The following is a 144179-nucleotide window of genomic DNA, read 5'->3' as shown; positions in this document are numbered from 1 at the left end:
GGTTCGGCGGCGTCGCCAAGGGCTTCGTGGGCTCCTTCAACGTGGTCTACTCCTTCATGGGGCTGGAGGTGAAGGGGCTGCTGAGCAAGAAGAAGGGCGTGCTGCTCCGGTGCGTGGAGGGCGGCAGGTTCGGCGGCGAGAGCTGGGTGCTCATGATGGAGGACGAGGAGAAGGAGCCGGAGCTGAAGGTGGTGTCGCGGATGAAGCGGCGGCCGACGGTCGGCGAGGTGGAGAACATGATGTACAACCTCATGGCCGCCAACTCGCCGGTGACCAAGTCCGCCAGGTTCCTCAGGGAGCTCGTGTCCAACGTCACGGGAAGGAAGGGGAAGCCGTGACATTGGTTTCATTGGCCTTGTGTGTTCACGGCGTCTCCTGAACTTTCAACACTTTGTTGATTGCCTGAAAACTCTGAAATGGTTGTAGTGGTGCAGCAACAAGTTTGCATTTGCAATGCATCTTCGGAATATGATAGGCAATGTTAACCTATGGATAATAGAAGTTTTGCGCGCTAGCAAATGACAGAAATCAGGTGTGCAACAACTTGGGATTAACACCCATTGTTGATAATACTAGTGTATCATACTATATTCATAACAGTTTGTTTAATTCACATATAAATGATTTTTAAGGACATCACATCTAAGCTCCCACAAATATATAATACAGTAACAAGAAATAAAAACTAGGACAAAAAAATAGACCACAAACAGAATGGATATCAGCTTAGATGTGATGTCACATCAATTCGTAATGCATAGTATCGTAGTATTTTGGTATCGTAGAGGACTATATTTATTGACATGCATAACACAAAGTAGCACATCATGTAATATAATATGGTATCAGGATATGATACTCAATCATCTCTTTCTTCATTTAATTCCATACCACCTCATCAAAATTGTTTAGTTGTCATGCATCCATTACGAACAACCTTAAACATCTTTGTTCATCATGACCATTTTCAGTGCTAGAACGGAATTGAAGGGAATTATTTTCTGGCGTAGGGCAGGCGGCGCTGCTTTCATTGGGATTAGAGGGGAAATAGTTACAGGATGGTACAAATTCCTAAGGCCTCCTTTGGTTTAGAAGAATTTCATAGGAATTCTAGAGGATAGGATTCTTATAGGATTTTTTCCTTTAGAGCCCTTTGGTTCATAGGAATGGATTCCTATTCCTATATAGGATTGGTTCCTATCCTCCACATTTCATAGAAAAATAAAGAAAAGCCTAGACTCAATGGAAAAATTCCTTTGGTGTCAACCAAATGACATCTTATTTCCTATTTCTACTCATAGAATTTGAGATACATGTCATCTCATTTCCTTCAAGATTCCTATTCTTATGATAATCCTATCATATGAACCAAAGGAGGCCTAAGAGGTGATGCTTAATTTTGAAAGGAAATAATTCCCGATGCTTCTTATTCCCAAGAGATCAATCACGCTTGGGCCGCTCCGACGCCACATTTTATTTTTCACTGTCGCCCTTCTCAATCACTTCTCGGTATCGCCCACCGGCATGCTTCGTTTTGACTACTCGCTGTTGGTAGACACGGAGAAGGTCAGGTAAGTATTTATAAACAAGATCAGTAGAGCCATTGATACATGTGCATGTTTTATTATAGGCTTTAGTGTGTTTCACCAATCAACCTGTTCTGAAGATATTGCACTTGATTTTTCTGAATACAGAGTACATGGTACGTCGCCTTCACTGCTTCTCAGTTTGAGTTTCTAGTTTTTACAGTAAACTATAGCCCGTCTCACACAACTGCAGAAAAATGTGCCACGTAGGACAACGGACGAGAAGCCGTTGGGGCGTCAGGGCCATTGTTTTGCAGACTTCTACTCGTTGCTCCTTAGTTTCCCACTATGCATTCCTTTCTCTTTGGTAAAACAGTAAGAGCATCTATAATCGGACTTGGTAAAACCAAGTCCTCACAATCTTGCGAGCTGAGGAAGAATATTGGCGCCGTAGAGATGGCGCCAAATGGGTGACGAAAGGATACATTCAAGTAAAACTGGAACCCACTCTCTAGTGATGACCTGCTTATCTTGCTAACTGCTCAAAGGGGCACTAACGCTAGGATAGTCTGGAGATGTGTAGGGCCGCTGTTTTGGTTGCTTTCGTCGGTCCGGAACAAAATTATGATTGAACAAAAGTGCCCTGCTCACCCAGCTGATATTATCTTTAAATGCCACATTTTCCTACAGACTTGGGCGCCGTTGGGGAAAACGCGTGACGCGGACCGTATGAACGGGATCATGGAACAGATCAGGGCGACTATGGTGAAGGCTCGACAAACTGCTGCGCCAGTTTGGGACTTTTGCGCTGAGTTTGGTTGATGTTTAGTTGATCTTTTGGGCATATTTGGCTCATGTTATGTTGGCTAGAAACTGTTCTTATTTAGACTAGACTATGCCGGGATGTGAGGCCCGATGTTTACTTCCGTTTGGTTTGTATGTTTTAAACTATGTGTGGATGCTGCCTAGTGGCTTTATTAATTTAAAGCCAAACGCTTCTAGCGTCTACGTTCCAAAAAAATAATCGGACTTGGACTAGTTTGGACCCTTATACATTCACAGATGTGTTTGGACACTGTTTGGACGTGTCAATTTTGAATCTTCATTTGTCCATACACACAACCATGTCTTTCAAATTACCCGGTCAAATGCATATGACCGGTGGGGATGGAGAGAGAACGGGAGAGAAAAATAATAAAGTGATAAAGTGGTCCAAAATGGGCCGCTTTGACGTGGCAGGCTGTTCGTACACCCTTGTATCCTTCTCAGATATGGGCTCAATTTGAGGGTTTCATGGACAAGCGAGACATGACGAAAATTTGGAGGGTTTGATTGGATTGTGTTTTTCTTATCTTTCTTGTCCGGACTGTTCGGACTGTCCGCACGAACATATGAGGGCAGTTTAAGGGATACGGTTGTAGATGCTCTAAAAAAAGTTGAAAACTCCTTTTTTTTAATCACAAACTTTATTGATTTAAACAACATGTAGGTGCGTCGAGGGCGGGAGGTTCGGCGGGGAGAGTGGGGTGCTCATGATGGAAAACGATCGGCTTGGTGGAGAACATGATGTACGACCTCATGGCCACCAACTCGCTAGTCACCAAGTCTACCAGGTTTCTCGGGGAGCTCGTGTTCAACGTGACTGGAAGGCAGGGGAAGCAGTGAGATTGATCTCCTTGGACTTGTGCATTCATGGTGTCTTTTGAGTTTCCTTGTTCTGTTGTGCCATTGCGTGAAACTCTGGAATGGTTGTGGTGCCACAACAACATGTTTGATTTTGTAATTTAGGCAGCATTTGCACATCATCTGCAGATTATGATAGGCGATGTTAATCAATGGATAATGGAAAGCTTTGTGTGCTAGCAAATCACAGAAATCAGGTGTTCAAAAGCTTGAGATTAACAACCAACAATAGACATCTTTGTTCGTCATGGCCCTTTTCAGCATTCAGAAAGAATTGAAGGGATTTTTTTTACAGTGAAAGGCAGGCAACGACCTTGCACCACCAATCAAACGAACTTGACGAAGGGGGCGTCATGCAACTGAAGAATTGCCCAAGCTGCCAGTGAGCTTCCCATTGGCAGTCCAGCACTAGGTTAGGGCATCCTTCTCTTGCAGTCACAACTGCACAGATTGGGGATCATACCAGAGAATTGGGTGATAGATTCGACAATGTGGTCAGCCTTGAAGTGTCGCACCCATTTGTCATTCTCCATGGCGGTTTTTATGGCCACAGTCCGGAGAGTGCACTGTTTGAAGAGGTTCGGGTAAAGCTCTTTCAAGCTCTGTCGGTGCATCTAAGGGTCCGTCCTGAATTTTGAAAGGAAGTTTGCTATTACGAGCATGGCTCTAATGTCGAATTGAGCAAACTTGTTCGATGGCACCTTGCCTTCTGACAACGATCGGCACACCAAAATATTGCCCATGCTCATTCAACACGACAGGAGTCTCTGCTACTCGAACTCTAGTTCATGATGCATCTTATTCCCAAGAGATCGCGCTTACGCCATTCCAACGTCACGTTTTATTCATCACTGTTACCCTTCTCAATCACTTCTCGACATCATCCACCGGAATGCTGGTATACATGAAGAAGGTCAGGGTTATTATAGGCTTTAAAGTTTCACCAATTCTCCAACTGGCACACACCTGCTGGCGTGACGGAGCACGCGCCATGAGTTTTTGCTGAACACGACACTACCAATGGATCCCAGTCGGAGTGGCTGTGAAGGCGCCCGACTATTGGATCCACGGCAGGGCTGCTCCGACAGCGGATCTGTATCCTCCTGGGACAAGCGGAATGTCAGCTGGACTGCTATCTCCTCCTCGTCCAAGAAGGCGGCAAGCTCCCAATTGACTAATCTAGACCGGTCGGTCTCATACCCGCCCCTAGTGATGCAAGAGATGGCCGAGGAGGGAGCGGGGCAGAGCTGAGCGGACTGGAAGCGCAATGGACTGAGGGAAATTACTAAGTAGGACTTTGTCAGGGTTGGGATTTTTTGGGGTCAAGATTGGCCTGTCTGTTGTGGCGGCAGCGTCGGCCTCAAATCCGCCCCACATATGATCTAGATATGGGATGCGAGACATTTGGTCTGGATATGGAGGATCCGATTGAATGACATTTTTCTCAAAAAAAGGGTGACTTTTTTTAGCTGTACCCGGGTTGTCCGTCTGAACATATGCTGATATGCAAGAGGATGAAGGGGTCCGACTGAAGATGCTCTTGTCACTTATCAGGCTCATTTAAAGACATACTCCACACGCACGACAGGTGAAACACAAACGCCGCCACATCGAACCTCCTCCCAGTGCTCCTCCCCTCGCCGCCGCCGCCGGCGGCCTCGTGGACGGCTGCGGTGGCGGCGGGGCGCCCCTTTCTCCTCTTGATCCCCTCTCCGGTCGACCCCACAGTGAATGTCAGTTCGCATCGGATCCATGGACTCGATTGCTCATAGTTGTTCGCATCAGATCCAAGACTCGATCACTCATGGTGGCGCTCCAACAAATCAAGCCGGTGCCTTCGATCCAGCGACTGGATCACTCACACCGGCGCTCCAACAGATCGGGCGGATGCGTTCGATCCAGCGACTCGATCGCTCACGGGCGCGCTCCAACTGATCGATCGGGCCGGTGCCTTCGGTCCTAGCGGGCTCTGTGTTGTGGCTCGGGCCAAGTCAAGGGATGTGCCCCCGCATGGTCTGGCCGCAACCAGCCCACCAGATCTGATGGCGGCCAGGTTCTACTGGCTGCTGGCGTCGGGATCGGACCGGGAGATGTCCGCTACGGTTGGATCTTCGCCGTGAAAGATGTCGTGAAGCCATTGTTGGTGTGTCTAGCGTGAAAGTGATGTTGCGGGATGCAGCCGGAAGGCCCTTTCGTGGTTTTGGCGGTTCTCGCTTCGGCCAAGTTGCTTCGACAGTGAGATGCAATCTACAGATGACAACTTGACGCAGAGGGTATGGTTGTGCAGCGGTGCCAAGCCCAACACTGCTATGGGATTATGGAAAAGTGGTGGCGACAACACATGATTGACTCTGAGTTGATGGTGCTTCTTGAGTACCAGGTCTCGAGCTCCGGGATGAAAACCCTAGGTCGGACCATGGTTGGTTATGACTGGCAATGGGATGTTTTTCATCGTTACCTTGTTGAAGGCATTGCTTGAATATGCTCGGATCCGTTCTTCGGGGTGAAAACCTAGGATTTGACCTTTGGTGGTTGGATCCGGTGAGGATGATGCTTGTGCGGCATTTCCTTTCTAAAGACGTTACTGTTGAATAACCTCGCTGTCTTTGTGGTGTCAAGAGATAGTTGGTGAGGATATAGTCGTTCTTGTAGTTTGTCGATCGCAGTTGTTCGCTTTGGGGTCATTTTCTTTTTTCTCACTTAGGCAAAGCTTTGGTCTTGTATGACTTTGTTACTCGCCTTCGCGTTTTTGTGTGTGTGCGTTAGTATTAACTGTGTGCATCCTAGCTATGCAGAGACCGGATGTGTGTTCATTATATTTTGTATCCATTTGATGCTTCATTTTAAGTTAATAAAATCCAACTTTCATTGGAAAAAAATTAAAGACATACTATGCAGAAGGCAGAAGGGGTCGGTTGAAGATGCTCTTGTCACTTATCAGGCTCGTTTAAAGTTTCCTGTCAAGAGTTCATGCATACCGACTCTAAGGCTCTGTTTGGTTCATAAGTCTTAGGACTTTTTTATCCCAACTTATAAGTCTTCAAGTCTCTAAAAAGTCCCTACCTGTTTGGTTTCTGGGACTTAATATGGACTAAAAGACCATATTACAATTATAAGTCCCTCCTTAAGAGTCTTATTTCATAAGTCCCAAATGCTCACTTTAAGTCTCTATAAGTCCCTCCTATTTAATTTAGATGAGATTTATAGGAACTTTTTTAAATCCCTAAACCAATAAATCCCTAAAAACAAACAACCTCTAAAATGCACATGCACAAGGACATCAATAATTGTACCTCCAGGCCATATTGGCATCGACGTCGCAACCGCCACAAGCTTCAGCCTTCAGTTGAGTGCTGCTGCTACCCACTCGACTCCATTATTTCAGCAAACAAGAACAAACATATCGAGGAAATGGCCTCGACAGAGCACGGCGACAAGCTGCGGATCCTGATTGTGCCCTTCTTCGCCACCAGCCACATCGCCCCCCACACCGAGCTCGCTGTCCGCCTCGCCGCGGCCAGGCCGGGCGCCGTCGAGCCTACGGTGGCGGTCACCCCGGCCAACGTCTCGGTCGTTCGGTCCGCGCTCGACCGGCACGGCCACTCCGCAGCGAGCAACGCCGTCAGGATAGCCACCTATCCGTTCCCGGACGTGGATGGCCTCACGCCTGGCGTGGAGAACCTCTCCGCCGCCGGGGCCGACGCGTGGCGCATCGATGCCGCGGCCGTCGACGAGGGGCTGACGCGGCCCGCGCAGGAGGCTCTCATCAGAAAGCTGTCCCCTGACGCCCTCGTCACAGATGTCCACTTCTTCTGGAACTCCACCGTCGCCGATGAAGTCGGCGTGCCGTGCGTTACCTTCAGTGTCGTTGGCCTCTTCTCAAGGCTTGCCATGCGCCACCTCCGAGGCGCCGTCGAGAGCGACCCGGACTGCCAGGATGTGATCGTCCCTGGGTTTCCAGGGCCGGAGATACGGATCCCGAGGACTGAACTGCCGGAGTTCTTGAGGTGCCAAGCGAAACACGACCGATTCGGAGGCCCGATCATGGCGGGGCAAGCCAGGTGCTTCGGCCTCGCCGTCAACACGTTCTTGGACCTGGAACGGCAGTACTGCGAGTCCTACACGCAAGGCCACGTGAAGCGCGCCTACTTCGTCGGCCCAGTGTCGCTGCCGTTGCCACCGGCCGGAGCCAGCGGCGGCGGCGAGGCGTCGTGCATCAGTTGGCTGGGCTCGATGCCAAGACACTCGGTGGTGTACGTATGCTTCGGCACCTACGCTTCGATCTCGAATGGTCAGCTCGGGGAGCTGGCTCTCGGATTGGAAGCCTCCGGCAAGCCGTTCTTGTGGGCGCTGAGGGCCGAGGGGTGGGCGCCGCCGGCGGGATGGGAGGAGCGTGTCGGGAAGAGGGGGATGCTCGTCAGAGGGTGGGCTCCACAGACCGCGATCCTGGCCCATCCAGCCGTTGGGGCGTTCCTGACGCACTGCGGGTCGAGCTCGCTGCTTGAGGCGGCGGCGGCCGGCGTGCCGATGCTGACGTGGCCGCTGGTGTTCGACCAGTTCATCGAGGAGAGGCTGGTCACGGACGTTCTCAAGATTGGCGAGAGGGTGTGGGACGGGCCACGGAGCGCGAGGTACGAGGAGCAGCAGACGGTGCCGGCGGCCGCGGTGGCGCGGGCCGTGGCGAGGTTCTTGGAGCCCGGGGGAACAGGGGAGGCGGCAAGGGGCCGGGCGCAGGAGCTCGCCGTGAACGCTCACGCCGCTGTGGCGGAAGGCGGGTCGTCGTACAATGATCTGCACAGGCTTATCAGTGATCTGATGGAAACACGGAAGATCTAGCAGAACCCATCGAGCAGGTGACAAAAGTCGGCCAGGTTCTTCAGGGAGCTCGTGTCCAACGTGAGAGGAAGGAAGGGGAAGCAGTGAGATTGGTTTCCTTGGGCTCGTGTGTTCATGGCGTCTCCTGAATTTGTTTCATTCTGTCACCCCGATTGCCTGAAAAGCTCTGAAATAGATGCAACGGTGCAACATTTGATTTTGTAATCTAGGCGACATTTGCACAACATCCGCAGATTATGATAGGCGATGTTAGCCAATGGATGAAGGCAGTGGCGGATCTAGGATTTGAAGTCAGGGTGGTCCTTTTTTTTTTGACATCTACGATATATGAATGTTCTTAACTAATTAATAATCCCACATAGAAATCATGTATGCTTATATCTTCATAGCATATCTACGAAAGCAGTGTCCATGGTCCTCTTCATTCTTCAATAATTTTGCAATAATAACTTTCTTTTATCAAACATAATGACATAGTTGAACACAAATGATGTGCAAAATTATTTGTACTATGTGGTTGTCGATTCGTGTTCTGGACAGTGGATAGCACAACAAAGAACAAACTCTAAATCAATTGGAGATTTGGCAATGGGCGACCTCAAATCTGACGACCACCAGAGTGCTGGAGACCTGAGATGTACTCCGAGCGCCGGGAGGCCAGGGGCAAGGCCACAGCCCGCAGGGGTGGGGTGGGGAGGGGGGGGGGGGGGGGGGGGGGGGGGGGGGGGGGGGGAGGCTCGTGGGTATCCGGGCGAGCGGCGAGGCAGACGTGGGTCGCGGGGAAGCGGCGAGGCGGGCGGGGACGGAGGCGGCTGGGCATCGTGGACGGGAAGGCTCGATGTGGAGTGGTGGCCGCGTGCGTTGTTGCTTGTTGGGTCAAGTGTGATTGGGCTTTTCTTTTCCTCTCTGACCCATCTCTAACTGCATATGTATAAAGGCCGGACCAAAATTCCAGGGAGGGCCGCGGCCCACCCTGGCCACCCTATAGTTCCGCCCCTGGATGAAGGGAGTTTTCTGTGGTAGCAAATGACAGAAATCAGGTGTTCAAAACCTTGAGATTAAAACCCAACAATGACAGAAATCTTCTATTTGCTCATCATGACCCTCTTCAGCATTCAGAACATAATGGAACGGATTTTTTTTCTTTTTGGACAAAAGGTAGGCAACGACCTTGCATCACCAACCACAGTGAATGTTTTTCTTTCCTTTTTAACGAAGGGAGGCGCGATGCAACCGAAGAATTGCACCGAATGAGCGGTCCATGAACTTCCCATTGGCAGTCTAGCGCCATTTTTCTCTTGGGGTCACAATTCCACCGATTGGACATACCAGTGAACTGGCCGATAGATTTGACAATGAAGTAATCCCTGAAGCATTTTCGCGTCCATTTGTCATTCTGCACGGCGGTTTTTATGGTCATAGTCTGGAGAGTGCACTGCTTGAAGAGGTCCGGGTAAAGCTCTTTGAAGCTGGCGAAAGGGGGATGTGCTGCAAGGCGATTAAGTTGGGTAACGCCAGGGTTTTCCCAGTCACGACGTTGTAAAACGACGGCCAGTGAATTGTAATACGACTCACTATAGGGCGAATTCTGACAACTATCGGCACACCAAAACATTACCCAGGATCATTCAGCACCTCAGTTATCCCTGCTACTCGAACTCTGATTCATAATGCGTCTTATTCCCAAGAGATCATGCTTAGGCCGTTCCAACATCACATTTTATTCTTCACCGTTACCTTCTGAATCACTTCTCAACATCATCCACCGGAATGCTTCAGTTTGACTACAAGATGTTGGAATACATGAAGGTCAGGGTAAGTATTTATAAAAAGTCAGCAGAGCCATACATGTGTAACAACTCGAGAGTTATTATAAGCTTTAAAGTTTCACCAATTAACCTGCTCTGAAAATATTGCATTTGGTTTCTCTGAACACATAGTAGGAATACATGGCATGTCGCCTTTACTGCTCCACATGCTTGAGTTTATACAAGAAACTAGGCCCGTGTTACACAACCACAGAAAAGTGACACATACGTCTGATGAGAAGCCGTTTGGCGTCTGGACAATTGTTTTGCAAACTACTGCTGCTTGCTCCATTAGCTTCCCACTATGCATTCCTCTCGCTTTGGTTTAAATAACTAATTTTTAATCACAAATTTTATTGATTTAAACAACGGGAATACAATTGTTTTTGTACACGGTATAACGGGAACAGGGATGAATCTACTAGACATGCTTTAACAGGCTTGAGCCTGCCCTCCAACAGGGGTAATTTCTTTTTTATTACCAACGATCAGGCCAGCGCAGCAAATCGACCGCTTCCCAGCCCATCTCAATGACATAATTAGAGTTGAGCCTACCCTCCATTTAATCCATAGATTCGCCACTGCCGGGAACAATGAATGAAACTAAGTCAGAGACATCTTCTCCTACTCTTGCAAGCTTGCTTCGCACATAGATGTGTCGTCTCATTAGTTTCCCACCCAACATGATCTCATAAAGGATATGCGAAATTTTCGAACCCTCATGCTTTGCCAGGTTTCACAGTTGGATCACTCTGCAATAAGATGGCTCAAGCCCATCTCATAAACCAGCCAAACACCAACACACACAACCATTGCTTCACCAAAGAACTGGCACCAAATACTCATGTGCTTCCTAAAGGGGTAGTATTTTGCTAGGTTTCCTAAAGTGGTAGTTTTCGTCAAGGTTGGTAGTTTTGTGTAAATACTCCACCCCCTACTATGGCCAAGTCCTATGGTTGTTAGAGCCCCAGGGGGCAAGGGAGGCGGCGAGGGGCTGAGCACAGGAGCTCGCCGTGAAGGCTCACGCCGCCGTGGCGGAAGGTCATCGTACAATGATATGCACATGCTTATCAACAATCTGATGGAAACACGGGAGATCTAGCTTGACCAATCAAGTTGAGGTGTCCACGGTCGTTGGGGAGATCCAGTATCCCACATTTGAATGGGTTGTGTGTAAAATTCGAGCTGTTGCTAATGGCGCCATGCCACAAACTATGAAAATCACACGAGTGATGCACTGACGCTGGCAGAGCAAACTGGACAACATTTGTGATCTACGTATATTATTTGCACGCCACATTTCTTCTATCGTGCCAATCACCTGAAACTCTGAATGGTTGCGGTGCTGCTGCAACATGTGATTTTGTAATTCACGCCGCATTTGCATAACATCTTCAGAACATGATAGGCAATGTTAACCAATGGGTAATGAAAGTTCCGTGTGCCGGCAAATGGCAAAAATCAGTTGTTATAAAGTTTGAGATTATAACACTCATAAGTATACCTCTTCGCCGTTGGCTCATCGTGGCCACCATTTCTTAAGTATTCAGAACTGAGTTAAAGAAAAAGTTGCTAGTAGGAGCACCTGCTACATAGCCGTACAAACTAAGTTGTGTTCTGATATTTCTTTCAAAATGTGATATAGTTGTTGGGATGATCTATTTCTCGATAGTTATTGTCAAACATGATATTTAGCACAAATGTATATAGGCTTGATCTCTAGCACAAATTATAACTTGTTGAATTGGGAAATAAGAAGTGGAACAGTGACTTGGTGAAGAAATTGCATCAGAAAGGAGAATGCACATTTTAATTGCTATTTCTCCTAATAGGCTCACCTAGCCGAGGACAAACAAGGTCATAAAAATCATCATTTTTAAAAGTTATGTCATTGTCTCTGACCTATTGAGACGAAACGAGCAGACCAAATTCATCATTTGCTTAAAAGGTCTTATAGGTCTTACCTACTTGAGAACCAAGCTCATAACTAAGGAATTCCTAGCGATTGACCTAGCAAAGAACCAATGACCTCATGTCACTACATCTACCACTTGCCTAAGTCTTTCGTAAGGGGCAAGCCTTCACTGAGCCAAAGATGAATAGCTTCTCTGCAGTGATATTATGTGTTTGTAGTTCGTTTATTATTGAGTGGTTTCTGCACAATAGGGGTTTGAAATTTAAGGTGTGGGCATAGGAGGCAGTAGGAACTAAGGATGATTGATGGATAACTAGAACTGCAACATGCATTATCCACTGCACACATCGAGATATTCGCTCCTACCTTGGACGTCTTGTCCACCAAGCTCTCATATTGTTTCATTGAGTGGGTAATAGAATCTTATGATGCTTGTTTGGGATGGAATGAGGGCCGGAGGAGGTTGGTTTGCATCAGCATCACCAGTTTCAACAAGAGAGGGCTGACGCAGTTGGTCGATAGACCAGAAGGGCAAAATAAATAACTTAGAAATGGTACTTGGAAGGCAATGTTTAACATTCTCTTTCTGGATTATTTTTTTTAGGTCCTAGGTTTGCAAATATCACTGGATATTTGAGAAACTAAAGAAATGTTTCAATTTTTTCATGTAATTTTGAAGTCTGTTGTTTAAAATCTTAGCAGCAAAACTAACCGGGCCCTTTGGACATGCAACTGCAAGTGTTGCCCCTCGATTGCAACTTGCAGGTGGTGGAGGGTGGGTGATGCGGAAGCAACGTTGCCGGGAACGAGAGGGGTGGGAGGGGGCGTTGCATGTTTCGCCAGTAGACACACAACAACAAGTGTTGGCCCCGACTGCAACAACACACCTTCAAAGCGACTGCCACTCGGTTTGTTTGGGTGCGAGCGATTGCAGAAGTGTCATTTTGTCGGGGCGTGAGCAGTTGCATGTCCACAACTAGACATGCAACTGCAAATGTTGCATTCACAACTACACGCCCTCAACGTGACTGCAACCGTGACAACAAAACACGAGATTCTAGTACTTTCTCATTATGTTTTCTTTTGACCCAGTATGCTTCCTTTTTGTGATTTTTTCTTCCATTCTTTTGTATTCTTCTTCTATTTTTTGTCCAAATGTGGGTGTGTAAATATAGTCTGCTTTTTCTTTCGGGTGATTCAGAGAAAAAAAAACACAAGACAAAGTAAAGCACACTAGCTAGGAGAAATTCTTTTTTTAAAATGTTCAAATACAAAGTAAAAAAACTCAAAAGTGTTGGAAATATGCCCTAGAGGCAATAATAAATTAGTTATTATTATATTATATTTCATTGTTCATGATAATCGTTTATTATCCATGCTAGAATTGTATTGATAGAAAACTCAGATACATGTGTGGATACATAGACAACACCATGTCCCTAATAAGCCTCTAGTTGACTAGCTCGTTGATCAATAGATGGTTACGGTTTCCTGACCATGGACATTGGATGTCGTTGATAACGGGATCACATCATTAGGAGAATGATGTGATGGACAAGACCCAATCCTAAGCCTAGCACAAGATCGTGTAGTTCGTTTGCTAAAGCTTTTCTAATGTCAAGTATCATTTCCTTAGACCATGAGATTGTGCAACTCCCGGATACCGTAGGAGTGCTTTGGGTGTGCCAAATGTCACAACATAACTGGGTGGCTATAAAGGTACACTACAGGTATCTCCAAAAGTGTCTGTTGGGTTGGCATGAATCGAGACTGGGATTTGTCACTCCGTGTAAACGAAGAGGTATCTCTGGGCCCACTCGGTAGACATCATCATAATGTGCACAATGTGATCAAGGAGTTGATCACGGGATGATGTGTTACGGAATGAGTAAAGAGACTTGCCGGTAACGAGATTGAACAAGGTATCGGGATACCGACGATCGAATCTCGGGCAAGTATCATACCACTAGACAAAGGGAATTGTATACGGGATTGATTGAATCCTTGACATCGTGGTTCATCCGATGAGATCATCGTGGAGCATGTGGGAGCCAACATGGGTATCCAGATCCCGCTGTTGGTTATTGACCGGAGAGTTGTCTCGGCCATGTCTGCATGACTCCCGAGCCCGTAGGGTCTACACACTTAAGGTTCAATGACGCTAGGGTTATAGGGAATAAATGTACGTGGTTACCGAATGTTGTTCGGAGCGGATGAGATCCCAGACGTCACGAGGAGTTCCAGAATGGTCCGGAGGTAAAGATTTATATATGGGAAGTCATCATACGGTCACCGGAATAATTCGGGGGTTACCGGTATTGTACCGGGACCACCGGAGGGGTTCCGGGGGTCCACCGGGAGGGTCCACCTGCCCCGGAGGGCCCTATGGGCTGTATGTGGAGAGGGACCAGCCCCTTAGTGGGCTGGGCGCCTCCCCCCTAGGGCCCATGCGCCTAGGGTTTGGGGGAACCCTAAAGGGGGGCGCCCCCTTGCCTTGGGGGGCAAGGCAACCCCCCTTGGCCGCCGCCCCCTCCTCAGATTGGATCTGAGGGGGTCGGCCCCCTCTCCCTTGCCCCTATATATATGTGGGGATTGGGAGGGCAGCCGCACCCAAGTTCTGGCGCAGCCCTCCCCCTCTCCCAAGTCCTCCTCTTCTCCTACGGTGCTTGGCGAAGCCCTGCAGGATTACCACGCTCCTCCTTCACCATCATGCCGTCGTGCTGCTGTTGGTAGGAGTCTTCCCCAACCTCTCCTTCTCCCCTTGCTGGATCAAGGCGTAGGAGACGTCACCGGGCTGTACGTGTGTTGAACGCGGAGGTGCCGTCCGTTCGGCACTAGGATCATCGGTGATTTGGATCACGACGAGTACGACTCCATCAACCCCGTTCACTTGAATGCTTCCGCTTAGCGATCTACAAGGGTATGTAGATGCACTCCCCTTCGCCTCGTTGCTAGATTACTCCATAGACTGATCTTGGTGATGCGTAGAAAATTTTAAATTTCTGCTACGATCCCCAACAGTGGCATCATGAGCTAGGTCTATGCGTAGTTTCTATGCACGAGTAGAACACAAAGCAGTTGTGGGCGTCGATATTGCCAATTTGCTTGCCGTTACTAGTCTTATCTTGATTCGGCGGCATCGTGGGATGAAGCTGCCCGGACCGACCTTACACGTACGCTTACGTGAGACTGGTTCCACCGACTGACATGCACTAGTTGCATAAGGTGGCTAGCGGGTGTCTGTCTCTCCCACTTTAGTCGGATCGGATTCGATGAAAAGGGTCCTTATGAAGGGTAAATAGAAATTGGCATATCACGTTGTGGTTTTGGCGTAGGTAAGAAATGTTCTTGCTAGAAACCTATAGCATCCACGTAAAAACTTGCAACAACAATTAGAGGACGTCTAACTTGTTTTTGCAGCATATACCTTGTGATGTGATATGGCCAAAAGGATGTGATGAATGATATATGTGATGTATGAGATTGATCATGTTCTTGTAATAGGAATCACGACTTGCATGTCGATGAGTATGACAACCGGCAGGAGCCATAGGAGTTGTCTTAATTTATTTATGACCTGCGTGTCAACATAAACGTCATGTAATTACTTTACTTTATTGCTAAAGCGTTAGCCATAATAGTAGAAGTAATAGATGACGAGACAACTTCAAGAAGACACGATGATGGAGATCATGATGATGGAGATCAAAGTGTCATGCCGGTGACAACTATGATCATGGAGCCCCGAAGATGGAGATCAAAAGGAGCAAAATGATATTGGCCATATCATATCACTATTTGATTGCATGTGATGTTTATCATGTTTTACATCTTATTTGCTTAGAACGACGGTAGCTTAAATAAGATGATCCCTCACTAAAATTTCAAGAAAGTGTTCCCCCTAACTGTGCACCGTTGCGAAGGTTCGTCGTTTCGAAGCACCACGTGATGATCGGTTGTGATAGATTCTAACGTTCGAATACAACGGGTGTAAGCCAGATTTACACACGCAATACACTTAGGTTGACTTGACGAGCCTAGCATGTACAGACATGGCCTCGGAACACGGAAGACCGAAAGGTCGAACATGAGTCGTATAGAAGATACGATCAACATGAGATGTTCACCGTTGATGACTAGTCCGTCTCACGTGATGATCGGACACGGCCTAGTCGATTCGGATCATGTTTCACTTAGATGACTAGAGGGATGTCTATCTGAGTGGGAGTTCATTAAATAATTTGATTAGATGAACTCAATTATCATGAACATAGTCTAAATTGTCTTTGCAAATATGTTGTAGATAAATAGCTCACGTTGTAGCTCCCTGTTTCAATACGTTCCTAGAGAAAGATTAAGTTGAAAGATATTGTAAGCAATGATGCGGACTAGGTCCGTAGTCTGAGGAGTGTCCTCACTGCTACACAGAAGGCTTATGTCTTTGATGCACCGCTCGATGTGCAAACCCCTACAACGTCATCTGTGGATGTTGTGAACACCTGACAGACACATCCTGATGACTACTTGATAGTTTAGTGCATCATACTTTACGGCTTAGAACCGGGATTCCAATGACGTTTTGAACGCCATAAGACATATGAGATGTTCCAAGAGCTGAAATTGGGATTTCAGGCTCATGCCCGTGTTGAGAGGTGTGAGACCTCTGACAAGTTCTTTAGCCAACAAGATGGAGGAGAATAGCTCAGCTAGTGAGCATGTGCTCAGAATGTCTGGGTGCTACAATCACTTAAATCAAGTGGGAGTTAAACTTCCAGATAAGATAGTGATTGATCGAGTTCTCTAGCCACTATCACTAAGCTACTAGATCTCCGTGATGAACTATGACATGCAAGGGATGGAGTTGATCCCGGAGCTGTTCGCGGTGCTTAAGACCGTAAAAGGTAGAAATCAAGAAGGAGCATCAAGTGTTGATGGTTTAACAAGACCACTGGTTTCAACAAGGGCAAGGGCTAGAAGGGAAACTTCATGGATGGCAAACCAGTTGCCGCTCCAGTAAAGGAACCCAAGGTTGAACCCAAACCCGAGACTAAGTGCTTCTATTGTAAGGGGAATGGTCACTGGTAGCGAAATTACCCCAAATGCATGGTAGATAAGAAGGCTGGCAACTTCAATAAAGTATATACGTGTTATTAATGTGTACCTCGCTAGTACTCCTGGTAGCACCTGGGTATTGGATACCGGTTCAGTTGCTATTACTGGTGACTTGAAGCAAAAGCTACGGACTAAACGGAGACTAGCTAAGGGCGAGGTGACGATGTGTGTTGGAAGTGTTTCCAAAGTTGATGAGATCACCATCGCACGCTCCATCTGCCTTCGGGATTAGTATTGAACCTAGATAAATGTTATCAGGTGTCTACGTTGAGCATGAATATGATTAGATCATGTTCATTGCAATACGGTCATTCATTTAAGTTAGAGAATAATGGTTATTCTGTTTACATGAATGATACCTTTCATGGTCATGCACCCTATGTGAATGGTTCATTGAATCTCGGTCATGGTAATACACATGTTCACGCCAAAAGATGTAGAGTTAATAATGATAGTACCACTTTCTTGTGGCACTGCCGCTTAGGTCATATTGGCGTAAGATGCATGAAGAAACTCCATGTCGATGGATGTTTGGAGTCACTTGATTTTGAATCACTTGACACATGCGAGCCATGCCTCATGGGCAGGATGACTAATACCCCGCTTTCAGGTACAATGAAACGGGCAAGTGACTTGTTGGAAATCATACATGCTGATGCGTGTGATCCAATGAGAATTGAAGCGTGCGGTGGATATCGCTATTTTCTCATCTTCACTGACGATTTGAGTAGATATAGTTATATTTACTTAATGAAGCACAAGTCTGAAACGTTTAAAAAATTCAAGCGATTTCAGAGTGAAGTTAAGAATCATCATAACAAGAAGATCAAATTCCTACGATCTGATCAATGAGAATATCTGAGTTATGAGTTTGGCAAACACTTAAGACATTGTAGAATTGTTTCACAGTTGAAGCCACCTGGAACACCACTGGGTTATGGTGTGTCCGGACGTCATAATCGAACCTTATGAGATATGGTGCGATCTATGATGTCTCTTATCAATCTACCGTTTTCATTTTGAGGTTATGCGTTAGAGACAGCTGCATTCACTTTAGATAGGACACCATCTAAGTCCGTTGAGACGGCGTCGTATGAACATTGGTTTGGCAAGAAACCAAAGTTGTCGTTTCTTAATGTTTGGGGCTGCGATGCTTAAGGCTTCAGCCGGAGAAGCTCGAACCCAAAGCAGACAAACACATCTTCATAGGATACCCAAAGGTGACAGTAGGGTATACCTTCTATCTCAGATCCGAGGGCAAATTGTTTGTCGCTAAGAACGGGTCCTTTCTCGAGAAGGAGTTTCTCTCGAAAGAATTGAGTGGGAGGAAGATAGAACTTGATGAGGTTGTCAAACCTTTACTTCAAACAGAGAGTGATGCAACACAGAAAGATGTTTTCTGTGGCGCCTACGTCTGTTGAATAGGAAGTTAATGATAGTGATCATGAAGCTTCGGATCAAGTTGCTATCGAACCTCGTAGGTCGACAAGGATATGTACTACTCCTAAGTGGTACGGTAATCTTGTCTTAGATATCATGTTGTTAGACAACAATGAACCTACGAGCCATGGAGAAGCGATGGTGGGCCCATATTTCGACAAATGGTTTGATGCCATGAAATCCGAGATAGGATCCATATATCAGAACAAAGTATGGACTTTGGTGGACTTGCCCGATGATTGGCAAGCCATTGAGATAAATGGATCTTTAAGAAGACGACGAACGTGGGCGGTAATGTTGCTGTCTATGAAGCTCGACTTGTGGGAAAGAGTCTTTTCACAAGTTCAAGGAGTTGACTACGATGAGATTTTCTCACCCGTAGCGATGCTTAAGTCCGTCGGAATCATGATAGCATTAGCTGTATTTTTCGATTTTGAAATCTTACAGATGGATGTCAAAACAAGTTTTCTTACCAGTTTTCGTAAGAAAAGTTGTATGTGATACAATAAAAGGTTTTGTCGATCCTAAGGATGCTAAAAGGTATGCTGGTTCCAGCAATCCTTCTATGGACTAGAGCAAGCATCTCGGAATCAGAATATATGTTTTGATGGAGTGATCAAAGCTTTTAGGTTTATACAATGTTTGCTAGAAACTTGTATTTACAAGAAAGTGAGTGGGAGCACTACAACATTTTTGATAAGTATATGTGGATGACATATTGTTGATCCGAAATAATGTAGAATTTCTGGAAAGCATAAACGGTTGTTTGAAGAGTGTTTTTCAAAGGAAGACCTGGATAAAGCTGCTTACATATTGGGCATCAATATCTATAGAGATAGATCAAGACGCCTGATGGTACTTTCAAAGAATACACACCTTGACATGTCTTTGAAGGAGTTCAAAATAGATCAGTCAAAGAAGGGGTTCTTACCTGAGTTGTAAGGTGTGAAGTTGAGTAAGACTCAAAGCTTGACCACGGCATAAGAAAGAGAAAGGACGAAGGTCGTCCCCTATGCTTTTGTCATAGGCTCTATACGGTATGCCATGCTGAAGTACCGCACCTGATGTGTGCCTTGCCACATGTCTGGCAGGAGGGTACAAAGGTGATCTAGGAGTAGATCACCAGATAGCGGTCAAAATTATCCTTAGAGGAATAAGGAAATGTTTCTCGGTTATGGAGGTGATAAAGAGTTTGACATAAAGAGTTACGTCGATGCAAGCTTAACACCTATCTGGATAGCTCTGAGTAGAGATACCGGATACGTATAATGGAGCAATAATTTGGAATAGCTCCAAGTGGAACATGGTAGCAGCATCTACAATATAAAGTTTTGCGAAATACATAGGGATCTGAATATGGCAAGACCCGTTGACTACAACCTCTCTCACAAGCATAACATGATCAAACCCAGAACTATTTGAGTGTTTATCACATAGTGATGTGAACTAGATCATTGAATCTAGTAGACTCTTGGATGTTGGTCACATGGCGATGTGACCTGTGAGTGTTAATCACATGGCGATGTGAACTAGATTATTGACTCTAGTGCAAGTGGGAGACTGTTGGAAATATGCCCTAGAGGCAATAATAAATTAGTTATTATTATATTATATTTCATTGTTCATGATAATCGTTTATTATCCATGCTAGAATTGTATTGATAGGAAACTCAGATACATGTGTGGATACATAGACAACACCATGTCCCTAGTAAGCCTCTAGTTGACTAGCTCGTTGATCAATAGATGGTTACGGTTTCCTGACCATGGACATTGGATGTCGTTGATAACGGGATCACATCATTAGGAGAATGATGTGATGGACAAGACCCAATCCTAAGCCTAGCACAAGATCGTGTAGTTCGTTTGCTAAAGCTTTTCTAATGTCAAGTATCATTTCCTTAGACCATGAGATTGTGCAACTCCCGGATACCGTAGGAGTGCTTTGGGTGTGCCAAACGTCACAACGTAACTGGGTGACTATAAAGGTACACTACAGGTATCTTCGAAAGTGTCTGTTGGGTTGGCATGAATCGAGACTGGGATTTGTCACTCCGTGTAAACGAAGAGGTATCTCTGGGCCCACTCGGTAGACATCATCATAATGTGCACAATGTGATCAAGGAGTTGATCACGGGATGATGTGTTACGGAATGAGTAAAGAGACTTGCCGGTAACGAGATTGAACAAGGTATCGGGATACCGACGATCGAATCTCGGGCAAGTATCGTACCGCTAGACAAAGGGAATTGTATACGGGATTGATTGAATCCTTGACATCGTGGTTCATCCGATGAGATCATCGTGGAGCATGTGAGAGCCAACATGGGTATCCAGATCCCGCTGTTGGTTATTGACCGGAGAGTTGTCTCGGCCATGTCTGCATGACTCCCGAGCCCGTAGGGTCTACACACTTAAGGTTCGATGACGCTAGGGTTATAGGGAATAGATGTACGTGGTTACCGAATGTTGTTCGGAGTCCCGGATGAGATCCCAGATGTCACGAGGGGTTCCGGAATGGTCCGGAGGTAAAGATTTATATATGGGAAGTCATCATACGGTCACCGGAATAATTCAGGGGTTACCGGGACCACCGGAGGGGTTCCGGGGGTCCACCGGGAGGGTTCACTTGCCCCGAAGGGCCCTATGGGCTGTATGTGGAGAGGGACCAGCCCCTTAGTGGGCTGGGCGCCCCCCCCTAGGGCCCATGCGCCTAGGGTTTGGGGGAACCCTAAAGGGGGGCGCCCCCTTGCCTTGGGGGGCAAGGCAACCCCCCTTGGCCGCCGCCCCCTCCTCAAATTGGATCTGAGGGGGCCGGCCCCCCTCTCCCTTGCCCCTATATATATGTGGGGATTGGGAGGGCAGCCGCACCCAAGTTCCGGCGCAACCCTCCCCCTCTCCCAAGTCCTCCTCTTCTCCTACGGTGCTTGGCGAATCCCTACAGGATTACCACGCTCCTCCTTCACCACCATGCCGTCGTGCTGCTGTTGGTAGGAGTCTTCCCCAACCTCTCCTTCTCCCCTTGCTAGATCAAGGCGTAGGAGACGTCACCGGGCTGTACGTGTGTTGAACGCGGAGGTGCCGTCCGTTCGGCACTAGGATCATCGGTGATTTGGATCACGACGAGTACGACTCCATTAACCCCGTTCACTTGAACGCTTCCGCTTAGTGATCTACAAGGGTATGTAGATGCACTCCCCTTCCCCTCGTTGCTAGATTACTCCATAGATTGATCTTGGTGATGCGTAGAAAATTTTAAATTTCTGCTACGATCCCCAACAAAAAGCTCTATCCAACAGACAAAGGCTGCATCAATAGACAAACGAAAACAACACACCTATAAAAATATGCACGAGAAACGAAAATAAGAAGAAAAAATGATGGAGAGGTAAAAGGAACCACACAAATGAGTTGATTTCACTTAGATCTGCACATAACAAAGTCTAGTCATATAAGCATTTGACGGACCCATATAATTTTTGTGCAACATATAGTTCTCTTTTATTTTTTGCGGGGTCACATGTACTATCTCTCAAAGTACTCTCCTTTGGTCCCTCCTTTGGTGTGAGGCTACACCGACTCCGCGTCCCTCTCTCGAGGCGACACGTGGGGCACCCTAAATCCCTACCGTCGGCCTCCTTCGTCCCTTCCCCCTCCCCCCCTCGGTGCGGCTGCCCTCCTCTCTGGCCATGGTGCGGTGCTTTTGACGGGTGCTCTTGGTAGTGAGGTGCTGCGATGGTCCAGTGGAGGTTCATCGTGATGGCGACGGCGGTGGTGTGTGCCGCGTTCGGTGATGGTGTCTGTGGTCGCAGTGGACTGTTGCTTGGTCCCGTCCCGGTCCGACACGATCTGGATCTGCACCTGGCCGATCAGGCCTTGGTTGCTGCAGCCAATAGGCCGGGTGGCATCGCGCCTCCACGAGCGTTGGGCACCATGGTGGTACAGGCGACTTGTGGTGGTTTGGCGTGGTGCGGGACGGTACACGGCAGGACGCGTGGTGGAGCGGGTGTCTGGCAAGGGAAAGCGGCGGTGGGGCGGCACGGACTGGCGTGCTCTGGAGTCGACGGCGCGAGTTGCAGGTCAGGTGGGCCGCAACACTATGCTGGCTCGACTAGGATAGAGTTCCTGGCGAGCAACGAGTGGTCGGTTACTCCTTGTCTGTGCAGCGAGCAGCAGTCCCGGTGGTGACCGCATGAGAGTTATCCGTGGCTTGGTGCTGGGTCGTCGCAAGGTTATCCCTTGGTCTAGGTGACAGTCGTCACGGGCGGTCCTAGCCCTTGCCGGAATGGTTGGTGGATGTTATTCCTTTGTCGGGTTATTGCGGTTGGTTGGGCCAAGTTCCCCTCTGCCATGCAGTTTGCCGACGGCCCTCGGCCGGCGGCTACGATGGCGTGGTGCTGAAGTGGCGGTGGTACAAAGGAACGTGGACGGTGCTAGCCAATAACCGCGAGGTGTGGAGGTGTGCGGAACTCGGATGAAAATCTTGCACGGCTTTTGCCTAGCCGGCGGCGATGGCGCCCATGGGTGTCATACCCCTCCTTGGAGGTGTCGCCGAGGGAAATTCAACATTTTCATCCCTCGCTTGGAGTTGGAGGTTGTCTCCGGGCGAAAGCCTCGACTTGGTGTTGAATCGGCACAATGGCGGTGTCCTCGACGTCGTTCTGCTATCGGGAGCATTCTGTTTGGAGCCACGACTTGGTTCCTCGTTACTCTCCTCCGGTGTTCACCGCGGTCCTATATTGATCCTCGACGGCGTAATGTACGCCCGTCGCCAGTGTGTCCATGACGGTGTATTCCTCGGAGTTGATCAAGTCCTGTCATCCACTCGCCACCTCCTCTCAAGCATTCAGGGTGGATGGTGCATCGACGAGCGAAGTTTTGTGGAAGCTGGTGGTCTTCAGAGGTGTCTGGCGTTGGTCGATACGCAGTGTTGTGCTCAGTTAGAACAAGCTCTTCTGCTCTGTAGTTTTTGTTTGGTCGTTAGTGGTTGTCTTCGGAATTGCTTGGGTGTGGTGTTCGTGCTATGTTCGTTGTTCACAACGAGGGATAGTGTTCTTTGTATTTACTAGTAAATGTGTACGTGCAATGCACGTTGATATTAGGTAATATATTAATTAAACTTAAATATTAGGTAGGATATTATTTGAGTATTAACTATGTGATTAGCATTGATATTAATATTTGGTATGATTTTAACTGCACACTAAACGTGTTGAGCGCTCATCATTGAAGCAGTTTGAGTTGCTGGATTGACCTGATTTAATGGTCGGGATTTGTTGGATCTACTTCTTTGGATTTTTTTATATTGGTATAGATAATTTTGCGTTCTATGAAGCTATGATACGTGTAGACGTACTCTGAAAAAAAAGTACTGTTTGATTTGCCCATGCAATCTTGTCCCCTTTTGCATGTTGCGTGTCAACCGTTGGTGTTTGTAATTCCACGATGCACCTGAACGAAGAGCTTGAGTGACTGTGCACCAAAGGCCCTGTTTGGATACTCTAACTCAGTTAAAGGTTAGCATTAGATTTTAACCCTGAATTAATTCTAACCAAAGAGGTGTTTGGATGGAAGGGTTAGATGAAGCGCGGATACGGCGAGGCGTCTTCACAGGCGGTGCGAGAGGGAGGAAGGGAGAGGAGGAGAAGCTTCGAGAAAGTAGAGGGGGATCTGCTGCGAGGAGAGCAAGAGAAAAAAAATGTTTTTTAATGGCCCCAAGAAGAACTAACCCAAATAAACACCTCTTGTATGGGTTAGTTTTTTTAGATGGGTTAGATGCATCTAATCCAAACTAACCCTTCTGTTTGAATCTTTTTGGGTTAGATGAGTTCAAACTAACCCAAACTAACTCTAATCCATTGATCCAGGGCCAAAGTATTTTATATCTCGAGCTTCTTGCTGGGGCCCCCGTCGCCGCTCAAACAGTCAAGCATTCATGTGCTAGCAGCATGCATCGATGCGCTTCAGTTCAGTGCTACCGCTACCCAAATTGACTCCATTATTTTACAGGTACCGGAGTAGTTGGGATTCGCATTTTTGCTCAAATCCTTGGGTGCAAGATTAGTGAGTTTCCTATTAAATATTTGGGAGACCCCTCCATCATAGAAAGCTTAAAAAGTGTGAGCTTCAACCTATTATTGATAAAATTATCAAAAGAGGAGCGGGGTGGAGAGGGAGATTACTGTCTTCTGGCAAAAGACTCACATTAGTGAAGACCTGCCTTTTTACTATTCCTAGTTATCTTATGGGGATTATTAAATTCCCAAAGTGGGCTATAAAGCTAATTAACTCCCAACTAGCTCACTGCTTTTGGGATGACTATGAGGGTCATCATAAATATCACTTGGCTGCCTGGGGCAATGTGACCCTACAAAAGCAGCATGGAGGTCTAGGCATCCCTAACATTGCGGACATGAATTTATGCCTCTTAGCTTCCTGGATTAAGAGATATTTCCAGGATGAGGGCAAGATTTGGAAGCAAGTAATTGATGCCAAATATAGAACTCGCATCCCTAACATTTTTACCTGTTCTAGTAATGGTGCTTCCGCCTTCTGGAAAGGGATCCTGTGGGCTGCTAAAGCCACTAAAATGGGATATTCTTGGATAGTGGGTAATGGCAATAGCATTAGATTCTGGGAAGATCAATGGATTGGGCATACCACCCTTGCTACCCAGTATTGGGAGTTATACAGTATTGCCAATGATCATGATGCTTCCATTAGTGAAGTATGGGATGGCACTAACCTGAAAATTACTTTTAGGAGGTGTTTTGACCAAAAAAAATGCTAGCCATTTGGCATGATCTATTTAGTCGCATTCGTGATGTTGTTCTGGAGGATAAGGAGGATACCATCCTATGGAACTATGAAGCTAAAGGAGTTTATACTGTTAAATCTTTATACAACATTATTAATTTTAGGGGGATTCAGCCGGGTAACTTAACAATTATTTGGAAAATAAATGTCCCCCCGAGGATTCAGATTTTTCTTTGGCTTATGGCCAAAAACAAACTGTTAACGAGAGATAATCTGCAAAAAAGACAGCAGGTAGAGGATGTTACCTGTCTTTTCTGTGGTGAATCTGAATCTGTAGATCATTTATTTTTTAACTGTGTCGTTGCGATAGAACTGTGGAGAGTGATCTCTGATATATCCAAGAAGCGAGCTGGAATGTCCGTTGAAGACATAATGGCCTGGTGGTTTAATAACAAAAATCACCCAGCGGACTGCATGTTACATTCTGCTGTCCTATGGTCGTTATGGAAATATCGTAATGACATTTGTTTCAATCATGTACCCTGGCTTGGGATGCAGGTTCTGTGAAGGAAAACTGCTTGTACTCTCGGCAGTTGGATGGTTCGATGCTCTGGCCCTGTCAAAGAAAGGGTGATGTGCTTGGTAAGAAATCTGAAACAGAAAGCGCGAGCCCCTCCACTTCTAATGTGGCCAGACCCTGGTTAGGCCTGAGGCAATGCTCGGAGGTGCTACTTAAACCGTGAAGATCTCGAGATCCAGTGACTATGTTCTTTGCTGGTTGCCGGGGGCTGGTTGTTAGTTCCTTCTGAGACTAGCGTTTATCTCTTTTAGCTCTAGTTGCTTTAGTGGCTTGAGTTTCACAAATTCTGCCCTTTTTGAGGCTCTATTATTTGAATTTGCTGGGGCAGCGTGTGTGCTGTTTATCCCCTCGCGTGCTTGTAACGAATATATTGGTGGTTCTGGGTTTCATTTGGTAATACAAATGGAGCCGGGCCGAAAAGCCCTTTCCCTCTAAAAAAAATAGTTGGGATTCGCGTCTCCTTTGGCATCGACGTCGCAAACCACGAGCTTCAGTTCCGTGCTAATGCTACAAAAGCTGACGCCACCATTCCAATTTCAGGAGCACTCCAAAGCAGCATCAAGAAAATGGCCTCGACAGAGCGAGAGCACGGCGAGAAGCTGCGGATCCTGATCGTGCCCTTCTTCGCCACCAGCCACATCGGCCCCCACACCGACCTCGCCGTCCGCCTGGCCGCGGCCAGGCCGGGCACCGTTGAGCCTAGGGTGGCGGTCACCCCGGCCAACGTCCCGGTCGTTCGGTCGGCTCTCGACCGGCACGGCCACTCCATGGCGAGTCGAGCCGTCCGGATAGCCACCTACCCTTTCCCGGAGGTGGGCGGCCTCAAGCCGGGCGTCGAGAACCTCTCCACCGCCGGGGCCGACGCGTGGCGCATCGAGGCCGCGGCCATCGACGAGGCGCTGACGCGGCCCGCGCAGGAGGCGCTCGTCAGGGAGCTCTCCCCTGACGCCGTCTTCACCGACGTCCACTTCTTCTGGAACTCCATCATCGCCGGCGAGCTCGGCCTGCCGTGCATTACGTTCAGTGTCATCGGACCCTTCTCGAACCTTGTGATGCACCACCTCGGCGGTACAGTTACAGTCGACGGCGACTCTGGTTGCCAGGAGGTGGCTGTGCCAAGTTTTCCAGGCCCAGAAATACGGATCCCGAGGGCCGAACTGCCGGAGTTCTTGAGGTACCAGGAGAAAGACGACGGATTCAGCAGCCCGATCATGGCGGGGCAAGCCAGGTGCTTCGGCGTAGTCGTCAACACGTTCATGGACCTGGAGAGCGAGTACTGCGAGCTGTACGCGCGCCTCGGCCACGTCAAGCGCGCCTACTTCGTCGGGCCAGTGTCGCTGCCGTTGCCACCGGCCGGGGCAAGCGCCGGCGAGTCACCATGCATCCGTTGGCTAGGCTCGATGCCAAGATGCTCGGTGGTGTACGTATGCTTCGGCACCTACGCCTCCATCTCTGGAGATCAGCTCCGGGAGCTGGCTCTTGGACTGGAAGCCTCCGGCAAGCCGTTCCTGTGGGTGCTGAGGGCCGAGGGGTGGGCACCGCCGGCAGGGTGGGAGGAGCGTGTCGGGAAGAGGGGGGTGCTCGTCAGAGGATGGGCCCCGCAGACTGCAATCCTGGCTCATCCGGCCGTGGGGGCGTTCCTGACGCACTGCGGCTCGAGCTCGCTGCTTGAGGCGGCGGCGGCCGGCGTGCCGATGCTGACGTGGCCGCTGGTGTTCGACCAGTTCATCGAGGAGAGGCTGGTCACGGACGTTCTGAAGATCGGCGAGAAGGTGTGGAGCGGGGCGCGGAGCACGAAGGAGGAAGAGAAGGAGACCGTGCCGGCGGCGGCGGTGGCGCAGGCTGTGGCGAGATTCTTGGAGCCCGGTGGGACGGGGGAGGCGGCGAGGGGCCGAGCGCTGGAGCTCGCCGTGAAGGCTCGCGCGGCCGTGTTGGACGGCGGGTCGTCGTCCTGTGATCTGCGCAGGCTTATCGACGATCTGATGGGGACAAGGGAGGCCGTCGCCGGCGGCGACACTAGTACGTCGCGCTCTGCTGAGATCTAGCGTCATCGTGGCATTTCCCTGTGACCCCGTGCTTCAATCCGTTTCTAAATCCTGTAACACCGACCGCTTAATCTGTTCTGTATTTCCATTTCCCTGCTACTAGTGTCTGTCACCTGCTCTTAGGCCAACTCCAGCGCACGAACCTTAAATGGACGCCGGTTTTACATGAATTTTGTCAGTTTGAGTAGGGCAATGAGGTCGTGTCCGGAAAGTCTTTAGAATGCGGTGGCCGTGCGCCCAACGCGCGGACGCATCCCGGCCGCATCTTGTTCGCCTACACTTTTTTTTGCAAGTCCATAATTTTTTTCATCATTGATTTTTGGTACATGAGAATAGATCATCAAATTTTGACTAGAAAAGCAAGACAAAAAAACAAGAACCACATGATGAGGCTCGATGTTGCGTGCTTCTTTCTTCTTCGAGTCTAAGAACATCTCCAACAGGCATCCAAAAAGAGCTCCGTGCATTATAAATTAATTTTTTTGGGCGCCCAACAGCTCCAACAGATACTGTAGCGCTAAAAAGTTTTAGGCACGCGCTGAAAAACGCTATCGCACACAACATATTTTGGGCTCCGAATTACGCGCGCTTCATAATTTGCACTGTCTGCTTTTTGGGCGCGCGTCTTTGGGCGTCTGCTAAATCAATGTTGGTCCCGGCGCACTAAAAGTGCTAAAGTGACGTGCCATAATTTTTATTGGGTGCGAGATTTTTGTGCAGCCATTGGAGATGCTCTAAAGAAGTAGACGTTGGTTCCTCGCATCTAGTCTCATGTCTAGCCTCTATTCTAGCAACAAGTGCAATAGTCTCATCTCTGGCCTCTATGCTAGCTAAAAGTGCACGAACATCTACTAAATTGCGCTCTATCAATATATCAATGTAATCTTCTTCCTAAAACCAAAACTTGCATCCATTCTACACAATAAATTTTTAAGTTAGCACGACTAGTCAAATTCGATAGCACAATTGAGCTAAAAAGTAGCACATACCCCATCGTTTATGCACTTGATGAACACCCATCCGGGATGTTCCGGCGTTGTAGGCACGCGGCGCACGATCTTCTTTGTGCAGCTGTCACACTTAATGAGTGGCAATAGTGCGCCGACGAGCTTTTGGGTTAGCACCAAGCCCGGCCGACCACCATTCATGTATCTACCGGCGGACCACCAACGGTGTAAATCCGAGCGGCTAGAGGAGGAGCCACTACCTGCATGCGGCCTTGCGGCCTTGCCGGGGCCTTCCGGCCCTGTGTCCGGCCAATCCATGGCGCGGCGCGGCCTCCCACAGCCGGGCGAGCTCAAGACCGACTGGATCCGCTCCAAATCCGGCCGCGGGGTGCGCAAATCAGGTGGCCGGGGTTGGGTAGCTCGGGGGCGTCGAGGGGAAGGGGATGGGTCAGCGCGCGTCCGAGCTGCACAGCTTCAATAACAGCGGCAGCGGCGAGGGGCGGAAGTGGAGGGGGTGCGGTCTGAGGGAGGGAGGGGAACGGATAGAAAAAGTTGTTCCTGTGCCACCGACGAGCGGGTCAGGGGAGGACATGCGCACATGGCCCGCCCGTCCGTGCGCTGTCTGTTTCACCCTAAAAACGGCCCAAACTTGAACCGGGGAGGGGTCGAAAGCGGACAGAAAACGGACAAAAGTCCGTTTGCGCCCGCGCGCTAGGTCGTTTGATTTGTCCATTTTACCTCAAACGGATGCACCCGAACAAGATGGGGTCACGCGCTGGAGTTGGCCTTAATGCATTTCATGTCGTCTGCGTCTGCATTTACATTTTTCTCAGCTCATTATCTCGTTTTATGCATGGGGCTCTGTCTGCACCTATGCAGACTTGGTCTTGGAAGTTGGAACATGGCCATCTCCACTACGATTCGAAATGCAAAAGCAGAATTTGTATATCTGTATGAAACAAAGCTGCAGGCTATTATACAGGTCAGAAGCTCATCAGAATCCTAATAATCCCGTTAGCAGACGAACTACACGATCTTGTACTATGCTTAGGATTGGGTCTTGTCCATCACATCATTCTTCTAATGATGTGATCCCGTTATCAATGACATCCAATGTCCATGGTTAGGAAACCGTAATCATGTATTGATCAACGAGCTAGTCAACTAGAGGCTCACTAGAGACATGTTGTGGTCTATGTATTCACACATATATTATGATTTTCGGATAACACAATTATAGCATGAACAATAGACAATTATCATGAACAAGGAAATATAATAATAACCATTTTATTATTGCCTCTAGGGCATATTTCCAACAGTCTCCCACTTGCACTAGAGTCAATAATCTAGTTACACTGTGATGAATCGAACACCCATAGAGTTCTGGTGTTGATCATGTTTTGCACGTGGAAGAGGTTTAGTTAACGGATCTGCGACATTCAGGTCCATATGCACTTTACAAATCTCTATGTCTCCATCTTGAACATTTTCACAAATGAAGTTGAAGCGGCACTTGATATGCCTGGTATTCTTGTCTCCTTGGCAAGGGCAATAGCTCCAGTGTTGTCAAAGAAGATAGTCATCGGGCCCAACGCATTGGAAATAACTTCTAGGTCGGTAATGAACTCCTGCATCCAGATTGCTTCATGTGCTGCCTCCGAGGCTGCCATGTACTCCGCTTCACATTTAGATCCCGCCATGACGCTTTGCTTGCAACTGCACCAGCTGACTGCCCCACCATCCAAAATATACACGTATCCGGTTTGTGACTTGGAGTCATCCAGATCTGTGTCGAAGCTAGCATCGACGTAACCCTTTATGACGAGCTCTTCGTCACCTCCATAAACGAGAAACATATCCTTAGTCCTTTTCAGGTACTTCAGGATATTCTTGACCGTTGTCCAGTGTTCCATGCCGGGATTACTTTGGTACCTTCCTACCAAACTTATGGCAAGGTTTACATCAGGTCTGGTACACAGCATGGCATACATAATAGACCCTATGGCCGAGGCATAGGGGATGACACTCATCTTTTCTCTATTTTCTGCCGTGGTCGGGCATTGAGACGTGCTCAATCTCACACCTTGCAATCAGGAAAGAACCCCTTCTTGGACTGATCCATATTGAACTTCTTCAATATCTTGTCAAGGTACGTGCTTTGTGAAAGACCAATGAAGCGTCTCGATCTATCTCTATAGATCTTGATGCCTAATATATAAGCAGCTTCTCCAAGGTCCTTCATTGAAAAACACTTATTCAAGTAGGCCTTTATGCTTTCCAAGAATTCTATATCATTCCCCATCAATAGTATGTCATCCACATATAATATGAGAAACGCTATAGAGCTCCCACGCACTTTCTTGTAAACACAGACTTCTCCATAAGTCTGCGTAAACCCAAATGCTTTGATCATCTCATCAAAGCGAATGTTCCAACTCTGAGATGCTTGCACCAGCCCATAGATTGAGCGTTGGAGCTTGCACACCTTGTCAGCATTCTTAGGATCGACAAAACCTTTTGGCTACATCATATACAATTCTTCCTTAAGAAAACCATTAAGGAATGCCATTTTGATGTCCATTTGCCATATCTCATAATCATAGAACGCGGCAATTGCTAACATGATTCGGACGGACTTCAGCTTCGCTACGGGTGAGAAAGTCTCATCGTAGTCAACCCCTTGAACTTGTCGATAACCCTTAGCGACAAGCCGAGCCTTATAGATGGTCACATTACCATCCGTGTTTGTCTTCTTCTTAAAGATCCATTTATTTTCTATGGCTCGCCGATCATCGGGCAAGTCAGTCAAAGTCCATACTTCGTTTTCATACATGGATCCTATCTCGGATTTCATGGCTTCAAGCCATTTGTCGGAATCCGGGCCCGCCATCGCTTCTTCATAGTTTGAAGGTTCACCATTGTCTAACAACATGATTTCCAGGACAGGGTTGCCGTACCACTCTGGTGCGGAACGTGTCCTTGTGGACCTACGAAGTTCAGTAGCAACTTGATCTGAAGTTTCATGATCATCATTATTAACTTCCTCTCTAGTCGGTGCAGGCACCACAAAAACATTTTCTTGAGCTGTGCTACTCTCCGGTTCAAGAGGCAATACTTCATCAAGTTCTACTTTCCTCCCACTTACTTCTTTCGAGAGAAACTCTTTCTCTAGAAAGGATCCATTCTTGGCAACAAAGATCTTCGCTTCGGATCTGAGGTAGAAGGTATACCCAATAGTTTCCTTAGGGTATCCTATGAAGATGCATTTTTCCGATTTGGGTTCGAGCTTTTCAGGTTGAAGTTTCTTGACATAAGCATCGCATCCCCAAACTTTCAGAAACGACAACTTAGGTTTCTTCCCAAACCATAATTCATACGGTGTCATCTCAACGGATTTCGACGGAGCCCTATTTAAAGTGAATGCGGCAGTCTCTAAAGCATAACCCCAAAATGATAGCGGTAGGTCGGTAAGAGACATCATGTGTGACGCCCAGAGTCCGATGCGCCAGGTGTCTTCCAGTTATTCGCCGACGTTGCCATGTCATTTTCCTGCGTGTTGCATTTCATCATGCCAGCATGTGCATTCCATCATCATGTTTTCAAAACTTGCATCTGTCCCGGTCTCCCCGTTCTTTCCGTTGCCCGTTCTGAGCCCAGTCACACTTGCACGCGCCTGCGGCATGTCCGAAATAGTATTTTATAAGTGGCCGGAAAATGTTCTTAGAATGGGTTGAAAGTTGGCGTGTGGTCTTATTAAAGTGTAGATAGACCGTCTGTCAAGTTTCATCGCATTCAGAGTTCGTTTGATAGCTCAACCGTTAAACTATAGCGGCATTATAGCCGGGCACACGTCGGACATTTTCGGTCTCCGGAAACAGTCACCGGGCCTCTCTTCTCTTCTCTCAGCCTGAGGCCTTCTGCACAGTCCACTACCTACCGCTAGGCCTAGCCTAAGCTCTCTCGTCAGCCCGTCGGCCTCCTCGCGCGCGCGTTTGGGAGCTGTCCCGGACCCGAACCGGGCAGTCGTCACCGTTGGGTCCGGAACATCCCCAAACATCTACAAAACATCACCGTTTTCTTATTTGGCCTCCATAGCCTATTTTTCCTGACCGTCTGATTTTGATCAGAGGGACGAGATAGCCCCTAAACCTATCTGGCTTGCTATATATTGTGGGCAACCCTAGTTTCTAGGCACCTTGTCCCATCCATCCCATCATGCGCGGCCACTCCTCTTGTTTTCAGCGCCGAACCAACCAACCAGCCTCCATCTTGCCCGATCCAAACCCAACCACCATCGATCCAAAAATCCTCTTGGCCTCCATCCAGCGCCTCATCCCCCCTCCTCTGCTTTGATCGAGGATGGATCGAGAGCAGGCGCCGTCCGGCCCCGAGCAACACCGCGCCATGGCCCCCGCCTTCAAGTCGCCCCGACCCGCAAGGCCTCCTCCCTGTTGTCTCGTTGTTCTTCTCTACTACTGCTACTAATCGCGTGGTCATCGTGTTTTCTCCTGCAAGGATTGCGCCACCAATTCAAGAACGTCGTCGGCCTCGTCAACTCTCCTTGCTGCTCGATCTGACCGCATCCAGCGTCAAGAACCTGCGTTCCCAGTCTCATCTCCGGCCTCCCTCGCTTTTCCTGCGTCACCGGAGATCGCGCCAAGTACAGCGCCGCCTCGTCCCTGAGTTGCAGCGAGCCGCCGCTGCTGCTCATCTTCATCGAGCCGGCCAAGTCCCAGGAACGTCATGGCTGCCCCTCTCCTCCTCACGGGTCCTGGACCCCTGCGCCCCGTCACCGGCGTCCAGCGCCGCCATGGATTTGCGCCAAGGGTTCCTCACCGCCGCTCCGTTTCTGCCGACGTCGCGCCCTGCTTCGACTGAAGCCGATGCCCTCACCTCGTCTTGATCCAGTGGATCCAAATGCCCAGCGCCGCATCGACTTTCCTGCACAGCCGACGTCCTTCATCAGGTCCTGCCAGCGCCATGCCCCGCGACCCCTCCTGCTGCAAGTCCCGCGCCCGCCGGCCTCCATCCACCGCATGCTCTACGCCGCCGCCCCTCTGTTTTCTGTCGAACAGAGGACCACGCCCGAGGCCTCTCATGCCTCCTCGACGCGAGAATGGGCTACAAGGGTGCCAAGGCACAGCGTGTCGCCAACCCCACTTCGCCCTGCTTCCCCTCTCCACCCACCGGGCCAAGCCCAGGGTGAGCTCTGCTGCCCCCACCTCTTGCACTGTTGGCCCAAGTGCACTGTTTGCCCATGTCATGTTTTTTTCCTCTAGATGATTTTGTCTATTATTCCAGAGAACGCCCGTTTTGCAGAAAAGTCCCTTAACATCATGCATATTATAGCTCACCAACCGTGCATCATATTAAAATAAATTATATATGAGAGATGCTTAGTTTTTCGTCTAGTTTCATATGTCTTTTCCATCCATGTTTAAAATGTTTAAAATGTTGTTTGTGTAATTTTGCCCATATGTCATGTTAAAATGCTTTAATTCATAACTAAATAGCCGTAGCTCCAAACCTAACAAACTTTATATGTAAATGGGGTAGAAAAATGCCTAGTTTAACTTGGTCGCATCACTTTGCATGTTTAACAACTATAAAATATGGTTTAGGGCAGAACAGTACCAAACCTAATATATGCATATGAGGATTTTCTGAAATTGTTGTTCGTTGTTTCCGGCCTCATTAAACTTGACTAGATAGGTAGTTTTACTTTGCTTCACCTTCTTGCCATGTTTAACAACATTTAATATTGTTGGGTACATAAACAAGATCGAACTAAATAAGTTCACGTGGTGTTTCGTCAATATGCAACGGAGTTGCACTTTGAGCTCCACTTAATTTGTAGGGTTGTTTGTGCACTTTACCATGCCATGCTTCATTAAACCGGACATGCATCATACTTGATTGTGCATCATGCCATGTTCATGTGTTGGTTGTTTACTATGTTGTTTGCTCCTTTCCGATGTTGCTTCTTCGAGTTGGTTCCGATAATGTCGTGTTGTGAGGATTCGTTCGACTACGTCCGTTTGCCTTCTTCATGGACTCGTTCTTCTTCCTTGCGGGATCTCAGGCAAGATGATCATACCCTCGAAATCACTTCTATCTTTGCTTGCTAGATGCTCGCTCTTTTGCTATGCCTATGTTGCGATACCTACCACTTGCTTATCATGCCTCCCATATTGCCATGAGCCTCTAACCCACCTTGTCCTAGCAAACCGTTGATTGGCTATGTTACCGCTTTGCCCAGCCCCTCTTATAGCGTTGTTAGTTGCAGGTGAAGGTGGAGTTTGTTCCTTGTTGGAACATGGATATTTGTTGGGATATCACAATATCTCTTATTTAATTAATGCATCTATATACTTGGTAAAGGGTGGAAGGCTCGGCCTTATGCCTGGTGTTCTGTTCCACTCTTGTCGCCCTAGTTTCCGTCATACCGGTGTTATGTTCCTTAATTTTGCGTTCCTTACACGGTCGGGTTATAATGGGAACCCCTTGACAGTTTGCTTTGAATAAAACTCCTCCAGCAAGGCCCAACCTTGGTTTCACCATTTGCACTAACAACCTACCACCTTCCCTTGGGTTCTGTAGACTCAAGGGTCATCTTTATTTAACCCCCTTCCCCCCGGGCCAGTGCTTCTCTAAGTGTTGGTCCCAAATAGAGCCACTTGCGGCGCCACCTCGGCGAAACTTGAGGGCTGGTTTTAGCTGTACGTAGTGTTCATTCGGTGTTGCCCTGAGAACGAGATATGTGCAGCTCCTATCAGGATGTCGGCGCATCGGGCGGTCTTGCTGGTCTTGTTTTACCATTGTCGAGATGTCTTGTAACCGGGATTCCGAGCCTGATCGGGTCTTCCTGGGAGAAGGAATATCCTTTGTTGACCATGAGAGCTTGTGATGGGCTAAGTTGGGACACCCCTACAGGGATTTGATCTTTCGAAAGTCGTGCCCGCGGTTATGGGAAGATGGGAATTTGTTAATGTCCGGTTGTAGAAAACCTGAAAACTTAACTTAATTAAAATGCATCAACTGCGTGTGTATCCATGATGGTCTCTTCTCGGCGGGGTCCGGGAAGTGAACACGGTGTTGGAGTTATGCTTGAACGTAAGTAGTTTCAGGATCACTTCTAGTTTGCGAGCGTGCTTCGCCTTCTCTTCTCGCTCTCTTTTGCGTAAGTTAGCCACCATATATGCTAGTGCTTGCTGCAGCTCCACCTCACTACCTTTTCCTACCCATAAGCTTAAATAGTCTTGATCTCGCGGATGTGAGATTGCTGAGTCCCCGTGACTCACAGATTACTTCAAACAGTTGCAGGTGCCGATGATACCAGTGCAGATGCCGCAGCCGAGCACAAGGAGGAGCTCGATGAAGATCGTGTTCGTTGTGTTGTTTCGTTTCTAGTTGATCAGTAGTGGAGCCCAGTCGGGGCGATCGGGGATCTGTAGCATTAGGGGTGGTCTTCTTTTATTTTGGTTCCGTAGTCGGACCTTGATTGTATCTGGATGATGTAATGCTTTATTCATGTATTGTGTGAAGTGGCGATTGTAAGCCAACTATGTACCTCTTTTCTCTTTCAGTACATGGGATGTGTAAAGATTACCCCTCTTGCGACATTTCCTACAATGCGGTTATGCCTCTAAGTCGTGCTCCGACACGTGGGAGATATAGCCGCATCGTGGGTGTTACAAGTTGCTATCAGAGCCTTCCCCGACTTAGGAGCCCCCTGCTTGATCAAATCGCTAGCGTTGTTGAGTCTAGAAAAATGTTTTGAGTCTTTTAGGATTATATATATCGGAGAGTAGGATTCTTTTTACTCCTCAGTCCCTTCGTCGCTTTGGTGAGGCTTCCTGACGTAGAGTTTTGACTATTCTCTCCTCAAATTTCACTAAAAAAATTAGGATCACGCGGGTATCTTGGAATCGTTCTGATGGTTTTGTGACGAGAACATTGTTCTTGGTGCCTCCTGACATTTAGGGCTTGTGGCAGTGTCCCGGGGAGTTGAGCTCCAAGGTGTTGTCGTCACAATTTTATCGTTGCAGTTCTGGAATACCTGAGTTCACCGACATCAAAAGTCTCCTTTATGCAGTTGTTGGTGAGATAACCTCGACGCCACCCAGTACTGGGGCGGGAGTTCGGGAGTATTGCCATAACTCGTATAACAGATGCTTTTCAAAGGTTGAGGTAAATGATTTCCGAAGGTTTCTTGGTTATGTGTTGAAGGATGGATACAGCTGGATGTAGGATTTGCTAGTTTTGGGTGAGATATTATGCTTCCCCTATATCCCCAACACCTGATTGCATAACCGGAAAGTTTTGGGAGTTTATAAGTGGGAATTCAAGTAGCTCTTAGGATATCTTTCCGACAGATGTATGATACGAAATTGGGGTTCGACGTCTAGTGGTCCGCCTATCCACGATTGGTTTTACAGTGGTCTCGTTGTGTCTTAAAGAGTCCTTGGCTATGCTGACTCGGGGACGCTTCGTATGTCATGTGCACTGCCTTGTACATGATAGTGATGTACGATCGAGCCCGTGTAGGCCCCACCACAAAAACTTCGGACGAAATCTCTATCATATGTTTGTTCTGGCTTATTCTGCAAACCAATCCTTTGTTTTGTTTTGGGTTGTGGTATTCGAGTTGCTTCGAAGTCAAATGTGGATTCCATACCTTTCCTAAACGGTGTTCTCATACTCCGATGTGAATACCAATCCTTCATGATAATCGAGTTTGTCATGTCAATCCTTGTCAACCGACGTGCTCCTCTTCAAATGGATCCAATCTTGTCAACATTCACAAGATCTTTTATCAGTTCTTCTCAACGGTGTTTGTTTCATCCGTCTCCAAGTTGCCCTTGTTTTCCCGCCCTCCCACCCCTTTTTTCTTCAAGGACTCAGATCACTTAATCAAGTATCCTTTTATTGGTGGGAAGTCTCTCCATTCTTTCCATCAATGTTCTTATCCGGTGGTTCTCATGAAGATGCTCTACAAGTTCATCATTTGTCATTCTTTTTCTTCTCCGGTGGTTTCATGTCATGCTTTGTTGATCATATCCTTTCCTCGTTTCAATGCTTTCTCATGCCGGTGCAATTCTTAATCATTCACCTCTCGCTATTCATTTGTTCCGGAGTGCTGAAGATATCTCAGAAGATGCTAGTGTTTATTCTCATTCATTTAAGCTCTTTCGAGATTGTTATCTCATTCAAGCCATTTAATTCAATCGGCGCATGCTTTCTTTTAAATCGTTCAACGGTGTATCTCTTGAGTGGGCCCTAACCCACAGGTCTTTTCCCAGGATCTTACCTGACTCTTCAAATTTTTCCCGGAGCTATTCTAAATTTCATTTCAAAGTTTGACGTAAGAATGATTTACCATCAGTCATATGTCTTTCTCCAAGATCTTTCAAAATTCTTTCATCGTTGGCTCAACCTCTTCGCTTTTGCTTCTCCCGGAGTATCTAAACAATTATCAGTGGTGGTTTTCGTCATCATTCTCAACATTTGAAGACCGAAGAAGAGTTTTTCCTCGAAATTTTATCCGTTCTCTCAAAGACGCGAAGTTCAAGATGGATGCCATCCTCTCATAATTTTTTTCGATTGTGAGAATTCTTTTCACCCATCCGGAGCAATTCAGGAGTTTTTTCCAGTTTGTTTCTCCAGAACCCATCATCTCAGAAGTATTCATTCTCAGCTTTCAGCTCTCGTTCTCCAAATCTTACCGGTGCATCGTTCAAGCATTCTCTCATCAGCCGTGATCTCTTCGTTCTCATGTATCTAAATCCCCTCAAGTATCTTCATTTGTTCTCTAATTCTTCCTGGTGTTTTTTTATCTTTTGTTCGTTCATTTTCAATTCCTACGGTGGTTCGTTCAAGATTTTCTATTCCTTCATTATCATATCAATTCATTCGTTGTTTCAATTCTACCGGTGGTTCGTTGAAGACCTTCTCAAGTTTGACGCTATATCTATCTTAATCCTTTCTACGAGAATAAGTAGCATGACAAATCCAATGTGGGTCATCAATTTAATCGGTGAGGGATAAGCATAACATAATTCTTATTCTTGTTTCATCCAAGTGATAAATTCCTTCCTCGGAGTTTGTTCATGATGAATAAATTCTTGATTTTCTTTTGTGCATCTTTCTTTTCCGGAGGTCCAAGCTCTCTCAATTATCTTGTCGCGAAGCTCCATCTACATCATTTCAAGGCTTCACCTTATATTCTCAACTACTCTTTCTTTTGACATCCTTTTGTTTACCCGAGTTCTTCATGGAGGTTCTACATGATGTTTCATCAAGGATTTAATTCCTTCTCGAAGTGTTCATCACGATTCTTTTTAGAGGAGTTCAACCTTTCTTCATCTTGCATTCCGTAGTGCAATTCTTTCTACCGTATCATTTGAGGTGGTGCTATGTCATTCTTCATAACTTGAGTTCATGTTTCATGATTCACATGTTGTGAAGAATGAGGTATCTTAAATCCATCAATCTCTTCATTGGAGTTATCTTGGGTTATATTTCAACTAAAACCTTCCCTAAGGAATGTTGCTATTGGGGTGCTTATCAATAATCCAAGTTTCCTCCTATTCTCGCGATGAAAGATGTTTTCATCTCTCCGTCTCTCTCAAGCAAGCAATTGTTTTCGTTTGTGGCAGGTTTCACCTCAAGTTCTTGAGATGTTTTCCATAAGCCCACAACAAGCTTACTCTTTTCGTTGTTGGATTTCCAACAACTCCGTTCGACCCTTCTCCTAAAGATGCTTTTTCCAAGCTCATTTGAGGTAGAAGATGTGGTTTTATCCTCCGTTCTTTTGATTCCATTCTTACATTCACTCCGGAGGCATTGTATTGTTGCTATATTCACCCATCATCTCGTTTTGTCAAAGATCATGTTCGTTTCATGTTTATCCAGTTAACCGAAGCGTTGTGTCTATCATTCCTCTTCAAACCGGACTCTCATCCAAGTGCTTTCATTTTTGGCCAAGCTCATATTCCTTACCTTCCTTTTCCAACCGGAGTGTTGTCGTAATTGATCTTTATCATTCCTTGTACATCTCATTTCATCCGGAGTGCTTGCATGTATTCTTTCTTTCTAATTATTCAACCTCGCAAGGTTCTTTGGTTTCACTCGTTTGTCAAAGAAGCAACTTAGTTTTACCTCTTCTTTTCCTCTTCCGTTTTCCTCCGGTGCCATTCTAGATCTCGGGACGAGATCCTCTCGTAGTGCTGGAGTGTTGTGACGCCCCGAGTCTGATGCGCCAGGTGTCTTCCAGTTATTCGCCGACGTTGCCATGTCATTTTCCTGCATTTTGCATTTCATCATGTCATCATGTGCATTGCATCATCATGTTTTCAAAACATGCATCCGTCCCGGTCTCCCCATTCTTTCCATTGCCCGTTCTGAACCCAGTCACACTTGCATGCACCTGCGGCATGTCTGAAATAGTATTTTATAAGTGGCCGGAAAATGTTCTCGGAATGGGTTGAAAGTTGGCGTGTGGTCTTATTATAGTGTAGATAGACCGCCTGTCAAGTTTCATCGCATTCGGAGTTCGTTTGATAGCTCAACTATTAAACTACAGCGGCATTATAGCCGGGCACACGTCGGACGTTTTCGGTCTCCGGAAACAGTCGTCGGGCCTCTCTTCTCTTCTCTCAGCCTGAGGCCTTCTGCACAGTCCACTACCTACCGCCAAGCCTAGCCTAAGCTCTCACCTCAGCCCGCCGCCCTCCTCGCGCGCGCGCGTCCGAGAGCTGTCCCGGACCCGAACCGGGCAGTCGTCACCGTTGGGTCCGGAACATCCCCAAATATCTACAAAACATCACTGTTTTCTTATTTGGCCTCCATAGCCTATTTTTCCTGACCATCCGATTTTGATCAGAGGGACGAGATAGCCCCTAAACCTATCCGGCTTGCTATATATTATGGGCAACCCTAGTTTCTAGGCACCTTGTCCCATCCATCCCATCATGCGCCGCCACTCCTCTTGTTTTCAGCGTCGAACCAACCAACCAGCCTCCATCTTGCCCGATCCAAACCCAACCACCATCGATCCAAAAATCCTCTCGGCCTCCATCCAGCGCCTCATCCCCCTCCTCTGCCTTGATCGAGGATGGATCGAGAGCAGCGCCGTCCGGCCCCGAGAAACACCGCGCCATGGCCCCCGCTGTCAAGTCGCCCTGACCCGCAAGGCCTCCTCCCTGTTTTCTCGTTGTTCTTCTCTACTGCTGCTACTAATCGCGTGGTCACCGTGTTTTCTCCTGCAAGGACTGCGCCACCAATTCAAGAATGTCGTCGGCCTCGTCAACTCTCCTTACTGCTCGATCTGACCGCATCCAGCGTCAAGAACCAGCGTTCCCAGTCTCATCTCTGGCCTCCCTCGCTTTTCCCGCGTCACCGGAGATCACGCCAAGTACAACGCCGCCTCGTCCCTGAGTTGCGGCGAGCCGCCGTTGCTGCTCATCTTCATCGAGCCGGCCAAGTCCCAGGAACGTCATGGCCGCCCCTCTCCTCCTCACGGGTCCTGGACCCCTGCACCCCGTCACCGGCGTCCAGCGCCGGCATGGATTCGCGCCAAGGGTTCCTCACCGCCGCTCTGTTTCTGCCACTGTCGCGCCCTGCTTCGACTGAAGCCGATGCCCTCACCTCGTCTCAATCCAGTGGATCCTAATGCCCAGCGCCGCATCGACTTTCCTGCACAGCCGACGTCCTTCGTCAGGTCCTGCCAGCGCCATGCCCCGCGACCCCTCCTGCTGCAAGTCCCGCGCCCGCCGGCCTCCATCCACCGCAAGCTCTACGCCGCCGCCCCTTTGTTTTCTGTCGAACAAAGGACCACGCCCGAGGCCTCTCGTGCCTCCTCGACACGAGAGTGGGCCGCAAGGGCGCCAAGGCCCAGCGTGTCGCCAGCCCCACGTCGCTCTACTTCCCCTCTCCACCCACCGGGCCAAGCCAAGGGTGAGCTCTGCTGCCCCCACCTCTTGCACTGTTGGCCCAAGTGCACTGTTGGCCCATGTCATGTTTTTTTTCCTCTAGATGATTTTGTCTATTATTCCAGAGAATTCCCATTTTGCAGAAAAGTCCCTTAACATCATGCATATTATAACTCACCAACCGTGCATCATATTAAAATAAATTATATATGGAAGATGCTTAGTTTTTCGTCTAGTTTCATAATATGCCTTTTCCATCCATGTTTAAAATGTTTAAAATGTTGTTTGTGTAATTTTGCCCATATGTCATGTTAAAATGCTTTAATTCATAACTAAATAGCCGTAGCTCCAAACCTAACAAACTTTATATGTAAATGGGGTAGAAAATGCCTAGTTTAACTTGGTGGCATCACTTTGCATGTTTAACAACTATAAAATACGGTTTAGGGCAGAACAGTACCAAACCTAATATATGCATATGAGGATTTTCTGGAATTGTTGTTCGTTGTTTCCGGCCTCATTTAAACTTGACTAGATAGGTAATTTTACTTTGCTTCACCCTCTTCCATGTTTAACAACATTTAATATTGTTGGGTACATAAACAAGATCGAACTAAATAAGTTCACATGGTTTTCATCACGACGTTGTAAAACGACGGCCAGTGAATTGTAATACGACTCACTATAGGGCGAATTCGAGCTCGGTACCCGGGGATCCTCTAGAGTCGACCTGCAGGCATGCAAGCTTCATTAAACCGGACATGCATCATACTTGATTGTGCATCATGCCATGTTCATGTGTTGGTTGTTTACTATGTTGTTTGCTCCTTTCCGGTGTTGCTTCTTCGGGTTGGTTCCCATAATGTCGTGTTGTGAGGATTCGTTCGACTACGTCCGTTTGCCTTCTTCATGGACTCGTTCTTCTTCCTTGCGGGATCTCAAGCAAGATGACCATACCCTCGAAATCACTTCTATCTTTGCTTGCTAGATGCTCGCTCTTTTGCTATGCCTATGCTGCGATACCTACCACTTGCTTATCATGCCTCCCATATTGCCATGAGCCTCTAACCCACCTTGTCCTAGCAAACCGTTGATTGGCTATGTTACCGCTTTGCCCAGCCCCTCTTATAGCGTTGTTAGTTGCAGGTGAAGATGGAGTTTGTTCCTTGTTGGAACATGGATATTTGTTGGGATATCACAATATCTCTTATTTAATTAATGCATATATATACTTGGTAAAGGGTGGAAGGCTCGGCCTTATGCCTGGTGTTTTGTTCCACTCTTGTCGCCCTAGTTTCCGTCATACCGGTGTTATGTTCCTTGATTTTGCGTTCCTTACATGGTCGGGTTATAATGGGAACCCCTTGACAGTTCGCTTTGAATAAAACTCCTCCAGCAAGGCCCAACCTTGGTTTTACCATTTGCACTAACAAACTACCACCTTCCCTTGGGTTCTGCAGACTCAAGGGTCATCTTTATTTAACCCCCCGGGCCAGTGCTTCTCTAAGTGTTGGTCCGAAATAGAGCCACTTGCGGCGCCACCTCGGCGAAACTTGAGGGTTGGTTTTAGCTGTACGTAGTGTCCATCCGGTGTTGCCCTGAGAACGAGATATGTGCAGCTCCTATCAGGATGTCGGCGCATCGGGCGGTCTTGCTGGTCTTGTTTTACCATTGTTGAGATGTCTTGTAACCGGGATTCCGAGCCTGATCGGGTCTTCCTGGGAGAAGGAATATCCTTCGTTGTCCGTGAGAGCTTGTGATGGGCTAAGTTGGGACACCCCTACAGGGATTTGATCTTTCGAAAGCCGTGCCCGCGGTTATGGGCAGATGGAAATTTTTTAATGTCCGGTTGTAGAAAACCTGGAAAACTTAACTTAATTAAAATGCATCAACCGCGTGTGTAGCCGTGATGGTCTCTTCTCGGCGGGGTCCGGAAAGTGAACACGGTGTTGGAGTTATGCTTGAACGTAAGTAGTTTTAGGATCACTTCTTGATCACTTCTAGTTTGCGAACGTGCTTCGCCTTCTCTTCTTGCTCTCTTTTGCGTAAGTTAGCCACCATATATGCTAGTGCTTGCTGCAGCTCCACCTCACTACCTTTTCCTACCCATAAGCTTAAATAGTCTTGATCTCGCGGGTGTGAGATTGCTGAGTCCCCGTGACTCGCAGATTACTTCAAACAGTTGCAGGTGCCGATGATACCAGTGCAGATGCCGCAGCCGAGCTCAAGGAGGAGTTCGATGAAGATCGTGTTCGTTGTGTTGTTTCGTTTCTAGTTGATCAGTAGTGGAGCCCAGTCGGGGCGATCAGGGATCTGTAGCATTAGGGGTGGTCTTCTTTTATTTTGGTTCCGTAGTCGGACCTTGATTGTATCTGGATGATGTAATGCTTTATTCATGTATTGTGTGAAGTGGCGATTGTAAGCCAACTATGTACCTCTTTTCTCTTTCAGTACATGGGATGTGTAAAGATTACCCCTCTTGCGACATTGCCTACAATGCGGTTATGCCTCTAAGTCGTGCTCCGACACGTGGGAGATATAGCCGCATTGTGGGTGTTACACCATGGATCACACCATATCCAATAGAGTGCGATTTTGACGTTCGGACACACCATTACGTTGAGGTGTTCCAGGCGGCGTGAGTTGTGAAACAATTCCACATTTCCTTAAGTGTGTGCCAAATTCATGACTCAAATATTCTCCCCCACGATCTGATCGTAAGAACTTGATTTTCCTGTCACGTTGATTCTCAACCTCACTCTGAAATTCCTTAAACTTTTCAAAGGTCTCAGACTTGTGTTTCATTAAGTAGACATACTCATATCTACTTAAGTCATTAGTGAGAGTGAGAACATAACGATAACCACCGTGAGCCTCAACGCTCATTGGACCGCACACATCAGTATGTATGATTTCCAATAATTGGTTGCTCGCTCCATTGTTCCGGAGAACGGAGTCTTGGTCATTTTGCCGATGAGGCATGGTTCGCACGTGTCAAATGATTCATAATCAAGAAACTCCAAAAGTCCATTTGCATGGAGTTTCTTCATGCGTTTGACACCAATATGACCAAGGCGGCAGTGCCACAAGTATGTGGGACTATCATTATCAACCTTACATCTTGTGACATTCACACTATGAATATGTGTAACATCACATTCGAGATTAAACAAGAATAAACCATTGACCAGCGGGGCATGACCATAAAACATATCTCTCAAATAAATGGAACAACCATTATTCTCATATTTAAATGAGTAGCCATCTCACATTAAACGAGATCCAGATACAATGTTCATGCTCAAAGCTAGTACTAAATAACAATTATTGAGGTTTAAAACTAATCCCGTAGGTAAATGTAGAGGCAGCGTGCCGACGGCGATCACATCGACCTTGGAACCATTCCCGACGCGCATCGTCACCTCGTCCTTCGCCAGTCTCCGCTTATTCCGCAGCTCCTGTTTTGAGTTACAAATATGAGCAACCGCACCGGTATCAAATACCCTGGAGCTACTACGAGCGCTGGTTAGGAACACATCAATAACATGTATATCACATATACCTTTGGTATTGCCGGCCTTCTTATCCGCTAAGTACTTGGGGCAGTTCCGCTTCCAGTGACCGTTTCCCTTGCAATAAAAGCACTCAGTCTCAGACTTGGGTCCATTCTTTGGCTTCTTCCCGGCAGCTAGCTTACCGGGCGCGGCAACTCCCTTGCCGTCCTTCTTGAAGTTCTTCTTACCCTTGCCTTTCTTGAACTTAGTGGTTTTATTCACCATCAACACTTGATGTTCCTTTTTGATCTCCACCTCCGCTGATTTTAGCATTGAATATACCTCAGGAATGGTCTTTTCCATCCCCTGCATATTGAAGTTCATCACAAAGCTCTTGTAGCTAGGTGGGAGCGACTGAAGGATTCGGTCAACAACCGCATCATCCGGGAGATTAACTCCCAGCTGAGATAAGCAGTTGTGCAACCCAGACATTTTGAGTATGTGCTCGCTGACAGAACTATTCTTCTCCATCTTACAACTGTAAAACTTGTCGGAGACTTCATATCTCTCGACCCGGGCATGAGCTTGGAAAACCATTTTCAGCTCTTGGAGCATCTCATATGCTCCGTGCTGCTCAAAACGCTTTTGGAGCCCCGGTTCTAAGATGTAAAGCATGCCGCACTGAACCAGGGAGTAATCATCACTACGCGACTGCCAGGCGTTTATAACGTCTTGAGTTGCTAGGAAAACAGGTGCATCACCTAGCGGTGCTTCAAGGACATATGCTTTCTTGGCAGCTATGAGGATAATCCTCAGGTTACGGACCCAGTCCGTGTAGTTGCTACCATCATCTTTCAGCTTGGTTTTCTCTAGGAACGCGTTGAAGTTGAGGGCAACATTAGCGTAGGCCATTTGATCTACAAGACATATTGCAAAGTTTTAGGCTATGTTCATGATAATTAAGTTCATCTAATCAAATTATTTAATGAACTCCCACTCAGATAGACATCCCTCTAGTCATCTAAGTGATACATGATCCGAGTTAACTAGGCCGTGTCTGATCATCACGTGAGACGGACTAGTCATCATCGGTGAAGATCTTCATGTTGATCGTATCTTCTATACGACTCATGTTCAACCTTTCGGTCTTCCATGTTCCGAGGCCATGTTTGTACATGCTAGGCTCGTCAAGTCAACCTAAGTGTATTGCGTGTGTAAATCTGGCTTACACCCGTTGTATGCGAACGTTAGAACCTATCACACCCGATCATCACGTGGTGCTTCGGAACAACAGACCTTAGCAATGGTGCACAGTTAGGGGGGAGACAATTCTTGATATTTTAATGAGGGATCATCTTATTTATGCTACCATCGTTCTAAGCAAATAAGATGTAAAACCATGATAAACATCACATGCAATCAAATAGTGACATGATATGGCCAATATCATTTTGCTCCTTTTGATCTCCATCTTCGGGGCGCCATGATCATCATCGTCACCGGCATGACACCATGATCTCCATCATCGTGTCTTCATGAAGTTGTCTCGCCAACTATTACTTCTACTACTATAGCTAACGGTTAGCAATAAAGTAAAGTAATTACATGGCGTTTTCATTGTCACGCGGGTCATACAATAAATTAAGACAACTCCTATGGCTCCTGCCGATTATCATACTCATCAACATGCAAGTCGTGATTCCTATTATAAGAACATGATCAATCTCATACATCACATATATCATTCATCACATCCTTTTGGCCATATCACATCACACGGCATATGCTGCAAGAACAAGTTAGACGTCCTCTAATTGTTGTTGCAAATTTTTATGTGGCTGCTATAGGTTTCTAGCAAGAACGTTTATTACCTACGCCAAAACCACAACGTGATATGCCAATTTCTATTTACCCTTCATAAGGACCCGTTTCATCAAATCCGATCCGACTAAAGTGGGAGAGACAGACACCTGCTAGCCACCTTATGCAACTAGTGCATGTCAGTCGGTGGAACCAGTCTCACGTAAGCGTACGTGTAAGGTCGGTCCAGGCCGCTTCATCCCATGATGCCGCCGAATCAAGATAAGACTAGTAACGTCAAGTAAATTGACAAAATCAACGCCCACAACAACTTGTGTTCTACTCGTGCATAGAAACTACGCATAGACCTAGCTCATGATGCCACTGTTGGGGATCGTTGCAGAAATTAAAAAAATTCTACGCATCACCAAGATCAATCTATGGAGTTTACTAGCAACGAGAGGGGAGTGCATCTTCATACCTTTGAAGATCGTGATGCGGAAGCGTTGCAAGAACGTGGTCGGTGGAGTCATACACAAAGCGATTCAGATCGTGGCTGATTCCGATCTAAGCACCGAACAACGGTGCCTCCGCGTTCAACACACGTGCAGCCCGGTGACGTCTCCCATGCCTTGATCCAGAAAGGAGAGAGGAAGAGGTTGGGGAAGACTCCGTCCAGCAACAGCACGACGGCGTGGTGGTGGTGGAGGAGCGTAGCACTCCAGCAGGGCTACGCCAAGCATTGCTAGAGACGAGGATGGATAGGGGTAGGGCTGCGCCAGGAGAAGGGGTGCAGTTGCCCTCCCACCCCCACTATTTATAGGGGGAAGGGGAGAGGGGGCCGGCCCCCTAGATCCATCTAGAGGGGGGCGGGCAGCGGCCCCCTTAGGGTTTCCAACTAGGGGGCGCCCGCCCCGGGGGGGGGGGGGGCGGCCCCCCCCTAGGGTTTCCAACCCTAGGCGCCTTGGGCCCTTCGGGTGGGGCGCACCAGCCCACTAAGGGGCTGGTTCCCACCCAACTAGGTTCGGGAGGCATGCAGACATGACTGGGACATCTCTCCGGTCAATAGCCAACAACGGGATTTGGATACCCATGTTGGCTCCCACATGCTCCACGATGATCTCATCGGATGAACCACGATGTCAATGATTCAATCAATCCCGTATACGATTCCCTTTGTCTACCGGTATAGCACTTGCCCGAGATTCGATCGTCGGTATACCGATACCTTGTTCAATCTCGTTACGGCAAATCTCTTTACTCGTTCCGTAACACATCATCTCGTGATCAACTCCTTGTTCACACTGAGCTCATAATGATGATGTCCTACCAAGTGGGCCCAGAGATACCTCTCCGTCATACGGAGTGACAAATCCCAATCTCGATTCGTGCCAACCCAACAGATACTTTCGGGGATACCCGCAGTGTACCTTTATAGCCACCCAGTTACCTTGTGACGTTTGGCACACCCCAAGTACTCCTACGGTATCCGGGAGTTGCACAATCTCATGGTCTAAGGAAAAAGATACTTAACATTAAAAAAGCTTTAGCAGACGAACTACATGATCTTGTGCTATGCTTAGGATTGGGTCTTGTCCATCACATCATTCTCCTAATGATGTGATCCGTTATCAATGACATCAAATGTCCATGGTTAGGAAACCGTAATCATCTATTGATCAACGAGCTAGTCAACTAGAGGCTCACTAGGGACATGTTGTGGTCTATGTATTCACACATGTATTAGAATTTCCGGATAACACAATTATAGCATGAACAATAGACAATTATCATGAACAAGGAAATATAATAATAACCATTTTATTATTGCCTCTAGGGCATATATCCAACATGTTTCACCCTAAAAGCGGCCCAAACTTGGACCGGGGAGGGGTCGAAAGCGGACAGAAAACGGACAAAAGTACGTTTGCGCCCGCGCGCTGGGTCGTTTGGTTTGTCCGTTGTACCTCAAACGGACGCACCTGAACAAGATGGGGTCACGCGCTGGAGTTGGCATTAATGCATTTATTGTCGTCTATGTCTGCATTTACATTTTTCTCAGCTCATTATCTCGTTTTATGCATGGGGCTCTGTCTGCACCTATGCAGACCTGGTCTTGGAAGTTGGAACATGGCCATCTCCATTACGATTCGAAATGCAAAAGCAGAATTTGTATATCTGTATGAAACAAAGCTGCAGGCCATTACACAGGTCAGAAGCTCATCAGAATCCTCCAAAGACGGCTAAGCAATTTTTCTCATCAGCCATCTGAAGGAGCTTCAGCTGGCACTTTGATTTCAAGCAGTCACAAGTTTTTTTATGTCAGTACGGCGCACCAAAACAAGCACACAACCACAGTAGTGCAAACCAACATCGACTTGTACTAAGCCTCAAGCATTTGTCGCAAACTTTTTTTTTCTGAAAAAGGAGGTTAAAAGCCCGACTTCTGCATTAATGGATGCATACAACCATCTTTATTAATTATTTAACAAAGATCTGTCAAGAACATATGTCGAGCAACCCGAAGTCACCGCTCAAACTTTCTAACTTGATAATGTGGAGTGCTCTCACTCTCCATATCTAAAACCGGTTTGTTGCCGATCCATCCGCATGACATATCGCAACCTATAACTGGCGCAGCAAACCTAAAGCGTACACCACATGCATATGTTTTAGAAGCCACCAAGGTAATCAAACCGCTGACCCATCTTCAGGAAAGAGATTCGCATCATCCTTGTCCAACTGGCCATCCACCGACGCCACAACGGCGCCTAACGGCACCACCTCAATGCACGCAAATTGCTGAGCATGTCGTGGTCGCTGTCGGTACATCACAGCATCATGCCACCAGGTACCACTAGCTGACATAGCTTGAAGTCTCTGGAAGATCTATCGTGTGTAGCATCTGCCAAACAGGCATGAAACAACGTAGCACCTGTCGGCCAGACATGACTTGCCATCTCCACCAAACCTCCGTGCAAGACGAAGCCGCTCCACCTCCTGCTGCTGTCTTCCAGCACTGCTCCACAAACGTTGCTCTCAAGAGAGAAACGACACCGCAATGCCGCCGTCGTCCGATCTGGAAGACCAGATCCTAGAGTTTTCCTCGCAGCAGCACGAGTGGTCGACAGTAGTTACATGACGATGCCTTCACCAAGGTAACGCCGCAGAACACCGCCATGGTCTGTCGTGGGCTCAGCTTTCACCGACAACTATGTCTCCCCAACTCGCAGCCGGGACTAGATGACGGATCTCGATATCCGACCACTCAGCCTCAGCATGACCACCTCCGACGGAGGAGATAACCACCAACGCCAAGCCAAGAGTCGTCGCCCCGTAATGCAGATCAAGACCAGGAGCGCCACCGTGATCCAAAGCCGAACCGGAGGTTGAGCGGCTGCAACATGGCCACCGCTGCCACATGACGTTGCGGCTAAAGACCCGCCACCACACTCCAACCGTCGTTATCCGCCATCACCGCCGAGGAGATCAAGATCGGAACTACACAACGATCTTTAGCAGCTGACATGCTAGAAGGCCATCGCCACCGAGCCGCTCAGGCTTTGCCCCGGCGTTGTCGCCGGCGGCGGCGGATAGGAGACTGTTGGCAGGGAAGGGAAGGGGCGAAAACGGGAGGCTGGGGACACCCTGGTGCGGCGCTGTGGCGCCGCATGGGAGCAGGGGTAGGGTCGGGTGAATTGGCGGCAGAGAAAGGATCCGGCAGCGTGCGCTAGATCAAGTCGCGTGCAGGGTCGCGAAAGGCGCAAAGGCTAGGCCGTCCATTCATGGTAGATAATTTGGTGCGCGAGGTCCGCTTCAATTTTCAAATCATTTGGACATTTGAATAGCTCTCGGTAAAAAAGACAAATTTAGGGTATGTAAAAATATTTACTGTTCATGTACTGTTCTAATCCAATTTATCTTTTTGCTGAGAGCTATTAAGATGTCTAAATGATTAAAAATTAAAATGGACACCACGCAATAAATTATCGAGCATGTAAAAATATTTTAGAATATTTTGATTTTTTAAACTTTTTTAACTATATGCAGATGAGTCTGAGCACCGAATCACTGCACTTCTATAGAGTACAAGTTTCACTTAACAATAGTAGTGATGATCTAAACACTCTTATATTTCTTTACGGAGAATCTAAACATTCTTATATTTTCTTACAGAGTATGTTGGCTTTTGATCGCTAGACTAAATTGCCTAGGACAAATACACGTACGTACGTGCAAACCTAGCCAACCAACCAGGCAAGCAGCTTGATCAATTCTTTAGCCGCAGCACATGCACGTATACGTGGATAGCTAACTTCGGCAGTCTCGGCGGAACAGATACGAGGCACCAAATCGATGGATTGCTACAGGCTCGTCTCGATCCTGATATCTTTATCTTTATATATATATACATAAACACTATTTTGATCATGGGATCAGAATAATATTCTGATCACAACATGAACTTCCCGAGTAACGCGCCTGACCTTCCCCGAGTACTAGGTTGAACTTCAGCTAAAAGGTGTCCAAATGGGACTTGCGATATACCGTTGGATAGCTATGGACATCAGTATCATGACCCAAGTTAAATTTTTGGCAAAATGTAAGCGGTTTAAGAGCAGTTTTGAAAACCGTTATTTCTTCACATAAAAAACGTGAATCGTATTTTCAATCGTATTTTTAAACCACTTATCGGAATGAGGCAAATAATATGGCGTTGGAAAGCTGATGCAAAACCGCTCCTTCCACATGTTGAAAGTTTTCTCTAATTCCCTACGGTTAAAGAGTAATTCGAAAAATCGTAAAATTTCGCAAATTGAACACCCGAGTTCGTATTTTCGACATCATTTCTAAACGGCTAATCCAATTGAGGCAAATAATATGGCGTTGGAAAGCTTATGAAAATGCGATACTTTTTTGTGTTAAAAGTTTTTTCTAATTTTGAATGGTTTAAAAGTAATTTAGAAAACGGTACAAGTTCCACCGAGTTCGTATTTTCGAGCTAATTTTTTAACCGTACGTCCAAATGCAGCAAATGATATGGCGTTGGAAAGCTTGAAGAAATGCGAAACTTTTTTGTATATATTTTTTCTCCTAATTCATTACAGTTTTATGTCAGTTTTGAAAATGGTTAAAAACGTATTTTTGCGTAATTTCTACAAACTTTATCGGAATGATGCAAATAATATACTGCTAAACAGCTACGGAAAATGTGAAACATTTTCATGTTGATGGTTTTCTATGATTCCTAGCCGTTTTCAAGTAATTTCAAAAACGGCGAGATCATTCGTTCTGCCTTTTTCGCGAAACAGATTGTCAAAAATGCATCACGTGAAGAACCTGAACTTCTCGGCGTGCGCACCTGAACTTCACTCTGTTTTTCACGTGATTTTTTTGCTCGTAGGTCTCCATCCATTGCTCGTAACTCTCCATCCACTCACCGAAATTGAGCAAGTGATATACCGGTGGAAAGCTGCTGTAAGCACTTAACTTTCCCGTGTTGATCATTTTTTCATATTCGCGATGATTTTAAAAAATTTTCATCTGAAATTCATTCAATGTAGTAGGTGAACTTCCTGCTGTTTTTAGGTTGAACTTCTGTGACGTATTTTCGTTCCTAATTTTCTCATCCATTTTCGTCAGCGTTACACAAATGATACTCTTTTTGTACAAACCTCTCTCACAATATTTTTTTAACTTTCTCCGACCGAGGACTTGAACTTACACAAATAATATTCCTACCATTTTAAGGTAAATTAGAAAATGGCGAGATCATGATTTATGCGTTCATCGCGAATGTAAACACACTGCGTGAAGTAGTAGAACTTCTGGGGCATGTCTGTTTGAACTTCAATTTGTTTTTGACGTGTTGTTTTTTGCACTGCATGAAGTAGTTGAACTTCCGGGGCATGTTTGTTTAACTTCACTCTGTTTCACTTTATTGTTTTTTTCTTATATGAAACACACACCATGTAGTACGTGAAATTCCGGTTGTTATCACGTTGAACTTCTATCTGCTTTGAGAGAGTTATTTTAAAACACAAAAAACAACATATATTTTTACGTATTTTGGACATCTAAATACATGGTGAACCTCTCTCACAAGAATTTTTCGAACTTTTCCTCGCCGAGCACTTGAACTTCTAGAAACCATTTTTTCGTTTATGAGGTTGTTTTTAAAAGTGCAAAAAATGGCGTTGTACTTTTTATTTTTTGAACGGGTAAATCCTAGGTTTTAATAAACTCTGAACTTCTATGTTATTTCAATTTGAACTTCACCTTTTTATATTTTGATTAAATAATTGTATTTGATTTTTATACAACAAAAATCGAACATGGAAATACAAGATGAACCTCTCTCGCAAAGATTTTTTAACCTCCCCGGACAAAGCACTTGAACTTCTTTCAACAACCCTTTTAAGCTTTTATTTTTTCTATACTTTTATTGTCACCTGAAATGCATTCCTTACAGTAGTTGAACTTCTCATTGTTTTCACCTTGAACTTCTGTCACGTATTTTTGTTCAACCTCTCTCACAAGAATTTTTGAACTTTCTCAGGGCAAGCACTTGAACTTCTAGTAACAAAACTTTTGGCTTTGCATTTTCATTCTTTTTTTAATACAAAATGCACATCGTGTAGTACGTGAACTTCTGGCAGTTATCAACCTCAACTTCTAAGATCATGTGTTCTACCTTCATCGGAAAAACAGAAGTCTCCGAAAATGCACTTCATGAATAGGTTAAACTTCTGGAGCAGTTCTTTTTGAACGTCACTCTGTTTTTCACGTGTTTTTTTGCCGGTAACTCCCAAACCACTTACCGGAATTGAGAAAATGGTATACCAATGGAAAGTTGTTGAAAACACGCAACTTTTTCGTGTTGATCATTTTTTCTCATACTCACGGCGGTTCAAAATATATTTTTTTGAATGCATAAAAATGTGTTTTTAATAGTATACATAAATTTTTTAAACCATTGATTGGAATGCAGCATATAATATACCGTTGGAAAGCTTATGAGTAGGAGCAACTTTTTCATCTAGACAATCGTTACAAATTCGTTGCCGTTTGAAAGCAGTATTAAAGATGGCAAAAACAACATTGTTTTTTGCTTCTTCTTAACATATAATTGAAGGTCAGACGTCTCGCACTAGAGATCTTGAACTTCACCGAGAGGAGCACGTGAACTTCTTGTAACAAACCTTTTAATCTTTTAGTTTTTTATTTGTTTTATTCTCATCTGAAATGCATTCCGTGTAGTAGTTGAACTTCCCATTGTTTTCATTTTGAACTTCTACCATGTATTTTTGTTCGTAATTTCTCACCCCTTCATCAGAGTTGCGCAAATGATATACCGTGCCGATTACCTCTCTCACAAGAAGTTCTTGAAGTTTCCCGTGCCGAACTTCTCTATTATTATAATTTGAACTTCTCTATTATTATAATTTCTCACCCCTTCGAACTTCTCTATTATTTTAATTTGAACTTCTAAGTTTTATTATTAGAAAAAAAGTGTTTTTAAATAAGCATCAAACATCTTTTAAAAAATGAACTTCATACTTTTATTAATTTTATTTTGAACTTCAAGATTTTATTTCTTTTGTAACAAGGAAATCTAAGTTTTTAATAAATGTCGAACTACTTTATTTTTGTATTTTGTACTTCTTGGATTATTTATTTAGCAACGGAAAAATTCTAGTTTTCTAATAAATATTGAATCGGTCTGTAATTTAAATTTGAACTTCTAGAGTTTTTTATTTACAAACAGTGAAAATCCTTTTTTATAAATTATAATTAGCTTTATTTTTTGTTTGAACTTCTCACTTTTTGTTAATTAGTAACGAAAAAAATCTGAGATGTTTTAAGCGTCGAACTACTCCATTAATTTAATTTGAACTTCTCAACATTTTTATTTTCAACTTCTGTGTACTTATTTTATAAATGTGGAAAATAAACCGGTGTGTTTGTCCCAATAAGGAATTTCACGAGTTTATTTTTAAGTTGAACACTTACAATTTTATTTCTTTTTCATGCATATCTAGGTCTTTCATATAAGTTTGTGTGTGAAATTCCTTAGTTTTTTTGTTTTCAAGAGAGAGGTTCTATATTTTTTATATTGAGACAAAAGAGGTGGGATACGAGTACTAGAAAAGTTTGGATTTATTAACATTTTTGAGCTTCCATATTTGAACAATTTGAAATTCTCATTATTTTTCCAACGAAAATCATTGGGTTTGTCTCTTCTTGTTTCTTTTTTGTTTTTGTTTTTATGAACACAATTTGTTTTTTGAGACACACGCCACACTCACCGCACAAAAGTTTAACATCCACGGACCTTGGTCAGCCGCATTTTTTTTGTGCTCCCCTAAGTGCACACAACAATCATCAGATACCATATACATGAACTTCAATGGTTGACAAACATGAACTTCTTACTTATTTGTCGCCGTGAATATCAAAGACAAAAGTGTGAGCTTTTTCTTTCCTCTTTTTCCTTTTTGATCCTCCCGAACTTGCATTTTTCTATAGATATTTTTTCACTCTGTTTCTCAATGCACTGCTACAACCAGTTGGAACTTCTCAATAATACAATATAAACTAACATACTTGAACTTCTCGGACACAACATTTTGACCTTCACAAAAACAAATAAAAATCAGAAAAATTACACAGTTGTACAAGCACAACAATAGAGCAATTTTCTCATTCACTAAATTTCATAACAAGCCATCACCTGTCCCAACACCGATCTCCATGGCAGTAACACCGTCGAATTCAGACGACGTGAAGCTCTTGTGCAACACAAAGTCAGGTTAGCAGCATGGCTGCCTTCCAAACATGTAAACCAACAACAGCAAACAATGGACCACAAATGAAAGAAGGATGATACACAGTAGGAAATCCGACACTGAATGCTCTCTAGCAAGAAGCCCGACGCTCCGGAGCAAAGAGGTGACGCCGTGCTGCACGGTGAGCACATGATCCTTGTTCCTTCTCCCTGCAAACCAAGGAACATCAATCAAATTCATAACACACCAGCAACGGAAAGACAGCCACAGAACAAATGCCTTACTGTGTCTCTTCATTCTCCGATAGAGAACGAGATCGCCGTCATCATCCATGGCGACAGCATCCGACGAGCCACCTTCTCAATAATACCAAGAATCAAGCCTGAAAGCGAACAATCCGTCGTCTACGGTAAGAGTAATGCAAAATGGAGCATGTACCAGTATTCACATACTTTTTTCTCTGCATCAATTCTGTACCTGTATGGGAAGATGAGTACTATAAGAGTACTATAAGAGTAACATGTGTTTGTACGTGTATGGTAAGATGAGTACTACAGAAGTAACATCCAGAATTTCTATATAATGCACGCAGGTTCACATTCACAATAATATCTTCTTTGTAGTATGCTTTTCTGTTGATGCAATACTTCGTTTTTTTCACCTGGATTTGATTAATGCCAAGATGGTGGGTGTCGTTTCTCAATATAGTTTCTTCAGAAGTTCAGATCTTCCCAAACTGAAGAACAAAAGCATTCTGCACATACAGGGGTGTTGCTGGGGATTGAGAAGCTTGTAGACGAATGTAGAGGATGCGGGTATACAACATGGGAAGGTCGGACGGCGAAGGTCGGACGGCGGGCACTGCAAAAATCAGCCAATTCCTCTAGCGTGATCCAGCCAAGGACGGGAGCCGTGCGTTACCTGGCGCGGAGAGGGAGTCGTGCTGGACAGCGGAGGAGCCCATGGATCCGATCTCGACGGAGATCGCCACCTCTCCTGGCCAATTCGGATCCCGCCTCGTGTGTGTCTCCCCCGCACCTTCAGCTACCACGACTCCTCAGCGAGCCGCGCACGGCACCCACGCGGCACGAACGGCGGAGCGGGGGCACGCAGCGAGTCTCTGCGCCCGTGTAGCCGGCGGGGGGCACGGCACCGGCGACAAGAAGGGAGCCGCTCGCCGACGGGAGGCACGCGGGATGCGGAGTGGGGGCGGCCCCGCTCTCTGCTCGGGGGCTAGCTAGAGCAATGTGCGCGGAGGCTCTGGTTTGGCGGAGGGGAGGGGGGCGGCGGCGCCTTGGGTAGGTCGACCGACGGGAGGAGGCGTGCGGGGCGGCGAGATCCAGGGCGCTCGGTGGAGGGTATCGAGGGGGCTGCGGGTGGGGTGTGTGTGGGGAACAGCTCGTGGCTCCTATGTAGGGTTGGGTGTGATCTAAATAATTATTCTAATCTTGAAATTATAATAGTGCTATCCTCTATATATATATATATATATATATAGGATTGTGATATTTGGCACACGTGTGCCATATAAGCAAAACTGTCACACCTATTTTTTTCATTTTAAAGTATCACATGATCCCCCGTCCTTTCACCTCGCCTCTTCTCAAATGACCCCGGAGGCTCGTCCGAGAAACCTGTTTCTCCCGCACATCTCGCGCGCCCCCCCCCCCCCCCCCCCCCCCCCCCCCCCCCCCCCCCCCGGAGAAAACTGTCACTTCTTCACGTCTACCACATGATTTCTTCTCGAGACAAAGTTACCATGACATTCATATGCAAGTTATCAGGCCTGTGTTGCGTAACTTACCATACTATTTACATAGAACGTACCAGGTACTATGCTTCAACAACTACACCCCTTCAAAGTCACCACTGTATTTTATACACAAGTTAGAAGGTTTTCGACGTGTAAAATACCGTGGTACTTACACATAAGTTATCAGGGTATATGTACATCAACCTCCCCCTGGGCAAAGTTACCATGGGGGATTGTACATGAGTTACCGGGTCTGTAGTTTGTATATTATCATGTTACTTGCACCTAAAAACCTGGGTGTGTTTCGGTAGCATTTCCCATAGGTCGAAAATTACCACGATATTTTTGCGTAACTTACCACGCCTATAGCACGTGTGCCCCTCATGACACTAAACATTATGTCATTTTCTCGTGGCACGTCATGTGTTGTGTTCATCTAAGAGGCCCACGCGCAAGGCGAGTGTATGTCTTTAACAACTTATTTTTCTTTGGTAAAAAAAGTTACCATCATGTTTATATTGCAAGTTATCGGTTATGCGGTGCTTATATTATCATGTTATTTACATGAAAATTATTGGGGATGTTTTGAACAACTTTTTCCTGGAAGAAAAAGTTATCATGGTGATTCTAGGTAATTTATCAAGCCCGTAGTGCTTAAAATATCATGTTATTTACATAAAATTTATCAGGTGTATGTTTCAGCAAATTCTTCCCCACGGGTCAGAAACTTATCATGGTGTTTAGTTATCGCAGTGCATATATTTTCATGCTATTTACACATAAAAATGCCAGAGGATGGAGGTATACTATCGTGCTATTTACACAGAAGATATCGGAGTATCTTTTCAAAAAAAATCCCTACGATCAAAGTTACCGTGGTGTTTCTACCTCAGTTATCAGATGTGCGCTGCGTATATTACCATCTATTTACACATAAATTATCGAGTATCTTTTCACATTTATCTTCCCCAATGGTTAAAGTTACCACGATGTTTGTATCTAAATTATCAGGTCTATAGCGTGAATGTTATCGTGCTATTTACAGAAATTACCGGGGAGCGAGTTCAATAAATTTATTCCCAATGATCAAAGTTACCACGATGCTTGAAACAAAAAAAATTCAGTGCTAACATATTAAAGGCAAAAACATGTCAAAAACAGTATTTCCCTTAGCTTCTTCAACAATCAGTGTCATAGGTGAGGTGGTTAGTTCCCTTTGTTGATTACCTGTAGACCAGAGATCAAATTCTAGTCCAAGCATTATTTTTGCCCGAAAATTGGGAAGTCGCGTGGGGCCATAATTGACGATTACGAAAATTAGGAAGTCACGAGCGGGTGTGCCCGCGGGAAAGGAAAGAGATCGGGAGACGTGCAGGAAAGGAAAGAAATCGGGAGGGAGGTCGGGGAGGACGTGCGGGAAAGGAAGAAGATCGAGAGGTGTGTGGCAGTTTCGCAATCTGGCACACAATATACACACACACACACACACACATATATATATATATATATATCTTTCCCTACTAATAAAGCAGCGATTGCTCCTGGTCGTCCGTCGTTAGGCTTTTTGCAAAAAAGTCCTCCCGTTTCTGGGAAATCAACCCGCAGTCCGTTTTTAAGTGACTATCAGAGAAAACGTTTCGTTCTTGCAAAAGAGTCCCTGTAGTTTGTGCGATTCAACCCACCGTCCGATCAGATTTGCAAAGAAAAAAACAGACACGACCACACACACGGACTCGCCTCCTCTCCCTCTCGCCCACGAAGTCCTCGCCGCCGCCGCCACCACCCATGCTGGCCACTTCCGGCGAGCTCCGGCGACGCGCAGCACGCTCCCGAGCTCCCCACGGTCCGCGCCTCCCTCCCCTCCGGACAGATTCTCCGCTTCCGGCCTCTACCGCCCGCTCGCAACCCCACCCCCGTGGCTAGGGTTTCGGCCAAGGCTTCGCTGGCGCATCTCCGGCGGCCCCAGGTTCGTCCCTCCTTCTTTCTTGGAAGGGATCTGCCACCTCTACACCTCACCTTCTCTTCCTGTCCTCTGCTGCAGATGCAGATGTAGCACCCCATGGGAGTTCCCCATCCACCACGGTGGCAGATTCTTCATGGAGATGTGATGCAAAAGAAGCACAATAGTTCAGTGATGATTAGGTTTGTTTTTTCCCAGCTGAGAATTTGAGGTTGTGTGTATACACTGTCAACAATATTTTCAGAAACAAAATAATCGTGTACATCCTTGTATGGGGAAAGGTGGGCTATATAAGCGTGGACATTAATCTTCACTTTTTGTGCTATATAAGCATGGACATTAGGTAGTCAATTTAGCCAGATATAGAATTCGTTACAGTATTACATTTACAAAAGGAATATAGAAGGTCACATATCATTTTAGTTGTAATTATTCAAATGGCTAACACAAGGTTCAGTAGGAATAACATTATGATGTTCCAAATATGCAGCGACATGACTAAAGCTCAAATTTCTAAAGTGGTTGTCATGCTTGCCATAACAGCGTTGATGTTTTCACATTTCCTCAATTTATTGGTAAGTTTGGATGTTGTAGTCTGATCTGCTTTGGCAAGTCATGTTTTCCTACAGGGTGATGATGTTTATGCATCTAGGGAACCATGGAGATTTTAACATGTGATATTTCCTCAAGCAAACTAAGTTCTTTTGCAATTTGCTGCTCAAGTTGTGGCTCTCCTGCAGGTATGTCGTTGTGGTCCTTTCCACTATATTTATTTGACGTATATGTTTCCAGACAATACTTAGGTTTTGTACTACATGGTAAATGAAATGAAATTCCTAATATGCTAGAACGTACAATGGTAATTGTTAGTTTCACTAGATGATACCTCGCACGTTATTGCGGGAATATTTTGCAACATATTTCAATGTGATTCGTTGTATGAATAATGAATATTTGAAGTAATAATATGACAGCTAAAACTGAAAATACATATAATTTATTATGTTTGATTACTATATAAATAGCATAGTAGAATGAAAATTCTCTTGGATGTTTGCATGTTGAGAGGAGTCTTTTTTCCATGCATGTATAATGATGAAGTCACATGCTTGCATGTTGGAAGACATATGATAGTGGAGGTGGGCCTTTTATCATGCATGTTATGGGATGATGTGGCATGCTTGCATGTTAAGAGAAATAGTTAGTGGGGGCTAGCTTTAGATATAGAAGATTAGTATTTCTTGGCAAACCATTGTTCTTTCTTGGTCTGCTGAAAATAATTGTCATCAGTTTTAGTTTACATTGTCTATAGAGAAAGTGATGTTTTTTAAGAGATAGATGAATGATTTCAAAACATGGATTAAGCCTTGTGCGAAGTTGTGTTCCCAACTTTTAATCTCTCTGCCTTCTTACTTCAAGGCAAATCTTCCCAACAAGAAGCATAACAGAGGCCTCTCTTTCAATGTCTGAAGATTGGTATCTAATAACTGGCCATCAGAGGGAGAAATTCAGCTCCATAACCTCCATGTAAATACCATCATCTATTTTCCCTCTTGCCCACTTCTGTTACATATTTACATTTTTGTGTTGGTATGTTCTAAAGAATCTGCACCATTTTTCCCCTTGTGAGTAAATTGCCAGAAATCTAAACTCATGGGCAAATGAACTGTTTGATTCAGTGCAAACCATTGTTCTTTCTTGGTCTGCTGAAAATAATTGTCATCAGTTTTAGTTTACATTGTCTATAGAGAAAGTGATGTTTTTTAAGAGACAGATGAATGATTTCAAAACATGGATTAAGCCCTGTGCGAAGTTGTGTTCCCAACTTTTAATCTCTCTGCCTTCTTACTTCAGGGCAAATCTTCCCAACAAGAAGCATAACAGAGGCCTCTCTTTCAATGTCTGAAGATTGGGTATCTAATAACTGGCCATCAGAGGGAGAAATTCAGCTCCATAACCTCCATGTAAATACCATCATCTATTTTCCCTCTTGCCCACTTCTGTTACATATTTACATTTTTGTGTTGGCATGTTCTAAAGAAGCTGCACCTTTTTTCCCCTTGTGAGTAAATTGCCAGAAATCTAAACTCATGGGCAAATGAACTGTTTGATTCAGTGATTTGCCAGATCAACAACAGAATATTACTAAGTAGCTCATGTCATTAACTTTTTAATAATGATGCACGTGAGATATACTCCAAGGTATGCAGACAGGTATTTTTGGTAGAATATGTAGTGGTAAATCAACTCTCATGCATGCCCTTTTCTGTATCATGTGTCCTACTATCAGTTAGATAATAGTAGACATCGTCGACATTGGCACCATTGGGTTGTACGATCTGATTTCTAGATTGGCCATCATCAATGTTCGATTGAACTGTGAGAAACAACCTTGACCTCTAGGAGAGTACACTGACAATCAAATCTAGGAGGTAGTCTTGATATTCACATGCTCATTGCTTGTCATTTCTCAAATTACTAAACAATCACTTAAAAAATCTGTTTGTCTTGGCTCGAAGTATGAATCTGTTGCTCGTAATTGTTTTTTAGTTCGATATGTCTTCACATTCATACAATTCTATGAACCTACGTGTTCCCGTTGATACTTTGTAAATCTTGTACTGGCTACTACGGCTTTGTGCATTTCTCAAATACAGAGGCCCTCCAATCTTCTTAACTTATCTAATCATGACTGAAAATTGTTATTCTACATTTCAAGCATCGGGTCACTATCAGTTAGGAGTTGAAGTTCGGAGAAAGGGGCTAAAACATGATTCGCCAGCTCTGCTTTACTCGTACCATAGAGTTCATATTCTGGTAGTTTTGGTGCTTCTGAAATTGCTGATAAATTCCAAATTGCCCTTTAAGTGTTAGATAGTGGAGAGAACTGGTGTGTGGGCCAGTGTCAGCCCGTCTGTCTCAGTTGGGTGATTCTGAGACGGACCAAGATACTGGTTCTGCCACTGCTTCGGTGGACTTGCAACCTCTTGCAACAGATAACCTGATACCGGACACACCACAACAGCATTACTCAGGGGTGATTGGCATGACGATCGTGCATCGAATCACCTTGGTCCTTCAGAGCGAAATACTCTAGCTTCTTGACTATGGTGGTACAGTCTGGGGAACGATTTTCTGTACAAGAGGAGGTCAAAAAAGGGCATTGCTTATTGTACATGCATTAGATTCTACAGGCAGGGGACCTTCAGCTTTGTAGTACTCCTGCTGTTTCATGAAGCTTCAGATTATATTACTACATTTTCCCTTTATTGTAAGAAAATCAAGCATACACTAATAAAATTAAGCATATAATACATAGTAATTTAATCTGAAGCTTCATCAAACACTAGCAACAATACGTAGTCTCTCCAAGGCCTATATAGGTATGTTTATCTTGCTGTTTCAGGTTAGAATAATGATTTTAAGCCATGTAGATAACCTTCAACTAGCAATGCCAATCATATAACCCTTGAGCATGTGACAGAGTTTTCACCCTCACCATGTCCAGTGACGTTGCTAGCAGGAGTAAGATGTTTGGGTTGGCGGAGTCGGCGGCCGGTAGTAAAGCAAGGGTGTTGTGTTACAAATTTTTCAACAAGAAATTCGCATAGGAATATATTTTTCCTTCAATAATGACCCTTTATATTTTTAGTACTTTCAATATTGTTTCGCTCAAATAAAAGTATGTTTTGCTACTTACAAAATTGTATCCTTGTGAAGTAGTTGCTTTTTTACTTACATTGAGAGAAGGTTCATCTTCAGTGTATATAAATTCCATGTCCTTTGCAATATTTGGCCGCCTTGAATGATGCACATGCTGACCTTCTATCTTTGTATGTTGGGTGGAGTCAAGCCCCTACATGCAGTAGAAGAATCATATTTAAGGGTTGTGGTTCAGAGTTTTTCCATGTATGTTGGTGAAGTCATGCAAGTGAAGCACCTCATTGTCCCCTATATTTTTTTGACTTGTTAGTCTATGTATGTTGGGTGAAGTCATGCAAGTGAAGTGATATATTTTTCCGATTTGTTTGTCTATGTATGTTGAGTGAAGTCAGTGAAGAAGTTCATTTTGTTCGTCCTTTAGAAATTTATTTTGTTTTGTTTCTGATTAACAGGTAATACTGTCCAGTTTAGAGTGCCTCCTAAAAGTTTGTGTTTACTTTACCGTTTCTTCATGATGAATTTACAATACACGACGATCGAATAACTGCCCTGCAGCTACTATAATTTTTTGAATTGCTATGATGGATTTTACTGTACTGTAGTACTCAAAGAAGTCTACTTGTTTTTGTTTTCGTAGTAAATTATAGTTAATTGATGACTAACCTGATGATGGATTTAGTGTCCTGTAGCTTCTATAATTTACAGCTCTATAATTTTTTTGATTGTTTGAATGTACAGTGACCTTCTGCTTGAATTTACACTACCCTGTTTGAAGATTTACAATCCTATAACTTCTGTAATTTACAGCAGTACCATAAAGGTTGTGATTGTTGTATTTTACAATGACCTGGTATAGATTTTACAGTATACAGTTACCTTAATTTACGGTGCTACATTTTTCTGAACTATTGGTGTTCTAGACATGTTTTGATGATGCTCTTAGGTGTTGATCTTCTTGTACTGGAAGAACTATTTGGAGGAGATTGCGAGAGTACTGACCTGCAGTTTGTCTTCTTGGTGTGACTGTAGTTTCCTGATTGTGTAGCTATTCTGTCCCCTTCTTCCTCCATCCTCTTTCTCGTTCTTATCTGATCATAAAGCACACATTGTTACTGGTTGTTTCTCCTTATTTTTACGGAAGTTCCAGTATCTTTGTTGTGATCTGGTTGTTACTGACTGTATTATAGTAAAACGAACACTGTAAAATTCATCAAAGCTCGATACACTTTTAAAGTTACTGTTTATCATAGTGAGTTGACTGTAAATTTCAGTCGAAAAAACTGTATTTAAAGCTTCATGACGATGAAATATTTAGTATGTGATTAGTTCATAATGTGTTGATCATTGTACAACAAGTTGATGATGATTTTACGGCAGCCGAATGATGAATTATAGTATGTTTGTGTTCAGCAGTTTCCTCTACAAGTAGTTGATTAAAGGCCAATTCAATTTCAGTCAATTGTAATAGACACTCCTTTTTTTAATACCAAAGTGTTTTTTTTTTTGAGAATCACCAAAGTGTTATCTGTGTACGTGAAATGTCCATGTCAAGAGCTTTCTTTGGGCCAAGCCCAAATAATGAAAAACACAAGAATAACGACTCCCCACCAAAGAACAAACTTATATATAAAAAAAACTCAACATAGTAAAAATAGTTTTATATATTCACACTTTTTAAAAACTGGTCAAAATTCCCAAAAGTTGTTCCATTTAAAAAGTGCATTTAAAAATGTTCAAAAAACAGTCACTATTTTTTAATAAAGCACTTATTTTTATTAAACAAATCGTGTTTTCTGAAATGAAAAAAAGAAAACTGAATCAAACACTATTCCATGAAGTCTTCAATTAGGCGAAGAATGCCATGGTGGCTTCTGAACGACCAAAATTCAACCGAGAAGCAACAATGTAACATTAGTACCGATGTTTATTAGAACTGAATATAAGAAATGGTGCGTATATGACAAAGAAATTCAAGACTTCATGGAGTCCAAGGTTTGCTGGGTGCGTCGTTCAAGAACAAAGTTGCCCATATTTTAGTTGCAATAAGAATAAGCTTTCTAAAACATGGTTCCATGTCTTGCCAGCGTGTGTTATCACGCTCAGAATCAATGAAGACTGGTTAATAAATCACAGCGATTCCAACTCAAGAAAAAGGGAAAGAGGTAAATACACCAGAGGTCTTAGAACTTGCATGCGACGGTCACTTTGGTGTACAAAATTGCAAAATACGTATTTATGGTCACTAAACTTGCGAGACTGTTCAAATACAGTCACTCTCTCTGTACGCGAGCGTATCCGTCGATGCCAGCATGGCATGGGCCCATTGTCAATGACACATGAACACATTTTTGCACAAAACCCCTTCTTCTTCTATGCAAAATAAAAAATCAACAATCGATGGGACGAAAAGTTTAACTGCCAGATCTCGAACCCTGACCTAATGCTAGTACAATACAGGTCATACAAATTGCGCCACACATCTGTAGACAACTATTAAGAGTAACTAAGATTAATGTACAAAAATGGAAGCGCTCATGGAACAGAAATGGGCTGTGGTCCGGCGATCCATTTTGCACTTGTTTATTTTTCAGAAATTTGTAGATAGTATGCAAATTATAATGCCATTAATAAGATAATTTCAAATAATTTTCATGTATTATTCTAAAATAATACTTATGAATTATAAAAATGTTTGCATAATAATAACATAAATAGTTTTTAAATATTCATAATAACACCTATTCGTTTTATTTGAGAAATTCGTGGATCAGAAAAAATTGTTCATGTATTATTTTCAAATAATATTGTTTGTGCAATTCAAAATATGTACATGCGTTAAAAAACTACATGGCATTTATAAAAATGTTTAAACACTGTGAAAAATATTCATGTAAATTAAGAAATGTACATTGCATTTAAAAAATGTTGACACATTTTAAAAAAAATTGCGAGTTTTACACAATGTACAATTATGCTCGCATGGTTCAAAAAACTGTTCGCGTAGTTTTTCTATTGCATGAACATATTTTGAACACGAACATTTTTTACAATGTTTAAACATTTTTTAAAATGGCACATACTTACAGAGAACAAGAGTGATAAAAATATATACATTGTCTATCTCTAAATTACATCACATGTCGCAGTTGCTTGGTGGTTGGCTTATGCGCGAGTGAATCTCCATGTCACAGGTTCGAACCCATCGGTTGCACTTTGCGTTCTTATTATTAGAAGACATAAATTTCTTCATTATCACTTTTTGGGTCCACCCGGATAGGATATACAGTTTAATATAGTAGTGCAAAGTAAACACATGATACTGTTGGCGTGGTGGTTGTTCAATCATGCCACTTAGCAGTACGTCCAAGTATGGAACCCCGCCGCCCCAGTATTTTTCTTATTTTAGGGGTTCCTATGTAAATAAAAAAAGAACTGCAGGCTTTTCTACAAATCTATCATACAAGAGCAATTACGGTGGCTGACAGCGGGCCCGTGCCATGCTGGCGTCTACGGATACGCATGCGTACGGTGAGATTGACTGTATTTGAACGGCCTCGCAAGTTTAGTGACCACAAACACGTATTTTACAACTTTGTGCACCAAAGTGACCGCCGCACGCAAGTTCTAAGACCTTTGGTGTATTTACCTCAAAGGGAAATTGTACCTAACGACATATGGAGCAGGTTTTGTAAGATTCCACGCCCGTTGCAACGTACGGGCATTTGTACTAGTACATAATATATAATCTTTCCCTATATATATATAATAATAATAATAATAATAATAATAATAATAATAATAATAATAAAGCACGGATTGACTCCGTGGGTTCACCGTCACAATACGCTTCTTCCCGTGAATTTACGTTTTCAATTCGAATTTAAAACATATACGTGAGGTGGTACTAAATTTCGTCCGTCCAATTTTGTTTTCACAGCTTTATATTACATGGGCCAGAAAATTTGCTATGGGCCACGGGCCGCCTACCCGGTTCCAGCCGAACGCGCGCCGGCTGCTCTGGCACGGCGGCGGGTTCAGCCTCGGCGTGGACCTAAACGCTTCATTTTTTACATAAAAAACCCTATGTTTGTTTGAAATACGGTCCGTTCTCTAATTCATCTTATCCAAACTCCTCCTTTTCCAGCGACGGCGGAGCATGGGCAGGTGACGGGCAGCGCCCTTGTCGTCGGACGGCTACAACCGCGGTGGAGGAGAAGGCGGATGCCGTGGGTGCGTGCTTGGGTAAGGGAGTCCACCCTTGCGTGCTTGTGGGCGTTCATGGAGGATGGAAGGGGGGTCAACTTCCTGTGGGTGCGCCAGCTGTGCTCGTGGGCGTTCATGGAGGATGGAAGGTGGGACAGCATCCTGTGGGTACGCCGGCCATTCGCCGCCAGCACTGGCCGTCCGCCGCCACCAGTCCTCTCCGGACTCCTTTGTCGTATCCGTCTCAACCTCCGACTTACTGCTGATGTGTTGTGATTTGGATAGGAAATTGGAAACCGGCCCTGTCCTTCTCTAACACAAATTGATGGAGCGCCCGACCCGGATTTGATTGGCTGCTATTAGTAAGGGTCCTCGGCCGGAATCTCCATTAGGTCGTGCCTCGGGACCATAATCTCCATCATCCCGTCGAAATTACAATTTTTGACCAAACGTCCAATGTCACCGCCGAGTTCGCCGGAGGAAAAAGCGCCGAGTTCGCCGGAGGAACAAGAACATCCGTCGAGCCGTGCAATGTCTCCTATGGCGGCTACACGAGAGGTATGTATCCCCTTGAAAGCTAATCACTCGATGGTATCCCCTATTTTAGTCATTGTTTCTGTCCCATTGCTCTGACTGCGGTTATGTTTTTTTTCCAGTTAACAAGTAGCTCTGCAGAATAGATATGCTAGCTGCACCTAGCAAACCAGGATTAGGAGGTGTATTCAAGTGCAACATATGCATTGATCAACAAAGAAACATGTGTGTTTCTTAGCGTGTACTAAATAGCTTTTCTCTCTGTAGTTTCTGGGGTTGTCCAACATGTGTTTCTCAGATTAATGCCTTCAACACCCCTCTTTCCACACGCATGCATGTAGTAGCAGATTGCCTGATCTGTTGGCCTAAATATTCTCTTTGCCGTGCTGTTATTATTAGTTCAGACTTGCAGACCCATGTTTTTTGCTCAAATCAATCTGTCAAAACTCCATTACAGTTGCACAAGATGACAAGACCTGATATGCAAATGTTTGCGTGGAGCTAACTTCTCTGGGCATGCGGCCAGTGTGTATGTGCATATTTTTCAGTAGAATTAAGTGCCTGGTGCCACTTGAAAGAATAAAATAATGATCAGCTATTTTTTGTTACATTATTACGATTTAGTCAACATTGATGTCCGTCTGCAAAAATCTTATTTTGATCTGGAGTTGCAAAGATTTTTTACAAGCATTTGTAGAATGGGATGCGCCGCCGCCACCGCCAGCATGGTCCCAACAGCAGCCGCGAGTCTCCACGATCGGCGTCGCCGTCCGTCTGTGCCCTGAGCTCGACGGTTCTCGGGCCGACAAGCGTTTGTTCGTGTCGCCGCTAGTGTTATGCGTTGCTCACCACCGCCCCAGATCGCTGTCGTGCGTCATCGCCGCCCCAAGCTCCATGAGCTACTTGAAGAGGGAGTGCTTGGCCTGCTTCATGTATTGTCTCAAAACAACTTCCCATGCCATATTTCTGTGCTTCATGTATTGTCTGAATTGAGAGTTTCAAGGATCCCAAATGTTCCAAAGGATGAGCAAAGTCATGAAACGCTTCGAATTGATGATTTCCTGCCAGTTTGGAGTATGCCAGTACCACACCAAACAACTTTTGTTGTAGGACACTGAATAAATAGACGAGAGCAAGTTTCTGTGGCTTGGAGACACATGGGGCAGATGTCTGAATCAAGTATGGTCTTGTGTAAATTTCGAAATGTGTTCATTCTTCCGTTATGCAGTAGCCATCCAAAAAGAATACATTGTTGGGCACCCTTGAGGACCAAACCAGAGAGAGACTGGGATCATCAATTCCTTGGTATCTCTATCCCCAACCAAACTATGGATAATCCAACCTTCGGTCAGGTTCACTATCTTCAATCTTAGTGCTGCATATTCCTATTTGAATGATACTTGGTGCATAAAATTAGTGATTCAGAAAATTCATTTTTTTCTTTGTTACGAACAAATTTGTAACTCTCCCAGATAGAAGATTACCACTAAAAGAGAGCAACTATTAGTCTTGGTAGGTGAAGTCAGATTGTGTACTGGCATTGTTGTAATCTCTGTATCCTATTTCTTGCCACTGTTTGTGTTATTTTGCTTACACAGAATGGCCATGTTTATCTTAAATTTCCTCTGTCAATTGCCTTTAAACTAACAAATCAGGGTAATAAATAGAATGTGTTTGTTCCATTACACAAAACTGTACCATTATCTACTATTGAATAGTTGGATCATAAACTTTTCATAATCTTTTGTTGTAGAAGAGCAATGTTCTACCTACTTATAACTATATGTTATTCTTGAGTTGTTATTTGTAGAGTTAACTACCCATATCTTTTATAACTATACATTATTTGCTTATAACTATACATTATTTGCTTATACTTGCCAGTAGTGTAGCTTTCTGCTGGACCATATATCATGCCAGGAGAAGTTTCAGTGACCAATGGAAGCTTTGATGTATTCTTTTGAATCAAAAGTAATCGTCTATTACCCATGTCAGGTTTCGACTCAAATTGTGGTGCTTCTGTTCTATGCATTTTTATTTTCTTACTGATGCTATGTTCTGGCATTCCTTATCTTTTATGCTGATGTGTGTCTTAGTGCTAATAAGACCTATTTTTTTTCCAATGGTAAATCCACCTTTTCCCCATCATGTGACTTAAAACTAACCTGTTTCGGTGTAGTTTTTCTTCTCTTTCTTTTACTGTAACATAGACCATGCTCACATGGTCGCAACTTGTAAACAGAGATGGAAACGTGCATCCTGATCTCTCAAGCATGCAATATTTTTCCAGGGTGACAATTTTTTACATGGCTTTATATCTGAAGACACCTTCTGGTTGGCTCTATTTGTTGTATATAAGTTATATCTGAGTATTCCTTTGGATGCTTATACCATAACTGATGGCCCTGGATAAGTTATATCTGAAGATACCTTTAGTGACCCCTTTCTATGTTCATTGGTGGATAATAGCGTAAAAAAACTTGAATGAAACCATGAGTAGACATAGAGGAACACTACTTGGGGCAGTACAATGTTATAGTTGTCGCCTTGTTGAGAGGTGAGCAAATGCATAAAACCATCAGAGCAAGGGTGGGTGAATCATGACTAGCTCTGATTTACTTTGATGTCTCAGTGCTCAATTTATCTTTTATGTACGATTATTTGTCCTGCTCTTGCAATTCTCACACTTTATGTGACAGAAGATCCCACGAGAATTATCATTGTTTGTGTTTAAGAGAGCCATAAGATTTATCCATATCATAGTGAGACATTGAGTTATGTATTTGCTATAGACTAGATGACTGAATCTCAGTCAAGTTTTTCAAACATGCAAATTATATCACAGTTCATTCTTCATTCTTCCGCAAGAGAGACAAGGGGACTACATGGAGCAACAACACCAAAATATTTTTATGCATTTGCAAGATAACTGAATCCCAGGCGACTTTTCAAACATGCAAATTATGGTACATTCATGTTGCAACGCATGGGCAATTAAATGAAGAGGGTCAATTATTTGTTTACTAGGGATAGTGAGATGGGGAACGGGAAGAGAGACAACGTGGGCAGTTCTTCTCGCAACGACATTGTCTTCTTTTTCTTAAAGTGTGCGTGTTTGTGTAGGCAAGTCCTTATGTTTAGGCCAAGCCCAAATAGTGCAAAAAATATTACAAATAAAATATAGTTTTCAAAAAGACAAAACATTATTAAAAAACATCTGTTAAAAATTCCTATTTAAAGAAATGTTCCAATTTCATAAAAATGTTAACTATTCTTCAAAAAGTGTCCTGATTTTTATGTAAACGTTAACTTTTATTAAAAATAAGAATATTTCCATATTTAACACATGAAGCAGGTTTTTAGGCTAACTGCACGCTTTATTTATTGCTCAATAATGTTTGGAGGAACACACTTCTTTTTCACATGAAGCATGGTGTGCCTCTTTTTTCGCCCGGTGCAACGCACGGGCATTTGTACTAGTAATAATAAAAGGGCTATTGCTTCTTCTCATCATAATTTCGTCCATCTTACAATTTTCGTCCGTCCGTGTCAAAACCCATCGTACGCCAGTTTCGCTTTCGTCTAAAAAATCCTTCCTCGATATCTACTCTGGTCCGAGAGAAGGACTAAACCCAACATCCACACGAGTAGGCCGAATTAACCATCCCGTTTGATGCGTCCGATGGCCCAAGGAATCAGGCCCACTTATCCTGACGAGCCAGACCGAGGCAAAAAAATGTTTGAGCCTAAATCTAACACGCAACCTACTGTTGAGCGCATAACGCCACAACCAACCAAACTAGGTTATATTCAGTGTTAAAAGGTCAACTCGCCTGTCAAATAATACCACATCGCCCCCTTACATGTGATCCACCCAATTTATATATGTCATTAACTTCCCTGGGAGTTAAGAAGTCCTCTTGGAAATAAGAGAGAAAGAGAGAGATGATAAGGAGGGAAAGAGAGAAGAGGGGCTAAAGAAATTAAAGAAAGAGAGGCTGATTTCAGAAACAAGGAAACAAGGAAAAACAGACGCGATTCACGTTCCTCAAGAGGGCTGAGTAAGGAAGGAAACAGAGAGAATGCATGGAAGGTAATCAACGAAGGGAGCTAACCATCTCACCTATGACACTCATTGTTGAACAATCTAAGGAAAAATATTGTTTTTGACATGTTTTGCCTTCAATATTTTAGCACTATCAAGCCTGGCACATAAACTTTTCCCGTGGTAAATTCTCCATCACCACCCCGATAAATGACGCAACACCAACATGATAACTTTTGTATACCACGCGGTACATTATGTGTAAGTAGCATGGTCATAAGCATTGAAGGCGTGATAACTTTGGTGAAAGCATCGTGGTAACTTTGATCATTGGGAAGAAATTTGTTGAACCCCGGCCCCCGGTAATTTCTGTAAATAGCACGATAACATTTACGCCATAGACCTGATAATTTAGATACAAACATCGTGGTAACTTTAACCGTTGGGGAAGAAAAATGTGAAAAGAAACCAGATAATTTATGTGTAAATAGATGGTAATATACGTAGCGCACATCTGATAACTGAGATAGAAACACCATGGTAACTTTGACCATAGGGAAGATTTTTTTAAATATACTCCGGTATCTTCTATGTAAATAGCACAGTACTATACCTCCCTCCTCTGGTATTTTCATGTGTAAATATATAGCATGAATACATATGCACCGCGATAACTAAACGCCATGATAAGTTTTTGACCTGTGGGGGGGGGGATTTTGCTGAAACATACCCCTGATAAATTTTCTGTAAATAGCATGATATTTTAAGCATTGCAGGCTTGATAGGTTACCTAGAATCACCATGATAACTTTTTGTCCGGGAAAAAAGTTGTTCAAAACATCCCCGATAATTTTTGTGTGAATAATATGATAATATAAGCACCGCATAACTGATAACTTACAATATAAACATAATGGTAACTTTTTACCAAAGGAAAACAAGTTGTTAAAAACATACACTCGCCTCGCGGGGCCTCTTAGATGAACACAACACATGATGTGCCACAGAAAAGCCACATAATGTTTAGTGTCATGAGGAGGCACACATGCTCATGGGTTGGCCCAGAAAAACGGCCCACTTTGACCTGCTATAGGCGTGATAAATTACGCAAAAACATCGTGGTAATTTTTGACCTATGAAAAAAGTTACCGAAACACACTCAGGTTTTTTGGTGTAAGTACCATGATAATATACGAACTGTAGACCCGGTAACTCATGTACAATTCCCCATGATAACTTTGACCAGGGACGAGGTTGATGTACATATACCCTGATAACTTATGTGTAAGTACCATGGTATTTTACACATTGAAGACCTTATAACACAGTGGTAACTTCGAAAGGGGTGTAGTTGTTGAAACATATTACTTGGTAAGTTCTATGTAAATAGCACGGTAACTTACGCAACACAGGCCTGATAACTTGCATGCAAATACCATGGTAACTTTCTCACGAGGGAAAATCATGATAATTTTCTGTACTTTTTTGTAGTAACACAATTGTAAAAAAAGGGATCAAAACGATTAGTTTCTTTAGTTCGAGCAACAAATACTAAGGGTGGGGTTGTTGTGGTAGCGCGCTTTGGTGCCAAGAAGGTGTGGGTTTGAATCCCACATGCACATTATTTTTTTATCATGTGGTAGACGTGACGAAGTGGCAATTTTTTCGGAGGTGGGCGCGCGATATGTACGGGAGAAGCAGGTTTCTCGGGCGAGCCTGCAGGTCGTTCGGAAGAAAGTGGGGTCGAAGGAAGGGAGATCATGTGGTACTTTAAAGTGAAAAAAATAAAGGTGTGGCAGTTTTGCTTATATGGCACACATGTGTCAAATATCACAGTCCTTAGAAAAAAAAACCAACGTTATGAAACCTATCGGCAAAATAAAACAATTAAGATTCAATCCAGTTGCAAAATAAGACACAGGGGAGGAAGAAATATTCAAACATGGAGCCAATACGAAAGAAAAAAATGCACACGGAAAGGCAGAAATATGCAAATATGCAGAGGATAGAAAATTGTGTTTCGGTACTTTGAATTTTGTTATCTTTTGTATGTCTTTTTATTCTTATGCTTGAGTTCATTTTTTCATCACAGTTGGAGATGACTATCTTTAATCAAACCCGCAAATTGTGCAATGCATAAGTTTATTAGCCGTTTGTACAAAATGGTTGGCTGAAATCAAAATTCTCCTTCATGTTACTCCTCAACATACACATTCCCGCCGTCATGCATATTTGATTTAGGGGCATGTATTTTTCACCCGTTGCAACGCACGGGCATATTTGCTAGTTCTCTTTATTGCTCTGAACTCGTTGTTGTTTACACGGGGGTATTGCCTCTCCATGTCCAAGAAAGTGTTGAAGGCGTGCCGAAGCACCTGCGTATTCCCGCCAACCGCGGGTTGAATCGGTCGTGTTCTTCCTGGACCCTCAAGAACTCGGGCAGTTTGGTCCTCGGGATCCGTACCTCCGGGCCTGGAAAACGTGGTACGATCACCTCCTTGCAACCGGAGTCGCAGTCGACTTTACCGCCGAGATGGCTCATGGCAAGGTTCGAGAAGGTGTCGATGACGCTGAACGCAATGCACGGCACGCCGAGGTCGCCGGCGATGACGGAGTTCCGGAAGAAGTGGACGTCGGTGAGGACGGCGTCAGGGGGCAGCTCCCTGATAAGCGCCTCCTGCGCGGGCCGCGTCGAAGATGCGCCACCCGGCGGCCCCGGCGGCAGAGAGGTTCTCGACGCCCAGCGGGAGGCCATCCACCTCCGGGAAAGGGTAGGTGGCTATCTTGATGGCGCTGGTTGCCGCGGACGCGCCGTGCCGCTGGAGCGTCGATCGAACGACCGAGACGTTTGCCGGGGTGACCGCCAGCGTGGGCTCGACGGTGCCCGCCTTGCCGCGGCGAGGCGGACGGCGAGGTCGGTGTGGGGGCCGATGTGGCTGGTGACGAATAAGGGGATGATCAGGATCCGTAGCTTCTTGCCGAGCTCCGCCGAGGCCATTCTTTGCAAGTTTTTGGGCTTTGGAACGAATCACAGGGTGAAGTGTCGCTGCAGTAATGGTCTAATCATGGATGCCATCGGTGAGCCCGAGAAGAAGCCGGTGGCTGTGAGCGAACCGACAGCTTCGACATCGGCAGGGAGTGGGAACGGGGGGAGAAAAGATGGGGCCAGTGATAGTGAACTGAGGAGCTCGAGATGCGATCTCGTGGCATCTTTTGTGCTGTACTACACTGCTCCATGACTTGATGGTCCGGAGAAGAGAGGACGACTGCACGACGATGATGCATGCAAATGCGCAACCGCGCGGAGACGATGCACCGGGTCGTCACAGGGCGAGAATCCAATATTTTTTCAGGGATAACTCCTAGAGCCCTCTGGTCAGGAGGTTCAGGTAATGCAGCGAACACTGGCGTATGGTCTCGCACATGCTGCTTCAGTTGGGAACTTGGGATACATGGAACACGAGTAATGCTATACATGGATGATGAAGATGCTATACATGGAACACATGGTGAACTAAGCCTCCTTCAAGCAAGCCCAAACGATATGACATAGTGCCAAACTTAGCTAGGATTGTGAATGGACCAAAGTACTTCAACTCTAACTTCAGATCAGGCCTGTTCACAAGGGAAGAATCTGCAAATGTCTGCAGCTTGAGAAATACATGCTCCCCAACTCATAAAGTTTCGGAAGGATCTCATCTATGTTTGTCAAGATGAAGCTTGAACTTAAGTTGTGCCCTGTGCAGTTGCTCTTTTAGTATGTTTGCAATGGTGCTTCTGATTCTGAATCCATTGCCGCACATCAGAATTCAGAGAAGATTGAGGCTCCGCAACAATATTATTTTTGTACCATTTCACCTATAAAATTCTTTTTTTCAAACCAATAGAGTATGATGGGTTCTAGATGGACGAGAAAGATTGGAATGGAGCGGGGATTGAACTCTTTCAAACTAGAGCGGATCTGATAGATTCTAGATGTATGATGAAGATGGGATGGAGTGGAGAGAGAACTCATCGCCACCACACATAACACCAATTTAGTTACTCCCTCCGTCCCAAATTTCTTGTCTTAAATTTGTCTAAATACGGATGTATCTAGTTACGTTTTAGTGTTAGATACATCTATATCGAGACAAATGTAAGACAAGAATTTTAGAACGGAGGGAGTAGTAGAGATGTAAGAAGAGCATGCTAGTGAATATAGTATCAGAACTTCGCCAATCGCACTCAAGAAGCAATTTTGTAGGGTTGTCATGCACCGAACATCTCAGAGACATTTCAAGACATTGATTGACCCTCTTTGCTTGCCCATAAGTCAGGTCATGATAGGCAGTGCTTAGCTACAACTGAGTGCCCCACCAGACAAAAGATCTCCTAAAATAGAACTAAACTAAAACTTAATTATAAGCAAAGAAGTTTAGTTTAAGCTTCACATTCACCCTAGGCCTTGAAGTCGAAGGAGATGTCATCGACGTTGTTGGGCATGGTTGTCGCCGTCATAGGGAACCCCTCCTCCCCATCCTCCTCCATGGCGAGGTCCTCCTAGGCTCCTAGAGCTTGTCCCACGCCTAATTGTGGGCAGTATAACGCTGTCAGGGCCACCGGGTCATCACAGTAACAGAACTCGCAGGCTTGCGCCGCTTGTCTATGAACCGCTCCATGTAGGTGATGTGCTCGTGATACCAGAGCTCACGGCGGTTCTACTCCTGCGAAGCCACAATGGCCCTATGCTCCTCCTTGAGCCGCCCTGCATGCATCCTCCTCCGCTCCTTGTCCCGATGAGCAGTCTCGAGGGGGAAAATCTCAGCCTTCTCAGTCTCAGCTTCGTCCTGCTCGACCTCCTGTGGCTCCAGCATCACTGTGCTTCGCCATTGTCAACATCTCCGCCTTGACATCCACCTTCACAACCTCCTCAGAGTTACTCGTGGGGGCAGGTCCATAATTGTCGACATTGGGGGCACTATGTGGTGACGACTCCACCATGAGAGTTGGGCGGGCACGGTGGCAAGGTCCATCGTCATATCATCCGGTGCAACCGAGGATGGGGATGAGTACGATGGCCTAACTGCAAACCTACAACGACAGAGACCTAAGAGCATTTTCAACCAGACCCTCCCCCACTCCCCCTTATGTGTCTGGGCAGATACCCTAGACACCGTTGTAACAAAATAACCCACCCAAACAGACCCTCAAACCCAAAATAAATGTTCTCCGCTATGGCGATGAGCTAAAGCTATTCGGTACGTTCACGAGTCCATTTGTTATGCGAGCGAAGGCAAAAGAATGTGGAAAGGAAAATTGGCTCACATCATGAGTCTACTACCTTTTTTAGCTTGAAGCTAACTACAGAAGTAATATGAATTTCTTTTCATATTGTGTCCATCTCATTTTAGATTAACAAAATTAGCTTTAATAATAGAGTTATATATTTTTTCGTTTTAGTAGCACCTGAGCTGAATCCATTATTTTGCAAATCAGGCTTAAAGCCGTTTGAGTTGGAACATGATTGAAGTGTATATTCTAAAAAAATTCACATTGTGTTTGTTTAGTACTACGTCTGCGCAACGAATATGAGACTTCAGGAGCATACAGATCAGTCTTTATTCATCCTAGACATCAACCTGTTAATCAGACCAAGATATTATCAACCATTGTTGCAGATTGGTTAGAGATACTGACATGAGTGTGTTATATGATTTCATCAGCAACCATAAAACATCCGAGGTACTTAGAGGTTATTTAGATGACTGGGATGACCAGCAGAAGATCGATTATATAAGCATGATAATTCAAGAAAAAAGGCTGACATGAAAATCATGGTTAAATAAGCACAAATGGTGTGCCCAGCGATGGTAACTTCAGAACATATTGTAGACCTGATTATGACCCATTACAAGAAAGCAAAGTACAAGAAAGAGAATCCTCTGCATTACATCAAACTGTGTAGAAACACATTTAAAAAATTCAATCATATTGAAGACAATGTGATTTCTAATTAGGCCGGGTCCAAATGATTTTTGGACCAGGGGCGTAATAAAACATATATATTCATAATAAACTTTTATACTTATTTAAACCAGTTGTCTAATACTATAGCTTTAATTAGTACACTTTTATAATACTTAGCTAGCATCGTCAACAACATATAAAATTTTGCTAAATAATACATGTTTGCTATGCAGTTTAAATGTATATTACTAAAATTTTGCTTCTCCTAAATTTAGATTGTATTATTAAAAAAATTGAATTAATTTTTAAAATTGTATTAACTCTAAGTTATAAATATATATTTCTCCGTGTGTGTGTGTGTGTGTGTCTGTGTGTTCGTATATAATAATATCATTAAATATCACGATAGAGATTTGTAAAGCATAAAATCTAAGAGAAATATTGATAGTGGTTTCTAGTCTATTATTAGGTATAAACTTCTAGATTATGCCAAATGTGTCTTGCTACTTGGGTTTCTTAATAAAATTGGCAACATGTGGATGATTTGTATTTGTACTTCAAATAACATAGTTATTGTAATCATTGAAGAACATAATAAATTGCAGACTCTATTTTTGCACAAATATGATTTGATATTTGATAAGCTCATCTAGAGTGTGACTAGTTTAATTTGGTGTATACCAAACCTTCCTAGTTTATAAAATAAGAAGTTGTGCATTGATTTGATATAGAAATCTAGTTAACATATATTTCACTATGACATGCATGATGTGTAAATTTGCTCCTAGAATTAAGATAGGCTTGAGATTTCAATGATGCTCACATAAAAAATAATAGTTGAAACACAAAGAGAGTGTCGCAAAATATGTCACTTACACATTTAAGTCTAACCCTCTTCTTATGCATAGGCATTTTATAGGAAAATAAATTATCAAGACAAGCAATATCTAGCATATGCAAATATAAAGAATGAAACATTAATAAATTTAACACAAAGAGAGGTAATTTAGTGACATGAAGATATATATTATTAGTATGTGGTGTGAATTTGCTCCCTGAAAATTGGATCTTCTTAGGCATTCAAAAATAAGCTTTCAGACATAATGTATAACTAGAAATTGACGCGTGCCTTTGTCGCACCGTTTTATTGTTTTCCGGTTTTAGGGAGCTTTTCTTTCATACTAAATCTCATTCAATAATGACGGGAATGCTTGCAACCTCGCATTACATAAAAAAAATCAATGATACAACCACATCAACAACACATTTTCTTAGAACCAATTCTGAAATTTCCTTTGGTATATTGGATGCACCAGGTTCAGCAACTCAAACATCAACTAATTCAATCTTTGGCATTATCATCAAAAGGTAATAGCTCATAAACTCCCATAATAGCAGTTCCATACCTCTAGGAATGGAAAATTTCATGTCTCATCAGAAAAGAAATCAACAGAAAATACTAAAATTAAAATTTGAAAATGATGATAGCAAATGTGTGAATACCAATGTAGGCATTGGCCTAGAAGCCCCAATAAATCTTACCATAGAAAAATAGTTTCACTGCTTGCGTGGATATAAATCACCACAATAAAAAAGGTTTTGTCTCTTGGCTCATAAAGGAAATCAACAGATAATCTTGAAGCTGAATTTGGACTTGCACTTACTGTAGGTCTGGACTGCTTTTGTAGTACTAATGGGAAGATAAATAGAAATAAAAAAGAACTGATGAAGACAAATACCGTTCTTCCAACAATGGGATGCAACTGTGCAGGGTGACAGATCAAGCAAGCAACGAGAAAAAGCGAGTCAGCTAGGTGTTGCGGCGGTCGTACCACGCCTGCTGCTTCGCCGGAGACGACGAACCTGGAGCTCGAGGGACCGCCACCTCAGAGGTAGTGGAGGATACGGCCCCGCGTCTTCATGATCGCGGGAGGCAGCTCCTCCTTGATGGCGCGACAGTGGCGGTGGGACAGCGAGGCAGGCCCGTCATTGTGGGCGTACATGCGGCGCGGGGGCGAGGCCGGCTCGTCCTTGACCTGGGTATGATCTGTACGCCGCAGTTGGGTGGGGGAGACGATGGCTCGTCCTTGACGCGACATCCGATCTGGACGCCGCGGTTGTTGGAAATATGCCCTAGAGGCAATAATAAATTGATTATTATTATATTTCCTTGTTCATGATAATCGTTTATTATCTATGCTATAATTGTATTGATAGGAAACTCAGATACATGTGTGGATACATAGACAACACCATGTCCCTAGTGAGCCTCTAGTTGACTAGCTCGTTGATCAATAGATGGTTATGGTTTCCTAACCATGGACATTGGATGTTGTTGATAACGGGATCACATCATTAGGAGAATGATGTGATGGACAAGACCCAATCCTAAGCCTAGCACTAGATCATGTAGTTCGTATGCTAAAGCTTTTCTAATGTCAAGTATCATTTCCTTAGACCATGAGATTGTGCAACTCCCGGATACCGTAGGAGTGCTTTGGGTGTACCAAACGTCACAACGTAACTGGGTGACTATAAAGGTGCACTACAGGTATCTCTGAAAGTGTCTGTTGGGTTGGCACGAATCGAGACTGGGATTTGTCACTCCGTGTAAACGGAGAGGTATCTCTGGGCCCACTCGGTAGGACATCATCATAATGTGCACAATGTGATCAAGGAGTTGATCACGGGATGATGTGTTACGGAACGAGTAAAGAGACTTGCCGGTAACGAGATTGAACAAGGTATCAGAATACCGACGATCGAATCTCGGGCAAGTATCGTACCGCTAGACAAAGGGAATTGTATACGGGATTGATTAAGTCCTTGACATCGTGGTTCATCCGATGAGATCATCGTGGAACATGTGGGAGCCAACATGGGTATCCAGATCCCGCTGTTGGTTATTGACCGGAGAACGTCTCGGTCATGTCTGCATGTCTCCCGAACCCGTAGGGTCTACACACTTAAGGTTCGATGACGCTAGGGTTATAAAGGAAGCTTGTATGTGGTTACCGAATGTTGTTCGGAGTCCCGGATGAGATCCCGGACGTCACGAGGAGTTCCGGAATGGTCCGGAGGTAAAGATTTATATATGGGAAGTCCTGTTTTGGTCACCGGAAAAGTTTCGGGGTTTATCGGTAATGTACCGGGACCACCGGGAGGGTCCCGGGGGTCCACCAAGTGGGGCCACCAACCCCGGAGGCTTGCGTGGGCTAAGAGTGGTGAGGGACCAGCCCCTTAGTGGGCTGGTGCGCCTCCCACAAGGGCCCATGGCGCCTAAGAGGTGGAAAGGGGGCAAACCCTAAGGGATATGGGCCTTAAGGCCCATATTGGTGCGCCTCCCTCTCCTCTCCCCCTCTTGGCCGCCACCCTTGATCCCCATCTAGGGCTGCCGCCCCCCTAGGGGGTGGGAACCCTAGAGGGGGCGCAGCCCCTCCCCTTCCCTATATATATGAGGCCTAGGGCTGCCCATAACACACGCGATTCGATCTCTCGTTGGTGCAGCCCTGCATCTCTCTCTCCCTCCTCTTCTGTGGTGCTTGGCGAAGCCCTGCAGGATAGCCGCGCTCCTCCATCACCACCACGCCGTTGTGCTGCTGCTGGATGGAGTCTTCCTCAACCTCTCCCTCTCTCCTTGCTGGATCAAGGCGTGGGAGACGTCACCGGGCTGCACGTGTGTTGAACGCGGAGGTGCCGTGCGTTTGGCACTTGGTCATCGGTGATTTGAATCACGACGAGTACGACTCCATCAACCCCGTTCACTTGAACGCTTCCGCTTAGCGATCTACAAGGGTATGTAGATGCACTCTCCTTCCCCTCGTTGCTAGTCTCTCCATAGATAGATCTTGGTGACACGTAGGAAAATTTTGAATTTCTGCTACGTTCCCCAACAGCGGTAGCGCTGGGGCGGGGACGACGTCGACTCGTTCTTGACCCGCCGAAGAGGGGACACCGGCTCACACTTTATGGGCTATTACGGTGGGGACGACGGCTCCTCCTTGACGTGCACCGACGATGGTGGCGACGGGCCCATGTGACGGAGCGAATGCTCCGTCATTAACTCGATCTGACGAACGAACTCCGATAGGAGGCGAGGCCTCTGCTGCGGCGTCTGGTCCTCCTCGTCGCCAGAGAAGATGTCGATCACCTCCTTGCTGGAGGAAATGGGCGTCGTCGATGCCGATGGGCCCGGAGAGCAAGGACGGCAGCACCAAGAATCACCAGATGAAGAACTCCCAGTGTCTCCTGCCTCCTAGCATGGAGAACCAAGACTTCGGCATCACTATTGGGCTCGAAGAAGAGGAATGGCTCGGAAACGGTGGCGGGGAGGGGAAGGAGGACGGTGCTTGGGAAGCGAGCGTGCGACTTTATGCGTTGTCGGTGCACGACTTAAATAGCTGCGGCTAGGCGAGACGAGGCTAGGTCGGCGTACGACTTCAATGCAGCGCAGCAGCCGGAGTTGGTTTCTCGGGACGCGTCGTCTGCATCAAAGCGGCGACGCCCGAGAAGTCTCGTCCGTCAGCACCGTCCTCTTGTCCAGTCAAATCACGAGCATCAATGTCGGGCGTTGCATGGTCCGGGCCGACAAGAATGAGGCGCGACAAGCGACATGACCGTTCGATGGAAAGCATAGGAGGGACTGGCGAGGGTTCGTGATAGGCCAAGGCAGTCTGGTGCATGCATGTCAGAGATCCGGATGTCCGCAGAGCCCCTTCACTTTGTCTTCGGTTTGCGAGAAAAAACTTGGCCTGACCCGAACCTATGCAAGCGGTTCCAGGTTCGGCGCTGGAGATGCCCTTATACGTCCACCAACAATAGAAAAATTTCACTGCATATGCAACCGCGCGCAGGGACGACAGATCAAGCAACCAACGAATAAAAGCGAGGCAGCGCGGCGCGGCCACGTCGGTGGTTCGAACGGCCGAGATCCCGCCCCCCACGTCTCTCAGAGAGATCCCAGCCGCTGCACCGACGGAGGCCACGTCACAGGCCGTCCCGTCCCGTCCCATCTCAATAGCCCCCGGCACGGCGAGCAATCCCACCCCAAACTGACGCCCTCCGGCGCATGATCCGCCCGCCCTGCCTCCTCCTCCACCGCGCCCCCTTCCTCCTCCGAACCCCGCCACCGCCTCGCACCCCGCCGCTCGCCGCCCGCCGAGCCCTAACCCCGACTCTTCGGAGCTTCGCGTCCCGCCGCCTCGCGCCGCTCTGCCTGCTGATGGATCCGGCCACGCCCTACTCCGATGCCGACGCCTACGCCTACGCCGAGTTCAACGGGGAGACTGGCGTGGACGACCCGGAGTTCGCGGACGCCGAGGCGGAAGCGGGGGGAGAGGACGCTGGTGATGAGATGCCCAGGGAACTGCCCGAGGAGCTCGCCAGAGGGGTGGTGTGCCTCGAGTGCCACACTTCGGCCGAGGCCGTGGCGGCCGGGGAAGGCGAGACCTGCCGCGTCTACGTCGTCGGCACCGCCCATGTCTCGCAGGTGAGCCTGCCCTGTCCTCCTGCCACGGATTTCGATTTTCGAGCGTCAATTGCAGGACCCTTGCGCGTTTCCTTCTGTTCTAATCCCTTGTTGGAGCGTCAAAACACCACTACTCGTGTACATTAGTTTCAGTTCGGGATAATTTTACTTTTCAAGGAAGAAAGTTTCATCGATCTAAGATTTAGAGTCCAAGCACAAAAGGTAGGGACGTCTGCCTGCATTGGCCCAGCAAGCAAGTTGCATTGCTTTTCTGCTTAGTACTACTTCTGTGTGGGCTACAGTGGGCTACAGCAAGGGCGGTAGTACTAAATCATAAGTACTGGTACCCCGGTGGTTTTGCTTTGAGTGTGCGGCATGTGCTAAAAAAGGCCGCGTCAGTCATCAGGACATTTGTAATTTCGAATGCTGACTTGACTGCTGATTTGATTGTAGGAATCATGTGATCAAGTCAAAGCCGTCATCAACTTTCTGAAGCCTCAGGTTTCTTCCTCTCTTTACTTATCATCAGTAATTTCAACAATTGGTGGATCATTTGGCAGGTTGGCTGCCAGTTTTGGAGTGTTTTCTTTTCTAATTGATATTGGAGATTTTCAACTAATTTGTTTGGAACACTTTCTTTTTTTTTTTGGAATTGTAGGCTGTTTTCTTGGAACTGTGTTCCAGCAGGGTTTCTATTCTGACACCACAAAACCTTCAGGTATGAAACAATTGACATGTGTAAAGTAGGAAATAAATGCTTATCCTATAATGATTGTTGGTCCATTACATTGAAGCTATTGTATTTGTGTGAATCACATTACCAGGAAGCACTATAAGAATTTTGAGTCCGTTCTGCTTTGATCTTTATCTATTTTATTCCCTCAAATGGTGAAGAAAGCCACTTAATATGGCGTTGGGGTTTACAAAATTAATCTCAATGAAGAACTATCTGTTGGATGTTGGATATCTCTAGTATAAAGTTGGTTAAGAAAACACGAGTGGAGTTCTCCCAAGAGATATCTCTAATAACAAGTTGATTGGATTGGATAACACAAGTGAAATTTGCTCCAGAAGACACTTGTGTAGAATTTGTTGGTTAAAACATATTTTGTTCATAATTTGACCTACTTGAGTTAATTGACAGGATGGGCTTCAAACTGTTGATATGGCATTGCATATTCTCATGGACACCAATCAAGCACTTCTAACAAAAACATATTTGTGGTGTATCTAAGTTAGGATTACATATCATTATAATGATGGATAGTTGTGCTTGTTCATGCATGAACAGTGGTTCTCTTGGTGTATAGGTTTTGCGGATCCTTCATCTAAGTGCATGTATTTAATCTTATAATATTACATCATCGAAATCAGACCATATAGATTGTATCATCTCCAGTTTGGCATGTTCCATTATAGAGTATCATTATTTCTTCTCGTTCATCATTCAATCTGATTTTGCCCACAGGTTCCTACCATGAATGAAATGATTGACATGTGGAAGAAGAAAAAGATGAACACCTTTGGGATTCTCTATAGCTGGTTTCTTGCAAAGGTATGCACTGATTTTATTGTACAGTCAGTACTAATTATGTAGTGTTCATGGTAGCTCATATGATGTTGATTTTGGCACCCAAGGTTGCTAGCCAGCTTGATGTATTACCTGGAGCTGAATTTCGAGTGGCATTTGAGGAAGCAATGACGTATGGTGGCAAAGTTATCCTTGGAGATCGCCCTGTCCAGGTACTGAACTTGGTGGTTGAATTTGGTTTTTCATTCAGAAGGGCACTGGACAGAACAAATTAAATTACATAAAATGATCTACACGGATAAGTTTTTCACTGAATATTGCAATTTGTTCTCACAAGGATAAATGTGGTCAACTTCTATTGTCGCTATTTTCTATGCATCTAATAGAATGACGGACAATTTATTCCAACAATTCAAATGAATCAAACATACATTGCTGATTCTTGCCCATTAATTTTTCCACCCATATTACTGATTACTCCCTCCGTTCCTAAATACTTGTCTTTCTAGGCATTTCAACAAGTGACTACATACGGAGCAAAATGAGTGAATCTACACTCTAAAATATGTCTACATACATCCGTATGTAGTAGTCATGTGAAATGTCTAGAAAGACAAATATTTAGGAACGGAGGGAGTAGATTTTAATTTTTAGAAAAACATACACATCTCATCAAAATCATCATCACATCTATCCGCTTGGATTGATTGAAAGGTGGTCAACACTGCTTGCTTGTTCTTATAACTTTAATTTCAATCTTCTTATGTGATGTGCCATAAAATGATGTGGTAGGTTATGGACATTGGATCCAAAAGGTTATATGCATCTAGTTGTCATGGTGTTGCGCTGTGGTAGGATCTTTAAGTGATTAAAGTTAGAGCATCACCGGGGGTTATCTTATGTTAATTCTTGTACCTCTTGACTGCTGCTATTGTTGGCATAATATTAGTTACATTCAGCATGTCATATTGGTCCTTTATTGAAATCTTGGTACTATGAGATAGGTCGCCAGTTAATTTTCATAAGCATTGAACTGATGCCATTTATGTTTTTCTTTTTTCTTTTGAAGATCACTCTGAGGAGAACTTGGGGGAAAATGTCATTGTGGCACAGAGCTAAATTTCTGTACTACATTGTTTTCCAGTCCTTATTTTTACCGAGCCCTGAAGATCTTAATAAAATGGTATGTTGTCTTAGGCAATACATTTGCCACAGGGAGCACTTATATCATCTTGCCTTCTTGATTCTCTAAATGCCCTCAGATCCACTATTGTGAGAGTTAATATACCATGATGTTACCTTTTTGGTTTTAGATGAAATGTACGAGAAATAATTACTTCACTGTATTTACATAGCAATGCAAATGCTTGTTTATTCAGTTAAAGGACATGGATGATGTTGACATGCTAACACTTGTCATTCAAGAGATGAGCAAGGCATTTCCTAGTCTGATGGAGACACTTCTCCATGAACGTGATATGTGAGTTCCTTCAAAATTACTTTACTTTTGTAAAGCATTTTGTGTTGCTTTTCTCAATGTTGCGATAATGGTTGTGCTTTAACTTCTTGAATTTCATTGTAGGTATATGTCTTCCAAATTATTGAAGGTAGCAAGGGAACATTCTTCAGTGGTGGCAGTTGTGGGAAAAGGGCATGTTTCTGGGATAAAGAAAAATTGGCAACAACCAATTGAGGTAAGAATTTTTTTTAAGAACATCATTTCGTGTGTTATGATTTTTATGAGCAAGAAATTCATTACTATTTAAGATTACTTTCCTTGGTCAGAGCAGATCTATTTTTCATAATGCTCATTTCAATTATCAAATTTCCGTGCAGGTACAACGTTTGATGGAATTACCTGTGCCTAGGAAAGGTGCTTCGAAGTTGAAAATTTTGGCGTCCATTGGAGCAGTAAGCGCAGTAGTAGCATCTGGAATCTATATATGGGGTAAAAAATAACAATGTATGCACCAATGTGCCAAGTGTTCTTTGTTCTTGTCATGTGTAGTCTCTAAAAAGCAAAGGGTGTTCAGTTCTCACTTACAGTTTTTCATTATATAATAGGTGTAATTTCTGGAATCGAAGTTGAACAAATGAAAGAGCAATTTCACTGCACTGTACACTGGATATGTCTCTTTCCAAAGCTTTCCTATTTTACTAGGGTAAAACCTGTTCATTGCTACAGAAAACTCTGCCGAAAACGTTCAAGTTGCATATTTAGAATAGGAAAACGATTTTGGCTTGCAAATTGTAGTGCATTTGTGCTGTTTTTTTTAGTGCATCACCAGTCATTGGATAGTAAAGTACTCCCTCTGTCCCGAAATGTATGACGTTTTTTTGATGGTAGTGCAAAAAAATGTCTTACATTTTGGGACCGAGGGAGTAGTATTTAGTTTCGGTTGTCTCGATAGAGAAGTTTGCTCACACAAGTTCGACTTGCATGATAAGTAGCTGACACGCTCTGTAGCTAAATTATTTTGTTATAACTGGCCAGGTTTGGTGACCGAATTGTGGTTGACCAAACAGAAACATGTGGTTGGTCAAACGACCAGATGTACTTAACAGATAAGTAGCTCCATGCAGTACAGTATAAGTATTAGTACGTGGACTATTTGTACAAGTTACAGGTGATGACCCCCTCAGCTAAAAAGCGTATGAAACTGCCTTGCATCTCTTTTGCATCTTCAGTTAATAATACTATTAGCATAAAGATCAGAGAACCCGATAAACCCCCGTACAAATCAACCAGTGTATGTGTATATGTGCAAATGCAGCCCTGAACCTAAGGCTAGTCAACAAAAACGCCGCAGGTGGCCCTGACCTCGCCGAGGCTGTCGAGGAGCACGTCGGTGCGGCCCATCTTGACCATGGCCGCCGCGAAGTCCTGGTAGTACTCGTCCGGCGACGACGCGTTGGCCATCCTCTCGACGTAGCCCCTGGTGGCGGCGTCGTGGAGGAGGCTGCCGTCGGACTGGAAGAGGCCCCCCGTGGCCAGCACGTGGCGGTAGTAGCTGAGGTCGAAGGTGAAGCCGCTGCCGGGGTCCATGGGCACCTTGGTCCTCCTGCCCCGGCCGCCGTGGCGGCGCGGGCAGAGCTTCCTCAGCTGCCTCGCGTACCCGGCGTCCAGCGACGGGTCCTGGTCCATGGCGCCCGTGAAGTTGTAGAGCCGCTTCCGGAACGCCTCGCAGTGGGAGGTCCCGATGCTGTGGCTCCCTGGAGGGGCAGGAAGGATGCCATTGTCAGTGCGGCGTGTGTTGGGCTGTTGCTGTCGTCCACGGACGCACGTACGCGTGAAGCGATGGAGTCATGGAGAGGAAAGGAGAGGTGCGTACCGAAGAGGACGACGATGTCCTTGGCGGTGAGCGACTTGACGCTGAAGAAGGTCTTGACGTCGACGATGTTGGAGTCCGGCGGCGCCAGGTCGTTCTCCGCGTACTCGGCCACCGTCACGTTGCCGTCCCGCCGCCCGGTCTCCACGCCGTACCACGGCCCCTTGCTCTGCAAAGTAAGCACGAGAGCCGGTGAAAAAGATGCCCAATTAAATCAACTTGTCGTCGTGGTCTCTGCAGCTACTCACCAGGTAGACGGCGTCCCTGGCGGCCATGGCGATGATGTCGGCGCAGGAGACGGTGAGCGGGCAGAGCGTCTCGAGCCTGGCCTTGATCCGCTCGATGGCGTCGTAGCCGCGCATGCTCCGGTTCGGGGTGGCGTCCCGCTCCGCCGTGCCCCGGCGGGACCTGAGCATGATGGAGCCGTCGCAGCCCTGGACGAAGCAGTCGTGGTAGTGCATCCGGAGCAGCGAGGGCGCCAGCGTGGGGTCCTCGTGCAGGATGGCGTGCATCTCCGCGAACACCACCCCCTCCGCGATCGGGCACGTCGCATTGTAGAACCCCACCTGCAGCTCCGCCTCCGCCCGCGGCGACGCAGCCGCCAGGACGCCCACCACCGCCGCCGCCACCGCCAGGGCCAGGGCGAGCGGCGGCCGCCGCTCCCTGGACATGAAGAAAGCGCGAGGCGGTCGACGAGCAGACCGGAGAACGATCGAGGGTGGAAATGGGGGCGGGCTTGGGCGGAGCGGCGGCGCAGTGGAATGGTGGGCGATGGTGGGAGCACGGGGCAAAGGTCAAAGAGTGTGGTTGCGCCGTGCTTTTCCGACTGTAGTCCCGGGCCGGTGTGTGACGCGACGCGATGGATGGAGTAGGACGGACTCCGCCTCGAGGCTTTGCTTTGAGTGGAGGGGTTGGTTGGTTGCTTGGTGGGTGAGGGGGGGCGCGCGTCGGCCGGGCTCGGATGCTCTCGTCGGGTCGGGCGCGACTGATTCGCTCAGCGGTGTCGGCTCCATGGACGGGCGCGTGCTCGTCTTGTCGCCATGGGGGAAGCGGTCGTATACTCGTATCTCGGGGACTCGCAGTCAGACTAGGCGTCAGTTAGAACGTGTCGACGTATAATGTGCTGTCTAGCCTTTTCCATTAAATCGGTTTTTTAATTGCATTGATTAGAGCATGCACTTTTACAGAATGTGCTCAATCCCGCAAAAAAAAGAAAGAGCTGGAAATATGCTCAAGCCCAAGGCCGATCCTACAGGGATCAGCCGGCCGATCTGGCGTGGACAGGTGGCCTGCTTAACCACGCATGTCTCTGTCCCTCGGCAACAACGGTGACCGCCAAGATAACTTGCCCAAGCGCGTGGCGCGGCCGAAGATGTGTTGCAATTTTTGCAACATACGCAGAAAATTATATGAAGTGGAGATGTTGCAATTTTTGCAACAGTTTGTCTAATTCACATCTAGTTGTTTTTGTTAAGATGTCATATTTAAGCTCTCATAAATAACGCAGCAAAAAAAACTGGGACAAAAACAAAATAGACCATAAACATAATGAATATCAGGTTAGATGTGACATAATTATGTCACATTTAGATGTATCCTAAACAGTTTTTGTAATAAGAGTCTTGTCTCAGAACACTAGAAAAGGTTGTGCAACATGGGTTTTATTGCAGGAAATTAAAAAAAAGAAGATTTTACAACAAAGGTCTTATTGCAGAAAATTAGAAAAAAATAATATTTTGCAACAAAGACCTTGTTGCAAGACGAACGATATAAATAGATAGCTCGTACTCCCTCCGTCTGGAAATAGTTGTCATCAAAATGAATAAAAGGGGATGTATCTAGATGTATTTTAGTTCTAGATACATCCCTCTTTATCCATTTTGATGACAAGTATTTTCGGACGGAGGGAGTATCAATGAATTGGACGATTTGCGAAACGGCGGATTAAAAGATCCGCCATCCGTCGACCGATACGTAGTACGCCCTAATCCTATATGCCGTAGGCTGGCGTCATATAGTCTCTTCCTTGAAGCTAGCCTCCAGACTGGCCGGCCTTTATGGCTATTTTCTTCCGACAGTTCCCTTTTTAGGTTTTTGTGTGTGTGTAGTTTCTATGTTTCGGTTTTCTTTTTTCTTTTTCAGATCTCGGGTTTTCTTCCATTTTAATTTATTTTTGGACATTTCTTTTCTATTTAGATTTTAAAATATAATGTGAACGTTTTTTTTCAAATACGCGCTAAACTTTTTCATATATGAAGTACATTTTTAGTTACAAACTGAATATTTTTGGTATATAGATTTAGCAATTTTTGATATATGATGAACATTGTTTTAATGCACACTAAACCTTTTTTTAGTATGAGATGATTCTTTAATACATACTAAGCCTTTTTATATAGCACACAATTAACAATTTATAATACATATATCTCTTTAAAAAATATCCATTTCCTATAAAGAAATAGCTGGTTTTTTTTTGGTGAAAACCGACTAGAAAACCGAGAACAAAAACAAATTCAAAGCAGCTCGCGGGTAAAATGGGCCGGCGCATTTGGCTGGCCTTCAGGGAAGGATCTCCAAGTAGACAAGCTTTGCTACATCAACGGACGATTACGGGCTGGTTACGGGGTGAGGTTGAGTTGTCAAACTGTTATTGAATTAAAGGGGGAGGAAGGGCCTCACCCACCTGAAAATCAGGGAGGGCAAGATTAGTTAGTTGGAAGGGGTCCGTTGCAATCCCGTAATCAGTCCGTGCGTGTAGCATTTTTGCAAGTAGACTCAGGCAAATGCTATGTCTCGCTTACAGCGATACTAGCGTCCGTCTCGCTGAACCTTTGCTGCGCAGCGCGAATATGGGCCAGCATAATAGGGTGTTACTCGTTTCGTCCATTCATCGGCCTATAGCTGATGTGTTCGTTTTGGGTTTTTCCGTTTTCTTTTGTTTTTTTGTTTGGTTTTCATATTTCTTCTCTGTTTTCTTTTTTTTCATCGTTATACTTCAGTTTTTGTGTGTTTCATTTCATTTTTATTTGGTTTCTCTTTTGTTTCTTTCATGGTTTTCATTAGTTTCATTTTCTTTCTCATTTCCCATCTTTTACTCTTTGGTTTTTGTTTCTTTCTGGGTTTTCAATGTTTGTTTTGCTTTTCTTTTGAGTTTACCAATTTTTACTATTTTTATTCTTTTTGCATTTGCTTCTCTAGTTTTATTTTTCCTTTGTTTTCTTTGTTTCTTTTTCGATTTCATTTTTTTGCTTTTCTTGTTTATTTCTGTTTTTATTCTAGATTTTTCATATAGATCATGAATATTTTTCTAATACGTGCTTAACTTTTTTAAATACAAGTTTAATACTTTTTAATGCATGGTCAATATTTTTATATACACATTTTAATATTTTCAAATACAATATAATAATTTTTAATACATGATACATGTAATATTTGATATTCTTGCTGAACATACTTCGAATACTTGTTTAACATTTTTGTCAATGCTTTATTAACATTTCCTGAATACATGATCAACTCTGACAGTCCATTCACAACCGTCCCCAATCAGATCGTTTTCCTCTCGTGTCTTGGCGGCTGGAACCCTAGCCGCCGCCAGGAGGCCAATCTTCTAGCGCCGTCCTTTGGCGGCCCCCCTCCGCCGGCGACCTCAGTCGTCGGTGTTGAGAGGGGGTCGCCGGATCCACGCGCGTGGATCGTCTTTACTCTCTCGTAGTCTAGGTTTTTAGGCTGTTCATAATCTTGGCTTCGGCGGCGACGATGACAACGCTGAATAAAGGTTCTTCAGATCCATCCTTGACGAGGCCATCGGTCCTATGGTTGGGGATGAAATTAGAAACCAGTCTGTTCAAGCAAGGATGGCGTAGCGGCGACGGCATCCTCGCGGTGGATTTGTGTCCTCGAGCTCCGCCGTTGCGACGACGTTTGCTCCAGTATCGGCGTGGAGCTTGGGAAGTAGTCCAGGAGCGGATGCAGATTGTGGTCTGCATCGACGATATCTGGAAGACGGAATGTCTACTGGGTTCGTGGTTCGTGGATGGCAGGTACGGTTTCCTCCTTCGGCGTCTTAGTCGTGGTGGGGTACCAGATCTGAAGTTCGATGACGTGTCCGGGGTGTTGCCCCTGTCTGATTCGTTCAACGGTAAGAGCTTCACTTTTGGTGAGCTACCTTGAAGGTCCGCAAAGCCGCATATCAGCGACGGAGCCACGTCGAGCTCGGCTGAGGAGGTGATTCGTCATTCTTTTATTTGGTGGCTGCTATGATGGTGCCGGAGGCAGGTGACGGGCGTTGGTGTCAAGCTCAGAGATGTTCTACTATCTTTTCAGTTTTGTCATGTCGGTCTTTACGTGACTTGTACTTTGCTCCATATAATATGAATGAGACACGTATTACCATGCAGAAAAAAAATACATGATCAACTCTTTTCACGCACATTGTATATTTTTCAGTATACATGGGAAACATTTTTTCTACTATTTTATGTAGATAGTTTTTTAAATATATTTATTTAGAATTTTTATGAAATTATTTTATGTATATTTTACTTAGAATAACTTTGAAATGGTTTGTTAACATTTTTTTCTATACCCATTTTAACATTTTCAAACGGTTGATTAACATTTTGTCAAATACAAGTTTGACATTTTTTTACTACATGATCAATATTTTTTCTATGCACATTTAACATTCCAAATGTTGATTAACATTTTTCAAGTACTTTTTTAACATTTGTTTTTCAAATGCTAATTTAATATTTTTTAAATACTTGATCAGCTTTTTTCACATGCATTGTATACCTTTTTATACATTTTCTGTATACATGCAAAACATTTTTTGTATACACATCTAACATTTTTCTAATGCTTGGTTAACATTTTTTAATGTTTTTATGTAAACTGTTTTTTGTAATATATTTATTTAGAATATTTGGATGTATAAACAAGTTTTTGTTAAATAAAAAAACATAAAAAATGAGGCCTTGCCTCCCACGCTCCTGGCCTGGCACATTTAGGGAGGTGCTTAATGCGAGAGCACGCTATGTCTCGCTATAAACGAGACATAACGCTGCCCGTTGCCGCACACAAGCGTCAAATAGGAGATTCCAAGCCCAAGCTCGAATTTAGTTTGTCTCCACCAAATTGGGCTACTTATGGGCTAGCCAAGCTCAACCCTAGTTCTAAACTTGTGTTCATGGGGATCGCTACAGTTCCATAGCCTATGCCTTTTTTAATAAGTAAAGAGTGGATTTTATTCACTCCAACGGAAACACTAAGAGGATACAAACACAATGCACATACGCATGACCTGTACATGAATAGAATGTATGTAGTCAGCATGAACAGACAAAGAATCAAGTTGGCAAGGAGCAAAGTCATACATGACCGAAGCTATGCGTAGGCATATGAGAAATAAAAAAACTCACAAGTACTTAAAACAACGATTGAAGAACTACAAGGTCGACCATCCACACCAATCATCTCTTGCCATCATAAGGACAATAGAAAATGTTCACCAATAACAAAGTCTCCGGGAAAGGAACGACGCTCAAGCGCCGCCATCGACGGACCCAACCACTAATGGCCAGATCCTGAGCTTTCAACCTAAAGATAGAGTCCAAGAAAATCTGAGCAATGCCTTCAACAAGGTAATGACTAAAAAACACCATCATTGGCAGGTATAATAAACTATAGTCAAACCTAGGATTTTCATCTTGGACCTTGAGACCAGGTACTTGAGAAACACCACCAAATTGAAGTCATCATGAGCCGTCGCCAACACTTTCCACGATCCCATCAGGTACATGCGTATCAAGATCTTGACATGAGATGCCCACTATGACGCCCGGATATTTAAGCTACAATAATTCCCTGTTAATGATGACATGTCACCGTGATTACTGTTGTTAACCTCACCATGATTCAATCCCGTTCGAAATCAAAAGTAAAAAACAAGTCAAATAGTAAAGATTTTCAAATATTAAAAGTAAATGTTCGGGAGGTGCCAAATACTGCATAGGTAATTATGGTGAAGAAATCACACTTTTATAAAATGCTTAAATAATCTAAAATGATTTAAAAAATAACAAAAACAACTAAGTAAATACCCTTTTCAATTAATAAAATTCTAAACTAATTTATTTCAAGGTAAAACTTTTATGGCAGTGGGTGGTTTTGACATTATTTTAGGAGTTGTTATCATATTTTACTACACTAAAAATAATGTGTATCTAAAATAAAAACATAAAATAAAAATAAGAAAATTAAGAGAAAGACAAAACAAAATAAAAATAGAAAGAGAAGGACACCCCCGGCCAACTGGGCCAACAGGCCCAGCTGGCCACCCACGCGGCCCAGCTAGCCCACCCCCGGCTGGATAACCCCATCCCCACAGCCCTAACCCTCACCGACACCCCACTGCCTCCCCCGATCCCCCCCACTCTCCCTGCCGTCCCTTTCCCCGATCTGGCTGCGCCCGCCCCTCTGATCCGCCCATTGCCGCCCCTACAACCCTCACCGACGATCTGCTCGCCTCACTGCCCGGCTTCGACTGGCGCCGGGCTCCCCCGTCCCCCTGGCCAAGCTGTTGCCATGCCCCGGTGCCGCCCTCTACCTCCGCCAAGCCGCGCCGCCCCGACGACCTCGACGACAAGCTGCCGGTGATCCTAGCCGCTTGACCTTCCTCTCCAAGTCGCCGCTACTCCCAGCGGCCTTGGCGAACGCTCCCACGCCCGAGGACCACCGCCCCCACCCCGCATCTCCTCCAACGACGCCGCACCGAGCTCCTCCGCCCCGACCACCGTCACTGCTGCCCCGACGTCGATGAGCTGCCCCTGAGCTCTGGGGTGAGCCCCCATCCTTTCCCCTCTTTTTCCCCGTCGTTTGCCCCTGTGGCCATTGGATCCGAGCTCGCCCGGAACGCCCGCCGGCTCACCTTGTCGCCAGCCTTGATTCCGGCCACCCCGGGACGAACCGCCACCACCACTTGACGTTCCTCGTCACGCCGGTCCTGTTGCACCCAAGCGCACGCGAAACCGTGTCCTATGCACGATTTTCGGCGAGCTCCCGAGCCACGCCGCCGTCCCCTGTACTCACCGCCGGGCACGAACGCACGCTCGCACGTTTAAACTAGCAGTTGAACCACTAACGCGTGGGCTGATATCGCTTGAAGCTACGTTGATATTTATCCAAAGAGGAAGGGAGGATGCAGTACATCCGCGGTAGGTATTTCCCTTAGATATGAAACCAAGGTTATCGAATCAATAAGAGAACCAATCAACACAGCATAAACAGCCCTTGCACAGAGATAACAAATCCTCGCAACCGACGTGTTAAAGGGGTTGTTAATCCCTTTCGGGGTACGACGCCTCAAGATAGGCAAACAAACGTGAGATAAATTTATAGTAGATTGATAGATCGAAAGCCAAATAAAATAAATAAGTGAAAAATTGCAGCAAAATATTTTTGGCTTTTTGGTTTAGTAGATCTGAAAATAAAAGCAAATAAAAAGTAGATCGCAAAGGCAAATATATGAGAAAGAAGACTCGAGGGCCGTAGGTTTCACTAGTGGTTTCTCTCGAGAAAAATAGCAAACGGTGGGTAACCAAATTATTGTTGGGCAATTGGTAGAACCTCAAATAATTATGATGATATCCAGACAATGATCATTATATATGCATCATGTCCAAGATTAGTAGACCGACTTCTGCCTGCATCTACTACTATTACTCCACACATCGACCGCCACTACTGCAGGATGCTGCTAATGCGACACTACGATCAGAGACCCTTCGAGAAACTGTGTGCGGTGCCATAATCGCAAACGGTGTTGTATGAAAACCGTCAAAAGATGAAAATGTTTGCGATGGAGGATGCATCAAATATGGTTTAGATTTTAGTTGCGTGTGCGATCCAGGGCATACGGTTCAGTCCAATGAACTGTTTGAGATGAGGCGGAACAAAAGAAACGGGCAGCCTGATGAAGGCGTGTGTGATATAGAGCATACGGTTCACTCGGATGAACTTTTTGTGATTAGGCAATACAAAAGAAACGGGTAACCAGATGAAGGTGTGTGCGATATACAACATACGGTTCACTCGGATGAACTATTTATGATTAGGCAACACAAAAGAAACGGTCAGTCAGATCAAGGTGTGTGTGATTGAGGGCATACGCTTCAGAAGGATTAACCGTTTACGATTAGACAACAGAACAGAAACGGGTAAGCCAGATTAAAGTGTCTGCGATTGATGGCATACACTTTAGATGGATGAACTGTTTGCGATTAGTCACAACGAACTGAAACAGTTAGATAGATTAACGTGTGTGCGTTAGAAGGGCACACCCATTCTAATTAAAAGACGTGCGCTGACATTGCCTATTGCGGTGCACCCTATGATGCAAAAACCACGTACGCGGCCGAGAAGGCGTACGTGCCCACGTTACGCCTTCCAGGAATAGTGCCGCACTTATAACTGTCAGTAAATTTTGAGCATGCGTCCCGTCACATTCCAAATTGCAAACCTGCTCACACCGATCAAAACCTAAACGGTTTCCCACGTAGGAGCATATTACTATGCGGTTATAAATATTACTACTCCAAGATGACTGCACATTCCTCCTCAACTCCTCATCCACAAAAAGTCAAAAACAAACAAGTCATTCATCATCGTTCCCTTGCGTTCGCCATGGCCAGCGTGAGTTTTGGGTCGAGAGATTGCGACCAGGGAGAGGCGAGCCTGAAAGCGGGAGCACGAGAGATGTCCTGCCTCGCCGCGATATCAGCCAACATGTCCCGCCGCACGGCCTTAGTAGCAGAGAGGTCCCGCTGCGCCGCCGAAGCAGCACGGAGAACCCGCCGCGCCGTCGATGCAGCAGACTGGTCCGGCCGCGCCGCGGAAGCAGAAAAGATGTCCCGCTGCACCGCGAATGCAGCAGAGATGTCCTCCCATGTCGCGGCGCCCTGGGAAAATGCCTCGCGGGCAGGCGAGGACTCTTACAGGAGCATGCGTGCCCTCGTCCATAGGCAGATGGATCAGATCTCCAGGTGGGCAAGGTTGCAGGATGACCTGCAAGCCTCGTTTGAACAGTCTACCGACGTCATCCGGCAACTAAATGAGAGCAATGTGAAGCTCCGGGCCGAGCGCGACCTGCTGAGGGTGAAGATTGTCGGAAGTGCGGAGTACCAGGAGCAGACCACTGCCTTGTTGAAGAGGACCAGCGTCATCGTCGAGAAACTTATGGACGAGAATAACAAGCCGCGCATCGAGCGCAGAAAGCTGGTGGAGGAATCCGTGGATGCTCTCAAGCAGCATCTTGAGGATAAGAAAGAGCTCGTTGCCACTCGCCGCGGAGACTAGTTCCCGCGGCCTGCAGCAACACATCAAGAAAGTAGAGATCAGTGAGCCAGATCTTTGTCTTCCTTCTTCTTTTTCCCTCGTGTATTTCGGGCGTTGCCGCATGTGGCTTTTTTAATTATGTTTCTAAATATGTAAGACAATTATTATCCAATGTCATCGTCTTTGTATTCATCATGTTTGCTATAAGTCGTAGTCGATACTATATAGGTTCGTCGGATCTTACATCCTTGCAAAACTTTCTTTTCAGATTTTCATTTTCTCTCTTAAATCTCAGTCCAGTGAGACATAGCCATGCCGTAGAACAGGTGCTCGGGCACCATTACTGGAGATGTTGGGAGGGAGGTGTGCGGCGGGTAGCGGTCAAAGGGCTCTCCTCCCGATGAGCACGTGCATGGGTCTGATCGCACGCCTCCCGTACTCAAATAGCTACCCCGCATGGCACCTCCTAGCCAATAAAAAAGGGACGCGTGGCCGCACGTAATTGGTAAGTCGAACGCCCACAGTTTCAATAATACTTGTGTTTCCGATTTGTAACGTGACAACACTTGTTCCAAAATGACTTTGTTGATTGTTAATGTGTGGGCCTTCGCAAATCGGACAGAAAAATTACCACAACATGTTGATGCCAAGTCATGAGACCATGCCAAGTTTCATGATTTTCAGGCGTGTTTCGAAATTACAGGAATTAAAAAACCAAGTTTGACAATCTTTCTGGCCGAGCCACGATGCCCAGATGTTTGAATTTCACTCCCATCTCTTGCATGGGACCTTAAAATTCACTCAAGGACACACATGTGATTTTTCAAACGACTTTGGTGCACTAGAGCATGTGCTTGTAGTTCAAAATTGAATTATGCACATTAAATGCCTAGAAACTCAATTAATGTATAAAAAGGGCGAAACGAGTCCAGAATAATTCCAAAATTTAGCACGGTACTTCTATTTGGTCTAATCTGGATGTGTAAAAAAATAAGGCAGGAGAAGGCAGTGTACGTATGTCGTTTCGCACACAGACGTGACACGTTCCCTATCGAAACCATGAGTCTTCTTGAGGGAAGCTCCGGTTTGCAAGAAGCTTACACCAAAGCTTGTCCCAATTCGGCCAAAGAAATCACCACAGCATGTTGGTGCCATGTCATGACACCATGCCAAGTTTCATGATTTTCAGGCGTGTTTTGGAATTGCAGGAATTAAAAAACCAAGTTCCTCAATCTTTCCGGCCGAGCCACGATGCCTAGATGTTTGAATTTCACTCCAATCTCTTGCATGTGACATAGAAATTTACCCAAGGACACACATGTGATTTTTCAAACAACTTTGTGCACTGGAGCCTGTGCTTGTAGTTCAAATTTGAATTATGCACATTAAATACCCAGAAACTCAATTAATATATAAAAAGGCGAAACGAGCCCGGAATAATTCCAAAATTTAGCACGGTACTTCTATTTGGTCTAATCTGGATGTGCAAAAAAATATAAGGCGGGAGAATGCAGTGTATGTATGTCGTTTCGCACACGAAGGTGACACGTTCCCTCTCAGAACCACGAGCCTTCTTGAGAGAAGCTCCGGTTTGCAAAAAGCTTATACCAAAGCTTGTCCCAATTCGGCCAAAAAAATTACCGCAGCATGTTCGTGCCATGTCATGAGACCACGCCAAGTTTCATGCTTTTCAGGCATGTTTTGAAATTACAAGAATTAAAAAACAAGTTTCTCAATCTTTTCGGCTGAGCCACGACGCCCAGATGTTTGAATTTCACTCACATCTCTTGCATAGGACCTAGAAATTCACCCAAGGACACACATGTGATTTTTCAAACAACTATGGTGCACTGGAGCACGTGCTTGTATTTCAAATTTGAATTATGCACATAAAATGCCCAGAAAATTAATTAATGTATAAAAAAGCCAAACGAACACGGAATAATTCCAAAATTTAGCACAGTACTTCTATTTGGTATAATCTGCCCATGTAAAAAAATTAAGGCGGGAGAAGGCAGTGTACGTCTGTCGTTTCGCACACGGAGGTGACACGTTCCCTCTCAGAACCAGGAGCCTTCTTGAGGGAAGCTCCGGTTTGCAAGAAGCTTACACCAAAGCTTGTCCCAATTCGGCCAAAAAAGTTATTGCAGCATGTTGGTGCCATGTCATGACACCATGCCAAGTTTCATGATTTTCAGCCATGTTTTGGATTTACAGGAATTAAAAAACCAAGTTTCTCAATCATTCCGGCTGAGCCACGACATCCAGATGTTTGAATTTTATTCCTATTTCTTGCATGGGACCTATAAATTCATCCAAAGACACACATGTGATTTTTAAGCAAACTTTGGTGCATTGGAGCATGTGCTTGTAGTTAAAATTTGAATTATACACATTAAATGCCCAGAAACTCAATTAATGCATAAAAATGCCAAATGAACCCAGAATAATTCCAAATTTAAACACGACACTCATGTACTAGTTGCATGTTCATTGTACGTAAATGTTCTAGCATTTCAAATGTCATCCTTTCCCTCGTAACACCGTTTTGTCTTTCAAAACATAATGAAAAAATCAGGTATATCACAAACAGTTTACTAGAAAGAATCGTGTGAGATGCGATACAAAATATTTTGGCGCACCGTCTTGTCTGGCTTACGCAGGAAGCTTCGTCGTCTACAATCCACCGCCCCCACTTGAACCACACTTGTGCGCCAGTTTCTCGTGGCACCGAGCGATTTTTTTTGCCACCACGGAAATATCTATCTCCCCGCCCCCTCCCTCCTACCAAAAGCCACATTTCCCCTGTTCCTCCTTGCTTTCCAAGTTCAAACCTTCACTGATGCTTACTGGCAGCTCAGCCTCCTCGCCGGCGACCCTTCTTCTTGCAGCGCCGCCTCCTCGCCGGCTACCCTTCTTCTTGCAGCGCCGCCTCCTCACCGGCGACCCTTCTTCTTACATCACCACCTCCTCGCCGGCTACCCTTCTTCTTGCAGCGCCGCCTCCTCGCCGGCGACCCTTCTTCTTGCAGCGCCGCCTCCTCGCCGCCGACCCTTCTTCTTGTTGCACGGCCTCGTCGATATGTGTAACGGCCTCGATGCGGCTATATCTCCTACGTGTCGAAGCACGACTTAGAGGCATAACCGCATTGAAAGCAATGTCGCAAGTAAGGCAATCTTCACAACATCCCATGTAATATAGATAATAACGGGGAAGGTACATAGTTGGCTTACACTCGCCACGTCAATCAAAGTACATAAATAGCATTACATCATCCAATCACTCATGGCCCGACTACGGTGCCAAAATAAAAGATCAACCCAACATGTGACGCGGTCTCGATCGCCCCAACTGGGCACCACTACTGATCATCAGGGAAAGACACGTAGTAACGGCGTGAGTCCTCGTCGAACTCCCACTTGAGCTCAAGCGCGTCATCTGGAACGGAGTCATCAGGCCCTGCATCTGGTTTGGAAGTAATCTGTGAGCCACAGGGACTCAGCAATCTCGCACCCTCGCGATCAAGACTATTTAAGCTTATAGGTAAGGCAAGGTAAATATGTGGAGCTGCAGCAAGCGACTAGCATATATGGTGGCTACCCTATTCGCAAATGAGAGCGAGAAGAGAAGGCAATGCACGATCGAATAACTAGAGAACAACCTGCGGCAAGCATTACTCCAACACCGTGTTCGCTTCCCGGACTCCGCCGAGAAGAGACCATCACGGTAACTCACACAGTTGATTCATTTTAATTAAGTTTAGGTTCAAGTTATCTACAACCGAACATTAACAAATTCCCATCTGCCCATAACCGCGGGCACGGCTTTCGAAAGTTCAAATCCCTGCAGGGGGTCCCAACTTAGCCCATGACAAGCTCTCACGGTCAACGAAGCATATACCTTCTCCCGAGACATTCCGATCAGGCTCGGTATCCCGGTTCTACAAGACACTTCGACAAGTTAAAACAAATCCAGCAACACCGCCCGAATGTGCCGACAAATTACGATAGGAGCTGCACATATCTCGTTCTCAGGGCACACTCAGATGAGCCAGACGTCGGGTAGGCCAGCCCAGAGTTGCCCCTGGTAGCCCCGGACATCGCTCGGTTGGACCAACACTCAAAGGAGCACTGGCCCGGGGGGGGGGGGTTAAATAAGATGACCCTCGGGCCCCGGAAACCCAAGGGAAAAAGAGGCTAGGTGGCAAATGGTAAAACCAAGGTTGGGCATTGCTGGAACAGCTTTATTCAAGGCGAACTGTCAAGGGGTTCCCATTATTACCCAACCGCGTAAGGAACGCAAAATCCGAGAACATAACACCGATATGACGGAAACTAGGGCGGCAAGAGTGGAACAAAACACTAGACGAGAGGCCGAGCCTTCCACCCTTTACCAAGTATATAGATGCATTAAGATAACAAGATAATATAGTGATATCCCAACAAGTAAATAATGTTCCAACAAGGAACGGGCTCCAATCTTCACCTGCAACTAGCAACGCTATAAGAGGGGCTGAGCAAAGCGGTAACATAGCCAATCAACGGTTTGCTAGGACATGGTGGGTTAGAGGTTTGACATGGCAATTTGGGAGGCATGATAAGCAAGTGATAGGCATCATAGCATAGGCATAGCAAAAGAGCGAGCATCTAGCAAGGCAAAGATAGAAGTGATTTCGAGGGTATGATCATCTTGCCTGCAAAGTTGTCAGAGTTGACTGGATCCTCGAAAGCAAACTCAACGGGCTCCTTGTTAGCGAACTCGTCTCCTGGCTCTACCCAAACAAGACAAACAAGCAAAAAGGACACAATCAACCACGTGCAAACTCAAACAACATGATGTAAACATGGTATGCTATGTGGGATGCGATGTGTGATGCATATGCAAGATTTGACAAGGAATGAATGAACCTGGCCTCAACTTGGAAATCCAAGTGTGCCACTGGAAAGGTGAGATGATTTCGCTTGAAAACGATATAAAGAACGCCGGAATTGGAGACACGGTTTGGAAATGGCAAGCAATTCAAATATGGCACCGGTCTGCGATATACAGCAAGTAGCCATCTAAATGCAACAAGATGAACATGCTACAGCACTCAAACAAGGCAACAAAATACATGGCATGGATCCACTCATAAAGTTTAACAAAAGATGAACACTGAGCTACGGCCAATTCATCCATTAACAGGTTCAAACAAGCATGGCAAAAGTGCAATTGGTAAACAGATCTCAGACTTAGTGAAATTAACACTTGTCTGGAATTTCAGATCAGGTAGCACACTTTGGAGCATGAAAACTATATGCTACAGGGCCTGAACATGGCAAAGTAAAGCATGGCATGGAGCTACTCAAAGAGCTTAACAAAAGTTCCTTAGTGACCTTGAGCCAAAAGGGATCAGAAAATACAATTGCAAGCATGTGAACATGGCAAAAACTTAAACAGATCACGGACTTAGAGAAAAACTGGAGCATGCAAATCAGATATCAAGTAGGCATGTTTACGAGCTCGATGCACCCACTACAGAGCATGTCATGACAATCTAAGCATACACCCATCAAGAATACACATTATACAAGCTAGACATGGCAAAAACAACAACATAGCATGCACGGATCAATTACAACATCCTCGGCAAAATCGCTAACAAGTAGACAATCTGCCTAGATTCACGAAATAGCAAAAGTATACCTCGATTGACTCAAGCTAGGGTGCTCCATAATTGCAAAAAAAGACACGGATGCATAGAGCACTCCAAGATTAACAAATCATCATTACTGATCATCCTCAAAAGAGGCACGGATCACTAAGAAACAACATGAACATATGGCATATTGATAAAAACAGATCAAGGACTTAGTGGAATTGCTAAGTCCCTGAAATCAGCATTAACGAATGCTCCACTTTGCAAGCTTGTGCTAGTCACCACACACATCACAAAAATACATGGATGGCACCTCTGGAAAGATGACAAAGCATATAACAAAACATATGTAGAGCTCAGGGGCATATCATGCACACAATAATCATGGCAAAAATGACAAATAGCTATTTGGAGCAGCAGATCTGGCAATTATCTCAAATGGCACTCTTCCAACAGCATTTCAGGCATCAAGATGAGCTCAAATGAAAATGATGCAATGAGATGAAATGATGTACTCTCTGAGACGAATATTTTGATATGCTACACGCCCAAAACGGATCTACGGATGCAAAGATACGGCACAATGAACATAGCAAAATAATTAGGGTTAGGAATGAGAAAGTCAACCCCTAGGGTTTCCAGATCTAGATCGGATCTCGCCGGAGTTACTGTAGCTGGCGCGCGGACCGAGGTTCAACGTCGCCGGAGAGGACGCCGGTGGCCGGACTTCTCACCGGGGAGGGCGCCGGCGTGGAGGAGGAAGGCGCGGGGCGGCGCCGTGGTGCGGCAAGGTCGGCGGCGGCCGGCGCGGCACGGGCGCGCGTAGGCCGGCGCGGTGCGGCGCGGTGTCGGCGGCGGCCGACGATGGTGACTCGGCGGCGCGACGCGAGGTAGAGGATGAGGCGGCGCGGGGCGCGGGAGATCTGGGCCGCGGGGGCCTCCCGCGGGCTCGGGCGGGCCGGCGGCGAAGGGGGCGGCGGCGCGACACGTGGCGCGAGCGGGTTGGCGCGGAGGCAGCGGCAGACGCATCCGGCACCGTCCGGACGTGTCCGGTGGCGGCGGAGATGATTTTTTTAGGGTTTGGGGAAGGACCCATGGATTTCGGAGGGGGCTATTTATAGGCATAGAGGGAGCTAGGAGTGTCCAAATGAGGTGCGGTTTTCGGCCACGCGATCATGATCGAACGCTCTAGATGATGGAGAGGGTTTTGATGGGTTTTGGGCCAAAATGGAGGGGTGTTGGGCTGCAACACACACAAGGCCTTTTCGGTCTCTCGGTTAACCGTTGGAGCATCAAACAAAGTCCAAATGGTACGAAACTTGACATGCGGTCTACCGGTAGTAAACCAAGGCCGCTTGGAAAGTCTCGGTCCAATCCGGAAATGTTTAACCCCCACATGCGAAAGAAAGGTAGAAATGACCACCGGAGGAGAACGGAGCGCCGGAATGCAAAACGGAAAACGGGGAAAATGCTCGGATGCATGAGACGAACACGTATGCAAATGCAATGCACATGATGACATGATATGAGATGCATGATAACAACAACCACACACGGAGACAAAAACCCGAACCCGAGAAAATAAAATAACTTAGCGCCGGAAACGGCAAGAGTTGGAGTACATATTAGGTAAATCATATCCGGGGTGTTACAATATGGTCAGGTAATCCACACCCCACCCACACCATCCTCCTCCTTTCCCGTCCCACATGCCCCGACTGACGGAGCGACACCTTCCACCAAAATCACTGCCCCCTCCTCCAATTAAGCGCCGCTCACGGCCATTTTACACGCAGTATAACGTGGAGCTGAGTAGCATGCGGGCGCACGCGCGAACAAGGTCGCTATGGCTGACATGTGTGTCGACCGCCAGATCTTGGAGGAGCACCTCGTCTTTGAGGCCACCGTCGACACCGCCGCGCGGTTGTCTACATTAAAATACAGTTCGTGATGTTTTTTTGAGGCCACTGCCAGTGCCTTCTAGTGATTTGTCCTTTGTAATGTTAATATGCAATCTGATGTTCAGTTAACAGTTTGGTCATCTGAAATGTAATGTTCAGTTAATACTTTGGTCCAACAATTGCTACATTTCATAGTTCTGTTCTCAAGCATTCTTTGTTTTTTTAACTGTCTTATCTTCTAGTACATGTTTCTATTCTGCAATGTCGTGCTCAGTTAACTATTGGTTCATTTGGTCTGCTGTCCATTTAACTGTTTGGTTCAGTTCTACAATTTGATTTTCATTTGCTGTTGGTACAATTTTGTATTGTTATGCATGTGACACCAATCGAATTTGGCTGTACTCAATACATATTCTGCTGATAGTATGGCAACTCTTAGTTAACCTGATCAAGATCTTCCTTATGTGTGTTGCAGGGAAACAATGGGAGACACTGCGGTTTACCATCGAGGTTTGTTCAAGCAGTGTCCTTTGGCTAATAACATATTATTGTGCAGTTGCAGGAATCATTCTACTATTTAGGTTTCTTATAATTTGGTCTTGCACATGTAGGTCCTACTGTCAGAGGCTTAGACCCACTGTTCGACCCATTTTGCATATGGGGAAATGAGATATCCATGAATACCAGTCAAGTCAAGAAACTCAGAAATATTGTTAGGATGAAGAAACTTGCGACGAATAACAACAAGATCTTTGTTTGCACAATGAAGAAGACATCAGTCAACTATAGGATGGTACCAACTCTTTTACCTTGTTTTTACCCCTTGCGCCATTTCAAATTTACAACAACGATTTATGCATAGCTTTGTTTTCAGTACTTTTTAAAGCAGTTCACCGATGATTACCTCTCAAATCACCTGCATGGTCAAGAGGTGAGGAAGGTATTCATTCAACACCCACGGTACAATATTGAAGTCTTTCTGAAGAGGACGAAGGTTGGGCAGGCAATTATCCATAGCCATTGGCCTAAAGTTGCAAGGACATTCAACAACATTGAAGGCTCAATATTTGCCTTCCGCTTCTGCAGTTTCCTAGATGAGATTCATCTGTCTATTTACCATGTATGATGCTACTTTCCAAAGGTTTTTGATGCTGCATGTGAAACTTGGTGTTGTTGTGTAATGGTGTAACTGAGTGTCGAAGCTATCTGATGTAATTCGATTATGAAATCCTGGTTGCTTTTATACGGATATGAAATACCTGGCGTGTTTTATAAGAAATATCAGTTTGATTAGTACATGGATTATCAATAATAGGATAATTACCCTGCTTATTGGGGTTTTCTATTGCAAACGGTTACTCAGACAACACCGTGGGCGGTGAACTCAAACAACCCGCACGGTTTCTAGAAAGTAGGCATGTTCAATCAACTAACAATCACACACGGCTTCCGGCAGCGAACTATTTGCGTTAGGCCACCTTGCACACACGTTTTCACACAAAGAACTATGTGGGATGTACATACCTACGGAAATGATTTTTTGGGATTCACCGTGTGGGATGTACATACCTACGGAAATGATTTCTGCAATTCACCATGTGGGATGAACATACCTACAGAAATGATTTCTGGGATTCGCCGTGTGGGATGTACATACGTACGGAAATGATTTCTGGGATTCACCGTGTGGGATGTACATACCTACGGAAATGATTTCTAGGATTCACCGTGTGGGATGTACATACCTACGGAAATGATTGGGTTTCCATGCCTCGCCCGATCGCACACGGCCCCAGCCTGGGTCCCACGAGGGCCTATCCCCGACGATTTTTGGGTCGTGTGGGAAGGACCCCCCTATCGCCCACACTCACTTGGCGACGGTTCCAAAGGCCGTCGCGGAAAGGGGTTTTAAACCATTTGTTTAGGACGTCGCTGTACCAGTGCGCTATCCAGCATGCATCTAGTGTATTAAGTTCATGGAGAAACAGAGTAATGCAATAAGAATGATGACATGATGTAGGCAAGATCTATCTATGTAGAGATAGACCCCATCGTTTTATCCTTAGTAGCAACGATACATACATGTCGTTTCCCTTTCTGTCACTGGGATCAAGCACCGTAAGATCGAACCCACTACAAAGCACCCGAGGGAGTCCTGGATTAGGGGGTGTCCGGGTAGCCGGACTATACCTTCAGCCAGACTCCAGGACTATGAAGATACAAGATTGAAGACTTCGTCCCGTGTCCGGATGGGACTTTCCTTGGCGTGGAAGGCAAGCTTGGCGATGCGGATATTCAAGATCTCCTACGATTGTAACCGACTTTGTGTAACCCTAACCCTCTCCGGTGTCTATATAAACCGGAGGGTTTAGGTCCGTAGGACAACTTCATCATACAACAATCATACCATAGGCTAGCTTTTAGGGTTTAGCCTCCTTGATCTCGTGGTAGATCTACTCTTGTACTACCCATATCATCAATATTAATCAAGCAGGACGTAGGGTTTTACCTCCATCAAGAGGGCCTGAACCTGGGTAAAACATCGTGTTCCTTGCCTCCTGTTACCATCCGTCCTAGACGCACAGTTCGGGACCCCCTACCCGAGATCCGCCGGTTTTGACACCGACATTGGTGCTTTCATTGAGAGTTCCTCTGTGCCGTCGCAATCAGGAAGGATGCCTCTTCCTGTCTTTAAAGACGGCGCCATTACTAAGGGAGCCTTGGCTGTCAGCCAAACTCTCCGGCTAGGCGGTTTTCTCATGACCGCCTGTTCGGCCGTTGCGCCGACGGTGACCTCTCGGGTCATCAAAAGCAATCTTCACGTCAGCTCAGAACTCGTCGAGTAGTTAGATCCAATGGAGCTCTCTTCCATAAACGAGCTCTTGGATCGCATCGCCGCCTTGGGGGTCACTACGGATTATGACCAGGTTGGGCTTAAACCCGATCTAAGAGAAATTAATTCTCCCCAAGTCACCCATCACGTTGCCGTGGTAGAGGCACAGTGCGGAGACTCTTCATCTATCTTAAGGACTAGCTTTGTTCGGATTCCCGATCCCTCCAAGCCGGATACCCGCGGAGGGGAGGATGTAACTTAAGACCTGAACTTAGAATCAGGCAACGGGCGGGCTAGATTCACTGGACAACATCCAAGAATCCAAACTTCAGATTCGGAAACTCCTTGGCCTCTGAGTCTTAGATTGGGTGAAGTTCCGGATTTAATTCCACCCACCCACCCGAACATAAGCGATCTATCCCAAATCAGGCAAAAGCCCGAAGAAACAGTACATCATTACTGGGCAAGGTTCCTCCTGGTTATGAACAGGATAAAGGACTGCCGCGAGGAAGACACAATCTCAATCTTTTGCAATAATTGCACGGACAAGGGAATCCTCAACGCCACAGGTCGTCGTGACATTACACGCTTCTCTACTTGGCGTCCATAGTACAAAAGTACTGTGCGATGGAAAGCGCCCGGAAAACCAAAACTAAATTTTGGGACAATCCGGCCCTGAATAGAAACCTCGTCCGAAATAAAAGGGTGCATCATCATCAGACACCCGGGTTAAAAACCAAAAAACCAAAACCCTCTACAGGGCATGGAACCACACTGGAGGGATGGCTTAATGGACCCTGTAAAATTCATAGTACAGAGGATGCCACACCAACTCATAGCCTTAGAGCATGTTGGATACTCTGGCAGGTGGCCAAAAGGGGCGAAGATCTCCTAATTCCGGAGGCCGCAGAAAACCACCTCAGGGACTCCAGTACAGTCTTAACAGTCTTCGAGACTTTCGCATCAAATAATATGCGAAAAAGAACACTCCGCAGCCTCGCCGAAGTCTATCAAGTAGCAAAAATAAACCCATGGAGTGACACGGCTATTACTTTTAATGCCAGTGATGAACCTAAAATCCGAACAGCTCGAGCACCAGGCGCATTGGTACTCAGTCCTATAGTGGACGGCTTTCGCCTCACCAAGGTACTCATGGACGGAGGCAGCGGATTGAACCTCATTTATGAGGAAACCCTTCAAAAAATGGAAATAGACTGGAACCGCATTGAGTGAAGCAGCACAACCTTTAGAGGAATAATCCCTAGTCGGGAAGCGCGCTGTGCAGGAAAAATCACACTAGATGTGGTGTTCGGCACGCCGGATAATTATAGGTCCGAAGAGGTCACATTCCAAGTGGCTTCGTTCAGTAGCGGATACCACGCTTTGCTGGGGCGGGAAGCGTTTACAATCTTCCAAGCAATACCCCATTACGGGTACATGAAGCTCAAGATGCCCGGGCCGAACGGAATCATCACTCTCGCTAGTGATCCGGACATAGCACTCTGCGCCGAAAACAAGACAGTCGCATTGTCCCTTGAGGCACTGTCCGAAGCCCTAGCGGCTGAGGAACTGACTATGCTGCGCTCCACGATAAACAGGGACGATGTGATACTCGATAAAAGATCCAAGTCCACCTCCTTTAAACCAGCGGATGAAATAGTCAAATTCCAGGTCCATCCAACGGACCCCAATAAAACAGCTTCCATCGGGGCACGATTAAACCCCGATGTAGACGCCGCACTGCGAGAATTCCTACGGGAGAACTGGGACATTTTTGCCTGGCACCCTTCAGACATGCCAGGAATCCCACGCAGGCTGGCCGAACACAGCTTAAATATCCTAAAAGGATTCAAACCTGTCAAACAAGCCCTTCGGCGTTTCTCTGAGCCCAAGAGACAGGCAATGGGAGAGGAGCTAGCCAAACTATTGGAGGCCGGATTCATCAGAGATATAAAACATCCGGACTGGCTAGCAAACTTGGTGATGGTACCAAAGAAGGACAAATCCTGGTGCCTGTGCGTTAACTTCAAAGACCTTAACAAGGCTTTCCCAAAGGATCCCTTCCCCCTCCCCCTCATCGATCAAATTATCGACGCCACTGCAGGACACGATTCGTTGTGCTTCCTCGACGCATACTCCGGTTACCATCAAATCAAGACGGCCGAGTCAGACCAAGCCGCAACGGCATTCATCACCCCATAAGGCTCTGCTTCAACACAATGCCTTTCGGGCTCAAAAACGCCGGCGCAACATATCAGTGCATGATTCAGACATGTCTGGCAAACCAGATCGGCAAAACAGTAGAAGCATACGTGGATGATGTGGTCGTAAAAACAAGACATGTCGAATCTCTAGTAGACGACTTGAGGCTTACATTTGACAACCTCCGAGCATATGACATCAAGCTAAATCCGGAAAAATGCGTTTTCGGCGTTCCAGCCGGAAAGCTCTTGGGCTTCATTGTATCGGGTAGAGGAATCGAAGCAAATCCAGCCAAGATCCAAGCTTTGTCACAATTGGATATCCCAAAGGACCTCAAACAAATACAAAAATTAACCGGATGCGTGGCGGCTCTAAGCCGCTTTATCTCCCGGTTGGGAGAAAAGGCGCTACCCCTCTATCGCCTCCTTCGGCGCACCGAACACTTCGAGTGGACGGATGCCGCCACGGCCGGACTCAAGGAAATAAAAGCCATATTGGCAACAAACCCCATCCTGGCCGTGCCAAACATCGGCGAACCAATGCTATTGTACATTGCAGCAACCCATCAAGTTGTCAGCGCAGTACTCGTCGTCGAGCGGGAAACGGACGAACACAAATTCCCTCTTCAAAAGCCGGTTTACTATGTGTCCACTGTCCTCACCCCATGCAAATCACGGTACCCATATTATCAAAAGATTGCATATGCGGTATTCATGGCATCCCGGAAGCTACGACACTACTTTCAAGAGTGCTCAATCACAGTAGCATCGGAAGTACCACTCAACAATATTATAAACAACCGTGACGCAACGGGCCGGATTGCAAAATGGGCCATCGAGCTCCTCCCATTCGACATAACTTATAGGCCACGGCGAGCTATCAAGTCACAAGTTTTGGTCGACTTCGTTGCAGAATGGACAGAGGCCGAACTCCCTAAAGAGTACGACACATATTCAAACTGGATCATGCACTTCGAAGGTTCCAAAATGTTGGCCGGACTAGGGGCCGGCGTCGTTTTGACGTCCCCCACAGGAGACACAGTTCAATATGTACTCCAGATTATGTACACGGACTCCAACAATGCAGCCGAATATGAGGCCCTTTTACATGGTCTCCGAATGGCAGTATCCATGGGCATTCAACGCCTAGAGGTGCGCGGGGATTCGAACCTCGCGATATCCCAAATAAATGGAGACTTCGATGCCAAGGATCCAAAAATGGCAGCTTACCGCAACGCCGTCCTCAAAATGCCAGCTCGGTTTGAGGGGCTCGAATTTCACCATATAGCCCGAGAAAACAATCAGGCGGCAGACGTCCTGGCACGCATCGGCGCAAAACGCGATGCGGTCCCCCCAACATCTTCCTGGAAAGGCTGTTCAAGCCATCCGTAGTATGGGAAGGGGAACATGGCAATATTAGCCCAGACCCAACCGCACTGTCTGACGCCGAACAATCTGACATAATCGGAGGCTCTGCCAATGAAATCACAACCTCAGCCCACGTACTAATGGCCGTTATCGCCCCGTGGATAGAACCATTCCTAGCCTACCTTACTAGGCAGGAAATCCCAGAGGACCAAAACGAGGCACACTGTATAGTGCGGCGATCTAAAGCCTATAAAGTCCATGAGGGAGAACTTTATAAGAAAAGCACTACCGGAGTCCTTCAAAGGTGCATCTCCGAAGAGGAAGGGCGGAACCTGCTGGCTGAAATTCATGCCGGACTCGGTGGCCATCACGCCGCAGCTTGGTCCCTTGTAAGCAAGGCTTTCCGTACAGGCTTTTATTGGCCGACGGCCCGGGCGGACGCTCAGGACTTGGTCCAACGATGCGCTGGTTGCCAGCTTTTTGCAAACCAAAGCCATATGCCACCCACCGCCCTCCAAACTATCCCCATCACTTGGCCTTTCGCGGTCTGGGGGCTTGACATGGTGGGACCCCTTAAAGGCGGAACCCACAAGAAAAAAAATACTTACTGGTCATGGTGGATAAGTTCACCAAATGGATAGAAGCCAAGCCTGTTAAGACGGCCGAATCCGGACATGTGATAGACTTTATATCCGGGGTCGTACACCGTTATGGCGTCCCCCACAGCATCATCACCGATAACGGCACGAACTTTATGGCCGATGAGGTAAAACTCTGGTGCAAAAACATGGGCATCAAGCTCGATTATGCTTCCGTCTATCACCCACAAACTAACGGTCAGGTCGAACATGCAAATGGTCTCATCATGAGCGGCATCAAACCCAGATTAGTGCGGTCCCTTAAGGAATCTAACACGCACTGGGTAGAGGAGCTCGACTCCGTACTCTGGGGGTTGCGGACCACGCCGAATCGCACCACCGGATACACACCATTTTTTATGGTGTACGGCGCAGAGGCAGTCTTGCCCTGCGACATAATTCATGACTCACCTCGAGTGCGCATGTACGAAGAAAGGGAAGCCGAGCTCGATCGGCGGGACGGTTTGGACGCCTTAGAGGAGGAGCGCGACGTGGCAAAAGCCGGTTCCACATTCTATCAACAGCATGCTCGAAGATATCAAAGCAGAGAAGTGCGGGCCAAAAACTACAACGTTGGCGAATTAGTTCTACGCCTGCCGGACAAGAAAAAGGACAAGCTGAAGCCCAAGTGGGAAGGTCCCTTCATAATCGACCAAGTCTTGACTGGTGGAGCATACCGCCTGCGAGATGCGTCGGATAACTGACTCGAGCCGAACCCATGGAACGCAACCCGTCTCCGAAGATTCTACGCCTAGCGCCGGACTCTGTGTTTGTCTCCTTCCTCTGTCCATTTTTTACATTTTCTGTCTTACATTTCTCTCCTTCCCCTCTTTTCTTTTATAGCCCTTAAAGGCTCCTCAAGTGACGTGCTACTCGCGCTCACTAAACCTGGGGGCTTCTTTAACAGAAGCTTATTTATACGGGCTTCACGCCCACCACATGTGTCAAACTTCCGCATGTACCTTTTCTTCACCATTATATGCATCGATATGACTTAAGTTTTGGCCAAGCTGGGTTGCCTGGCTCCTGCGCTTACCCCTACGTTCCCGATTGTTCGGCTAGGTGGTAAAGGGAGCACCTCTGCGATTGTTACTGCCGGATCAGCCGGATGTGTACCTCAGACTGGGTGAAGCCGAAAGCTAGCGTTCTTAAGGGAATATTCGGTCGGTGAACTAAAAGATGACCTTTTTTACTTATTTATATATATGCCCCCAGATGATTTTCCTGCGTTTGCAGTCCGGACATGCACTTTAGGGCATGCGTCCCAGAGAAAGGAACCCCTAACGGAACTATTCTCTCTGGAAGATGTTTCTTACTAACCATGTAATATAACATAACTAGTTGGGCACTTGTCTGATAAAGCACTAATGACCCCTACGCCTGGTCTCCATGCATACCCCGGTTATTACATAATCGGTAGGGTATTCAGACACACTCCGGACCATCAGGTCCTGAGGTTGAAGCGAAAAGGTCGGTAACGACAAACGATCTACAATCCGGCTAGAAGGCATTACACATGTCAATTAAAAATTACATAGTCACTCTGACTGATTGTATTCCTCTTCAATACCATATAACAGGCTATCTAACTTACAGTCCTGCTGGGAATACTTTGCGGCCAATTCTACTTGGCCGTACACTAAGCTTACAGGGATCTCCTTCCCGTCAGGCCCCACAGGTCCGACCTCGGCCATGTGGTTTGGGTCAGACTTCGTGTACCGCGTCTTCACCATGGCCCAGGCCTCCCTAGCACCTTGTCGGCAGGCTGATATCTTCCACAACCGGAAGCGCCGCCGAGCTCCCTTAAGCTTCTCCGAAAGCTCTCCAAGGCCCTCGGGCATGGAGTGGGAAGGCCATAAGGCTCGGGCAACGCCTCGCATCGCCTACCGAACTCGCTCGTGCAGTTGCGAGAGCTCGGGAAGAAGGTCACCCGTAGAACCGGGCATCTCCTCTGCAGGACGACCCGTTAGCATACCTACAAACATTACTCTGTTAGTCGACTTCCTCGCCGAACTCTTTTCTTTCAAAGATTCGCTTAAGCACTTACTAAATATGCCGCGTCGAAGCCGTTGATTCTCCTTAGTAGAGTCCGACAGCTGGCCACGAACATCTTTAAGTTCAACGTCCAGCTTAGTGTTGGCATCCTGAAGATCATTCTTCTCCCGCCTCACCCTTGTCAACATACTCTCACCGGCCTTTAGCCGGCGCAAGAGTTGTTGCCTCTCCGGATCTAGTCCGGCGCCATCTGCAATATGATGTCAGATTTACACCCACGCCGCACTTCGCAAGATACTAATCTTTCGAAGTGTATCTTACCAGAGGGGGTCTCTTTGGGCTCCCCTGCCGCGGCTAGTGCGGCCTCCAGTTGGGCTTTGCACTCTTCCAGCTCCTGGGACAATACGGTATTCTTCTCTATAAGAACCTGCATAACAAATGATCCTTAAATCAGTTACCCTAACTGTTTCAAGTCTCGGGGGCTACCGGTATATATATATATTTACCAAAATTTTCTTACCCGTATGTCTTTTACATATTACTCCATGGCTCTGGCTAAACCATTTTGAGCGGCACGGAGATATGCATCTCCCGAATTGAAGGCATCTAATGCCTCTTGGGAGAAACAAGCGTCGTGAAGAACTGTCCGGCGACGCTTGTGGTTCATGGCACTCTCCACCTTGGAATTGGTGGCAGACAGCCTGTCCGCATCCTCTGTCGGAGGAGCGTCCGGTGCGCGCCCTGTGTTCGCTTCCGCTTCCGGGCCAGGCGTTGGAGCCTGGCTGGTGGGGGCGCGATTGGCAACCTCTCCGGATGTAGTCCGGCGAGGTCTCTTCGTCCTAAAGACAGCACGAACGTTAATATGCCCTGAAGGAATAACACCAGGGAAAAAGAGGGTGCGCTATACCTTTGCACCGGCGTCTCAGTCCGGACTACATTCCTTTTTACCCCACGGGGCCCTGCGGCCCCTCGTTGGCTAGCCGCCGCAGGTTTGGCCTCCCGCCTCGGAAACCTCCCCTGCAAAACACGGCCATTGTCAGGAAAACTGAAATGCATGAGAATGGATTCCTTCTCAAGGGGATGAGACTCCGCTCTCTGTTACCTGGGAGGCCGGGATTAACCCTGGGTAATCAGCCATAATGGCCACCAAGGTATTGTCCTTGCTTAGCTGATGAAACACCCCGTCAATCAGCTCCACCGATATGTCCGGATCCTCTTCGGAGTCCGGATCGAGGGACCGTTTTCGATCCTCGGGCTGTGGGGGACGGCTGTTTATATCCTTTACTTCCTCACGCAGTTCCTGCGTTGAAATCAGAAGACTACATATTTAATCATGGGAATATAAAATGGATGGGCAAGCACAATTGTCCACTTACCCAACTCGGAGGGTTGTACATAGAAAATCCGCCCTGCGGGTTGACGCGGAGGAATTCTTCCTCTTCTCCCTTGTACAAAGAGGATAAGATCTTTACTAGAGCGGCAGCTGAGGCTGGCCCCTTACAACCGTAATGGGTGGCGTCATCCTCCCCGTTAAAATCCCACATGGGGTGGCCTCTATAAGCGGCTGCACCCCCCGCATAATGCATGCGGCCATGACTTCAATCATGGTTAGTCCGGAATGAGCCAATAGTCTTATCCGACCCATCAGGTGAAGGACGTCCCTGTCGCCTTCTCTCTGAGAGCTCCGCGGATGCCAGCTTAGGCGTTTCTTTAAGGGAGCGCTGTTGAATTCGGGGAGACCGGCCCGGATAGGATCCGGCAGCGGGACATCATCTATATAAAACCATTCCGAAGGCCAGTCCTCAGACGCCTTCTTTGGGGTTCCGGATAGATATCCGGTCCCGGCGATACGCCACACTTCGGCTCCGCCCACTTGATATATAGACCCCTCTTGAGAGTGGGGCACCAGGCAGAATAACCTCTTCCATAGCGCGAAGTGAGCCTCAACACCCAAGAATAGCTCGCAAAGGGCGACAAAGCCCGCGATATGCAATATAGAGGCAGGCGTGAGATTGTGCAGCTGGAGGCCGTAGAACTCCAGAAGCCCACGGAGAAATGGATGAATTGGAAATCCAAGTCCTCTTACTAGATAAGGGACGAGGCAGACCCGCTCTCCTTTGGAGGGATTGGGGGTGCTCTCCGCTTGCTCTCCGCCATTATAGGTGGCGAGTCCGGCTCGGACCGGGACCATATAGGCCTGAGGGAGAAATCCCTTGGCCTGAAGTGACACTAGCTCGCTGTGCGGGATGGGGCACCTCTCCCAGTCTCCAGGTTTAGGACTGGAAGGGCGAGAGGAGGAGCTGCGGTGGCTGGCCATGTTGGAATGGACCTTTGCTGGAGGCGCTCTGATGATTACTCGCGGAGAGGAGAAGGTGTGGTTTGGATCTGAATCCCCATCCCATTAAATAGGTGGCTCGTCTATGCGGCTAGGGGTGTGAATGTAAAAACACCCCGACTTTTCGCATTCATTTAACACGTGGAAGATGGCCATTATTGGGCGTGGAAGCCAAGGTGCGCTACATTACAAAAATCAGACATTATTCAGCAGGTACACGGAATTTGGAGAAGAACCCGCCTTGCAATGCTGAAGACAATCTGCGCGCCGGGCTCGTCGTCATTGAAGCCTGGTTCGGGGGCTACTGAGGGAGTCCTGGATTAGGGGCTGTCCGGGTAGCCGGACTATACCTTCAGCCGGACTCCAGGACTATGAAGATACAAGATTGAAGACTTCGTCCCGTGTCCGGATGGGACTTTCCTTGGCGTGGAAGGCAAGCTTGGCGATGCGGATATTCAAGATCTCCTACCATTGTAACCGACTTTGTGTAACCCTAACCCTCTCCGGTGTCTATATAAACCGGAGGGTTTAGGTCCGTAGGACAACTTCATCATACAACAATCATACCATAGGCTAGCTTTTAGGGTTTAGCCTCCTTGATCTCGTGGTAGATCTACTCTTGTACTACCCATATCATCAATAATCAAGCAGGACGTAGGGTTTTACCTCCATCAAGAGGGCCCAAACCTGGGTAAAACATCGTGTTCCTTGCCTCCTGTTACCATCTGGCCTAGACGCACAGTTCGGGACCCCCTACCCGAGATCCGCCGGTTTTGACACTGACAGCACCTCTTTCCATTGCAAGATAAATATATCAAGTTGGCCAAACAAAACCCAAATACCAGAGAAGAAATACGAGGCTATAAGCAATCATGCATATAAGAGATCAACGAAACTCAAATAACTTTCATGGATATAAAAAGATAGATCTGATCATAAACTCAAAGTTCATCGATCCCAACAAACACACAACAAAAGAGTTACATCATATGGATCTCCAAGAGACCATTGTATTGAGAATCAAGAGAGAGAGAGAGAGAGATGAAGCCATCTAGCTACTAACTACGGACCCGAAGGTCTACAACAACTACTCACGCATCATCGGAAAGGCACCAATGGAGGTGGTGAACCCCATCCGAGATGGTGTCTAGATTGGATCTGGTGGTTCTGAACTCTACGGCAGCTGGATGAATATTTCGTTGACTCCCCTAGGGTTCTGAGATTTTTGGGGTATTTATAGAGCGAAGAGGCGGTCCGGGGGCACCCGAGGTGGGCACAACTCACCAGGGCGCGCCTGGGCCTCCTGGCGCACCCTGGTGGGTTGTGCCCCCCTTGGGGCACCCCCAGGCGCAGCCAGGGCCCGTTATGTTCCTTTTTGCCCATAAAAACTCTCCGTAAAGTTTTGTGGCATTTGGACTCCGTCTGATATTGATTTTCTGCGATGTAAAAAACACGGAAAAAACAGGAATTGGCACTTGGCACCATGTCAATAGGTTAGTACCAAAAAATGATATAAAATGATTATAAAACATCCAAGATTGATAATATAACAACATGGAACAATCAAAAAATATAGATACGTTGGAGACGTATCAGCATCCCAAAAGCTGAACTCCTACTCGTCCTCGAGTGGGTAAGTTATAAAAACAGAATTTTTGATGTGGAATGCTGCCTATCATGTCATATCATATTCTTTTCTTTATAGCATGGACAATTGGACTTTTAGTTGTTCAAAGCAATAGTCTAGTTTTGACATGATAATGTAGATACTCAAGCATATCAACAAGGAACCATGTCTTTCAAAATATCAACGCTAAAATAAGTTATCCCTAGCCCATCATGCTCAAACATTGATCCATTCATGGAACACACTTGAATATTAGCTACACCCAATACTTAAGTACGATCATATTGCCTCCTAGTTGGTTCTTTTATAAGAGAAGATGGAGACTGAAAATAAAAATTGCATAAATTAAAAGAAAGGCCCTTTGTAGAGGGAAGTAGGGATTTGTAGAGGTGCCAGAGCTCAAAGTGAAAAACTTAGAGATAAAAACATTTTGAGAGGTGTATCCATCCTACCAACGAAAACGACTTAGATTTCCCAATACTTTCCATGCATAGATATATCATAGGTGGTTCCCAAACAGAAAATAAAGTTTATTCCTTTTTCCACCATACTTTCACTTTCCATGGCTAGCCGTATCCACGGTTGCCCTCCATACCAACACTTTCTATGGAATTTATTATTTGACGACATAAAGTAAATTCATTTTTGCATTTCGGGAGTAGGCATCCCTAATACCTTTGCCTTACTCTCGTGCAATGACAAGTGAATAAACACTCATCTTGAGAATAACACATCTAGCATGGAAAATATTAGCCACCCCTCACCGCTCCGCGAGCGAAACAAACACACAAAAGAGAAGTTTATTTTGAAAATTAGAGATGGCACATGCAAATTTGCTTAGAACGGCAAAAGAATACCGCATATAGGTAGATATAATGGACTCATGTGGCAAAACTGGTTTAAGGATTTTGGATGCACAAGTAGAGATCATACTTAGTGCAAAATGAAGGCTAGCAAAAGATTGGGAAGCGACCAACTAAGAAACAGATAATCTCATAAGCAAGCATTAAGCATAAATAACACCGAATAATGCACCACAAGTAGGATCTAATTTCATTGCATGACTATTGATTTTCATACTTGTATAGGGAATCACAAACCTTAACACCAATATTCATAATGAAGCATAATTACTCACCAACATAACTCACACATCACATCATCATATCTCAAAACTATTACTGAGAATCAAGTTTATTTTGTCCAATGATCTTCATGAAAGTTTTTATTATATCCTTCTTGGATATCTATCACTTTGGAACTAATTTTCATGTGTTGCTTTTGACAAGCTCCAACAAATATAAGTGAAGATCATGAGCATAATAAATTTTTATTTCTATCAAATTAATTTAAGTGAAGTGAGAGAGAATTTCTTGAAATTTTTACTAACTCTCAAATAAATCTAAGTGAAGAAAAAGAGCATTTCCTCAAAAATACTAAAGCACACCATGCTCAAAAAGATATAAGTGAAGCACTAGAGAAAATCCATTGCTCATAAAAGTTTAAGTGAAGCATAGAGAGCAATTCTAACAAGTCATGACATAATTTTGGCTCTCCCAAATAGGTGTGTCCAGCAAGGATTGATGACTTAAAACACAAAATAAAACAAGCAAAGACTCATATCATATAAGATGCTCCAAGCAAAACACATATCATGTGATGAATAAAAATATAGTTTCAAGTAAAATACCAATGATCGTTGGAAGAAAGCGGGGATGCCACTCGGGGGCATCCCCAAGCTTAGTTGGTTGATCATTTTTGGATAAAAGCTTGGGATGCCGGGGCATCCCCAAGCTTAGGCTCTTCCATCCTTTCTTCACCCATCGTAAGATAACCCAAAACTTGAAAACTTCAATCACACAAAACTTAATAAAACCTTCGTGAGATCCGTTAGTATAAGAATAATAAATCACTACTATAAGTATTGTATCAAACCAATTCATATTTTGTTCTTGTATTATATCTACTGTATTCCAACTTTTCTATGGCAAAAACTCATCAAAGAAAACCATAGAGCCATCAAAATAAGCACACAACACAAAGAAAACAGAATCTGTCAAAACAGAACAGTCTGTAGCAATCTGACTATTTAGAAAACTTCTGTAATTCCAAAAATTCTGAAAAATTAGGACGACCTGAGAATTTGTATATTGATCTACTACAAGTGGAATGGGTATTTTATCGCTCTCTGGTAAAAAATGATTTTGTGAGAGTAAAAGTTTCTGTTTTTTCAGCAAGATCAAACAACTATCACCCAAGAAGATCCTAAAGGCTTTACTTGGCACAAACACTAATTAAAACACAAAAAAACACAATCATAATAGTAGCATAATTGTGCTAACACACGAAAACAGGAAGCAAAAAGCAAAAAGAAAATTCATTCATTGGGTTGCCTCCCAACAAGCGTTATAGTTTTACGCCCTTAGATAGGCATAAAGCAATGATCTAAGTTTTGTCATCTTTGTCCAACTCTTCAATCAAACACTTAGGATCCTTCAGAGATTTAGCATAAAGATTTTCAATAACAATACTCCTAGGAATAAATTCAAAGATTTCATTCTTGCAAAAAGGATCTCTTATCACTTCAACAAAATCCGGTTAACACTAATCATCTTAAGATCTCCATTATTACTATTACTAGAAGTTGCACCCTTGTTCTTGGATCTACCCATCCTTACGGGAGTTTTCTCGATAGTTTTAGCGGAAGCAAAAGCCGTGCTTAGATTACTAAAAATTTCTTCTAATTTATCAATCCGAGACGGACTTTCTTCCATTCTTTCATGGACTAAGGTAACCTTCTCTTTTAACAACTTAAGCATATCTCCCACTTTTGACCCAATATTGGTAGAATTTTTTTGAATCTTTTTATCTATAATTTCCATATGATTTTTGGTGAGCATTTTCTTTTCAATAGCATCTAGTCTTTCCATAACATGCTCAAGAGTCAAAGTTGTTTCATTAATCATAAGTGGTGGTGAGCCCACTAAATTTCCCATAGCATTAAAGGCATCAAGAGAAGGACACATCAAGAAATTTCCACCGGTAAATCGTATCAAGGATGAATCTATACCAAGTGGTGACGCCAACATAAAAACAATGAAGAAGAACAACGGTGGATTACTTACCGGTAGATCTATTATGAGCATTGCAAATCCTATACCAAGCATCATTTAAATTTTCTCCTCCCCTTTATTTAAAGTTGAGAACCTCGTTCTCGGGAGTGCAAGCAATAGAGGAAGAACTATCCATAATGATAATAACGGCAAATAAAATTGCACACAAAAACAGATCCAGCAAGAAAACAGCGAACGGGAAAGAGAGGCGAATAAAACAACAAATTTTTGTGAAGTGGAGGAGAGGAAAACGAGAGGCAAATGGCAAATAATGTAAATTGCGACGAGATGAGATTTGTGATTAGGAACCTGTTATATGTTGAAGATCCTCCCCGGCAACGGCGCCAGAAATTCCTTTTGATGTCGCTTGAAGCTATGTCGGTATTTTCCCAAAGAGGAATGGGTGATGCAGCATAGCGGCGGTAGGTATTTCCCTCAGATATGAAACCAAGGTTATCGAACCAGTAGGAGAACCAAGCAACACAACATAAACAACCCCTGCACACAGATAACAAATCCTCGCAACCCGACGTGTTAAAGGGGTTATCAATCCCTTTCGGGGTACGGCGCCTCAAGATAGGCAAACGAACATGAGATAAATTTGTAGTAGATTGATAGATCGAACGCCAAATAAAATAAATAAGGGAAAATTGCAGCAAAGTATTTTTGGGTTTTTGGTTTAGTAGATATGAAAATAAAAGCAAATCAAAAGTAGATCGCAAAGGCAAATATATGAGAAAGAAGACCCGGGGGCCGTAGGTTTCACTAGTGGTTTCTCTCGAGAAAAATAGCACATGGTGGGTAAACAAATTACTGTTGGGCAATTGATAGAACCTCAAATAATTATGACGATATCCATGCAATGATCATTATATATGCATCAAGTCCAAGATTAGTAGACCGACTCCTACCTGCATCTACTACTATTACTCCACACATCGACCACTATCCAGCATGCATCTAGTGTATTAAGTTCATGGAGAAACGGAGTAATGCAATAAGAATGATGACATGATGTAGACAAGATCTATCTATGTAGAGATAGACCCCATCATTTTATCCTTAGTAGCATTGATACATGCGTGTCGTTTCCCTTTATGTCACTGGGATCAAGCACCGTAAGATCGAACCCACTACAAAGCACCTCTTCCCATTGCAAGATAAATAGATCCAGTTGGCCAAAAAAAACCCAAATATCGAAGAAGAAATACGAGGCTATAAGCAATCATGCATATAAGAGATCAAAGAAACTCAAATAACTTTCATGGATATAAAAAGATAGATCTGATCATACACTCAAAGTTCATCGATCCCAACAAACACATCGCAAAAGAGTTACATCATATGGATCTCCAAGAGACCATTGTATTGAGAATCAAGAGAGAGAGAGATGAAGCCATCTAGCTACTAACTATGAACCCGAAGGTCTACAAAGAACTACTCACACATCATCGGAGAGACACCAATGGAGGTGGTGAACCCCATCCGAGATGGTGTCTAGACTGGATCTGGTGGTTCTGGACTCTGTGGCAGCTGGATGAATTTTTGTCGACTCCCCTAGGGTTCTGGGATTTTTGGGGTATTTATAGAGCAAAGAGGCGGTCCGGGGGGCACCCGAGGTGGGCACAACCCACCTGGGCGCGCCTGGGCCTCCTGGTGGGTTGTGCCCCCCTCGGGGCACCCCCAAGCGCAGCCAGGGCCCATTGTGTTCCTTTTGGCCCATAAAAATTCTCTGTAAAGTTTCGTGGCATTTGGACTCCGTATGATATTGATTTTCTGCGATGTAAAAAATACAGAAAAACAGGAACTGGCACTTGGCACTATGTCAATAGGTTAGTACCAAAAAATGATATAAAATGACTATAAAATGATTATAAAACATCCAAGATTGATAATATTACAACATGGAACAATAAAAAATTATAGATATGCTGGAGACGTATCATGGGCCCGCCCGGTTTAATTTGCCGCTAATTAGTCTGCTGTGCCACTGACGGTCGGGCCCCACCGCCTAATTAAGCTTCATTTTAAAATAAAGCTAATAGTTAGAACGGAAATTGACACATTTTAATTAGAACTAATAGAAACGGTTAGTTAATTAACTCACTGACACACGGGTCCCACTGGACCCATTGACCAGTCAAACATGCTGACTGGGTCAGTCCAGTCACTAGCAGGTGGGTCTAGTGGACCCCCTTGACGAGTCAACGGTCCAAGTTGACCGCTGGCTGAGTAGTCAACTGGGCCCCCCTGCCAGCCTCTTGCACACTATTGGGTACACTTCTCTGTGTACCAGTAGCAGTTAGGTGTTTTAATTTTCGAATTAATTTAAATTAGGAAATTTCAGAATATTAATAAAACTTTGAAAATTAATAGAAAAATAATCGTAGCTCAGATGAAAATACTTTATACATGAAAGTTGAAGGAAATATGCCCTAGAGGTAATAATAAAGTTATTATTTATTTCCTTATAATCATGATAAAGGTTTATTATTCATGCTAGAATTGTATTAACCGGAAAAATAATACATGTGTGAATACATAGACAAACAAAGTGTCACTAGTATGCCTCTACTTGACTAGCTCGTTAATCAAAGATGGTTATGTTTCCTAACCATGAACAAAGAGTTGTTATTTGATTAACGAGGTCACATCATTAGTTGAATGATCTGATTGACATGACCCATTCCATTAGCTTAGCAACCGATCGTTTAGTATGTTGCTATTGCTTTCTTCATGACTTATACATGTTCCTATAACTATGAGATTATGCAACTCCCGTTTACCGGAGGAACACTTTGGGTACTACCAAATGTCACAACGTAACTGGGTGATTATAAAGGAGTACTACAGGTGTCTCCAAAGGTAGATGTTGGGTTGGCGTATTTCGAGATTAGGATTTGTCACTCCGATTGTCGGAGAGGTATCTCTGGGCCCTCTCGGTAATGCACATCACATAAGCCTTGCAAGCATTGCAACTAATGAGTTAGTTGCGAGATGATGTATTACGGAACGAGTAAAGATACTTGCCGGCAACGAGATTGAACTAGGTATGGGATACCGACGATCGAATCTCGGGCAAGTAACATACCGATGACAAAGGGAAGAACGTATGTTGTTATGCGGTCTGACCGATAAAGATCTTCGTAGAATATGTAGGAGCCAATATGGGCATCCAGGTCCCGCTATTGGTTATTGACCGGGGACATGTCTCGGTCATGTCTACATTGTTCTCGAACCCGTAGGGTCCGCACGCTTAAGGTTACGATGACAGTTATATTATGAGTTCACATGTTTTGATGTACCGAAGGAGTTCGGAGTCCCGGATGTGATCGGGGACATGACGAGGAGTCTCGAAATGGTCGAGACGTAAAGATTCATATATTGGATGATATGGTTAGGCCAAGGGGTCAAGCCCATGAGGCTTTAGGTCGGTACAAAAGGAGTTTTGCGGAGGCCAGGGGGCCAAACGCCGGAGACCCTGGCGTCTGGCCCTAGGCCAGACGCCGAGGCCCATGGCGTCTGGGCCAGACGCCAAGGATTGTGGCGTTTGGTCCTGGAGTCCGAGTGGGACTCTTGCCTTTCGGGCAAAACCGGCTTTGAGGAGGCTTTTGCTCCAAGTTTCGACCCTGGGGCTCAACATATAAATAGAGGGGCAGGGCTAGCACCAAAGACAACAAGTTGATCCACGTGATCTATTCATTAGCCGTGTGCGGTGCCCCAGCCACCATAATCCTCGATAATACTATAGCGGAGTTTAGGCGAAGCCCTGCTGCTGTAGTACATCAAGATCGTCACCACGCCGTCGTGCTGACGGAACTCTTCCCCGACACTTTGCTGGATCGGAGTCCGGGGATCGTCATCGAGCTGAACGTGTGCTCGAACTCGGAGGTGCCGTAGTTTCGGTGCTTGATCGGTTGGATCGAGAAGACGTACGACTACTTCCTCTATGTTGCGTCAACGCTTCCGCAGTCAGTCTACGTGGGTACGTAGACAACACTCTCCCCTCTCGTTGCTATGCATCACATGATCTTGCGTGTGCGTAGGAATTTTTTTGAAATTACTACGAAACCCAACAGTGGCATCCGAGCCTAGGTTATTTATGTTGATATTATATGCACGAGTAGAACACAAGTGAGTTGTGGGCGATATAAGTCATACTGCCTACCAGCATGTCATACTTTGGTTCGGCGGCATTGTTGGACGAGACGACCCGGACCAACATTACGCGTACGCTTACGCGAGACCGGTTCCCCCGACGTGCTTTGCACATAGGTGGCTTGCGGGCGACTGTCTCTCCAACTTTAGTTGAACCAAGTATGGCTACGCCCGGTCCTTGCGAAGGTTAAAACAGAGTCTATTTGACAAACTATCGTTGTGGTTTTGATGCGTAGGTGAGATTGGTTCTTGCTTAAGCCCGTAGCAGCCACGTAAAACTTGCAACAACAAAGTAGAGGACGTCTAACTTGTTTTTGTAGGGCATGTTGTGATGTGATATGGTCAAGACATGATGCTGAATTTTATTGTATGAGATGATCATGTTTTGTAACCGAGTTATCTGCAACTGGCAGGAGCCATATGGTTGTCGCTTTATTGTACGCAATGCAATCGCGATGTAATGCTTTACTTTATTACTAAGCGGTAGTGATAGTCGTAGAAGCATAAGCTTGGCGAGACGACAACGATGCTACGATGGAGATCAAGGTGTCACGCCGGTGACGATGGTGATCATGATGGTGCTTCGGAGATGGAGATCACAAGCACAAGATGATGATGGCCATATCATATCACTTATATTGATTGCATGTGATGTTTATCCATTTATGCATCTTATCTTGCTTTGATTGACGGTAGCATTATAAGATGATCTCTCACTAAATTATCAAGAAGTGTTCTCCCTGAGTATGCACCGTTGCGAAAGTTCTTCGTGCTGAGACACCGCGTGATGATCGGGTGTGATAGGCTCTACGTTCAAATACAACGGGTGCAAAACAGTTGCACACGCGGAATACTCAGGTTAACTTGACGAGCCAAGCATATACAGATATGGCCTCGGAACACGGAGACCGAAAGGTCGAGCGTGAATCATATAGTAGATATGATCAACATAACGATGTTCACCATTGAAAACTACTCCATCTCACGTGATGATCGGTTATGGTTTAGTTGATTTGGATCACGTGATCACTTAGAGGATTAGAGGGATGTCTATCTAAGTGGGAGTTCTTAAGTAATATGATTAATTGAACTTAAATTTATCATGAACTTAGTCCCTGATAGTATCTTGCTTGTTTATGTTGATTGTAGATAGATGGCTCGTGCTATTGTTCCGTTGAATTTTAATGTGTTCCTTGAGAAAGCAAAATTGAAAGATGATGGTAGCAATTACACGGACTGGGTCCGTAACTTGAGGATTATCCTCATTGCTGCACAGAAGAATTACGTCTTGGAAGCACCACTGGGTGCCAGGCCTGCTGCTGGAGCAACACCAGATGTTATGAACGTCTGGCAGAGCAAAGCTGATGACTACTTGATAGTTCAGTGTGCCATGATTTACGGCTTAGAATCAGGACTTCAACGACGTTTTGAACGTCATGGAGCATATGAGATGTTCCAGGAGTTGAAGTTAATATTTCAAGCAAATGCCCGGATTGAGAGATATGAAGTCTCCAATAAGTTCTATAGCTGCAAGATGGAGGAGAACAGTTCTATCAGTGAGCATATACTCAAAATGTCTGGGTATAATAATCACTTGATTCAATTGGGAGTTAATCTTCCAGATGATTGCGTCATTGACAGAATTCTCCAATCACTGCCACCAAGCTACAAGAGCTTCGTGATGAACTATAATATGCAAGGGATGAACAAGACTATTCCCGAGCTCTTCGCAATGCTGAAAGCTGTGGAGGTAGAAATCAAGAAGGAGCATCAAGTGTTGATGGTCAATAAGACCACTAGTTTCAAGAAAAAGGGCAAAGGGAAGAAGAAGGGGAACTTCAAGAAGAACGGCAAGCAAGTTGCTGCTCAAGAGAAGAAACTCAAGTCTGGACCTAAGCCTGAAACTGAGTGCTTCTACTGCAAGCAGACTGGTCACTGGAAGCGGAACTGCCCCAAGTATTTGGCGGATAAGAAGGATGGCAAGGTGAACAAAGGTATATGTGATATACATGTTATTGATGTGTACCTTACCAATGCTTGCAGTAGCACCTGGGTATTTGATACTGGTTCTGTTGCTAATATTTGCAACTAGAAACAGGGACTACGGATTAAGCGAAGATTGGCTAAGGACGAGGTGACGATGCGCGTGGGAAACGGTTCCAAAGTTGATGTGATCGCGGTCGGCACGCTACCTCTACATCTACCTTCGGGATTAGTATTAGACCTAAATAATTGTTATTTGGTGCCAGCGTTGAGCATGAACATTATATCTGGATCTTTTTTAATGCGAGACGGTTATTCATTTAAATCAGAGAATAATGGTTGTTCTATTTATATGAGTAATATCTTTTATGGTCATGCACCCTTGAAGAGTGGTCTATTCTTATTGAATCTCGATAGTAGTAACACACATATTCATAATGTTGAAGCCAAAAGATGCAGAGTTGATAATGAGAGTGCAACTTATTTGTGGCACTGCCGTTTAGGTCATATCGGTATAAAGCGCATGAAGAAACTCCATACTGATGGACTTTTGGAACCACTTGATTATGAATCACTTGGTACTTGCGAACCGTGCCTCATGGGCAAGATGACTAAAACACCGTTCTCCGGTACTATGGAGAGAGCAACAGATTTGTTGGAAATCGTACATACAGATGTATGTGGTCCGATGAATATTGAGGCTCATGGCGGATATCGTTATTTTCTCACCTTCACAGATGACTTAAGCAGATATGGGTATATCTACTTAATGAAACATAAGTCTGAAACATTTGAAAAGTTCAAAGAATTTCAGAGTGAAGTTGAAAATCATCGTAACAAGAAAATAAAGTTTCTACGATCTGATCGTGGAGGAGAATATTTGAGTTACGAGTTTGGTGTACATTTGAAAAATTGTGGAATAGTTTCGCAACTCACGCCACCCGGAACACCACAGCGTAATGGTGTATCCGAACATCGTAATCGTACTTTACTAGATATGGTGCGATCTATGATGTCTCTTACTGATTTACCGCTATCGTTTTGGGGATACGCTCTAGAGACGGCCGCATTCACGTTAAATAGGGCACTATCAAAATCCGTTGAGACGACGCCTTATGAACTGTGGTTTGGCAAGAAACCAAAGTTGTCGTTTCTGAAAGTTTGGGGCTGCGATGCTTATGTGAAAAAGCTTCAACCTGATAAGCTCGAACCCAAATCGGAGAAATGTGTCTTCATAGGATATCCAAAGGAAACTATTGGATACACCTTCTATCACAGATCCGAAGGCAAGACTTTTGTTGCTAAATTCGGAAACTTTCTAGAGAAGGAGTTTCTCTCGAAAGAAGTGAGTGGGAGGAAAGTAGAACTTGACGAGGTAACTGTACCTGCTCCCTTACTGGAAAGTAGTACATCACAGAAAACTGTTCCAGTGACACCTACACCAGTTAGTAAGGAAGCTAATGATAATGATCATGAAACTTCAGACCAAGATACTACTGAACCTCGTAGATCAACCAGAGTAAGATCCGCGCCAGAGTGGTATGGTAATCCTGTTCTGGAAGTCATGCTGCTAGATCATGATGAACCTACGAACTATGAAGAAGCGATGGTGAGCCCAGATTCCGCAAAATGGCTTGAAGCCATGAAATCTGAGATGGGATCCATGTATGAGAACAAAGTATGGACTTTGGTTGACTTGCCCGATGATCGGCAAGCAATTGAGAATAAATGGATCTTCAAGAAGAAGACTGACGCTGACGGTAATGTTACTGTCTACAAAGCTCGACTTGTCGCAAAAGGTTTTCGACAAGTTCAAGGGGTTGACTACGATGAGACCTTCTCACCCGTAGCGATGCTTAAGTCTGTCCGAATCATGTTAGCAATTGCCGCATTTTATGATTATGAAATTTGGCAAATGGATGTCAAAACTGCATTCTTGAATGGATTTCTGGAAGAAGAGTTGTATATGATGCAACCAGAAGGTTTTGTCGATCCAAAGGGAGCTAACAAAGTGTGCAAGCTCCAGCGATCCATTTATGGACTGGTGCAAGCCTCTCGGAGTTGGAATAAACGCTTTGATAGTGTGATCAAAGCATTTGGTTTTATACAGACTTTCGGAGAAGCCTGTATTTACAAAAAAGTGAGTGGGAGCTCTGTAGCATTTCTGATATTATATGTGGATGACATATTACTAATTGGAAATGATATAGAATTTCTGGATAGCATAAAGGGATACTTGAATAAGAGTTTTTCAATGAAAGACCTCGGTGAAGCTGCTTACATATTAGGCATAAAGATCTATAGAGATAGATCAAGACGCTTAATTGGACTTTCACAAAGCACATACCTTGACAAGATTTTGAAGAAGTTCAAAATGGATCAAGCAAAGAAAGGATTCTTGCCTGTGTTACAAGGTGGGAAGTTGAGTAAAACTCAATGCCCGACCACCACAGAAGATAGAGAGAATATGAAAGATGTTCCCTATGCATCAGCCATATGATCTATCATGTATGCAATGCTGTGTACCAGACCCGATGTGTGCCTTGCTATAAGTCTGGCAGGGAGGTACCAAAGTAATCCAGGAGTGGATTACTGGACAGTGGTCAAGAACATCCTGAAATACCTGAAAAGGACTAAGGATATGTTTCTCATATATGGAGGTGACAAAGAGCTCATCGTAAAAGGTTACGTTGATGCAAGATTTGACACTGATCCGGACGATTCTAAATCGCAAACCGGATACGTGTTTACATTAAACGGTGGAGCTGTCAGTTGGTGCAGTTCTAAACAAAGCGTCGTAGCGGGATCTACATGTGAAGCGGAGTACATAGCTGCTTCGGAAGCAGCGAACGAAGGAGTCTGGATGAAGGAGTTCATATCCGATCTAGGTGTCATACCTAGTGCATCAGGTCCAATGAAAATCTTTTGTGACAATACTGGTGCAATTGCCTTGGCAAAGGAATCCAGATTTCACAAGAGAACCAAGCACATCAAGAGACGCTTCAATTCCATCCGGGATCTAGTCCAGGTGGGAGACATAGAGGTTTGCAAGATACATACGGATCTGAATGTTGCAGACCCGTTGACAAAGCCTCTTCCACGAGCAAAACATGATCAGCACCAAGGCTCCATGGGTGTTAGAATCATTACGGTGTAATCTAGATTATTGACTCTAGTGCAAGTGGGAGACTGAAGGAAATATGCCCTAGAGGCAATAATAAAGTTATTATTTATTTCCTTATAATCATGATAAAGGTTTATTATTCATGCTAGAATTGTATTAACCGGAAACATAATACATGTGTGAATACATAGACAGACAAAGTGTCACTAGTATGCCTCTACTTGACTAGCTCGTTAATCAAAGATAGTTATGTTTCCTAACCGTGAACAAAGAGTTGTTATTTGATTAACGAGGTCACATCATTAGTTAAATGATCTGATTGACATGACCCATTCCATTAGCTTAGCACCCGATCATTTAGTATGTTGCTATTGCTTTCTTCATGACTTATACATGTTCCTATAACTATGAGATTATGCAACTCCCGTTTACCGGAGGAACACTTTGGGTACTACCAAACGTCACAACGTAACTGGGTGATTATAAAGGAGTACTACAGGTGTCTCCAAAGGTAGATGTTGGGTTGGCGTATTTCGAGATTAGGATTTGTCACTCCGATTGTCGGAGAGGTATCTCTGGGCCCTCTCGGTAATGCACATCACATAAGCCTTGCAAGCATTGCAACTAATGAGTTAGTTGCGAGATGATGTATTACGGAACGAGTAAAGAGACTTTCCGGCAATGAGATTGAACTAGGTATGGGATACCGACGATCGAATCTCGGGCAAGTAACATACCGATGACAAAGGGAACAACGTATGTTGTTATGCGGTCTGACCGATAAATATCTTCGTAGAATATGTAGGAGCCAATATGGGCATCCAGGTCCCGCTATTGGTTATTGACCGGAGACATGTCTCGGTCATGTCTACATTGTTCTTGAACCCGTAGGGTCCGCACGCTTAAGGTTACGATGACAGTTATATTATGAGTTTACATGTTTTGATGTACCGAAGGAGTTCGGAGTCCCGGATGAGATCGGGGACATGACGAGGAGTCTCGAAATGGTCGAGACGTAAAGATTCATATATTGGATGATATGGTTAGGCCAAGGGGTCAAGCCCATGAGGCTTTAGGTCGGTACAAAAGGAGTTTTGCGGAGGCCAGGGGGCCAAACGCCGGAGACCCTGGCGTCTGGCCCTGGGCCAGACGCCGAGGCCCATGGCGTCTGGGCCAGACGCCAAGGATTGTGGCGTTTGGTCCTGGAGTCCGAGTGGGACTCTTGCCTTTCGGGCAAAACCGACTTTGAGGAGGCTTTTGCTCCAAGTTTCGACCCCGGGGCTCAACATATAAATAGAGGGGCAGGGCTAGCACCAAAGACAACAAGTTGATCCACGTGATCTATTCATTAGCCGTGTGCGGTGCCCCAGCCACCATAATCCTCGATGATACCGTAGCGGAGTTTAGGCGAAGCCCTGCTGCTGTAGTACATCAAGATCGTCACCACGCCGTCGTGCTGACGGAACTCTTCCCCGACACTTTGCTGGATCGGAGTCCGGGGATCGTCATCGAGCTGAATGTGTGCTCGAACTCGGAGGTGCCGTAGTTTTGGTGCTTGATCGGTTGGATCGAGAAGACGTACGACTACTTCCTCTACGTTGCGTCAACGCTTCCGCAGTCGGTCTGCGTGGGTACGTAGACAACACACTCCCCTCTCGTTGCTATGCATCACATGATCTTGCGTGTGCGTAGGAATTTTTTTGAAATTACTACGAAACCCAACAAAAGTTGCTTAGAACGACGAGACGAGTACAGATATGCAGTTCGTTCGTCTGCCACACGTCCCTAGCATAGCGAACCTGCAACCTCCCCCTCTGGTCCGTTTGTCCGAAAACGCGAAACATCACGAATACTTTCCCGGATGTCCCCCCCTTCACCGGTATCACCTACTACCGCGTTAGGACATACCTAGCACCGCTATTTGCTTTGTCATGCATCTGTTTGCATTATATTCATTGTTTCTTCCACCTCTTCTCTTCGGTAGACTACGAGACTCACGCTGCTGCTACCCAGTACGACTACGGTGTTGACGAACCCTCCTTCTCTGCCGAGCTTCCAGGCAAGCCCCCCCTTGATCAACACGATATCGCCTATTCCTTCTCTCAACTACTTGCATTAGAGTAGTGTAGCATTTACTCCTTTCAGTTAATCCTATTCCGATGCATAGCCTGTCTTTGCTACTACTGTTGTTACCTTTACCTGCAATCATAAATGCTTAGCATAGGATGTAGTTTATCATCAGCGTCCCTACATCCTTGTCCGTCTGCCATGCTATACTATTAGGCCATGATCACTCGGGAGGTGATCACGGGTATATACTTATATACATAATATATGATACATGTGTTGACTAAAGTCGGGTCGGCTCATAGAGTACCCGCGAGTGATTCATGGTGTCGGTGTACAAAAAGAGGGGTACACTTTTGGTACCCCTATAACTGTGCACGGGCAGTCTGAGCCACGGGCACCACCACACTGAGCAAGGCAAGGGAGGTGAGCCAAGGTAAGGCCGAAGCTCAGGAGAAGCAGAACGACGCCAAGACCAAGACCACAAATAGCAAAGGGGATGAAGCGGACCCCCCGGCAAGATCCTTGCCGGGAGGCGGTTTTAGCAAACCCGACAAGACCCTTGCCGTGGCAGCTCGCCCCACACCTACGGAGTGAGTCACCCTTGAGTCCACTGCCCCCATGGGGTAAGGATTCGGGAGACATCCCCGTGGTGGCATGTAGATCTTTGTGAAGACATTCAAGATCAGATACACCCTTTAGAAGATGATGATCCTTGGCGGGATCCCAGCCAAGGAGGACCACAAGGCCCCCGGCAAGAGCCTTGCCGGGGATGACAGCAGGCGCCATGGCAAGACCCTTGCCGGGGCCCCGGCAAGGCCCTTGCCAAGAACACCCGTTGGGCCACCATCAGGCCCACGCCAGCCAAACCTCCACCGCCGTTCGCATGCAGCTGCCGACCCAACCAGCTGGGCAGGCACCTGCGTGGCGGCATGCAGATCTTCATGGAGACCCACCACTTCGCCACCTCAGCTGCCTGCCTGCCTACATGGCACCGCGGGCACCGCTGGCCAGGGCGCGTGTCGACGTGAGAGGGAGCGGCGACGGACGAGACAGGGCTCTCCCCCGTCCCCGATAAAGCAAGGACACCTGGGCAAGACGCATTAAATGCGCCTTGTCATGTAATGCGAGGGATAACCTCACATCACTGTTCCCTTTCCACCTCCTGGTGCCACTGTGGCGATCCCTTTCCTATAAAAGGAGGACCGAGGCGACCAAGAGGAGGATTCGGCTTTTTGGAGCTCCTCACGCCCCATAGCTAGCTCAAGAACACAGATATACAATCCACCAAAGCAGGAGTAGGGTTTTACGCATCCCCGCGGCCCGAACCTGGATAAACGAACCGTGTGCTATCTGTTTGATCCACTCTTCTCATGACCCCGCGCCCCGCAACCGTAGTAGGGATTCTTGTGATCCCATAGGTGTCGTTCCCACCGACACATGGATTGGGGGATGAAAGGACATTTGTCCCGACGGCCCTCTGGGTGGATCTTTGTGGTGGAGCGACAGGGCAGGTTGAGACCACCTAGGTGAGAGGTTGGCCTGGCCCTGGTCGGCGTCCACAATTACTTCAAAATAACACGCTTAACAAGATATTGGTATTTGATCCGAGTCTGGCCACTGGCCTATACGCACTAACCAACTACGTGGGAACAGTTATGGGCACTCGACGCCGTGGTATCGGCCGAAGCCTTCTTGACGTCAGCGACTGAGCAGCGCGCGCCGGGTTGGACTGCGTAACACAACTTCCTTTGTAATGGAGGTTGCTAGGTCTGCTCACCGGCCGCCCACGCAATGTGCAGGTGTGCAATGGGCGATGGGCCCAGACCCCTGCGTGCATAGGATTTAGACCGGCGTCCTGACCTCTCTGTTGTGCCTAGGTAGGGCTGCGACGTGTTGACCTTCCGAGGCCAGACATGACCCAGAAAAGTGTGCCCGGCTAGAGGGATCGAGCATGTTGGGTAATGTGGTGCACCCATGCAGGGAAGTTTATCTATTCGAATAGCCATGTCCCTCGGTAAAAGGATGACTCGGAGTTGTACCTTGACTTTATGACAACTAGAACCGGATACTTAATAAAACACACCCTTTCAAGTGCCAGATACAACCCAGTGACCGCTCTCTCGCAGGGCGTCGAGGAGAGGATCGTCGGGTAGGATTATGCTATGCGATGATACTGGGTGAACTTACCATCTACTCTCTTCTATATGCTTCAAGATGGAGGCTGCTAGAAGCGTAGTCTTCAATATGACTATCTACCCCCTCTTATTCTGGCATTCTGCAGTTCAGTCCATAGATACTACCCATTTCATTGATACCAATGCATATGTAGTGTAGATCCTTGCTTGCGAGTACTTTGGATGAGTACTCACGGTTGCTTTGCTCCCCCCTTTCCCCTTTCTATACCCGGTTGTTGCGACTAGATGTTGGAGCCCAGGAGCCAGACGCCACTGACGACGACTCCTACTACACCGGAGGTGCCTACTACTACGTGCAGGCTGCTGATGACAACCAAGAGTAGTTTAGGAGGATCCCAGGCAGGAGGCCTGCGCCTCTTTCGATCTGTATCACAATTTGTGCTAGCAATCTTATGGCAACTTGTTTAACTTATGTCTGTACTCAGATATTGTTGCTTCCTCTGAATCGTCTATGATTGAGCACTTGTATTCGAGCCCTCGAGGCCCCTGGCTTGTATTATGATGCTTGTATGACTTATTTAGTTTTAGAGTTGTGTTGTGATATCTTCCCGTGAGTCTCTGATCTGGATCGTACACGTTTACATGTATGATTAGTGTATGATTGAATCGGGGGCGTCACACCCACACAACCAGGCAGTCAAGCCGCAACAAGTGCTAGTCCCCACCAAAAGCTTGGAACGACGAAGGCCGCCATTGCACATGTGACGAAGATTGGTGAGGGAGAAAGGTCACTGGCACCGCTAAAATCCCGATTTAGGGCACTACGGCAGTGCCACAACGTCCATGCTTGTGGCGGTAGAATTGGTTGGCAAACCATACTCATCGTTGTCACCAGATCTGAAGGTTCAAAGACCCTCTAGCCCATTGCGACAACCACCTAGCAGCGCAAGACCACGGCTCCATCCGCACGCCTCAACTAGAGGACCACCTCACTAGGACGTAGAAGGTCATCATTGCCATCCATGTACCTACAGATGGGATCGCGGCTACGGATGCCTCGCCACCAGAGTCCACCACCCCCCATAAACAACACTACCACAGCTGGACAACCATACCTATCCTAAAGCTACCACAAGTAGATCACAACTCGTCATCAAAGGTTGCCCCGAGCAGATACCTCCCTACCGCTACCTTCATCGACTAGTGCTGAGACTTACCCGACCAGTGGTCTCTAGTAACGGCGAGGGGAAGGAAGGAAAGGGGTGTAGGGGACGACGGTTGTGGAAAAGGGAGGAGGCGGTGTTGGGTTCCTCCCCAAAAGAAGAGTAGGGACTCAATCATATATGTTATAACCAAATCAATGGCCCAACAAAAAAATATCATGAAATTAGAATGAGTTATTGTGTAAAAAAGCGATGGTATCTCCTAAATAATCTATATCTATATCTATACCAATATAAAAAGAACCAAAGGGGCATATCCAATTAATCTCGGCCATCAAATCATGTCAATCCAACGATCTAGACTGCTTCAATGTCAAGCGCTCAAAACGCTTAGCGTGCAGTTAATTTCATGCCAAATATAGTGCTAATCACATAATAACACGCAAATAATATCCTACTTAATATCCGCATGCACTTAATATACTTCCAAATTAATGTGCATTACACGTACATATTGACTAGCCTCTTCTAAGGGCGCAACTACTGAAAACTAACATGTGTTTCAGGGTCTAGTGAGTAGTGCAAGCCGACGTTATTCCCATGGCGACTTATCAAGCGATCGTTGATCAAGTGTCCATAGGGTCAATTATCGACGGGCCACAAAGTTGTCGGATGATGAGACGATTTTCAATAATATATTTTCTTCTTCTTCTTTTTCTTCAAAACATGGATTACCCAGGCCTCTGCATCAAATGGTGCACACAACCAGACTTTCAATAATGTATAAACTTTTGAAATGTTTGGGACGAACTTCCCACTAGTTTGCAATATTTTTTATCAACAAACACTAGCATTTCGATAATACAAACACTAATTATACACTAATCCCTCACAAAAAATTATACTCCAGCATTGAACTTAATAAAAACAAAAAATCCATATGACATTATCCATTGTTGAGGGAATCGTTAACTGATAGCTGCTCGGTTGGTTGGTGAGCAGGGGATTAACAGGCTAATCGGCAAGTTAATCAGTTAATTGGCTGATTTATCAGTTTATCGGCTATTCAGTGACGCTACGAGTAGGATTAATCGATAAATTAACCGGTAAATCGAATGAATTCTTGAACAGGGTTGTTATCAAGATACCACAACCATTTTAACTTCCAAAAGATCTTAAGAAGACTTGAAACAGAAATCATCCAGAAAAAAGGGGAACCAGAATTTTTGGTCTGAAGCCAACATTGGTGGGGGGTGTTCTCCCAGCCGGCCTCGCCCCAGATCCGCGGCCCTCTCGAGCCATGGCTTGTAGTTGATGCCATCCCACCAAACCAAAACTGAATATACTTCTCTAGGACACGTTTCATTTTTGTATACAATTCCAGTACGTCTGGCAACTGGCATCTCAAGTGTTCCATCGTACCGTTGCAGAAAGCTAGCTTGGCTTTAGGTTTGGTGAGAATGAGATGGCGCCAACAAGAAGCCATGCATAATTGTGCATGGCATGTGGGAGGCTGCTTAAAAATTGCTTCCCTTTTGTACTAACGTCCAGCAGATCAGTTGCACGCCGGCCGGCTCAGAAATGTTTAGTGCCAGAGAGGCCGTGGGGCTGGCTGCTAACACAACGGAACACACATCAGATCAGATGCTGATCTGAAAAAACACAGGTCATGCCTGCACCAATAATGAGTCCATTCTTGACCGGATTCCTAATTATATAGTCGTCAACAGCAGATCAGGGTGTCGCCTAGTACGGCAGCGCATGTGATGTGTTGATGTGCGTAGCAACTTTGTTACTGATTCATTACATGCATGTCAGGTTTGCAACATGATTGATTGCATCTACTCAGGATTAATTTATATTGCAAAGGCTGAAATTACAGTGTTTATATATGATCATGTGTTCATGGCGGAAACTTTACAGGGCTGTAACGAAACAATAAATTAATGAAAGAGCAAAGATTTTGGGGGAGAAAGGAGGTATAACAGTAATAATTTACATGGGAAAGGGCGGTCACAAATTAATCAAAAGCATTGCATGCACTTCATCGGTGGTGAATTAATGGTTAACCACGCTGCACTTCTTCCTGATCTCGCCCTGGCCGCCGGTGAGCGGGTTGGCGTTGCCCATCTTGATCATGGAGGCGGCGAAGTCGGCGAAGAACTCGTCCTTGAAGGCGCCGGTGGCATGGCGCTGGACGTAGGCGCGGGTGAAGGGGTCGGTAAGGAGGGCGCCGTCGGAGTGGAAGAGGCCCCTCCGCTTGCTCACCAGCTTGAAGTAGTCGGTGTCGAAGGTCTTGAAGCTACCGGGGTCCATCTCCACGAGGGTGGTGTTGTCGTTGAGGCTGGCACACTTGCTCTTTAGCCGCATCATGTACTGCGGCTCCAGCGTGGGGTCGATGTCGCTGGGGTTCTCCATGCCGGTGAAGTTGTAGAGCCGGTCGGAGAAGGAGAAGCAGTGCGACGTCCCGATCGTGTGCCCGGCGGAGAGGACGACGAGGTCCTTGGCGTCGAGGTTCACGGCGGCGAAGAGCTGGGTGAGCACGGTGAAGTTGGCGGTAGGAGGTGGCAGGGCGTCGGTCTCGTTGGAGATGGACACGCTGCCGTCTCTCCGGCCGAGGGGAACTTCCCAGAATGGCCCCTTGCTCTAGAAAAACGATGATCGAGCAGCAGTAGAAGTTTAGAACTCGGCGCCTTCCACATGTACCGCGTGACGACATTTGCGAAATCGGCTAGTACTCACCAGCCAGACCGCGTCCCTGGCAATGAGGGCGAGCACGTCGGCGCAGGAGACGGTGTCGGGGCAGGCCTTCTCCACGGCGGCCTTCACCCTCTCGACGAAGCCGAAGCCTCGCAGCGTCTGGTTCGGCTGTGCGTCCTTCTCCGCTGTCTTGTTCGCCGAGTCCAGCAGAACAGACCCGTCGCACCCCTACATTCACGGTGATCAGGCCAGATGCAGTGGGAGTAGAGTACACATGCATGCAAATGTAGCTTACCCTGACGAAGCAGTCGTGGAAGTGCATCCTGAGGAGCGGCCCGGCGAGGCTGGGCGCCAGGGACAGCGCCCTCACCATCTCCCTCCTCACGACGTCCTCCACGCTGGGGCACGACTCGCTGTAGAACTTCTCGTGCAGCTGCGCCCGCGCGCACGTCGCCGCCACCGCCGCGAGCAGGAGCGCCACCATCAAAGACCTCGACGCCATCTTCACACGCCCCGAGGATGAGGGTGGCTAGGTAGCTAATTAGTCAGGGGAAGCTTGTGCTGCTGCTGCTGTTGCTGGACTGGCGCCCGAGAAATATATAGCGCCGGAGTGTCCCCACGCCTGCATGTGGTGGGCTGTCCTCCGGAGCAGCAGGTAAAATTTGCATGGTTTATTGAGTTGTTCCTTGTTTGCACTCTCCGGAATCTTTGCCGTGGCAGGTACACCGGCGGCGTGCCGTATGTATAATGGAGGCGGCCGGACAGCCAGACCCAGACGGAAGCACGTAGGCAGATCAACTCATTAACTAATTAGTCATCACGGAGCGGAATTCGCTGCCAAGTTTTAATCAACAAAGGGCCAGTGAAAGCCACCTACTGGTAGTTCGCAAACGTTGGAATCTCATGATCCATTTTTTTTTGAAAACCCACCATGTATTAATTAACTTAAAATGTTCGTACAATCATTCATCACAAACTTAGCCACACGGGGCGAAACAGAATTAAACATAATTCATCAGACCTATTATCGAAACTGAGCTTAGCAATCTCAAGAGCCACCGTATTAGCCCTCCTATTGATTTTGGATATCTGAAACTTCACCAGTAGCTTCTAGGTATTGACCGCCTCCTTCTTTAGGTCGATAAGGGGTGACCTGTCAAAGCGATCTTTTCCAAAAACAAAAGCCACAGAAGAGCAATCAATTTTCAAAAATGATGGGCATGTCAAGAGTGATACCGATATACAGGCCAGAAAGTGCCGCCCTAAGTTTCGCTTCCTCGGCGCTATAGCAAGCTCCGATATAATCCCACGATGAAACAATAACTTGTCCACAATGGTTTCTGATAATCAACCCCACACTCGCAACTTTAATGGCCTCCACAAAACTTGCATCGACATTAATGTTGAAGAACTCAGAGTTGGGTGGCTTCCAAGAGATAGAATTCCTCTCCATAGTGGTGGTTGGCTGAACTTCCCCCATCACTTGTTTACCTTTGTTGCACATCTCCACCTGCATGTTTGCATGACAAGACGAGAAAGAAGCCCAGTAATTTTCTACAAAGCTCACAGATGCCAAGATGGATTCCTTCCCTTTTCCAAAGATCAAATCATCCCTCAAATGCCAAGCTCTCCAGAACATGAATAATGTTTGCCCACACACCGTCGGATTTAATTGATCCAATAAAATAAGAAGCCAGTCGGGCCCAGAATATTTGAAATTCTCTCCAGCCGGTAAATTCCACACTTCCTTCAACGCCATACGAAACGTCCGAGCCTTGGGGCAACTCACCAATGCATGAAAAATACATTCATCCTCAATACCACAAATCGAGCACATACCTAGAATAGCTTGATGGTGTTTAACCCTGTTAACTTGAACCGCCAAACTATTAGAGGCAGCCCTCCACGCAAATATTCTAATCTTCTGGGGGACATTAGCCTTCCAAATTATATTCCAAAGCCTCCTTTCCCCATTCGTGGCACCACTAGAGTTACCTGGATCAACCTTTGATTCCTGAAGATTGAGTGCCAGCCTATACACACTTTTCACAGAGAACAAACCACTCTTCTCATCGTGCTAAGCAATAACATCACCCTCACTCAACCTCAGAATACACAATTTTAGAATTTCATCTGCATCATGCCTATAGAAAAGATGTCTGATCAGGTTCTCATCCCAACTCCTAGACCCAGTCATGAATAACTCGGACACCCATTTGATCCTAGTTCTATTCTTCTTAGCAGATATACGAAGGCCAGAATCCCTAGGGATCCAATTATCCCTCCAAATGTTTATACTAGAACCATCGACCACTCTCCATATGATACCTTTTTTTAGCAGATCGAGTCCATGCATAATTCCTTGCCACGTAAGGGAAGTTGCTTGAGGAAATACCGTATCAATAAGATGTCCATGAGGATAATATTTAGCTTTCAACACCTTTGCACATAGAGAATCCGGAAAAACCAATAAACGCCAAGCTTGTTTAGCCAAAAGCGCCTGATTAAAAATTCTGAGGTCACGAAAGCCCATGCCCCCTTCACTTTTAGGTCTCGTCATTTTATCCCAAGACACCCAATGAGTTCTCTTTCTATTCTCCTCATCGCCCCACCAAAAATTCTTGATAATCCGGGATAACTCATCACATAAAGAAGCAGAAAATTTAAAGATACCCATTGCATAAACTGGAATAGCCTAAATAACAGACTTGATCTGAATTTCCTTCACCCCGCTAGAGGCATATTTTTCAATCCGATCCGACACCCGCTTAAGCGCTTTATCTTTTGTAGATTGAAACTTACCTGCCTTCATACGACCTTCTGGCACAGGCAAACCCAGATATTTATCCTCAAATCCATCGATCGTGATCTTGAGAATAACCAAGATGGACACCTGATCTTCCATAGAGCATTTTTCCCAAATAAAATGGAACATTTATCTGGGCTTAATAGCTGACCCGTTCCTTCCTCATACGCCGATAAAATAGCTTTAATTTTCAGAGCTTGCTCCAAGTTTCCCTTGAGAAATAGGAGACTATCATCAGCAAAGAGTAGATGAGATATACCTGGGGCATGTTTGTTCAGTCCAAACTCTTGGATAATCCCTCTTGCCAACGCATCATTAATTAACAGCGACAAAGCTTCAACCACAAAGAGGAATAGATACGGAGACAAATGATCCCCTTGCCTCAGTCCACGTGAAGGATGAAAAGACTCTAGGAGCTGTCCATTAAAGTGCATGGAAAATTTCACAGTGGTAACACAAGTCATAATCCAGTTTATCCATATTGGAGCAAAACCATACGCTTGAAGCATTTTTTCTAGGAACTTCCAGTCCAGACGATCATATGCTTTTGCGAGATCCAACTTATATGTACAATATTCACCACGACTATCTTTCAATGTATTTAAAGAGTGCATACATTCAAAAGCAATGAGGGCACTTTGTGTAGGATAGATTATACCGTCCAATAGGGGTATCATTCTGTTGACAAGGCATTTAGAGATAATTTTATATATGACATTACACAAGCTGATTGGTCGAAAGTCCTTTATCAACTCAGGATGCTTCACCTTAGGAATAAGAACAATGGTTGTATCATTTATCCCATCAGGCATACTTCCTGAAATAAAGAATTGCTGGACAACTCGAACAATATCCTCATTGAGCAAACCCCAATTCCTCTGAAAAAACCCTGGCAGGGAACCCATCTGGCCCCGGGGCCTTTAACGACCCAATTTGAAAGAGGGCATCACTGATTTCTTGTTCAGAAAAATGTTTGCAGAGATCCTCATTCATTTTATCATTCAACACCGGTTTCACAAGAGACAAAATACGCGATGGATTTACCATAGAATCACAAGAATAAATGTTCTTGAAAAAAGAATTTGTGATACCTTTGATTTCATCCATGTCATGGGAAAGAGATCCATCGCTTCTTCTGATAGCAGATATATTATTCTTCTTTGCTCTCCAATTGGCCTTCCTATGGAAAAAATTGGTGTTTCTATCCCCCCATTTCATTTTATCCAAACATGATCTCTACTTCCACATAATTTCTTCGTTAATCAGGAGCACATCCATCTCCCTTCAATTTTTCTTCCTCTCCACTATTGCATTATGATCACTTCTGTTAAACAACACACTTGATCTTTTACGGGAAGATTCAAGCTTTTTTTTTGAAGATAGCCAATGTGAACCTTACTCCATCCATGAAGAGACTTCATCAAATTGTCCAAGTTATTTGCCACATCTCCCAGGTCAGTTACTTTCACACTTTTATTCCAACAAGAATCAATCTGCGCTTTCAACGCCGTATCCTCCCTCTCCCAATATGCTTCATATTTCAACTGTTTGACAAACACACCCGGGCGCTGGACACCCATCAATTCAATAAGGAGGGGGCAATGGTCTGACCTTCAACTGATGATATGAGACACCTTGCAATCCGGAAATATAGAGGACCATTGAGGGCACGCAACCGCGCGATCCAGCCGCACCTTCACATTTTTATTACCTTCCTGTTTATTGTTATAAGTCCAAGGAACTCTATGATAACCCAAATCAAATAAATTATATTCAGACATAATCTCTCGAAAATCTGCCATAAGTTTGTACCGGTGCTACATGCTATCCTGAATATATATACTTAGGTGATTTTTTCAGGCAAAATTACCCCGTGTCACAAAGGTGACAACACGTGGAGCTCGACACATCTTGTTGTTGGATTAGAGTTCAAAGTTTTATATCATTGCCATATGAGATAAATACACCATTGGTACTTGAACTTGTCATGGATGTTCAGTTCAGTGCTTGAACTTGAAAAATACATCCAACTAGTTCTAAAACTTGGCACCAACGTGTAAATACGGTGCTAATCTCATCTGTATACATAAAGTGCTATGATGTGGCACCGTATGTGGCTGACGTGGCATGAGGCACACTTATAAATAAGAAACATGATTACTATAAATACTATATGTTTCTATGACTAATAGGTCATGCCTGTTAGAGAAACTAAAATAAAAAATAGCACCAAACAGGATTCAAACCCGGAACCACGAGCTATCAAGCAGCCTGTGCTGGCCACTAAGCTAACTAGCAAGTCTTGTCAAATAGGGCACCTGAAGTTTGATTTAGTGTTGTCAAGCAGCCTCGGCTGGTCACCATGTCTACTACATGTTAATTTTTCTTAAAAAATGTAAAAAGTCTAAAAATTATGATGACAGTAATACAAATAAAGTTCAACTATTCATGCTATAAATACTCTACATAAAACTAAAATAACTAACTTTAAAAAAATGCTCATTTAACATTAAAAATGTTCACATACAATGTAAATATAAGCCATGCCTGTATGAAAATGTTTTATTCAATATATTATTTATTTATTTAGCTTTTTAAAATATAATCCATGATGGTATATTTTAAATTTTTGTATTAAGTAAACATTTTAAATAGTATTTTCTAAATAATACATAACTATTTCAAAAAACTAAAGGAATATTTTTAGTAATATATTTTATTGCATGCCTTTCTATACTTATTTTTATGCACACGAATATTTGTGTACCATGATCTTATTATTTATGTACCACAAATATTTGTAACTGACAGCATGGCCTTGTTTATAGATTTTTGTAAAAATAATATGTGCACACGAATATTTGTTTATCACGAAGTAAAAAAGTAAAATTAATTACAAACGAATATTTGAATCTAACATTTATGATTAGTTCCCTCAAAAAACATTTA

At 45.3% G+C, this 144179-nt stretch overlaps 6 protein-coding genes, 3 long non-coding RNA genes and 1 pseudogene across 11 annotated transcripts in view; 6 read left to right on the top strand and 4 right to left on the bottom strand.

Annotated features, from left to right (window-relative positions):
• Nucleotides 1–489, top strand: part of LOC125523524 — a 1245-nt gene extending 756 nt beyond the window's left edge. The window contains exon 1 of the mRNA XM_048688554.1: nucleotides 1–489. This exon is cut by the window's left edge and continues 756 nt beyond it. Within this exon, the coding sequence (XP_048544511.1) occupies nucleotides 1–338 (338 nt within the window). The 3' untranslated portion in view covers nucleotides 339–489.
• A 6055-nt stretch (nucleotides 490–6544) lies between these two features.
• Nucleotides 6545–8335, top strand: LOC125536961 (UDP-glycosyltransferase 73C4-like). Its single transcript, XM_048700255.1, has one exon. The coding sequence runs from the start codon at nucleotides 6621–6623 to the stop codon at nucleotides 8043–8045; it is 1425 nt and encodes a 474-aa protein (XP_048556212.1). The 5' UTR covers nucleotides 6545–6620; the 3' UTR covers nucleotides 8046–8335.
• Nucleotides 8336–25684: 17349 nt separating this feature from the next.
• Nucleotides 25685–27800, top strand: LOC125536951 (UDP-glycosyltransferase 73C4-like). The gene has a single exon (XM_048700248.1). The coding sequence runs from the start codon at nucleotides 26223–26225 to the stop codon at nucleotides 27699–27701; it is 1479 nt and encodes a 492-aa protein (XP_048556205.1). The 5' UTR covers nucleotides 25685–26222; the 3' UTR covers nucleotides 27702–27800.
• A 27638-nt stretch (nucleotides 27801–55438) lies between these two features.
• Nucleotides 55439–57056, bottom strand: LOC125523512. 3 transcript variants are annotated; one of them, XR_007290276.1, is made up of 4 exons: nucleotides 56328–57056; nucleotides 55951–56143; nucleotides 55612–55875; nucleotides 55439–55512 (listed from the first exon to the last, which is right to left on the bottom strand). It is a non-coding gene; the product is annotated as an uncharacterized LOC125523512 (long non-coding RNA). The 3 variants fall into 3 exon arrangements; XR_007290273.1 differs by having other exon boundaries at nucleotides 55439–55875; XR_007290274.1 differs by having other exon boundaries at nucleotides 55439–55875; nucleotides 55951–56048.
• A 2137-nt stretch (nucleotides 57057–59193) lies between these two features.
• LOC125523508 lies at nucleotides 59194–64191 on the top strand. The gene is made up of 5 exons (XR_007290271.1): nucleotides 59194–59385; nucleotides 59461–59561; nucleotides 60009–60119; nucleotides 61234–61343; nucleotides 63986–64191. It is a non-coding gene; the product is annotated as an uncharacterized LOC125523508 (long non-coding RNA).
• Nucleotides 64192–67124: 2933 nt separating this feature from the next.
• On the top strand, nucleotides 67125–70172 carry LOC125523501. The gene is made up of 3 exons (XR_007290260.1): nucleotides 67125–67394; nucleotides 67531–67803; nucleotides 67902–70172. It is a non-coding gene; the product is annotated as an uncharacterized LOC125523501 (long non-coding RNA).
• A 3889-nt stretch (nucleotides 70173–74061) lies between these two features.
• On the bottom strand, nucleotides 74062–74896 carry LOC125533002 (annotated as a pseudogene).
• A 7823-nt stretch (nucleotides 74897–82719) lies between these two features.
• On the top strand, nucleotides 82720–86891 carry LOC125523481 (traB domain-containing protein-like). The gene is made up of 9 exons (XM_048688519.1): nucleotides 82720–83261; nucleotides 83694–83741; nucleotides 83899–83958; nucleotides 84709–84795; nucleotides 84879–84983; nucleotides 85841–85954; nucleotides 86151–86251; nucleotides 86354–86465; nucleotides 86608–86891. The coding sequence occupies exons 1-9, from the start codon at nucleotides 82842–82844 to the stop codon at nucleotides 86728–86730; spliced, it is 1170 nt and encodes a 389-aa protein (XP_048544476.1). The 5' UTR covers nucleotides 82720–82841; the 3' UTR covers nucleotides 86731–86891.
• Nucleotides 86892–87304: 413 nt separating this feature from the next.
• On the bottom strand, nucleotides 87305–88981 carry LOC125523492 (peroxidase 1-like). Its single transcript, XM_048688527.1, has 3 exons — nucleotides 88349–88981; nucleotides 88104–88269; nucleotides 87305–87984 (listed from the first exon to the last, which is right to left on the bottom strand). Exons 1-3 carry the CDS (start codon nucleotides 88769–88771, stop codon nucleotides 87560–87562), a joined length of 1014 nt encoding a protein of 337 aa, XP_048544484.1. The 5' UTR covers nucleotides 88772–88981; the 3' UTR covers nucleotides 87305–87559.
• Nucleotides 88982–137566: 48585 nt separating this feature from the next.
• LOC125536946 (peroxidase 1-like) lies at nucleotides 137567–139007 on the bottom strand. Its single transcript, XM_048700241.1, has 3 exons — nucleotides 138720–139007; nucleotides 138467–138652; nucleotides 137567–138370 (listed from the first exon to the last, which is right to left on the bottom strand). The coding sequence occupies exons 1-3, from the start codon at nucleotides 138924–138926 to the stop codon at nucleotides 137783–137785; spliced, it is 981 nt and encodes a 326-aa protein (XP_048556198.1). The 5' UTR covers nucleotides 138927–139007; the 3' UTR covers nucleotides 137567–137782.
• Nucleotides 139008–144179: the final 5172 nt, after the last annotated feature.

The sequence above is a fragment of the Triticum urartu genome, chromosome 1, assembly GCF_003073215.2.
Source record: "Triticum urartu cultivar G1812 chromosome 1, Tu2.1, whole genome shotgun sequence".
In the NCBI taxonomy this organism is placed as follows: Eukaryota; Viridiplantae; Streptophyta; class Magnoliopsida; order Poales; family Poaceae; genus Triticum; species Triticum urartu.
The sequence above is the reverse complement of the archived record's forward strand: the minus strand, read 5'-3'. Positions and strand labels throughout refer to the sequence as shown.

What these genes read in the sequence shown, in the direction of transcription:
- LOC125536961 (XM_048700255.1), top strand. Translation starts at nt 6,621, where the DNA reads ATGGCCTCGACAGAGCACGGCGACAAGCTGCGGATCCTGATTGTGCCC.
- LOC125536951 (XM_048700248.1), top strand. Translation starts at nt 26,223, where the DNA reads ATGGCCTCGACAGAGCGAGAGCACGGCGAGAAGCTGCGGATCCTGATC.
- LOC125523481 (XM_048688519.1), top strand. Translation starts at nt 82,842, where the DNA reads ATGATCCGCCCGCCCTGCCTCCTCCTCCACCGCGCCCCCTTCCTCCTC. An exon ending in TCAACTTTCTGAAGCCTCAG is followed by an intron (nt 83,742 to 83,898) that starts GTTTCTTCCTCT and finishes TTGGAATTGTAG; the next exon opens with GCTGTTTTCTTGGAACTGTG. An exon ending in CTTCTCCATGAACGTGATAT is followed by an intron (nt 86,252 to 86,353) that starts GTGAGTTCCTTC and finishes ATTTCATTGTAG; the next exon opens with GTATATGTCTTCCAAATTAT.
- LOC125523492 (XM_048688527.1), bottom strand. Translation starts at nt 88,771, where the DNA reads ATGTCCAGGGAGCGGCGGCCGCCGCTCGCCCTGGCCCTGGCGGTGGCG. An exon ending in CCAGGGACGCCGTCTACCTG is followed by an intron (nt 88,270 to 88,348) that starts GTGAGTAGCTGC and finishes CTTACTTTGCAG; the next exon opens with AGCAAGGGGCCGTGGTACGG. An exon ending in GGACATCGTCGTCCTCTTCG is followed by an intron (nt 87,985 to 88,103) that starts GTACGCACCTCT and finishes CTGCCCCTCCAG; the next exon opens with GGAGCCACAGCATCGGGACC.
- LOC125536946 (XM_048700241.1), bottom strand. Translation starts at nt 138,926, where the DNA reads ATGGCGTCGAGGTCTTTGATGGTGGCGCTCCTGCTCGCGGCGGTGGCG. An exon ending in TCCACGACTGCTTCGTCAGG is followed by an intron (nt 138,653 to 138,719) that starts GTAAGCTACATT and finishes CCGTGAATGTAG; the next exon opens with GGGTGCGACGGGTCTGTTCT. An exon ending in CCAGGGACGCGGTCTGGCTG is followed by an intron (nt 138,371 to 138,466) that starts GTGAGTACTAGC and finishes TCGTTTTTCTAG; the next exon opens with AGCAAGGGGCCATTCTGGGA.